General features: G+C 32.7%; 7 protein-coding genes, 3 long non-coding RNA genes, 5 other non-coding genes and 1 pseudogene across 17 annotated transcripts; 9 read left to right on the top strand and 7 right to left on the bottom strand.

Moving 5' to 3' along the window:
• The first annotated feature begins 9,379 nt into the window (after window positions 1-9,379).
• TRNAA-AGC (transfer RNA alanine (anticodon AGC)) lies at window positions 9,380-9,452 on the top strand. Its single transcript has one exon. It is a non-coding gene; the product is annotated as a tRNA-Ala (tRNA).
• Window positions 9,453-9,636: 184 nt separating this feature from the next.
• On the bottom strand, window positions 9,637-11,924 carry LOC107944028 (probable polygalacturonase At1g80170). The gene is made up of 9 exons (XM_041101629.1): window positions 11,753-11,924; window positions 11,492-11,632; window positions 11,186-11,356; window positions 11,058-11,081; window positions 10,723-10,930; window positions 10,536-10,617; window positions 10,335-10,443; window positions 10,142-10,255; window positions 9,637-9,993 (listed from the first exon to the last, which is right to left on the bottom strand). Exons 1-9 carry the CDS (start codon window positions 11,921-11,923, stop codon window positions 9,748-9,750), a joined length of 1,266 nt encoding a protein of 421 aa, XP_040957563.1. The 5' UTR covers window position 11,924; the 3' UTR covers window positions 9,637-9,747.
• A 10,046-nt stretch (window positions 11,925-21,970) lies between these two features.
• On the bottom strand, window positions 21,971-44,947 carry LOC107892778 (uncharacterized). Its single transcript, XM_041100161.1, has 4 exons — window positions 44,601-44,947; window positions 44,090-44,435; window positions 43,966-43,986; window positions 21,971-22,120 (listed from the first exon to the last, which is right to left on the bottom strand). The coding sequence occupies exons 1-4, from the start codon at window positions 44,945-44,947 to the stop codon at window positions 21,971-21,973; spliced, it is 864 nt and encodes a 287-aa protein (XP_040956095.1).
• A 1,616-nt stretch (window positions 44,948-46,563) lies between these two features.
• Window positions 46,564-46,636, top strand: TRNAA-AGC (transfer RNA alanine (anticodon AGC)). The gene has a single exon. It is a non-coding gene; the product is annotated as a tRNA-Ala (tRNA).
• Window positions 46,637-49,554: 2,918 nt separating this feature from the next.
• On the top strand, window positions 49,555-52,684 carry LOC107892344 (probable polygalacturonase At1g80170). 2 transcript variants are annotated; one of them, XM_041101627.1, is made up of 9 exons: window positions 49,555-50,550; window positions 50,670-50,810; window positions 50,985-51,155; window positions 51,277-51,300; window positions 51,425-51,632; window positions 51,719-51,800; window positions 51,919-52,027; window positions 52,109-52,222; window positions 52,300-52,684. In XM_041101627.1, exons 1-9 carry the CDS (start codon window positions 50,392-50,394, stop codon window positions 52,543-52,545), a joined length of 1,254 nt encoding a protein of 417 aa, XP_040957561.1. In that variant the 5' UTR covers window positions 49,555-50,391; the 3' UTR covers window positions 52,546-52,684. The 2 variants fall into 2 exon arrangements, with proteins under 2 accessions (XP_040957561.1, XP_016672896.1); XM_016817407.2 differs by having other exon boundaries at window positions 49,557-49,961.
• Window positions 52,685-65,040: 12,356 nt separating this feature from the next.
• LOC121221117 (uncharacterized) lies at window positions 65,041-68,415 on the top strand. Its single transcript, XR_005918413.1, has 3 exons — window positions 65,041-65,167; window positions 66,514-66,567; window positions 68,357-68,415. It is a non-coding gene; the product is annotated as an uncharacterized lncRNA (long non-coding RNA).
• Window positions 68,416-72,660: 4,245 nt separating this feature from the next.
• Window positions 72,661-73,495, bottom strand: LOC121220729 (ATPase 9, plasma membrane-type-like; annotated as a pseudogene).
• A 1,433-nt stretch (window positions 73,496-74,928) lies between these two features.
• Window positions 74,929-76,850, top strand: LOC107892345 (uncharacterized). The gene is made up of 3 exons (XR_001682593.2): window positions 74,929-75,736; window positions 75,892-76,008; window positions 76,519-76,850. It is a non-coding gene; the product is annotated as an uncharacterized lncRNA (long non-coding RNA).
• A 309-nt stretch (window positions 76,851-77,159) lies between these two features.
• LOC107893028 (uncharacterized) lies at window positions 77,160-78,475 on the top strand. The gene has a single exon (XM_016818017.2). The coding sequence runs from the start codon at window positions 77,296-77,298 to the stop codon at window positions 77,920-77,922; it is 627 nt and encodes a 208-aa protein (XP_016673506.1). The 5' UTR covers window positions 77,160-77,295; the 3' UTR covers window positions 77,923-78,475.
• On the bottom strand, window positions 78,346-78,418 carry TRNAA-AGC (transfer RNA alanine (anticodon AGC)). The gene has a single exon. It is a non-coding gene; the product is annotated as a tRNA-Ala (tRNA).
• Window positions 78,476-87,878: 9,403 nt separating the features above from the next.
• On the bottom strand, window positions 87,879-87,951 carry TRNAA-AGC (transfer RNA alanine (anticodon AGC)). Its single transcript has one exon. It is a non-coding gene; the product is annotated as a tRNA-Ala (tRNA).
• Window positions 87,952-90,670: 2,719 nt separating this feature from the next.
• On the top strand, window positions 90,671-92,911 carry LOC107892779 (probable polygalacturonase At2g43860). Its single transcript, XM_016817831.2, has 9 exons — window positions 90,671-90,866; window positions 90,988-91,128; window positions 91,264-91,434; window positions 91,539-91,562; window positions 91,690-91,897; window positions 92,003-92,084; window positions 92,177-92,285; window positions 92,365-92,478; window positions 92,627-92,911. The coding sequence occupies exons 1-9, from the start codon at window positions 90,696-90,698 to the stop codon at window positions 92,870-92,872; spliced, it is 1,266 nt and encodes a 421-aa protein (XP_016673320.2). The 5' UTR covers window positions 90,671-90,695; the 3' UTR covers window positions 92,873-92,911.
• Window positions 92,912-93,167: 256 nt separating this feature from the next.
• On the bottom strand, window positions 93,168-93,240 carry TRNAA-AGC (transfer RNA alanine (anticodon AGC)). The gene has a single exon. It is a non-coding gene; the product is annotated as a tRNA-Ala (tRNA).
• Window positions 93,241-94,377: 1,137 nt separating this feature from the next.
• Window positions 94,378-95,989, top strand: LOC107893029 (uncharacterized). Its single transcript, XR_001682710.2, has 3 exons — window positions 94,378-94,441; window positions 94,910-94,994; window positions 95,684-95,989. It is a non-coding gene; the product is annotated as an uncharacterized lncRNA (long non-coding RNA).
• Window positions 95,990-97,275: 1,286 nt separating this feature from the next.
• LOC107892347 (thioredoxin H2) lies at window positions 97,276-98,240 on the top strand. The gene is made up of 3 exons (XM_016817412.2): window positions 97,276-97,533; window positions 97,674-97,796; window positions 97,927-98,240. The coding sequence occupies exons 1-3, from the start codon at window positions 97,384-97,386 to the stop codon at window positions 98,056-98,058; spliced, it is 405 nt and encodes a 134-aa protein (XP_016672901.1). The 5' UTR covers window positions 97,276-97,383; the 3' UTR covers window positions 98,059-98,240.
• A 646-nt stretch (window positions 98,241-98,886) lies between these two features.
• LOC107892346 (plasma membrane ATPase 1) lies at window positions 98,887-104,300 on the bottom strand. Of its 2 annotated transcripts, XM_016817410.2 has the most exons (21): window positions 103,848-104,300; window positions 103,633-103,752; window positions 103,440-103,538; window positions 103,229-103,366; window positions 103,011-103,145; window positions 102,740-102,919; window positions 102,433-102,639; window positions 102,233-102,352; window positions 102,029-102,148; window positions 101,810-101,932; window positions 101,614-101,718; window positions 101,378-101,522; window positions 101,111-101,275; window positions 100,725-100,963; window positions 100,601-100,633; window positions 100,430-100,511; window positions 100,140-100,300; window positions 99,878-100,063; window positions 99,544-99,726; window positions 99,274-99,452; window positions 98,887-99,157 (listed from the first exon to the last, which is right to left on the bottom strand). In XM_016817410.2, the coding sequence occupies exons 1-21, from the start codon at window positions 103,899-103,901 to the stop codon at window positions 99,061-99,063; spliced, it is 2,871 nt and encodes a 956-aa protein (XP_016672899.2). In that variant the 5' UTR covers window positions 103,902-104,300; the 3' UTR covers window positions 98,887-99,060. The 2 variants fall into 2 exon arrangements, with proteins under 2 accessions (XP_016672899.2, XP_016672898.2); XM_016817409.2 differs by having other exon boundaries at window positions 100,725-101,275; window positions 103,848-104,200.
• Window positions 104,301-109,914: the final 5,614 nt, after the last annotated feature.

The raw sequence follows: 109,914 nt of genomic DNA, 5'->3' as shown, positions 1-109,914 counted from the left end.
GGGATGTTACGGAGTACAACGTACCAACCCTCATCAGTTGGGTCTTTTGAGTAAAAAACTTGTTTGACTTGAGAAGAAAATACATACGGCTCTTCAATCAATTGTTGTCCTGTGTGAATCAATCGAGCGAAGTTTACCATTGTGAAACCAAATTGATCTTGCTTGATTCCACGTGCAGTATTAACATCGGTCCAATCACCTCGAAATAAGACAACTTTCCATTTGCCGTAGTAATCCAACTCAATTATGTCAGTAAGAAGTCCAAAATATTCCACATTTCCCTCCACAGGATTATTGTCCCTAGCACTAGCATAACTTGTAATTGAGGAATTAACCACTATTCCACAATTTTGCGTTCTCCTCAATCTCTCGCGATATTTTGTATGAAATCTGAATCCATTTACGAGGAACGCACTATATCTTTTAACCACCCGATTTGGACCTTGGGAAAGCCATTTAACTTCGTCGGTGACGTTCTTCCCACTCCAAACCTATTGAATGGAAAGTCAACTGAGTAATTAAAAATGTTTTGAGTAAATATTATTATTTGTCGATGAAAGCTCCAATTACATACCGTTTGGCTTAACCATTCATGAAAAGATTCTGTAAACAACTTATTGATATCTCGATGTTGTGTTCTTCGGGAGCGCGAATGAGATCTCAATATTTGTTTGTACTCACTATGTTAAAAATATGTTCAGTTTGTTAGACTATAAACAATTTTTAAATGATGAATATTTATTAAATTTTTAGAACTTACTTGCGTAAAGGTTCCATTGATTCGTGGTGAAATAGAACATATCGATGTGCTTGAACCCACGATAAATCATCTAATTATGCAATTTCTACTTTATCTATTGGTTCTCCAAAACTTTTGAACAAATAAGTCTCGGCAAAGTTATGATCCGTGAGTCCAGCATTTCTATTTGGTCTGTTCAACCTTGTTTCAACATCTTCCAAATATCTTGAACAGAAGGTCATACATTCCTCTGCCAAGTAGCCTTCAGCAATCGATCCTTCTGGATAACGCTTGTTGCGGCAATAAGACTTTAATTTGGATAGGAACCTAAACACGGTATACAACATTATGAAAAGTTGTAACTAAAGGCATATAGGTGAATGAAGGAAAATTTTAAAAATTGTAATTAACACCTTTCTATGGGATACATCCATCGATAGAAATCGGGTCCGCCAAGAATTGCTTCATGCGGGAGATGGATTATCAAGTGAACCATAATAGTGAAGAAGGAAGGTGGAAAGATTTTCTCCATGTTGCATAAAGTTAAAGCGGCTCGATCCTGCACCTTCTGAAGTTCTTGAACATCCAAAACTTTGCCACAAATGCCTTTCATTATATTGGATAGTTCAATTATTTAAGACGTCACCTTCTTCGAAATACAACATCGTAGAGCAACTGGCAGTAAATCTTGCATCAAGATGTGATAGTCATGTGATTTTAGCGAATATAGTCTTCGATCTTTAACACTAACACATCGAGATATATTTGATGCATACGCATCTAGAACCTTTATATCCTTCAACACTATGCAGAACACTTCTTTCTCTGTCTTCGACATTGAGAAAATAGAAGGCGGCAACTGATATTTACCATTCGGAAGTGGATTCGGATGAAGATCAGGTCAAATTCCCATCTGAACTAAATCAAGTCGACTCTGAAGATTGTCTTTTAATTTTCCGTCTACATTTAAAATTGTACAGACAATGTTCTCGCAGACATTTTTCTCAATATGCATAACATCAAGATTGTGTCGTAAAAGGTGGTGCTCCCAATAAGGCAACTCAAAAAAAAATACTTCTTTTTTTCCACAAGTTCGCCTCATTAGGATCATCCTCTTCATCGGAGTTATCATCAGCTTCATCATTTGATCTTCTATTTCTTTGCTTGTTTGCCGGTTGATTCATCTTCCCATAACTGAAATTCATATCTTCCAACATTAACAAGATTTCAAATCCACTTGTCTGCGAAGGAGCTTCTTTGAACTCTTCAGTACCGTCAAATGCCGAACTCTGAAATGTAAATCTATGATTTTCTGGTAACCACCGACGATGCCCCATGTAAGAGAACTTCTTCCCATTGTATAACCATTGCGAACATGTTTGTGCAGCACAACAAGGGCACGCATAACGACCCTTGGTACTCCAACCGGATAAATTGGCATAAGCGGGGAAGTCATTAATGGTCCACATCAAAGCTGCACGTAAATTAAAGTTCTCCTTTCTCAGCACATCGTATGTCTCGACACCAGCCCATAATTGTTTTAACTCTTCAATAAGTGGCTGTAAATAAATGTCGATATCATTCCCGGGCCCTTTCTCTCCAGGGATAATCATAGATAAGATAAGGGAAGATTGCTTCATGCAAATCCACGGAGGCAGATTGTAAGGAACAAGCACTACTGGCCAAGTACTGTATGCAGTACTCATGATCTTGTAAGGATTAAATCCATCAGATGCTAGGCCAAGCCTCACACTCTTTGGATTGCTTGCAAAGCTTGGAAATTTATTGTCAAATGATTTCCAAGCCAAAGAATCTGCCGGATGCCTTAATAATCCATCATCGGTTCATCCTTCATGGTGCCACGTCATTGACTTCACTGTCTTCGACGACATGAAAAGCCTTTGAAGCCTTGGTATCAGCGAAAAATATCGCAAAATCTTGACCGGCTTCTTTCTTGGCTGTGCATCATTTTCATCGTCGTTCCCATCTTTTGTGTTTCTATTTATCCAACGGGATTCGCCGCATACATGACAACACTGTTGGTTTCTCCGATCGCCCCAATACAACATGCAATCATTCAGGCAACTATGGATTTTGTTGTACCCAAGACCTAAGTCTTTTATCATTTTCTTCATATCTTTGCATGACTGAGGGATTTTTGCAAACGGAAACATTTCTCTCAAAAACTCTAACAGCATTGTCAATGAGTTCCCGGTCCACCCTCCCAAACATTTTAATTAGAAAAGACGAATGCAGAAAGACATTTTCAAAAATTTCGATCCCTCATATAGTTCTTCGTTCATCTCATTAAGTAGCGTGTAGAACTTTGCCGCTTCTCCATTCGGCTCTTCATGATATTGGTTTCTTCCGAGTTCGGTAAAAGCATTTCCACCGAGATTACAATCATCAAATGGCACAAAGTCGGGTGGGAACGACTGTAAACTATAACTGTGAATATTAAATGTTTCCCGCAACATCCCTTCTATGTCATCCCCTCTAACAGACTGATGGTAAGCAGTACTATCATAAGATACATCCATCCTTGAAGAGGAAGTACTAGGTGTGTATTCTCCATGAAAAAACCATTGTTTATAACCACGAACAAACCCATCAACAATTAGATGCTCGTATACAACTTCACGATAATGCCAGTTTATGTTGACACACTTCTTACACGGGCAAAGAATCATGTTCTCTTGGCTTGTATATTGAAATGCAAAATCTAGAAAAGTTTGTACTCCATTTCGATAACCGTCGCTTACCCTTGACAAATTCATCCAAGACCGGTCCATTTCTTATTTCTTGAAGCCTAATCTTGACAATAAATTGCACGGGTTTAGGATTTAGGAATAAGTATAGTTAAGCTACGTAAGTATTTCCTAATTATGTAAGTTATTTATTACCCAAATTATGTAAGTTGTGTATTATGAAAATTATGCTATGTAAGTTATGTAAGTCACATAAGTTATGTAAGAAGTTATTTATGTAAGTTATTTATTATGAAAATTAAGTAAGTTATGTAATTTACGAATAATTAAAAAAATGTAAGTTACGTAAGTTGTAAGTTATGTAAGTTGTAAGTTATGTATAATATTAATTAACTAACTTATGTAATTTAAGTATAATATTAATGTAAGTTATGTAAGTTGTAAGTTATGTAAGTACTGTATAATATTAATTAACTAACTTATGTAATTTAAGTATAATATTAATGTAAGTTATGTATAATATAAGTGTAATTAGTTATGTAATTTATGTATTTTAATTAACTAACTTATGTAATTTAAGTATTATTTTAAGCAATTTAATAATTAATAGCATGTGTAAGCTTACACATTCTGTCAATGATCTAATGTAAAGTCTAATACAAAAAATTGCTTGCCAAGGCTTACTGATATGAAACTGTTCATCATTGCGGAATTTGGTACTTCAGATTAGAGTCAAATTTATACTTTCACTATATTTAAATATGGAATTTTGCTACTGCACATTCCATTTCATTGATTTATAAATAAAAAAATTAAGAGGATTAGAATATTTCATGGAACAATTTGTTAATGTAATTGACCAATTTAGTGATTTTCATTAGTTTTAGTCCAAAAATCAACAAAAATGAAAGTGTAACCGCAAAACTGAACGGATTTGAAATCCAACCACAAACTTCAGACAATTTCACATGAACTGAATCAAAAGGAAATTGCAAAGTAAAATCAAATTACAAAAAGTAAAAGAAGTTTCTAATTAAATGATAAAATCAAATCACAACAACAGAAAAGGGAATATACCCTTGGCTCAGTTCGATGTCAGAGAAGAAACGGAAAGCTTACCGTAGTTTCTGTTCGCCGGCTTTTAACGATTGGGCTTTCTCAGTTAGAAGAAAAGGGGAAGTTCAGAAAAGTGAAATCTCGTAAAAATCAGAAATAATTAGAATGAAAAAAAACGTGGCTGATTTTTATGACAGAAATAATCAGAAATCTCGCAAATTGCCCATTCCCAATCGATTCATCGAATAAACAAATTTTTATGACAGAATCAGTTTATTCGAAACCCTGGATCCAAAAAAAAACAAAACCCTAAAATTTTAATCTTAATCGGTCATCGACAGAAATGGCTTACCTGGGATACAAATCTCGCAGCTTTGCCCAACAATGGTGTAAAGATCGATTCCAAACGAAGTTGATTCCTGAGATGTCGGCTCCTAGAACTTAGTTGCTAATTTTTTTTTCTTCCCTCTCGAATCGCTGCTGTTACTCTGCTTAAGTTCTGAAAATTTTGGTAAAGGAGACGGAGGGGAGGGATGAAGTAAAAATGTCCTCTTAGGAAACGGCACCGTTTAAGGTAATTTTGAGTCTCGTTTGCGGCGTTTTTAAAACAAACGCCTCTATTGTATTCACATTTGCGGCGTTTTAGACAGAAATGCCACTAATATTTTAAAGCACGTAAAGAAACGGCGCCGTTTTAATAAATTATAGTGCCTGTTGTGGCATTTTCTGAAAAAACGCCACAAAAATTAATTACTTGAATTGAACCGGCGCCGTTTTTACAAACACTTATAATATATCCTTGCGGCGTTTTCAATAAAACGCCAGTAATATATTCTATTCTTCCACTAAAACGGCGCCGTTTTTCCAAATTTTAAATTTTATCCATAAACTGAAACGACGTCGTATCAAAACAGCTTGTAATTTTTTTGTGCCGTTTTTTATAAAAACGCCGATAAAGTCTACCTTTAGCGGCGTTTTTGGCAAAACCGTCACCAAGGAATTTAAATTCTTTTACCAAATCGGTGCTGTTTTGGAAAATTTGTATATATATTAGCGGCGTTTTTTCTAAAAACGCCACTAAATTTCACATTATTTATTTATTATTGTATTTTCATTAAAATTTTTAGTAAATAATTATTAAAGTTTAAAGTAATCTTTAAAAGTTTTTGATAAAATTAACATTATTAGTTTTTTTTATTTCCTTTTTTTATTTTTTATATTTTCTTATATTTTGGTCCAAATTAAATAATTAATTACATATATATATTCATATAAAAATATCAAATTGTTAAGGTTAAATATTTTTCAGACAATTTAGTGTTAATTAATTGTATCATTTAACAAGTCTCAAATAAACCTTAACAAGTCTCAAATATAATTGTATCAATTAGTATGGTAGTGACGAAAAATTGGGGAAACAAAACCGCGCGGCCAGGCGGTCAATATATAAATTAATATATTTTAGAAATATATACTCATAATTTAAATATATTTATTTTATTATTAAGAACATATTTAATATATAAATTAATAAAACTAATTAATCTGAGCTTAAACCTTAATCTGATCTAAACCTTAAATCACTAACTCTTAACCCTAAACCCCAAACACTAAACCCTTAAACCCTAAACATTATTTAATATATAAATTAAAAACCACTAATTAATCTAAATCCTAAACCCTAACTCGACCCCGAATCACTAACCCCAAACTCCTAAACATTATTTAATATATATAAATTAAAAAACACTAATTAATCTAAATCCTAAACCCTAACTCGACCCCAAATCACTAACCCCTAACCCCTAAACATTATTTAATATATAAATTAAAAAACACTAATTAATCTAAATCATAAACCCTAACCCTAAATCCCTAACCCCTAAATATTATTTAATATTATATAATTTAAAATATATATTACTTAGTCTAAACCCTAAACTCTAACCTAACACCGAATCCATAGACCCTAAACTTCTAACCTTTAAAGGTTAAATTTAACCTCTAACCCCTAACCCCTAACCAATAAACCCTAATTCCATAATCTATAAACCTTAAAATTGTAACTCTTAAACCGGCCCTAAATCCTAAATTAACCATATATATATACCCTAAACTATAATGATAATTAAATTAAATATTTTAAAATTAATACTATCGTATCTTTTACAATTATATTTGAAATTATTTAATATATAATTTAAAAATCAATCAATTATGTACCTAAAAAATTGTAAAATTATTTTAAATAATAGTATTGTAATTTCTCCATTTTTAACAAATATTTTTCTATGTTTTTTTATTTCAAATTATTTCTACGTGTCATTATTTCAAATTTATTCATTTTTAACAAATATTCAATTAAAAATAAATTGGATTTTAATTAATATAAATAAACAAATTACATAGCAAATAGATAGATAAAATGTTTTTGCGGCGCTTTTTAAAAAACGCCGCTAAAGACCTGAGCATTAGCGGTGCTTATTCAGAAACGCCGCTAAAGATCCCAAAAACTCAGAAAACGGTGCCGTCGGGCTTAGGCTTTTTGCGGCGCTTTTAGAAAAACGCCGCTAAAGACCTGAGAATTAGCGGCGCATTACAGAAACGCCGCTAAAGACCCCAAAAACTCAGAAAACGGTGCCGTTGGGCTTAGGCTTTTTGCGGCGCTTTTAAAAAAACGCTGCTAAACACCTGAGCATTAGCGGCGCTTTACAGAAACGCCGCTAAAGACCCCAAAAACTCAGAAAACGGTGTCGTTGGGCTTAGGCTTTTTGCGGCGCTTTTAAAAAAACGCCGCTAAAGACCTGAGAATTAGCGGCGCTGTATAGAAACGCCGCTAAAGAGCCCCAAAAACTCAGAAACGGTGCCGTTTGGCTTAGGCTTTTTGCGGTGCTTTCAAATAAACGCCGCTAATGCTTATTTTTAGCGGCGATTTTTAAAAAACGCCGCTAATAATCGACCTTTAGTGGCGTTTTCCTAAAAGCGCCGCTAATGCTTAATTTTTGGTGGCGTTTTTTGTCTAAACGCCGCTAAAAGCGCCGCTAAAAGCCTGCTTTGGTGTAGTGTATGTGAATAACTATTTATATAGCAATTGTGTGAATTGGGACATTGTTAATCAAATAAAAGATGTTAGCATGTGCAATTTGAGTATTTGACACTTTGTTATTAAATTGAATTCAAGTTGGTCGAATGGATTGAAATTGATATATATATATATTGAACGTATTGATTATTTGAATTGAAATGAATATTGGTTGTATTTGAAAAATGAATTGGAACCTTATTAACTGTATCGGGCTGAGTCGGATATAGATGACATGCCATAGGATTGGAAGAGTTTAGGGATTTCTTCGACTTCGAGCCGATGAGACACTAGGTGTCAATTTATTACTTCGGATGTATTTTATGAGGCACTGGGTGCCAACTTACTTCGGTTTAACCGATGAGACACGAGATGTCAGTTTACTACTTCGAATTATCTAATGAGGCAGTAGGTGCCAAACTGATGTGTTTGGTTAGATCCGTGTATTCGTCCGAGTCAGAGTCGTGTTAATAGGGATAATTAAATAAAACAGTACTATGATTGATATTGGATGATATTGTATGAGAATTGAAAATGTGATAGTGATTTGAAACATGAAAATGAGTTATATACATAAATGTACTAACTTGTGTATTGATGATGGTGATTAGGCTTATGTCAAGCTTGATATTATGATTGATGTATATACTTATGTCTAGTATTATACAAATGAAACGATAAGTTCATAATTGAAATGTGATGTGATGAAAAATGGATTGATGAGTTGATTAATGTACTTATATATATGAGAAATTACGTATGTTATGGTTGAACTTACCTATGTTATGAATAAATATATTAATTAGTTAATTGATGTTGTTATTTAAATTTATGTTTAATAAATAGAATGAAAAATAAGTAAAGGAAGTTATTTGTAGTTTTATGAAAATGTTAATGATGTTGTATAATGTTTATAAAATCCTATTAAATTAGAAATGAATATTTATATGATATTGATAGACTTACTCATTTATGAGCTAGTGGTTATGTAGTTGATAAATCTAGAGGCATTGGTATAGCTTTATATTGAATATATAAAATTTATTATTGAATTGAAATATTATGTTTAAAGTTTGTACGAGCTTACTAAGCATTCATTGCTTACGTAGTTGTTTATCCTTTATTTCACAGATTATTGGAAGCTCGATTGGGTTGGAAGCTTGTCAGAGTTATATTACACTATCCATTGGTTCTATCGGTACTTTTGAATGTTTTGATTTTTGTTATAATGACATGTATAGGTTATTTTGGTTAAATGTTGGTCTATATGTGTTTTGTTGATATTAGTCATATATTTGGTTTATGTTTTGGTATTTTAGTATGTGCTTAATTTGCCTTATAATGTTGATGTGTGGAATAATGAAAGACAAAATAGTAGTTGAAAATGCATATGAGGTATGTTTTATAACTTGGTGTGATTTGGTACTATGTTATAGTAAGTGTATATGTATTTTATGCTATTGAATAAGCGGTACAACTGGTACCAAATGGTAAGTTTTAGTAAATGATTTACATGTTGTGTATTAGCGCGATTAGACATAAAAAATTTAATTGAATTAGACTAACTTAAACATTTTATGGAATTAAATATGAATATTAAATATTTATCACTAGTTATTATTATTTTTTAATTCATTAATAAATTACCTAATTTTAATTGTAGATATTTGAAAAATATGAGTATTCCAAGCAGGCCAAGAAAGTTCAGAACATTGTAAGAGGAAAGCGATTTCTATAAACTTGGGGCAATTTGGATTTTCATTATGAGTGTAAAATTAAAAATTGAAACATCAAGGGGATGTAGCTCAGATGGTAGAGCGCTCGCTTAGCATGCGAGAGGTACGGGGATCGATACCCCGCATCTCCATTTAATGTATTTCTCTTAACTTTTTAAGTTCTTTCTTCAGCCATAATAGGTATATATATACATATAGTTTCAATGAAAAACAATCAGCTCATCGTTCTTAGTTTTGTTCAATGCTCATTCATATTCAAGTTCTCATTACTTGTAAATCATATTTTTCATTAAAGGGGAGAATCAATCATCCATCTTAAACAAATATTTACTTTATATAATAATCCTCAAAAATACATTTACACTTTAACATAATCAAATTCATAAAATTTACTATCTGCTATGTGCTAATTAAAAAAAAAAGAGTCTAGAAATTATCATGTTTGTCCAAACAAGGTACATTAGGATGGACCCTTCCATTTCTCAAGCCATGAGCATTGAGGCAATACGATGAAGTTTTGCCTTTTTGCTTCTCATTTCTCAAGTTAATATTTTTCATGGTAATGTTTCTACAAGGACTGGATTCACTGCACGAAAGTTGCACTGCTGTTTCTTTATGTGATGTGCCATTGATGTTTTCATAAGCTATGTTGCTAATCTCCACAGCTGTTGTCTGCAAAATATATATAGTACTAGTTAACATTAAGACCACTTCATTTTTAAATAAGGACGAAAAACCATTAACAATCCTATAAGGGAATAAGAAGTCACGTTGTCCTACAGGTTGAGTTCCATATCAATAAATTAAACTAACGTCTTACTTGATTCTTGCATTGTTTATGAGGGCAATAATATTGATCGATAACAATAGGTCGAGTTGAAGCATGAGAAGTTATATCTTCAAATCTAATGTTCCTCGCATGACCATGTCCTCCCTAAACACACAACAATGCTAATTATGGATTATATAATAGTTATTAATATATATGTTTTAAAGAAATGCATTATATATACCTGCCAAGTTTTGATTCTAACTCCATTAGTTGTTCCATGGAAAGAAACATTTCTTACATGAACAAATTCAACTTCCTCAGTTTTCCCCATAATTCCAAGGCTCCCAATGCTTCATATGGCAATCAAATATTAAAAGTGATATTAATACAGAAAGTTAATATCATAAAACAATGAAAGGAAGATGATTGTAAAAGAGCATACCTTATTCCATGACCCGGACCGCATTCGATGTTAGTGATATTGATATATTTGGAGCCATCTCCAATTGATATACAATCATCACCTGAATTAATGAATAAGTATATATAAAAGATTAAAACAAACATATATACAAAGTAATATGGAAAGTATAATGAAAAGAAACCAGCAAAGAAAGAAAGAAAGAAACCAGTTTGAATGGTTGTATTGTGGATAGAGACATTGGTGGAACGTTGGATGTGAATGCCATCAGTGTTGGGGCTGTTTCCCGGAGCTTTGATTGTAAGTTGAGTGGCATGAATCGAAGTAGAGTCTTCAAATGCAATGTGCATTTTGGGACTTTCTTCAAAGGTTAAACCTTTCATATCTACATTCTTGGAGTGTCCTATCATAAAACCCTAAAACCAAAAGCCACATAATTCTCATACAATTACAGTATACACAATTTATGTCAATGTTTCTTCGTAGTATATCTTTGTAAAACATATCTTTAGAAACCGAAAAACTTGAAATTTGAACACATACCGTTGGTTTCCGAAGTTGGCACGACTGTTACAAAGAGCAATGGACATGTATATATCAGTAAAACCCAACAAGAAAGTTTTACCATAATGTAAAATCTTATGTGCTTGTACTACAATATAAACAATTACCTTTTGGTTATCTTTGCAAGAAAGTTTCCACCAATTACCTCCCTGGCCATTGATGATACCAGATCCTTGAATGTGGAGACCATCGAAATTCTGAAAGCCAATCCAATGGTGACAATTTCTATTGCATTCCCATGTAGAAGGTTTGGTTGGGGCTATGATTCTCCCATCAATCTGCACCCCAGTTTATATGCAAAGTTTCTGATTAATACAATATTATATATCCTTAGTTTTATACACTACTGGTACTATTGCTAAATATATATAACTGAATTTACAATGGAAGTAGAGAAAGATAGATAGAAATACCTGGAAAGTAATGTTATTAGAGTTGCAATGTTTGCCGTTGAAAGTTAAAGGTTGCAGCAGAAACGTCTTCCCTTGAGGTACAAGAAAGGTTGGTGACGGAGTTGATGAATCGCAAGCAGCATCCCATGCACGCTTAAACCCCTACAGTATACACGACATTAAGCCAAGCATTTATTATCAGTAGGCATACAACACCAGTCCTTAAAATTAGCACCACACACAGCAGATAAAATTAAAAGGAAAAAAAAAGAAAAAGAAAACCTTAGAATCATCCTTCTTTCCATCCCCAATAGGTCCAAAGCGAATGACATTGAATGTATTGTCACCATAGCTATCAATATTTATGTTGCTCTTCTTCAACTGACGAGAAGAGCCAGTGAATACAGTGCATTGGATCAAAAGGACAAAGAAGAAGATTTTCAAAGTTGCCATAGTACGGAAGATACATACATGCATGCTTGCATGCATACATATATATATATATATATATAGTAAATTGTTTTCATAATCCAACAATGAAAAGGAGTTGGTTTTTGTGTTAATATTGACGTGAGTTTGTGTTCCTTTTCCTACTATAACTATAATAGCTAAATAAATATGTAATCGAAGAAGTGTAGTAAAAGTAGGAATCATGAGTTGGAAGCATAGTCGATGAAATATAATAACACAATTTATTAAGAAATTAAATTAGTTTAAATGATGAATTCAAGCCCATCATGAAAGCCTACTATTCAGTAATTAAAAAAATAAATTATAAAAATAGTCACCCAATTGTTTTGATCATTCAAATTTTAAAATTTTTATTTTAGTCATTATCATTATCAAAATTTAATGTTTTAGTCATTCCTCCATTAAAACATTAATGGTAGCCTTTGACGGATGAATTTTGTAGTGTGTGTCTGTTTTTAATTTCTAATTTTGAGGTTTTTAAGAAGTAAAACTAAATTGACAGAATGTGTAAAGTTGAGGGATAAGTTTTGTGAATTTTTTAAAATTAAGATTAAGTTAATAAAATCTGTAAATATTGGAGGGTTAAATTTATTATTATGCCAATAAAAAAGGTCATCATTAATGATTTCACGTAGGAATGACCAAAATATTAAATTAAAAAACGTTAATAACTAAAATAAACAATTTTAAACCTAAATAATCAAAACAGAAATACGTTAATAATTGGATAACTATTTTTACAATTTACCCTAAAAAGAAATAGGTTGGAGAAAACTTTAACCTGTTTTTACTTTATTTATTTATACGCTATTTTTTAAGTTATTTTTTTAATACTTGAATTTATCAAATTTGCATCTCCATTAGTCAAACCTTAAAAAAAATTTAACTAACAAATTAGTACCTAAATTATATATTTTTTTCTATTTTGACATCTAATTTTTTTTTGGAGCCACAAATGGTACTTAAATTATTCATCTATTATCCATTTTACACCAAAATATTATATCAATTAAAAAAGTTCTAGTTAATAATAGACCACCACGTCATTATAAACTTTTAAAAACATTTTTTAAATTCTTCTCCTCTTTTTTTTTCTTTTACACTATTTCTCTCTTTATTTATTTTTATATAATTTTTCCTTTTTTTCTTCTTTTATAAAGTCTGGCAGGACTAGCAATACTTGAAATTTGCCTCTTGAGGTAAAGAAGCTAGAGATTAATTTTTTTTGTTTTCAAATTTCATTGTCTACCTGTTTGTCTTAATGGAATCAAAGTTCTTTCATAGGTCAACACTAGAGTTTTCAAAATTGGATTGGACTAACCAATCAAACCAAGAACCGATCAAGATACAGGTCCGAAGATGGGGTTGAATCGATTAACCCAAAAATCGATATGGATTAATATTCTTAATAAAAATGACAATACCATCTCAATACCAACTCGAGAAAAATAACAACACCATAATAAACAATTGAAGTGCATTTAATATTCCTAATTTGATTTATTTACCTATTTAAATATTCTTTCTCACCATTTAACCTAATTTTTTTATTAGTTTCAACTATTATGTTTAATTATTTAATGTTTGTTATTTTTAAATGCACATATATATTCTAAATACGTGGTTTCCATAATTATACGTATGAGATAGAATTTTTATATTAAAAAGATTATTTCATTGGAGAGTTCAAGGACTCATTGACGCGGGTATCCTACGATTCGATAGTGCTAGTAACGCCACGGGGAACCCGTTCCCTCACCATGCCGAAGGGAATGTGAGCACAGTGGGGAAAGAGGATGAATGGAAGGTCAGAAGATGTGTTGCAGAAATAAGGACGCCTCTACAGAAAATCTGGGAGGTATTGGTTAAGAAAGGATTGCTCTGTCACTCTGGTAGAATTTTTGGAGAAGAAGGTCAAAGTTTTTGCAATTTTCATGGGATTGTTGGGCATGACATTCAGTCGTGTGAGGACTTTAAAAGGTTACTTCAAGACCGGATGGATAATAAGGAGATCAAGGTCCTTAACAAGAGGGAAGATGCCAACGAAAGAGAAGTATGCGTCTCTGATAGCCAATCATCAAGGCCCCTTATAGTGCTGATCGACCGTTGGTAATTTATTACGACGCGATGAGAGAGCCATTGAAACCACAGATGGTAATTGAAGTACCATCTCCTTTCCCGTATAAGGACAACAAAACAATACCATGGAGATATGATGTTAATATCGTTACACCGGAAGTTGAAAAGTCCAAAGCCATAACTGAAGATGTTGGGGAGGTAGGTCATTTTACTCGAAGTGGACGATGCTATTCTAAAGAAGTTGAACCGGTAAAGAAAAGTAGCGACTCGAAGCAAAAAGGGAAAGCAGTGATGCACGAAGTCGAAGTCGAGCAAGAAATTCCACCCGTGCAAGAAACTAAAAAGCCTGTGAATGAGGAAGAAGCTCAAGAATTCTTGAAATTTATTAAGCACAGCGAATATAGTGTGGTGGAACAATTGAGCAAGTAGCCAGCACGAATCTCAATTCTATCTCTACTGTTAAATTCAGAGCCACACCGGAATGCTTTATTGAAGGTGTTAAATCAAGCTTACGTGGCCAACAACATATCTGTCGAAAAGCTTGATAGGTGGGTAAACAATCTGAATGCGGACAACTTCATCTCTTTTAGTGATGATGAGATACCGCTAAATGGTAGAGGTTCGGTGAAAGCTCTGCATATCATGACCCGCTGCAAGGGCTACATAATACCGAACGTACTCATCGATAATGGGTCAGCGTTAAATGTTATTCCATTGGCTACGCTTTCCAGAATACCGATGGATTTGTCCTACTTAAAGCCCTGTCATTCTATGGTAAGGGTATTCGACGGGACGAGGCGCGAAGTCATGGGAAAGATCGAAATCCCTTTGGAAGTGGGCCCTTACATCTATGAGGTCGAATTCCAAGTCATGGACATTACACCCTCTTATAACTGCCTTTTGGGAAGACCTTGGATCCATTCTGCTGGAGCAGTCCCATCATCCCTCCATCAAAAGTTGAAATTTATCATGGATGGCTGTTTGGTCACAGTCGAAGGCGAAGAAGACATTGTCGCATCTATCTCTGCTGATGCGCCATACCTGGAAGTAAGCAAGGACACAGTGGAATATTCCTTTCGATCCCTTGAATTCGTCAATGCCACTTTCGTCGCTGAGGGAAACAGAATTTCGATGCCAAAACTATCAAGAAATACCAGAATGGGTGTCAAGTTAACCATAGGAAGGGGAGCTCGTGCGAGAAGAGGTTTAGGGAGACATCTGCAAGGAATAGTTAGGGCTTTAAAGCCAGTGCACCACAAGGCCCGATACGGTTTGGGGTTCCAGCCTGACATGCGCCAAAGAAGAAGACAGTGGAAGAAGGATCAAGAGAGAAGAATTGCAAGAACTTTGGGCCGAGAACTAGAATGGGAACCAATAGAGTACCCTCCTTTGTCAAAAACATTTACATCTACGGGAATGATGTACCCTGGACAAGATGATCCACGAAACATGCTGGGATTAATTGAAAGGGATTTTCAGAATGTCAGTATAAATGTCATTGACAAAGAAGCTGGTGCAAGTAAAGATGTCTCAAGGATACGCCCTTGCCCTCCTGGTTTCATGTTGAACAATTGGACTGCTGAGGAGCTTCTTGTAGTTTATAAGTCTTCAGAGTAATGCTAAACATTAACCTTTTATTGTGTCCTTAGATATAATAGAATTCTTTTGTAAGAGCTTGCATTCGCTCTTTATCATTTAAATGAATATCAATGAAGATGCATTTTGTCACGATTTTTCGCATTATCACTAATTTCATAATCATTTTCTCATTTCATAGCCTATCCTTACATTTGCCTCATTGCCATGACATAACATTTTGTTTGTTGTTTCCAATACTTGGATGTCCCCCTATAGCTTCCTTTTCCATTCAACTTTTAGGTGCTCAGATATTGACGACATGAATAAGCCCGTTACGAATCTTGAAATTGATTTTGAGAAGGCTGTTTGCTTAGGAGAATTTGAAGCCGAAGAAAATGCTGAAGATTATGTCTCGTCTCCTGAATTGTTAAGAATGGTGGAACAAGAGGATAAACAGGTTCTGCCTCATGAAGAATCTGTGGAAACAATAAATTTGGGCACTGAAGAGAGGAAACAAGAAGTGAAGATTGGGACTTCTATTTCAGAAAGTACCAGGCATAGTTTGATCACTTTACTCCGCGAATACAAAGATGTTTTCGCATGGTCATACCAGGACATGCCAGGGCTAGATGAAGATTTAGTGGTCCATAAGCTCCCATTAAAGCCAGAATGCAAGCCCATCCAGCAAAAATTAAGACGGATGAGGCCCGAAATGCTGTTGAAAATAAAAGAGAAAGTCAAGAAGCAATTTGACGCTGGCTTCCTACAAGCCTCCAAATATCTAGAATGGGTGGCTAACATAGTCCCGGTACCAAAGAAAGATGGAAAAGTACGAATGTGCGTGGATTACCGTGACCTGAATCGAGCAAGCCCAAAAGATAATTTTCCATTGCCACATATTGACACGTTGGTGGACAACACAGCAAAACATTCATTGTTTTCTTTCTTGGATGGATTCTCGGGGTATAATCAGATCAAGATGGCCCCTGGGGATATGGAGAAAACTACCTTCATAACAATGTGGGGAACGTTCTGCTACAAGGTGATGCCATTCGGGTTAAAGAATGCTGGGGCAACATATCAGAGAGCTATGGTGACGTTATTCCATGACATGATGATAAAGAAATAGAGGTCTACGTTGATGATATGATTGCTAAATCTCGAGGAGAAGAAGAGCATGTAATGAACCTCAAGAAGTTGTTCGAAAGGCTGAGAAAGTTTCAGCTAAAGCTTAATCCAGCCAAATGTACATTCGGGGCTACCTCGGGAAAATTGCTAGGCTTCATTGTCAGTGAAAGAGGTATCGAAGTTGATCTAGATAAAATAAAAGCCATCCAAGAATTACCTCCCCCGCGCACACAAAAGGAAGTCAGGGGATTTTTAGGGAGGTTGAATTACATTGCTCGATTCATTGCTCAACTTACCAATCAGTGCGACCCAATTTTTCGACTCCTTCAAAAACATAACCCGGGAGAATGGAACGAGGAGTGCCAAGTGGCCTTCGATAAGATAAAACGGTATTTGTCTAATCCTCCTGTACTAGTACCACCGACCCCTGGAAAACCCTTAATTTTGTACTTGACCGTGTTTGAAAACTCAATGGGTTGCGTACTGGGGCAACATGATGAGTCAGGGAGAAAAGAAAAGGCGATCTACTACCTCAGTAAAAAGTTCATTGAATATGAGGCAAAATATTCGTCCATTGAGAAATATTGTTGCGCTCTGGTTTGGGTAGCTCGGAGACTCAGACAATACATGTTGTATCACACGACATGGCTAATTTCAAAGCTGGACCCAATAAAATACATGATGGAATCGCCGGCACTATCAGGAAGAATGGCACGATGGCAACTCCTCCTTTCAGAATATGACATTGCCTATGTAAGTCAGAAGTCAATAAAAGGGAGCGCAATAGCTGACTTCTTAGTAACTCGAACGATAGAGGAATATGAGCCTTTAAGATTCGATTTCCCAGACGAAGACTTAATGTGCATCACAAAAATAGAATCCGAGTCATCAAAAGAGAAGTCATGGAAGATGTGCTTTGATGGTGCGTCAAATGCTTTAGGGCATGGAATTTGAGCAATCCTGGTATCACCAGACGGGAATCATTATCCGTTCACTGCAAGACTGAACTTCTTCTGTACCAATAATATCGCAGAATATGAGGCCTGTATCATGGGGCTTCGTGCAGCTATCGAACGAAACATCAAGATCTTAGAGGTGTACGGGGACTCAGCCCTAGTGATTTACCAAATCCGTGGAGAATGGGAAGTGAGGGACTCAAAATTGATTAAGTACAGCGATTTAGTGGCTGGATTGATCAAGGAATTCAAAGAAATAACTTTTCATTACTTCCCACGAGAAGAGAACCAACTGGCTGATGCCCTAGCCACTTTGGCTTCAATGTTCAAAGCAAGTAGAGAAACAGAAATAATGCCCCTCAAAATGAGCATATACGAGGTCCCTGAACACTGTTGTAGCATTGAGAAAGAAGTAGACGGACGGCCTTGGTTCCATGATATCTTAGAATATATCAAGAATCAAAGGTATCCCGAACAAGCGAATGAGAACGATAAAAGAACAATTAGAAGAATGGCAGCGGGATTTGTTCTTGATGGGGATATCCTGTATAAAAGAGGAAAGGATCAGATGCTTTTGAGATGTGTGGATGATGTTGAAGCCAGAAAAATACTTGAAGAGGTCCATGAGGGAGTTTGCGGAACGCATGCCAATGGTTTCAATATGGCCAGAAAGATCATGAGACTCGGTTATTATTGGCTGACAATGGAAAGTGACTGCATCAATTTTGCCAGAAAATGCCACAAATGTCAAATCTACGGCGATAAAATTCATGTAGCCCCTTCACCCCTTCATGTCATGACTTCTCCGTGGCCTTTTTCTATGTGGGGCATGGATGTCATAGGGCCAATTTCTCCAAAAGCTTCAAATGGACATCGATTCATTTTTGTGGTTATCGATTACTTCACAAAATAGATTGAAGCCGCTTCGTTTGCCAACGTGACGAAGACTGCAGTGTGCAAGTTTTTGAAAAAGGAAATCATTTGCCGATATGGTTTGCCTAAAAGAATCATCTCAGATAATACCACGAATCTGAACAATAAGATGATGAAAGAAGTGTGCGAGCAGTTCCAAATAAAGCATCATAATTCCTCGCCCTATCGCCCAAAGATGAACGGGGCTGTTGAAGCAGCTAACAAGAACATTAAGAGGATCATTGGGAAAATAACTGAGACATATAAAGATTGGCACGAGAAACTTCCATTTGCTTTGTTTGCATATCGCACATCTGTGCGAACATCTACGGGAGCAACTCCTTTCTCTCTAGTCTATAGAATGGAAGCTGTGCTACCTATCGAGGTTGAGATCTCCTCTCTGCGAGTATTGATGGAATCAAAGTTAGAAGAAGCAGAATGGGTTCGAGCTCGATATGATCAGTTGAACCTCATTGAAGAAAAACGTCTAAGGGCAATTTGTCATGGGCAAATGTACCAAAAGAGAATGATCGCAGCCCATGACAAGAAGGTACGACCAAGAGAGTTCCATGAAGGAGAACTCGTTCTGAGAAAGATTCTCCCAATACAAAAAAAACTGCGAGGAAAATGGGCACCAAATTGGGAAGGACCATACGTTGTAAAAAAGGCATTCTCAGGAGGAGCTTTAATCCTTACCGAGATGGATGGGAAGGAGTTACCGAATCCGGTGAATGCAGATGCGGTGAAGAAATATTATGCTTAAGATGAAAACCCGAAAAGGGCATCTTAAAAAAAAAAAGGGATTAGGGCGAAAACCCGAAAAGGGCGTCTTGATTAGTACAAAAAGATTAGGATGAAAACCCGAGAGGGCGTCCTAATGAAACAAACCTGGCGGTCGAACGATAGGTCAAGTAGTAAGACTACAGTATTTGAAGCACTTCTGAAAGCTCGAAATTTTCTACGCAAGAAGCCATGCTCGAAAAGATTATTGATTGAGGAACGTGGAAGAGTTCATATGTTGAATATCTAGAGCATTTGTATCCGTTGAATACGACCTTTTCTTTCTTTTTGACATTTTTACTCTCATTGGTTAACTTTCTTTGTTTGCCACATTTGAAATAAAGGAATATGAGATATCCTTTTTGTCCCTACCTGACCATTTTCATGCATCTCATTATGTGTTTATTTAATGATAAATAGTGAAATGACATACTCTAAACAAAAGAAATGTCAAGCATTACCCGGATAAGAATTTGATAAGTGCAAGAGCTTCAAAGCAAGAACAAAGTTTAACCAAGGGCAAAAAGGTGATATCTGAGAAACGTCGATTACTCGTAAAGCTCGAAGACAGGTATGAGGCCTGAAGAGAAGGTCGAGAATCAAAGTGATGAACGCAGATCCTCAACAATCATGGCGAAAATGACATACGACCAATATGCTTAAGGAGCACTGCATAATCATGTAGGCATAAAGGCATTTAAGACAAACATGTGCATATCATGATGACATCATGCATGGCATATACAGGTAATCCAGTAAAGCAAGAAATCTTGAATGAGAGTCGCACTGAATCAAAGGAAAAGATACCCGAGTTCTACCAAAGGACTGGTTTTGGTATTTTGATGTTTAATATTCATGCTTTCAAAGGAAAATCAACTCATATTGCGAGAGATGAGTTGAGCCTCAAGACACGTTGAGATATTTTTAATTTTTTTTCTTCAAAATCAACTCATATTGCGAGAAGTGAGTTGAGCCTCGGGGCACGCGGAGGTATTTTTAGTTTATGTTTTAAATTGACTCATATTGCGAGAGGTGAGTTAAGCCTTTTAATTTTTGTTTTTCAAAATCAACTCATATTGCTAGAGGTGAGTTGAGCCTCAGGACACGCTGAGGTAATTTCAATTTCTGTTGTTAAAAAAAAATCAACTCATATTGCGAGAAATGAGTTGAGCCTCAGGACACGCTGAGGTAATTTCAATTTCTGTTTTCAAAATTCAACTTATATTGCGAGAAATGAGTTGAGCCTCAAGACACGTTGAGGTATTTTCAATTTCTGTTTTAAAAAAAAATCAACTTATATTGCGAGAGGTGAGTTGAGCCTCGGTTCACATGCTGAGGTATTTTCAATTTCTGTTTTTAAAAAAAAATCAACTCATATTGCGAGAGGTGAGTTAAGCTTCAGATTACACACTGTGCTATTTTTTTCAATTCATATTGCGAGAGGTGAGTTGAGCCTCAGGACACGATGAGGTAATTTCAATTTCTGTTTGTCAAGAATCAACTCATATTGCGAGAGGTGGGTTGAACCTTTTAATTTCTACTTTTTCAAAATCAGCTCATATTGCAAGAGGTGAGTTGAGCCTCGGGGCACGCTGAGGTATTTTCAATTTTTGTGTTTTAATTTCAACTCATATTGCGAGAGGTGAGTTGAGCCTCAGGACACACGCCGAGGTATTTTCAATTAAGCCTTTTGATTTCTGTTTTTCAAAAAAATCAACTCATATTGCGAGAGGTGAGTTGAGCCCCAGGTCACACCGAGGTATTTTCCATTTCTGTTTTCATTATTATGTTTTTGAAAGAATCAACTCATATTCTGTTTTCAAAATTCAACTCATATTGCGAGAAATGAGTTGAGCCTCAAGACACGTTGAGGTATTTTCAATTTCTGCTTTTCAAAATTCAACTCATATTGCGAGAAATGAGTTGAGCCTCAGGACACGCCGAGGTAATTTCAATTTCTGTTGTCAAAAAAATCAACTCATATTGCGAAAAGTGAGTTGAGCCTCAGTTCACATGTTGAGATATCTTTAGTTTTTGTTTTTAATGTCTGTTTTTAAAGAGTCAATTCATATTGCGAGAAATGAGTTGGGCTCAAGATCACATGCCGAGTAAGAATAAAGATTGAAGTTGATGAAAGACACCAGACTTGGTCTCCCTGAAGCTATAGTGGAACCGGTCAAAAGTTGCAAGTCTTGTCTCCCTGAGGTCGCAGTGGAACTGACCGAGGATATCAAATCTTGTCTCGCTAGAGTTACAGAAGAGAAGATCACGAATCTCATCTCACTGAAGTGATAAAAGAGCAAATTGAAGCTGCAGATGCAGTGGACTGGAAGAAGATTATCTGAACTAGAAGAGCACCAATGAAGTCAAGATCCAGCAAGACCAGGCAAAATTGGCCTTTCATTATGTCTTTGCTCCATTCCCGTTACACGACAATGAGCAAAGAGGGGCAGTTGTACAGGCCAATTTTGGGCCACCCCCAAAACCCAATAACTAACCTACCCTAATCCAAAAACCCCTAACCCAATAAGCCCATTAAACAAAACAAGCCCAAACCAATACCAAATCCCTAGCCCAAGACCAGAATCGGGAAACCCTAGCCCCACTTGGCCTCTGACTCAGCAGCTGCCACTGATCGAGTCTCCCACTTGCCCACTAACCTTCTGACACCAGCTCTCCATGCCACCATGTCGGCCACCTGCTCCTCTGTACCATCATGCCTCTGCCACCGCCGTTTGCCCATTCCCTGCAAGACCAGAAAGAAGATGGACAACAATATTAAATAAATTTTATAAAGGCTATAAAAGCCCGAAGAAAAACAGATGTAAGGGGGGAATTTTTAAGTAAAAAAAGAGAGAAATAATTTCAATACACAAGCAGTGATAAAATAATAGAGGAACTACACCAGAACGGATATCTACAAGATCGAAAATCGAAATAAAAAAAAGAAGGTGACTTTAATTTTTTATTGAATCGGCTTCATATTTTTCTATTTTCTTTTCTTTGTCATTTTCTACTCATATTTATACACATATATAGTGCAAAATATAAAACATATAAAAATATAAAAAAAATTAAATTTTTACCTTTCCGGCCACCGCGTACGGTGGCCGTCGCCGGCGCCGGCGAGGCTCTGGTAGCCGTCCGGTGACCGACCCCCGTGGCCGGAGCTCTCCCCTCCCCTCTCTTCTTTCCCCGCTCCCTCTTTTCTCTCCCTCCTCTTCCCTTTTTTTTTCTTTCTTCTGTTTCAAATGAAAAAAATAAAAATTTTTAACTTATATAGGGGACCAAAACGGTGCGTTTTGGTCCCCCCCTTTAACCAATAAAACGACGCCGTTTCAAGGGTGGGTCGGGTCGACCCGCCCCGCCCCAGCAAGGATCCGCGTGCTTTTAAGAGCGGAAGGGCTATTTGTGCAATCGGCCCTTCCGCATTTTTGGTGTTTTAAATTAGGTTTATATTTGTTTCTGAATTGACCCTAGAATTTTGCTCAGTTTTTAATTTAACCCCCGCATATGCGCAGCGTTTTGGAAAGTTTGAAATTTTGCACTTTTAATACCCCATGGTTTTACCCGCATTCAAATAGGTCCTTTCCCCTTTAATTTTTTTTTTTAAATTCGCCCCAAAGCTTTATTTTTAGTTCATTTTTGGTCTTTTTTTTGTTTCCTTATTTAATATGATTATTGTTATTTCCAATATTATATTATTATTATTATTATTACTATATATTAGTATACATTTTTCTTTTACATGTGAATATTGTATATATTTATATATAATATTATTTTTAATTATTGTATTTTAATATTATTATATTATATATACTTCTTCGTATTTTATTATTATTATTAGTATTATTATCATTATTCATATTAGCATATATATGTTATTATATATATACACATTTCATATAGTATTATCTTTTTTTTACTATTATATTTATTATTATATTATTTATTTTCACTATTATTATTATTATTTTCATCATTATTATACATATATGTATATATTTATGTAATATTATTAATAGGCGTCCCAACATTATTATTATGTATGTATATACATTTTAATACCGTGCATGTATATGATTCTATTTAATTGTTAGTTTTGTATACTAAATTCATACGTATATTTCTCATGTCATTTCATGTATCCATTTTTATTATTATATATGTATATAGGTAATAATTTTTCAAAACTTCGTTTTAATCTTATGCATTATTTGTTTCGTTCCCTTTCATAATATTATTATATATATTGGTATATATATGTTCTTTAGGTGCATGTGTTCCTCAATATTTATTTTATGTACATATGTAAATATTATGAATATATATTTAACATTACTAGTTATATATTTTTATTATCTTATATAGCTTTCTAATACCATTAATATTTATATATACATATTTTACATATATACTCTTAATTATTTTCATGTGTATATTCATCGTATTCTCTTTACGTTCTCGTATTCAATGCTAACATTGCATTTGATCTTGCATGCGCGGTTATTATTTTCTAATATTATTGTCATGTTTGTTATTTGTTTCAAATGTATCAAGCCATTTCATTTACTTATTTTCATTTCGTATCAATTATGTCTTGCATTCTCCTGAAAATTACGTTTTTGTTTTCTAATTAATTTCAATAGTCAAGGCAATATATCGATTTAACATTAAGTCATCAGTTCATCGCTATGTTGGGTGAACGTCAATTGACTCGTGTTAAAGCGATATACCCTTCTAAAAGAAAAACGGAATAAACTAAAATTTCTTGTTTTTTAATCGGATCACGACTAAATTTTACATTGAACCGTATTTTTGAAAATCAAGACAACCTGTGTTTATGAGATACCAAATTTTGGGCGTCGCGAGGGTGCTAATACCTTCCTCACGCGTAACCGACTCCCGAACCCTAATTTTTCTCTGGCTTTTAATGTAGACCTAAACTCACCCTTTTATTTGTTTTAAAAGAAGTCTAACAGGTGTCCGGTCACACCTAATAAAAAGGATCGGTGGCGACTCCCTGTTTATTTTTAAAATCAAACTTCAAGTTTTCAAATTTTCAATAAATCACCACAATTAGCGACCGAAACCAAAATTTTTACGTCGCTACAGATAGTAATTGACTTTTCATGAAGGAAGATGTAATGATTACAATGAGATAAATATGATCATATTGGGAGAACGAATTTATCCCAAAGAGATTAAGGATATCCTATGAGGGTAACACACTTATAACAAGGTCATTGGACGAGCATGTTATAGTATGCCCAAAGACCAATCATGAGATGATTGTAATTACATACTTATTTTACCTTGTTTATTAATATAAAGCATTACCATGATTATTTCAGTTTCTTTTTCTGTGTATATAAATAAATTGAATTGTAATAAAGTCCTAAGAAAATATGTTTATTCTTAAAAGGTCCTTAGTCAAGTATTATTGTGGGTTTGGACAATAATAATGCATTGAGACTAATGTGTAGTTGATTGATGACAAAGTGTTGTCATTGACATAGGGATGTCAAAATCAATACATGAGTATGTGTTAGAGAACAACATATTGGATTGACCCATTATAAGTATGTTTCTTGGATTATTATGTAATAGTCACAACATTATTCAAAGTGATAACTATGTATATGATCCTCAGACTTGAGATCATCATTGTTCTAACATCGTGAGTTGTATATTTTGACACAGTCAAATGTCTATTGTCGAAACCAATTTTATTTTTGAAAAAAAAAACAAAAATCAGTTGTCGATTTTTAAAAAACAAAAATTGGGAGTCGCCACCAATCTTTTATTAAGGTGTGATTGGATCACCTGAAAAATAGCTTTGGTCTACGAGTTTTAGAAAAACGGATTCGGGAGTCAGTTACGTACGAGGAAGGATTAGCACCTTCATAACGCCAAAAAATTGGTACCAAATTAATTAATTAATGTTTTGAAGTCGAGAGTTAAAAAAAATGCGATCCTTAATTAAATTAAATTATTTATTAAGACCTTCTCATTTTCAAAAAGGAAAAATATCACACCCAATGCTTTAGGGCACAACATTTTATTCTCTTCATGATGAGTTAGCCAAAAACTCGTGTAATAAAATTTAAGAAAATATCTAAAATTTATGAAGAAATCACAGCCCAATACATTAGGGCACGATTTCTTAAAATTCCAAACATTCAATATTTCCTTTATTTTTTTTAAAAAAATTTCTATCTTAAGAAATCAATGTGTCACATCCAATACGTTAGGACACAACATATTGAATTCCCGATGACAAGTTTTATTTATTTTTTGATTAAAGAGTAATCCTCGATTGTTAGATTTTACAAAAAAAAATCGGAAGCCAATACGTTAGGGCTCAATTTTCTTGAAAATCTTAAATACGAGTATTATCCCTATTTTGAAAAGTTCCATTTTTAAAATCGAGTAAAAAGATGATGTAATGTTATGTTGTATGTATAAATGTCACAATAACTAATACAACAATAATAAATACAATAATGGCATAGAAATAATATAAACAAATAAATAAACGAAACAAATATACATAAGGAAAAAAAAAGAGTCAATGACATGCAAAGTATTAAATAAACGAGCAAGATAAAAAAATAATATAAATGAAAACACAAATAAGTAAACAAATAAAAAAATAAACAAAAAATATAAAGAATAAAAGGTACATGACATATACATTAAAACTATGAAGAATACACATGAATTTATATATAAAATTCAGATTATAAAAATTTATATAAACAAAATACATAATTCATTTGTGAAAATAAAGAAAAGCATGAAAAAAAAAATATACATATAAATTATAATATATATTAAAATAAGTAGGTATTTAAGCATTTTCGAAAATAAAAAAACATGGATATATATGTGTTTATAAATATAAAAGAATAATTTGTTTTAAAAAAATATATATATAGATTAAAAAATAAATTAATATACTATCGAAAATAAATATGTGTATATATATAAGAAAAAAAATATTAGTTTGAAAAAAAATATGTACATAAAAAAATAAATATACATATATATATATATAGATTTTAAAAAAGAAATAATTACATGTAAAAGTTACAAAGATAAAAAATAGTGATTACATTATTAGAATTAATTAATTAAAAAAATGACTAAATTAAACTCGAAATGGAAATCAAGGGAAAAATCGGCAAATAAATGAAGTTTAAAGAACTAAATTGAACGCGCGAATTACATAGAGGGGCTGGAAGGGAAATTTTCCCTTCTCCTCTAAAACGGCGTTGTTCAATCAGGATCAAATTGAATTTTAAAATAAATAAAAGGGTAAATTTAAAAATAAAAAAACTTAATTGTAAAAATATTAAAAGGCGGAGGGGCTAAAAGCGCAATTTACCCCTCCGCTCAAAAATACGCTGATCCTAGGCCGGGTCAGGTTGGAGTCAGGTCGGTCTCCCCAAAACGACGCCGTTTGGGCACCTAGGGAGGCCAAGTGAAACGGCGCCGTTTCACTAGGCTATTTAAGCCAAACAACCTTCAAAAAATTTCATTTTCCCCTTTCTTTTAAAAAAAACCTAAAAAAAACTCTCAACCTCTCCCATCTCCTCCGGGCACCAGCCTAAGGCCTGGTCATTGGCCGGTCACTGGCCACCGTGCCGGCCGCCAATCTCCAGCGCCGGCACCGCCGTATGCGGTGGCCGAAAAAGGGGAAAATTCCTTTCTTGGCCCTTCTATCCCTTTAAACCCCAAATATGGGTTCAAATCTTTTGAAATATGACCAGAAAAGCCCCAAACTTCGAGAAACTCTTCGGCTTCTGATCGTCTATCCTCGGAGACGAGCCTCGACCACCTCAACGGTGTTTCAGAAGCAAATAAAGATAAGTTTTTTTACCTTTTATTTTGTTTTATTTTATTTTAATAACAAAAAAAAAATAAAAGAAAGAAAATAACAAAACGAAAAAAAAACCTTTTAATCTTGATTGATCTTTGCTCTTTGATATTCTGCTCTTTTTGCTGTAAAAGTATTTGTTTTTTTATTGATTTCTGAATCCGGCCTTTATTACAGTGTATCAATGGCTTTTTTATAGCCATAATAAAATAAAAATAAAGAAACAAATCGCTTCTGATTCGAAATCTTTGATTTCTTTCCTTTTTTGCTGCTTCTTGCTATGCAGGTGAAGATCGAGGACGCGGGTCGTGTGGATCTTGGCTGCGATGCTGGAGGTTGCATGCTGCTAGGGTTTCGGCAGTTTGGTGTTGGGTTAGGTTATTTGGGTTTTGGGTCATTAGCTTAGGTTTGGTATTATTGGGCTGATGTAATTTGGGCCGTTTTGGGTTTGAGGTTTAGTTGGGTTATCAATGGATTAACAGTTTGTAAATGGACTGGACACTTATTTGGTTTTATTTGGCCTTAATGGGCTGGGCGAAAATTGGATATTACATCTATCATAATAGGTTATACTATAAAGACTAATGTTGAGTATGCCGCAATCTATGTAGTGGGAGATGATTGATCAAGATAGGATTTATTCCTCCTACATAATGGGAGCAATATCTTAGGTATCTTGATGAAGTGAGACTAGAAATGCATGGTCATAATTGAATAAGTTGATATGAGTTATCACACTTACTTGTTTATTATAAGTCTACTAAGAATAAGTTGATATTAGATATCACACTTACTTGTTTATTATAAGTCTACTAAGAATATCAAGAAATATGAGATTGAACTATGCAAGTGTGACTATTCCATGACTTGAGTCCAATCTAGATATTAAGGATAAAATGATATAATACATAAAAAAATTTGCCACAAAAATGTTATATTGAATCACGACTTCTTGTAACTTGGGTAGCAATGATGCATTACTAGATGTCACTCATTACTTGTAATATTAGAAACATTCTAGTATTACTACTAACGTTACAAGAGTCTACAAGGTTACATTTTATAGTTGAAGTGAATAGAATCCAAATACATTTGGTATTGTATTTAGTTATCACATGAATTAAATTTGTTATTGAATTATTTTAATTTGATGGTTAAATATTGAACACATTATACGTACAAACTTGTTGTACACAAATAGAGAACATATTTAAAATTAATATATGAATTTGATTAATATAAAATATTAATTGTATATATTTTGACCGAAATATAGAAATACCAGAGCCAAGGTATTCTCTTTTAAGCTCTAGGTCTTGAATTTTATCAATAACTTCTATCATAAATTCTTGATCTTTAGTTAGCATATTAATTGAAGGTTCATTTTCACCTCCAGAAGACTGGGATGTTGTATGTAATTCGTCTATTTATAATTCATCTATTTCAGTAGATGTATCATTTTCAGAAGAAGTTGTTTCTAATAGGATTTCATTTAATTTTTGTTCTATCTCTTATTCTAAATTTAAGTTATTGATTTTTCTTTTGATTTTACAATATTTTGAGATATGTCCTGGTTTTCCACATCTATAACATTTTATTGTTTTATCAATTTTGTTTTCTGTATTTTTTTATATTTAGGTTTTTTATAATATTGTGAAATATTCTTTTTCCTATTTTTTGGCTTTTCAGGGCAACATGTTTTTGAAGAAGAAGGTTCATTCCTGATGTCAAATTGGTGGCAGAATGATCCTAATTCCTTTCTACATTGATATATTTCTTTCTTGAGTTGTTTTTGTAATTTTAAATCTTGACAAATTTTTAATCATTCTTTTTGGGCGAAACTAATTAGTTCATCATATGTAAGCTTTTCATACGGAATAATACCTTTGTAATTTTCTCTTATTTGATTCCTAAATTTTTCTCCTAATAAAGTGGGAAGTCCTGCTAGAAATTTTTCTTTCCAAAATGGTTGTTGGTTATCAGATCTTTGCATGACTCTAGTCATAAAGACATCTTTATACCATTTAAAATCGGTTAATTTTTTACATTTTAAATTTGATAATAATTCTAAATTTCTATCTTTAAGATGAGAAGGATCTCCAATAAAGTGTTTAGAGATTGAGAAAATTAAAGTTGCTACTGCATCTTGGATTTCTCTTCCTTGTTCGTCTAAAATAATTCTATCTTGGTCATATTTTTTTATTGCTTTTAAAATTTCTTCTTGTTGGGTTTTAGTGAGTGCATGATCTCACCATCCTTTTAATTGACCAGTAAATCCAGCAACTAAAAGATTAGCTATAGCATGATCATTGATTAATCCATTTTGATTTTGGGTTTTATAAACATTTGAAACCATTGTCATTTGTTGTAATAAACTAAGAATATTGTATTCAGACATTCCATCTATATTCCATTCAATAGATTGTATTAGCATTGTATTTATTTTGGAAAACATGTTTTTCTTCTATGTTAAGATCAGGTGCAGTGATTTTTGGATAATATAATCTTTTTGGTTCTTTCCAAGCCATCTTGTTAATTTGTTGTTCATCTGACTGATCCGAGTCAGATTGGGAGGATTGGTGTAATGTATTTACTGAATATTGGGTTTGTATTGGGGTATCACAGGCAATTAATTTAGACTTGTAATTTTCTAAAGCATTAAGTCTATTTTGGATTTCTGTTAGGAAATCATTTTGGGATTTTTGGAAAGCTTTTGAAATCTCATAAGGTGTGAATATTGGTTCTTTGGAACTTTTTTCGATTATCTCTTTTACTGCTTCTTTCTTGATTGGTTGACTTTCTACCAGATTCTCAATATAATCTAATTGTTTTCCTATTGTATGAAGGTTAATATTTGTATAATTGTTTTGTTCTACTATCATTTTGATATCTTTTGATGAGATTTGTTCTCCTGCATCAGGAGCTCTCATTCTTAAAGGGTTTGCTTTTATTCCAGTATTCTTATGAAGATATTGAACTTCCATTAAAGGGGGATGTCGAGATTCAACTTCTCCTTTATTAGTCTGCCATCTAGTATTATGTCTTATTGTATTAACAGATCCTAAATAATATTCTTCAAACCATTCAAAGAATTTTATATGGACTTTATGAGTATTCATAAATCCATAATATTCTTGAAGAATGCTTTCTTTTTTATCATTATAATTTTTAAAGTAATCTTCTCTTTTTTGCTTATTTTTGTTGGAATAGAAGTGCTTTCTACACCATTCTTTATTTATTTCAAACAATTTTTCTAAAACAAATATTTCTGAATTTTCTCTTTGTCTTGCATTATTAGTCATTGATGAATAATTTGGTGACATGTTAGATGAATTTTGGGGACTCTCTTCCTGTCTCGCATAGATAGGTTGAGCTATATTTGAGGAATTATCTATTCCTTGTAAATTGGTCCTAAATGTTGTTGGGACCAAGAAATTTTCATTTAATTTAATTTAATTTAATAATAATTTCGGTCAAAATATAAAAGGACATGGAAAATTATATTCTTTTGGAAAAAATATAATTCTCTTGCATGAAATTTTCTTTAACTAAGAATTCTCATGTAGGAGGAAAAATATAGATACTCAAATTTGATTACTAACATTTTACCTTTTTCTTGAAATAAAAAAATTATATTTCATAAATTTTATTACCAAGCATATCTCTTCCGGAGCAACAACTCTTGTTTAGAATAATTTTTGTTCAAAACAACTATTGTTCAAAGAAAAATTAAGAACTTAAATGATGGCAGAGATAACCTTAAGTAATTCTGGTAGTTGAGCACCCCATAGTAGTGTCTATCTATCACAGTTGCATCCAGTTACCCATTAGGCCTTCAAATACCACCAAAAGAAGCAGCAAAATTAGCCACTTTCCATTAATCTAATAGTTGATATGGGCAAAACCATGACAACATGTTTTATAGGGTGTCCCAAAATGAAAAGTCCAAACAACAACACCATCATATAGAAATTGAAATTAAAAGAAAAGGGAACCACTGACCTACCTTACGGGCCCTAAATCCTCCTTCATTTATGTTATTGCATTGCATGCAATACCCTTTAATCACCCTTTATTTCGATTGATGGAGTCAATCAGTCAGTGAGACAATGGGAGATGGAGCATTTTTTTTAGTTGAAGCTATCTCCCATCAGAGCCCATTTCGAAATATTATTGCACACACAAACTCCAAAGTAACCATCCCTCAACATTCCTTCCTACCTACAACTACAATTCAGTTTTCTTTTCTTTATATAAGAAAAAGCTCAATCCTTATCTTATTATTTCAACCCACCCAACAACAGGTAAAATCCACTAACATCTCCACTATGGCTTGCCTATTTTATTAATCTTATTCTTAAATATTTACGGAGTGAGGATTTTTTAAGAAAATTAAATTATAAATTTATATATTTTTTATAAAAAAAAAACTTGGTAAGAAGACCGTCCCTCTCAATTTTGATATTAAGCAAATTAGCCTCTCTCAAAAACTTTAATCCCTGTCAATTTCGAAAGTGAGCAATTAAGGACAATTAATCATAGTGTTAATGCTAGCAAAATGAGCACCCATGTTATAAAGTTTGATCATTTTGATCATTCAGGTTAAAATTACAAACAAAAATCTTACATGGCATTCCAACATTTTTTTTATTTTCCACCTTGAATATTAATATCTACCTCATTATTTTACATTCAAATAATTTATTTTCCTTTATTTTCTACCTAGCAATTCCTCCAACGTCGGCTCATCAAGCACATAAATAGCACACAACTTTGTTTTATATGCTCTACATATCCATCCATTGCAATTAACAATTTCTTCATTTTCTTTTTTTTTTCTTTTACCTTTTCACACTTCAAGGAGTAAGGTATTTGAATGCATGAGGTGGATATTAATATCTAGCTGGAAAATAACAAAAATTAGTTGGAATGTTAAATAGGATTTCCGTTTGCAATTTTAACAGGAGCGATCAAAATGAAAAAACTTAATAATGTGAGTGCCCATTTTGTTAACATTTTTGTGCTTAAAATGAAAATTTTTGAAAGTTGGGTGAGTATTTGTCTAGTTTACCCTAAAATCTATACTACTATATATAGATTTCATAAAAATGATTTTTTTTGTGTGCCTTCCTTACATGACACTTGTCCTTTTTCTTTTTCTTTTTTCCACATGAGAAGATGATGGCTAAATTTGAATTTTAATCTCTCTAATTTTGTGAGATTATATAAGAAAGGTTAAATTTCAATTTTGATCTTTATATTTCGCTCACATTTAAAATTTTATCTCTATAATCTAATTTTGACATAATTTTCTACCTCAATTCTTATAATGTCATTAGTTAGTCTAATTCTACAACAAATCAGGCTTATCGCGACACTTTTTTTTTTACTTTAGACGACTCAAAAAAGTTTGCCATAGGTCCTTGCGACACTTCTCTCGACGTTTCTGGAAACGTCGTCTATAGTGCAGTTGGCATAGGTTCCACGACGCTTTTGAAAAAGCGTCGACATAATTCAACATAAGTCGACCTTTATTGAAAGGTGTTGGGAAAAACATAGTCAAAGCCGATGTTTCGTAAAAGTTGGCATAGGGTGGAATAGATGACAAAAAAAAATCAGAATAAATCATACATATGATGACCTTTAAAGAGTTGGGTCATGCCCACGTCAAATGTGACGTTAAAAAGGTTGGGATAGACAGGTTCTAAGGCAACCTTAAAAGGGTTGGGATAAACCCGTCTAAGGCATGGGATAAACCCGTCGAAGGTAACCTTCAAAAGGTTGGGATAGACACGTCTAAGGTAATTTTTTTCTATTTTTTATTATTTCAATATTAGTATATTTTCATAAACATTTCTAGTGAATAATGATAGAAATTGTGCTTTAAATACAACTAAATATATATATAATTAAAATTAAAATAAAGGTTGAATATTCACTACAAAAATTGATCCAACAATCAAAATACACTAACATTTAGTCGAAATGTATACCACCAACATTCAACCCAATGTACAAAAGTAAACAAATAAAAAAGTACTTAAGAAGACGGACATTGATATTGATGTTGTGCTACATAAAAGCTAATACAGTCTGAAACTGCAACCTTACTCACAAGTTCTTCTTGGTGTGAGGCTAAACTTGGGGACGACCCATCATTATTTGCTATTAAACTCTCTGGACCATTCGAGTTAAGGCTTAGATCATGAGAGGGTTCAATGCTATTACCTTCTTCATGGGAATTTGTCTGCTTTGATTCATTGTCCCTGAAATAATCCATTGCAAGTGTTTATGATCCAATACAACATTTAAAGGAAAACAAAAAAACAAGGGAAGGAAGGGCAGGGAATGATACAAACATTGGTTTTGGTCTTGGTGTCAAACATTGAATTTTCATGTGCATATCAGAATTATAAGTGTAACATTCTTTAGAAAAACATTCTTTCATTTAAATTATAAAAAAATCCCACTTTAATTGAATTAGTTCATGTAATTAAATTTGCATTAAAAAGAAAATCCAAATTACTTAGGAGGTAACCATCTTCCTAAGATATCTCTTTCGCTTTTTATTTGTTTCAACAAAACTTGAATACTCTAACAACTTACAACTACTAAATTCATAGATAACTATTCTCTTCACTAAAGCCAGCTACCAAAAGACCAAAAGAAGTTCAGCAGATAAACCAGTAGGAAGCAATATATACATCAGATTTTATATAGACGAATTAAACAAATTAAATTCATCGCCATCTTCTCATTCATCAATCATACAAAAACATATACATCAGATTTCATATAGATGAATTATATATAGCAAATGAAGAAATTGCCTCAAAACAAATTTGTCTTTCGTAGAGTGCGTTTGCAAAGATTTCCACTTTTATTTAAGAAATTTAAAGAAAAAATAAAAAGAAAAGGAACTATTATTATTAAATGAACATAATTTCTAATTCAATTAGTTCAACCCTTTTGTTCAGACAGGTATATCAATCGGTTCCATAAATATATCTATTTTTTATAAAAAAATTCTTGGTAAAAAGACCATTTTAGTCCCTCTTAATTTTGATATTAAGCAAATTAGTCCCTCTAAAAAACCTTAATCCCTGTCAATTTTGAAAGTGAACAATTAAGGACAACTAATCATGGAGTTAATTCTCAAAAAATGAGCACCCATGTTACAAAGTTTGTTCATTTTGATCATCCCTGTTAAAATTGCAAACAAAAATCTTACATGGCATTCCAATTATATTTTTTTGTTTTTCGCTTGGATATTAATATTTACCTCATTATTTACAATCAAATAATTTATTTTCTTTTGCTTTCAACCTAGCAATTCCTCCAACGTCGCCTCATCTAGAACAAAAATAACACACAACTCTGCTTTCTATGTTCTACATGTCCATCCATTACAATTAACATTTTCTTCATTTATTATTATTATTATTATTTTACCTTTATACACTTCAAGGAGTAAGTTATTTGAATGAATGAGGTGAATATCAATATCCAGCTAGAAAATAACAATAATTAACTGGAATGGCGGGTAGGATTTTTGTTTGCAATTTTAACAAGAGCAATCAAAATGAACAAACTTCATAATATGAGTGCCCATTTTGTTAACTTTTTTATGCTTAAAATGAAATTTTTTGAAAGACTACTTATCTAGTTTACCCTAGAATCTACACTATTTTATATAAATTTCTTAAAAATGAATTTTTTGTGCCTTCCTTTCATGATATTTGTCCTTTTTTTCTCTACATGAGAAGATGATGGTTAAATTTCAAATTTAATCCCTCTACTTTTGTAAGATTATATAAGAAAGGTTAAATTCCATTTTTTAACTCTCTATTTCGCTCAAATTTAAAATTTTATCACTATACTTTAATTTTGACATAATTTGCTACCTCAAGTCTTATAATGTCATTAGTTAGTCTAAATCTTTTATTTTAAGTAAAATATTTATGTGAATTTTTAAGAAATTTTAACACCATTAAAATTCTCTATTAAATTTAGGCCCATTACAATGTCAACTTTTTGTTACATGGATAACAAGTGAGTACTTTTTTTTAATTTTAAAATGTCACACCAGCAAATTTAATGGAAAAACTATAACGGTGATAACAAAGGAACCTAAATTTTTTAATTCAAAAAGTAAAGGATCTAAACTCTTGAAAATAAAAGTATGGAGATTAAATTTAACAATTTGTGAAAAGTATAAGAACTTTGAGCTTATTGTAACCTTTTAATTTTTACTCTATAATTTAACAAAAAATAAATAATGAACCCAACTCGAAGATTAGGTAAAAATAATATAATGTAACAAATTAAGGAAAATTTAGAATTTGCAGGGAAGAAAGAGATTTCTATAAACTTGCGCCAAAAGGAGAAAACTTAAGGCAATTTCTTTTCTGAGTAATGAACTATAAAACTGAAAAGGGTACAAGGAAGGGGGATGTAGCTCAGATGGTAGAGCGCTCGCTTAGCATGTGAGAGGTACGGGGATCGATACCTCGCATCTCTACTTTTTGTTTCCTTTAGCTTTTAAAACATGTTTCTATTCCCCATTTGTATTGGTGATGAAGTATTAAAGTGATGTAGCAGAGTTTCTATGAAACACACCTCCTCTGCTAAATCAACTGTTTATGATAATCACCGACGCTTTATCAAGTACCCGATTAATGGAATTTTTGCTGTTACAAACTGTGCTTGCCATAATAGAGTACACCTTTTCTTTGCATTCCATTGTTGGGTTCTGATGGAGATAATAAGTGGATATTTCACCCCACCTCTGCTGGTTTGGTCTTCAACTCTTGAGTTTGCTACTTATATTCATATTCAATTTGCCATTCACTATCATATGCCTTGAACAACTTTAAAAATTACAAGCTCTCAAGTTCCGGTTTTACTTGCTTTCCTCATTAAATTGATAGATATGGCTTTCCCAAGCTATGCGTATGAATAAAGAATAAAATAAAATTGATAGAGATCTTCTAGGAATTAAACATTTTCTGGACCTGGCATAACATCCCTTATAAGTTTGTTGCCATTAATGATCACTTTACTACTTGGTGTAGAAACTCCGACCACTTTGATTCTAAGTGTGCAGTAAGAGTTAGTAGATTGATGGGGATCGCAATTATGGACCAAGTATAAGAAGAAGAGGAAATAACTGGTAGAAACTGTAGCACCAAACATCAAAACTTTATGCAATACATAAGACCCAAATAACCAAAGTAAACCATAACTATGAAACCCACCATGGGAAAGTCACCATGGGTGTAGGCCTGGTACATTGTGGAGATGCAACTGAATGTCAGATGGTTACGGTTATATCTAAAGGCACACTTCATATGAGCTTTCCTGAGTATCCGAGGAAATTCTAGATGGTTCAACGGGTATGAAAAGGAATGAAATGGTAAGTGTTCAAATGGAATGTATCATGAACTTATGAAAAGGAATTATGAACTAAATGATGAGATTATATGTGCAAATCCACTTGTTATTGGATGAATTCATTAGAACCATGTACAAGAGTACTAAGTTGTGATTTTGATGATGTTGTGTAGGCTTATGCCAATCTTATGGTTTTGGTTGATTTTATACTTAGGCTTTATATTATGCAAATGAAATGGTAAGTTATGTTTTAGTTTATATGAGCTTATTAAGCATTCATTGCTTACGTAGTTGTTTTTCTTTGTTTTATAGATTATCGGAAGCTCGATTTGGTTGAAAGCTCATCGGAGATTTATCACACTATCCAACAGTTAATTCGGTAGCTTTTGAACATTTTGGCCAAGGTTTATAATGGCATGTATAAGGTGTGTGTATTGGTATTTTGATGAATGAGTTAATTGTTTGGCATGTATAAGTTTTGAAAGTTATGTTGGTTTGGTACCATTTGATGCTTTGTCAAAATATGCCATTTTGGTTACCTTATTATGCATGTTTGTAAAGTTCTTTATGGTATGTTTGGAAAGGTTTGATAATGGACACTTTGTGGTATGTTTTGGTAACTAATTGAACTAGGTTATGATGCTTGAAATAAGGAATTGTTGATTTGTTTTGACATGTTATGTTTGGATGTTAATTGTGGTGCCTTTGAATGGCATATTGGTTAATTGAATTAGGATCTTGAAATGGCATTTTTATGTGTGTTTAGGTGGTGTTTAGGTCCTTTTAAAGTATGCTTAAATGGGTTGAAATGTTATGTATGAAGTGGTTTGAAATTCCTTGATTATAGGTAAATTTTTGGTTCACACGGTTTGAGACACAGGCGTGTAACTCAGCCGTGTGAGGCGCATGACCTGGCGACACGGTCATGTGTCATCTGAGAATTTCAAAGGGTACAAGTTAGTGAGTTACACGGCCTAGCACATGGCCTAGCACACGAGCGTGTGGGGCAACTCAGAGAGTTACAAGGCCATGTACCTTACTTAGAGAGTTACACAGGTGAGGACACGGGCTGGGACACAGTCGTGTGTCCCTTGTTCAAAAGTTACACGGCCTGGGGTGATTCTACACGGCCTTGTGACCACTATTTCCAATTTTTGCAACTTTTTCCTAAACTTCCTGTTTTGTTTCAAATTAGTCCCAAATTGCTCCTGAGCTATTTTTAGGGCCTTGAGGGCTCGATTTAGAGACAATATGCATGTAAATGGATGGTTTAGGATATTAGTAACATGTTGAATGATATGATGCTTAAATGTTTCTGATTGTACAGTAATGCTTCGTAACCCTAATCCAGCGATAGAGACGAGTTAGGGGTGTTACACATTGATTTATTTACCAAATTGTTGCCAAGAACTAGAAACCAAGCTAACCCTAATGAGATCAGAAGGGTTAACCAGTATCATGAGAATCTTCATTGAAATATCATGTCCAAGCAATTCTATAAAATCACCAAAATAATCCATTTTTGAATCCTTTGTATAGCTTTAGCAATAACTGTAAAATATCAGAAACCCCAATTCACAATTATCTATAATAAGAGAAAAAAGATTTAAAAAAATCTTTATTTTGGATTTTCATTGAAGATCAATACAAAATAGTTACCCTAAACTGAAAACATATTAAAAACTACTCAAAAGACAGATTAAGCAGAACGTACACGAAATACCTAATACTAAAATAAAAATATAGGGACTAGTTTTAACAAATGGAAAATATAGAAAAACTATATTAAAATAAATGAGGAAGAGAGGAAAATAGAGCGAGAAGCAAAAGATAATGGAAAATAAAGAAAAAAAGTTAAAAACATAAAAGAAAAAATTAAATTGCCCAAAACGAAAAAAATATAGGGACTAATTGTATAATTTAACTTAAAATTTTCATTTAAAATGACGATTTAACGAGCCACATAGCTTACTGTTATACTATTAAAGACAATTAACAACTTAATGACTAAAATGTTACAATACGATAACGTAAGTGACTAAAATGTAACATTTCAAACATAAGTGACTAAAATGTAACCTGATGTAAACAAAAGTGACTATTTTAGTAGTTTACCCTAAAAAATTTCTTGGTTAAAAGACCTTTTGGGTCCCTCTCAATTTTGATATTAAGCAAATTGGTTCCTCTCAAAAACCTTAATCTTTGTCAATTTTGAAAGTGAACAATTAAGGACAATTAATCATGGCGTTAATTCTCGCAAAATGAGCACCCACATTACAAAGTTTCTTCATTTTGATCATCCCGGTTAATATTGCAAACAAAAATCTTAGCATTCCACCTAAATTTTTTTATTTTCCACCTTGGATATTAATATCTATCTCATTAATTTACATTCAAATAATTTATTTTCCTTTATTTTCAACCTAGCAATTCCTCTAATGCCACCTCATCTAGAACAGAAATAACACACAGCTCTGCTTTTTATGTTCTACATATCCATCCATTGAAACTAACACTTTCTTCATTTTTTTTTATTTTACCTTTATACACTTTAAGAAGTAAGCTATTTAAATGCATGAGATGGATATTACTATCTAGCTGGAAAATAACAAAAATTAACTGGAATGGCAAGTAGGATTTTCTCTTGCAATTTTAACAAAAGCGATCAAAATGAACAAATTTCATAATATGAATGCCCATTTTGTTAACTTTTTTTGTGCTTAAAATGAACATTTTTGAAAGTTGAGTGACTATTTGTCTAGTTTACCCTAGAATCTATACTACTTTATATAAATTTCTTAAAAATGAAATTTTTGTGCCTTCCTTACATGATATTTGTCCTTTTTCTTGTCTTTTTTTTTTTACATGAGAAGATGATGGTTAAATTTCAGATTTAATCCATCTACTTTTGTGAGATTATATAAGAAAGGTTAAATTTCAATTTTGATCTTTATATTTCGCTCAAATTTAAAATCTTATCTCTATGCTTTAATTTTGACATAATTTTCTACCTCAATTCTTAAAATGTCATTAGTTAGTCTAAATACTTTATTTTGAGTAAAATGTTTATATGAGTTTTTAAGAAATTTTTACACCGTTAAAATTATCTATTAAATTTAGGTCCATTATAGTGTCATCTTTTTCTTACATGGATATCAAATAAGTAATTTTATTTAATTTAAAAATGTCACACTAACAAATTTAACGGAAAAATTATAACATAAAAGTATAGAGATTAAATATTAAACACACAAAGAACTTATTGTAGCCTTTTAATTTTTACTCTATAATTTAACCAAAAATAAATAATTAACTAAACCCAAACCTCCGATAAACCCTAAAAACCATACTAGTATAATATAATGTAACAAATGAAGGAAAGTTTAGAATTCGAGGGGAGGAAAGCGATTTTTGGGCCAAAAAGGATAAAAACTTGAGGTAATTTCTATTTTGGGTAATGAACTATAAAAGTGAAAAGGGAACAAGGAAAGGGGATGTAGCTTAGATGGTAGAGCGCTTGCTTAGCATGTGAGAGGTACGGGGATTGATACCCCGCATCTCCACTTTTTGTCTAAGGTAATTTTTTTTTCTATTTTTTATTATTTCAATATTAATATATTTTCATAAACATTTCTAGTGAATAATGATATAAATTGTGCTTTAAATACAACTAAAAAAATATAAAATTAAAATAAATGTTGAATATTCACTACAAAAATTGATCCAACAATAAAAATACACTAACATTTAGTCGAAATGTATACCACCAACATTCAACCCAATGTACAAAAGTAAACAAATAAAAAAAGTACTTAAGACGATGGTCATTGATATTGATGTTGTACTGCATAAAAGCTAATACAGTCTGAAACTGCAACCTTACTCACAAGTTCTTCTTGGCGTAGGGCTAAACTTGGGGACAACCCATCATTATTTGTTATTAAACTCTCTGGACCATTCGAGTTAAGGCTTAGATAATGAGAATGTTCAGTGCTATTACCTTTTTCATGGGAATTTGTCTGCTTTGATTCATTGTCCCTAAAATAATCCATTGCAAGTGTTTATGATCCAATACAACATTTAAAGGAAAACAAAAAGCAAGGGAAGGAAGGGCAGGGAATGATACAAACATTGGTTTTGGTCTTGGTGTCCAGCATTGAATTTTCATGTGCATATCAGATTTTATATAGATGAATTAAACAAATTAAACTCATCGCCATTTTCTCCTTCATCAATCATACAAAAACATATACATCAGATTTCATATGGATGAATTATATATATAACAAATGAAGAAATTGCCTCAAAACAAATTCGTCTTTCGCAGAGTGCGTTTGCAAAGATTTCCACTTTTATTTAAGAAATTTAAAGAAAAAAATAAAAAGGAAAGAAACTATTATTATTGAATGAACATAATTTCTAATTCAATTAGTTCAACCCTTTTGTTCAGACAGGTATATCAATCGGTTCCATAAATATATCTATTTTTATAAAAAAAATTCTTGGTAAAAAGACCTTTTTGGTCCCTCTCAATTTTGATATTAAGCAAATTGGTCGCTCTAAAAAACCTTAATCCCTGTCAATTTTGAAAGTGAACAATTAAGGACAATTAATCATGGCGTTAATTCTTGCAAAATGAGCACCCATGTTACAAAGTTTATTCATTTTGATCATCCCTGCTAAATTTGTAAACAAAAATCTTACATGGCATTCCAATTAATTGTTTTTTTTTTATTTTCCACTTTGGATATTAATATTTACCTCATTATTTTACATTCAAATAATTTATTTTCCTTTGTTTTCAACCTAGCAATTCCTCCATCGTCGCCTCATCTAGAACAAAAATAACACTTTCTTCATTTTCTTTTTATTATTATTATTTTATTTTACCTTTATACACTTCAAGGAGTAAGTTATTTGAATGAATAAGGTGAATATTAATATCCAGCTAGAAAATAACAATAATTAACTGGAATGGCAGGTAGTATTTCTTTGCAATTTTAACAAGAGCGATCAAAATGAACAAACTTCATAATATGAGTGCCCATTTTGTTAACTTTTTTATGCTTAAAATGAAATTTTTTGAAAGTTAAGTGACTACTTATCTAGTTTACCCTAGAATCTATACTATTTTATATAAATTTCTTACAAATGAAATTTTTGTGCCTTCCTTTCACGACATTTGTCGTTTTTTTTATACATGAGAAAATGATGGTTAAATTTCAATTTTAATCCCTCTACTTTTGTAAGATTATATAAGAAAGGTTAAATTCCATTTTTGATCTCTATATTTCGCTCAAATTTAAAATTTTATCACTATGCTTTAGTTTTGACATAATTTGCTACCTCAATTCTTATAATGTCATTAATTAGTCTAAATATTTTATTTTGAGTAAAATATTTATGTGAATTTTTAAGAAAGTTTAACACCATGAAAATTCTCTATTAAATTTAGGTCCATTATAATGTCAACTTTTTGTTATATGGATACCAAGTGAGTACTTTTTTTTTTAATTTCAAAATGTCACACCAGCAAATTTAATGGAAAAACTATAACGGTGATAACAAAGGGACCTAAATTTTTTTATTTCGAAAAGTAAAGGAACTAGACTCTTGAAAATAAAAGTATGGAGAATAAATTTAAAATTTTATGAAAAGTATAAGAACTTTGAGCTTATTGTAGCCTTTTAATTTTTACTCTATAGTTTAACAATAAATAAATAATGAACCCAACTCGAAGATCAGGTAAAAATAATATAATGTAACAAATTAAGGAAAATTTAGAATTTGCAAGGAGGAAAGAGATTTCTATAAACTTTCACCAAAAGGAAAAAAACTTAAGGCAATTTTGTTTTTGAGTAATGAAGTATAAAAGTGAAAATAGTACAAGCAAAGGGGATGTAGCTTAGATGGTAGAGTGCTCGCTTAGCATGTGAGAGGTATAGGGATTGATACCTTGCATCTCCAATTTTTGTTGGTTTTTTTTCCATATATTAACGAATAATAAACACCTAAATTTTATAATGTTTACTGAAAGAGATGCACCTAATAACTAAATTAAAATCAAATCCCAAATCACGGTTCATAATAAAAAGAAAACGGAAATAATTCAACTTCCTAAGTAAATAAAAATAGTAATCATTAATGAAATAAAAGAAAAACAAACCAAAGCCGAGACTCTCCCAGTGTCGTGTCTACGTCTTAGCCTAATGGATTGTTTTTAAAGATGGAAATTAGGGGGAGTGAGCTATGGAAACTCAATGTGACTCCCTTTACAATAAACCAAATCATACAGTTATACTATTAAAACATTAAACACACATCATATATCATTACCAAGAATAGCAATCGGTTATAAATATCTAGCAATTTCAAATACGATAATTTAGTGCGGCTGCTTTAGTCAAGCATTAATAATATTTTCAAACATAGGCAATCAAACGAATCAATTTCAAAGTTATTCACACTATTCATGCAAGATATATGCACATAAATCATCTCAAATGTTTCATCAAGTAACTCATTCATGCATGCATAAATTGTCAAATATACCATACAAATATCAGTTTAAAAATTGGTTGTCCTATCCCCAACCACTAGCGGTCCAAAATTGGGAGTTCCCCAGAACTCCCTCCACCATCACTCCAATTTTGTGGACCTAATACCATATTTGAATTCGGGTAATTGCAGATAAAAGCTGCTAGTATAAGGCGTACCTTCATACTCGACAGTCTCCCTAAAGTACGGTTAATTTTTTTCTCCCAAACCATTTTGTTGCAGAGTATAAGGCACGAAACACTCATGTACCACACTTTGTTCCTCACAAAATACATTAAATTCATTTAAAAAATATTCACCACCTCTATCACTACGAAGCACTTTGATTTTCTTATTAAACAAATTGTCAACCTCATTTTTAAAACGTTTAAACATATCAAACGCCTCGTCTTTACTTCTCATGAGATACATATAAGTAAATCTAGAGAATTCATCTATAAAAGTGATAAAATATCGTTTTCCACCTTTTGTTAGAGTTCCATTTAATTCACAAACATTTGAATGAATTAAATCTAACACTTGCGAATTCCTTTCACACTTATTAGGAAACGGCTTCTTGGTAATTTTTGATTGAATAAAAATTTCACATTTATCCACAAACTCATCATTACTTAGACTTATATAACCATTCTTTTGCATATATTGTAAAGTTTAAAAATTAAAATATGCTAAACGCGCATGCCACAAAAGATAAAATTCAACAATATAAGTAGAAGAATTAAATTTATTCATATCAATGCTCAACTTGAACATACCCTCATTACAATATCCTTTTCCTACATATATATCACCCTTAAGAAAGAAAAACTTATCAGATTCCAAGATAATCTTGAACCTCTTGTTACACAGAATACTTGCGGACACTAAATTCTTTCTTACATCGGGAACATGCAACATATTGGTGAAAGTCAATTTCTTCCCAGATGTGAAGTTGAGTTCCACCGTCCCTTGACTAAGCACCTTAGCCAATTGATAGTTGTCCATAAGCACTTCACAATTTGCCACTAGTTCATAACTCTTGAATTGTTGTTGGTCATTACATACATGGATAGTAGCTCTGGACTCGAGCCACCAATTATAAGACTTATCAGTCATGGCTATGTTGAGTTCAGCAATCATACCAATCTCCAAACTCTTTATCCCTTCTGTAACCATGGCCACTAAGTTCATGTCCTCCACCATATTAGCTTTAGAAGTTGTGGCATCTTGCTTCTTTTTGAGAAGTCTGCAATTCTTAATATAGTATCCTTTCTTATTGCAATTATAACAATTGCGATGTTTTTTTCTTCTTTTCTTGCACGTCCTTGGTCTCGGATGTGACCTTTCGCTTACTATTTCGAGAGTTTTTGGACTCACTCACATGGTTCACTTTAAACTTTGGGGAAGATACATTGCATCACACTTCCAAGTTTCCTCTTCAATACGCAAATGCCTAAGTATTTTCTCCATAGTGAAGTCCTCTACCATATGCAGAAGTTTCTTCTGATAATTGTTCCAAGACGAGGGCAACTTCGAGATAATAGCCTCAACTTGTAACAATTCTGGAATAACAACTTTCAAGTCATGAAGCCTACTTACAAGGATTTGTAATTCATGAACTTGATCCATGATCGGGATGCTATCGAGCATTTTGAATTTGAGATACTTCATCATTAAAAATTTATTAGTACCTTGTTGTTCGATATTGTATTTCTCTTCAAGAGCTTTCCATATTTCCACCGGGGATTGCATCGACATGTAGAGATCATACAATTGATTAGACAAGGTGTTGATAATGTGTCCTCTTGACATGTGAAATTGTCTTCTTCATGCTTCTTCTTGAGTTCGACCATTTTTTTTCAATTTTCTCAGGGTTTGCATTGGGGGTGGGATCCTCCACAGGTTGTAGGTTTGGATCCAGAACGTACGGCACATTTAAGACAGTAAGAAGGAACAACATCTTGTCCTTCCAATAATTGAAGTTTGAACCATCAAATCGGTCAAGTTCACAAACTCTTGGTTCATTGCTTTGAATGTGGTGGTAGCCTTCATTGCCATCTCCAAAATTAGTTCTCTTTGATTGTTGGAAATATAGAATGGAGAAGATAGATTCGAAGACGATATTGAAATAAACAGTAGACTTCGAGGTGCGGGTGATGCTTTCCAAAAAGAACTATTTACCCCCACACAAAGTTGCTAGAGGGTTAAGACAAAGGTCCTCCTAGGATACAATAAAGCTTTTGAATTTCTTTTGATTAGCAAAATCAAGGAATTCACTAACTCTTACTTTAATTTTTGAAAAATAGGATTGATTGTAATTGTGATTTGTGAGCACCATAGACCCTCTATTTATATACACTCAATAGACACTATTTTGAAGAGTCACAATCCTTTATGTTTGATTTATATTGGACATACTTCTTAGAAAAACATGTCTCCTGGAATCAAATGTATCTTTTGAATAAATCATCACTTTCTAATAAGTGCTCATGAATAATTATGAATTTGCAATCTACAATTTCCAACAATTAACATTTTTTTCTTTTTCTTTTTTTCTTTTACCTTTACACACTTCAAGGAGTAAGTTATTTGAATGCATGAGGTGGATCGATATTAATATCTAGCTGGAAAATAACAAAAATTAGTTGGAATGTCATGTAAGCTTTCCACTTGCAATTTTAACAGGAGCAATAAAAATGAACAAACTTTATAATATGAATGCTCATTTTGTTAACTTCTTTAAAATTAAAATTTTTGAAAGTTAAGTGACTATTTGTCTAGTTTACCCTAAAATATATACTATTATATATAAATTTCTTAAAAATGATTTTTTTGTGCCTTCCTTACATGGCACTTGTCCTTTTTCTTTCTTTTTTTTTCTACATGAGAAGATAATGGCTAAATTTCAATTTTGATCCTTTTACTTTTGTGAGATTATATAAGAAAGGCTAAATTTCAGTTTTGATCTCTATATTTCACAAATTTAAAAATTTATCTCTACACTTTTAGTTTTGATAAAATTTAACGGGAATATTATAATATTGTTAACAAATGGACCTAAATTTTTTAATTCAAAAAGTAAAGGAATTAAACTCTTAAAAATAAAAGTATGGAGATTAAATTTAAAAATTTACAAAAAGTATAAAAACTTTAAACTTATTATAACCTTTTAATTTTTATTCTATAATTTAACAAAAACAAATAATTAACTCAACTCGAAGCTGAAGTAAAGTTAATATAACGTAACAAATTAAGGAAAGTTAAGAATTTACAGGGAGGAAAGAGATTTCTATAAACTTGCGCCAAAAGGAAAAAAGCTTGAGGCAATTTCTTTTCTAGTAATGAACTATAAAAGTGAAAAGGTTACACGGAAGGGGGATGTAGCTCAGATGGTAGAGCGCTCGCTTAGCATGCGAGAGGTACGGGGATCGATACCCCGCATCTCCACATTTTGTTTCCTTTAGCTTTTAAAGCATGTTTCTATTCCCCATTTGCAATGGTGATGAAGTTTTAAAGTGATGTAGCAGAGTTTCTATGAAACACACCTCTGCTAAATCAACTGTTTATGACAATCACCGACGCTTTATCAGGTACCCAATTAATGGAATTTTTGCTGTTACAAACTGTGCTTTCCATAACGGAGTTCACCTTTTCTTTGCATTCCATTGTTGGGTCCTGATGGAGATAATAAGTGGATATTTCACCCCACCTTTGCTGGTTTGGTCTTCAACTCTTGAGTTTGCTACTTATATTCATATTCAAATTGTCATTCACTAGCATATGCCTTGAACAACTTTAAAATTACAGGCTCTCAAGTTCAGGTTTTACTGGCTTTCCTCAACAAGCATCTTTCTTGTTCATTAAATTGATAGATATGGCTTTCCTAAGCTATGCGTATGAATAAAGAATAAAATAAAATTGATAGAGATCTTCCAGGAATTAAACATTTTCTGGACCTGGCACAACATCCCTTATAAGTTTGCTGCCATTGATGATCACTTTACTACTTGGAACAGAAACTCCGACCACTTTGATTCTAAGTGTGCAGCAAGAGTTAGCAGATTAATGGGGATCGCAATTAACGACCAAGTATAAGAAGAAGAGGAAATAACTGGTAGAAACTGCAGCACCAAACATAAAACAGCTACAAGAGGGTGAACAAAGGTGGAGAATTGACGAGCAAAGCCGAAAAAGAGAACAGTGGCTAAAACCCATATGATAGATTTCAAGAAATCTTTCTTTGGTGAAGTATGGGTTGGAGGTAAAGCTCGGAGTTGGTTTATGCAATACATGAGACCCAAATAACCAAAGTAAACCATAACTATGAAACCCACCATGGGAAAGTCACCATGGGTGTCGGCCTGGTACATTGTGGAGATGCAGCTGAATGTCAGATAATAGTCAGCTATGGCTGTTAGATTTATGGGGATTTGTGGATTGGTTTTCATCATTGGTTGCCTTCATTGTTTTTGAATCGAAAAGTTATATGAGCTTTGAGATTATGGCGGAAACTATATGCATAAAAAGCTGAGGTTCTTCAAGAATTGGCATGGTTTTGGAGTTTACAGCAAATATATATTCTTATGATCAAGTGATTGGTTCCCGGGAAACACAAAGAAAATGAAAGAGAAAATATTTGGAAGCTGCACTTTATCTGAAGTTTCTTGGAAGTGGGGGCACTTCTTTTCACTTTTTTATTAGTTTGATTTGAACCCCCAAGAAAAAAATGAACTTTCCTGGAAATTTTTGAGCAATGTGGACTGAGGAGAATAAGTTCGTGGAAGAATAGTGATAATAATACCATTTCCAGTATATTTAATTAAAATTACATTTTAGTCATAAAGCTTCTAAAATATATTTTAGTCGTGTAAATTCAATCATATTAAAATCACTTTATCTATATTAATTATTTAATTAATTTAGGAAATATTTTTCGATTATGATAAAATAAATTCACGAAAAGAATTATCATTTATTTAATCTCATTTATTATTTATTTTAATCCATTTCTAAAATAATCTTAGGGTAAACTACACTCATGGTCACTTTTGTTTACCTCATATTAGATCGTATTTACTTATGTTATTATGTTGTAATATTTTAGTCACTGAGTCGTTAATTGCCGTTAACGGTGTAAGCTCGAATTTGATACAAATTTATATTTTTTTGAGAATTAGTTGAACGTATTCTTATCTATTAATAGGTTTTTTGTTCACACAACTCGTTGTGGCAAACGCTTGTCAAAAAGCGTTTGTAACTAATCGGATAGGCGATTTTGGTTTATTATTAGTAATCTCAGGTTTTTTATTAGATAACGGGAAGTTTCGAATTTCAAGATTTGTTCGAAATATTTAATAACTTGATTTATAGTAATGAGGTTCATTTTTTATTTATTATTTTATGTGCCTTTTTATTATTATTTGGCACGTTAAATAATTATTTCAAACAAAAAATTTAGGTTAAATTATACAATTGATCCTCGTATTTTTTCGTTTGAGCACTTTAATTTTTTTCTTTTATGTTTTTTAAACTTTTCTCTCTTTTTTTTTTTCTTTATTTTCCATTCTCTTTTGCTTCTCTTTTTGTTTTAAGATATCAAGAAGTCGAATTGACAATGAAGAAAGAAGTAAGAAGTCGAAAGCCATCAAAACCCATAAACCCATATCATCTGCTAACTATCAAAACCCTCCACCATCACCTATCATCTTCATTTCATCCGCTAACACCTTCACTACTACCATGACATCATTCATGATAAACCCAACAATATCATCCTCTCACAAAATAAACCATATTCAAACCAATCAATAATTCAAGTAAACAACAATTAATAAGCCCCAAAAAATCACAGAGAGCCAAAGATTAGATAATGACCGGTGACAGAGAAGCACATATCAGAAAATCGAGCCAATCTAATAGCCGGTGACAGAGATTTGATCTTGGGTAATCCAAAAGTTGGGGATTTTTTGAGATATTTTCGAAAGGAGGTCATGGTAATGGTGAATATGTTAGTGGATGAAACGTAGATGATGGGTAGTGGTGAAGGGTTTTGATGGTTAGCAGATATGATTGATTTATGGGTTTTGGTTATAGACAATGATATCTTTCGATTTCTTACTTCTTTTTTCACTATCAATTCGACTTCTTGACATGTTAAAAGAAATGGAGAAGTAAGAAAACAGAGGAAGAAGCAAAAGATAATGAAAAAAAAAAAGGAAAAGTTTAAATACCATAAAAGAAAAACAATAAATTGCTCAAAACAAAACATCAACTTACTATTGCCCTATTAATAACAAATATAAAAAATATAATTTCAACTAAACAAAAGTGAGAATATGTAGATTAGCCATAATCTTATTACTTTGGAGAATAATACACAATCACATGGATCTGGGCTTTGGTGAAGGAGACAAAAGGGTCTGATACGGAGGTAGGCGGAAGCGATAATGCGGCTGAAATGATAAATTCATTAGAGGGAAAACTAGGGCATGAGAAAGTAAAGAGCGAAGGGTCATCGAAGAAAATGCAAAAAGGAGAGGCTGAGGGTGGTGGAGTTGAATCAAACAAGATTGAACAAGGAAAATCATATTCATATAGCTACCTTTTTTTCCTCACAAATATCACAATACCTATCTCTAGTCTACTGCATTCATTTTCGAATTTGAATTGGTTTGGGTTTTATTATTGTGATGTTTGTGAGGAACAAAAGGTACTGATATGAAGCGAACGGCGATGACGAGGACGCCACTTCTGGAAATACAGCCACGGCCTGGTGCGTGCTTCTTTATTATCAATGCTATTTCAATTCTTGGGGGGATTTTATCATTAGTGATTAGGGTTGATAGGATTGAATTAGCTGTTTATGTGAGGTGGAGTTCCAGAATTTAGCTTAAACGGTGGCATAATGAAACTGCTATGGAGTTTTACCTTTACATGGATGGATGGATTTAACTCGTTTATTCCTACTTCTACTGAAATTCTTTCTTTTACTCTTTTATTTCACTTTTAATTACTTCAAAAATAAAAATTCATATTTATATGTAGTTATATAGTTGCAGTATGAAAAGGACTAATTCTATCATACGTATACAAACTCTTAACAACTCCTTTTCATTGTTGAATTATGAAAACAATGTACTATATCAATACATACCCTCTATACGTGTGTATCTTCTCTTCCATATACGCATCAAATCAGTACTATGGCAACTTCGAAAATCTTGTTGTTACTTCTTTTGATCCAATGCATTGTATTCATTGGCTCTTCTCGTCAGTTGAAGAACACCAACATAAATATCGACAATACATTTAATGTGATTAACTTTGGAGCTATTGGAGATGGACAGAAAGATGATTCTAAGGTTTTCTTTTCATTCTCTCTGCTCTCTGTGCTGCTAATTTTAACTAGACATTGTTTAGGATTGATGCTGCAGGCCTACTGATAATATATGCTTGGTCTAATGGTATGTATGTATTTTAGATGTTTAAGCATGCCTGGGATGCTGCTTGTGATTCTTCAGCTCCATCACCGACCTTTCTTGTACCTCGAGGGAAGACGTATCTGCTGCAACCTTTAACTTTCAATGGCAAACATTGCAACTCTAATAACATTACTTTGCAGGTATTTCTTTCTCTAATTTCGATTGTAAATTTATTTACATATATATTTAGTAATGGTGCTAGTAGTGTATAAAACCAAGGATACATAATACGAGGCCTATGTCTTTTGTGTTAGTTAGAAACTGCTTCCTTTACATTTGTTTTGTGAAAACTTTGCATATAAATTGGGGTGCAGGTTGACGGGAGAATCATAGCCCCAACCAAACCTTCTGCATGGGATTGTGAAACAAATTGTAACCATTGGATTGGCTTTGAAAATTTCGATGGTCTGCACATTCAAGGACCTGGTACCATCAATGGCCAGGGAGATAAATGGTGGAAACTTTCTTGCAAAGATAACGAAAAGGTAATTGTTTATATCCTATTATAATCCCATAAGATTTCTACCTATGTATATAATATTTTCTGGTTAAACTTTCTTGTTGGGTTTTTACTGATGTATGCATGTTCATTGCTCTTTGTAACAGTCCTGTCAACATCGGAAACCAACAGTATGTGTTCGAATTTCATGTTTTTGCATTTATAAAGATACCAAGATTTTTAGTATGGCAGAAAAACATTGACATAAATTGTGTATACTGTAATTGTATGAGAATTATGTGGCTTTTGTTTTAGGGATTCATGATAGGACACTCCAAGAATGTAGATATCAAAGGTTTAACCTTTGAAGACAGTCCACAAATGCACATTGCATTCGAAAGCTCTACTTTGATTCATGCCACTGAACTTACAATCCGAGCTCCGGGACACAGTCCCAACACTGAAGGAATTCACATCCAACGTTCCACCAATGTCTCTATAGATAATTCAACCATTCAAACCGGTTTGTTTGTTTGCTTGTTTTATTTCTTTTTACATACAGCTTTATGTTCATTCTAATATCCTATACGTATTTGTTTATTAACTCAGGTGATGATTGCATATCAATTGGCAATGAATCTAAATACATTAACATTAGTAACATCGAATGCGGTCCAGGTCACGGAATAAGGTACATTTTTGGGTTTTTTAATCTATTTTCGTACTTTATTGCAATGATCTTTCCTCTTGCTTCATGAAATTAAATCTCTATGTTAATTTATATTTGAATATTTGATTGTCATGTGAAGCATTGGGAGCCTTGGAATTATGGGAAAAACTGAGGAAGTTGAATTTGTTCATGTAAGAAATGTTACATTCCATGGAACAACTAATGGAGTTAGAATCAAAACTTGGCAGGTATACATCACTACTCTGATTCATATTTTTTTAAAATTATATTAATAATACTGTTACGTATTATCGTTGTTGTGCGCTTAGGGAGGACACGGTCATGCGAGGAACATTAAATTTGAAGATATAACTTCCCATTCTTCGACTCGACCGATAGTTATCGATCAGTATTATTGCCCCCATAAACAATGCAAGAACCAAGTAAGCGGTTAATTATTAGATTCCATTTTTATATTTGAAACAATGTAGCATTCTTAATTTATATATATATGTTGCAGACATCAGCTGTGGAGATCAGCAATATAGCTTATGCAAATATCAACGGCACATCACATAAAGAAATAGCAGTGCAGCTTTCATGCAGTGAGTCTGTTCCAGGCAAAAATATCACCATGAAAGACATTAACTTGATATACGAGAAGCATAAAGACAAAACGTCATCGTATTGTCTTAATGCCCGTGGCTTGAGAAACGGAAGGGTCCATCCAAGTGTATCTTGTTTACAAGAAGAAGATAATTTTTAGGCTTTTTTTCTTTTTTAATGAGTTCATAGTATATTGTTTATAACATGATATTTATTTTTAGGTTTTTTTTTAATTAGTAAATAGTATTTTTAGGTTTAATGTATTATCTATTATCACATATAATAAAAATATTAGTATAGATGAAGTTTTCACTAATTTTCCATTTTTCAATTACAGGCTTTATAATTTCTATTTTTTTTATAAAAAGCCCTTTTTTTTAAATTCCTTTCTTATTTTTAAAATTATTTCCAAAATATTTTATTACGTATTAAATAAAAATGGAATTATTTTAGAATCGTTTGTGTAGTTATTTTAGTCCAATGTATAGAATAATAAATCATAAAGTTCTAATCCATGATTGTTTCAAGAAAATTTTAAACTCCCTAAAGACTTAAACTAGAATTGATAAAAGAAAAGAAAAACTAAAATCTAAAATTATACAATCTTTTTATTTTTGAAGATGTAAACTAAAACAAAAATTATTTTAGGTTAAAATAGGCTATATGTAACTAGGGGTGTGCAAAATTCGGGCAAAACCGAAAAAATTCGGTTAGCCGACCGATTAATTCGATCGGTCGAATTTTTTCGGTCGGGGGTCAGTTAATTGTTTTTTAATTTTTTGGTTAACGGTTAATTTGGATCGAAACCGGTCGGTTAACCGAATTTTTTCGGTTTAACCGAAAAAATTAATAAATAAAATTATAATATATAAATAGGCCCACTATTCACCTAAACCCAATCCAAACCTAAGTATCCAACCCAATCTAATTACCCAACCCAACCCAATCATTAAAATTATAAATAATTTAATAAATAAAAATAAAATTTTTATTCTTGTTAACTTATAATCTATTTGTTTGTTTATATTATTTGATTTTTTTAAATTCGTATATTTTTATTATATGCTAAATTTTTGCACATTTTTTTTTAGGTTTAATGCAAATGGAGATCTTTTGGAGAGAAGAAATGGATACAAATGGAGAATATTAAATACTTACATTTCAATTATGTGTTCATTTCAAGACTCATGTAATGTAAGTGATTCAAAGACTTATGTAATGTTTTTAATTATGTAGTGATTGAATTCGGTTAATTCGGGTAATTTTTAACCAAAAATAAAAAATATATAATTTTCGGTTAATTCGGTTAACTGACTGTGTTGACACCATTTTTTGATCGAAAAACGGGGTCGACTTAAGTTTTGACGAAAACGAAAAAAACGGGAGTCGCCACCGATCCTTTTTGATGAGGTGTGATCGGATCACCTCAAAAAGTGGTTGTTTTTAATAAACGATTTAATTTTATTAAAACAACGATTTTGGTCCACGAAATTCAGAAACGGGTTCGGGAGTCGGTTACGCACGGGGAAGGATTAGCATCCTCGATACGCCCAAAATTGGTACCTAGTTGATTACTTAATGTCTTAGTGTCGAAAAATTGAAAATTTTAGAGAAATTTAAAATACGATCCTTAAAAAACTCGGATGACATGGATTGAAATTCGAGAGGATATTTGGCTATTTGGTTAAACGAGAAATCGAAACCCAGCACCTTAGGGTACGTTCCTCAAATTTTCAAACGCAAAACATTGCCTTATTTTGAAATTTTTTTTAAAAGGATATTTAGCCATTTGGTTGAATGAGAAAAATCGACACCCAGCACCTTAGGGCATGTTTTCTCGAATTTCCCAAACGCAAAACATTGCCTTATTTTGAAATTTTTTTAAAAGGATATTTAGCCATTTGGTTGAATGAGAAAAATCGACACCCAGCACCTTAGGGCATGTTTTCTCGAATTTCCCAAACGCAAAACATTGCCTTATTTTAAAAAATTTTCTTTTTTGAAGTATGGTGTTAATATGCATAATGGAATAATAAATATGATAATGTGAACAAAGATAATATGAATAAAAACGAATAATAAAATAAATCAATCATGCACATACCATAGCAAATAAATAAATAAATAAACTAAAGCATAAAAATGGACATATAAATAAATACATAAATGAACAAAAAAATAAAGGAAAATAGATGAAAATTATAAAATGCTAATATATATGTACATATAAAGGAAATATATATGTATGTAGATACATAAAATTATGAAAATACAAGAAAAGTATGTATATATATATCTTAAAATTATTGAATATAAAAGTTTATGCAAGTATGTATATACACGTTTATGTATATAAAGTTTATATATAAAAAATATAAAAATATATATATTCGTAAAAATGTTTATAAATATATATAAATATAGTTATATACGTATAGATTATAAAGTGTATATAAACATGCGCGTATATGTACATATTAAATAAAAAAAACGTGTACATATATATTATGAAAATGTATATATATATAGATATAAAAATAAAGCTAAAATATATATTACTAATTAATGTATTAAATATAATAGTAACAAATAAACAAAAGGAAAATAAAATTAATAATAATTAATAATAGTAACGATAATAATAATAATAAGGTTAAATAATAAAAATGCTAAAAAACTGACTAAATTGAAATAAAACGAAAATATAGGGTTGATTTGAAAGTAAAAAGACGAAATAGATCAAATTGTGACACGCGCAAAAAAGGAAGGACAGAAAAGGGAAATGTTCCCTCGCTGACCAAACGACGCCGTTCCAGTGAAAGACACGCACATGGTTGAGGGACCAAATCAAAATAACAGCGAAAATTCATGGCCAAAATCGCAAATATGTGAAAAAACTTCCTTGAAAGCGCCATAAAATTTGAGGGACCAATTACACAAATAACCCAAGAGCCAAAAACACGCGAATCCTCCCCCAGGGTCGGGTCACCGCGGGGGTCAGGGCCTAAACGGCGCCGTTTTGTGCCTGAGAGGCTTGCCCCAAAACGACGTCGTTTTGGGGGCCTATAAAAGCTAAGTTTTTTTTCAAACTTTTCATTCTTCCCTTCTTTTCTCCAAAAATTTCTGAAAATGCTCTCAATTTCTCTCCCCCACTCCGGGCACTGCCCAGAATCCAGTGAACAGCGCCGTCGCGCCGGCCGCCGATCACCGGTGACGGCGCTGCCGTCCGCGGTGGCCGGAAAGTCGAAAAGGTAATTTTTTTGCTTTTTTTATATGTTATATATATAGTTTTTAAAAAATAAAAGAAACAAAATCGAACACAAATAGTTCGAAAGAAAAAAATAAAGAGAAAAAAATAAAAATAGAAAAGGAAAATAGATATACCGAAAAAGTGGTTGTTGAATCTGATTTTTTTTTGTTTTTTATTTCTTCAAATCGTGAAAGAGGGGGAGAGGAACCCCATTACAGATCTTTGAATGGCTTTATATAGCTATTGTTACAACTTGTTTCTATTATTTTTTATATTTTTTTTTACTGTTACTTGCTGCAGGTGCTGCAGGGGCAAGTGAGGCGACGGTGATTGACGCGCGGCGGTGGCGGCTGGTGACGACGGCGGTGGTGGCAGAGAGCCAAAAGGTCAAAAGGCTAAGGGGGAGGCGGCGCCTAGGGTTTCAGCCTCTGAAACACTAGGCAGATATTTTTTGGGAAATTGGGCCCGGGCTATTGGGCTTCGGGTTTGGGCTAATTGGGCTGAGGTTAATTGGCTTGGTTCTGTAATGGGTTAGGTCTACTAGGTTTGTATTTTTTTTGGGTTCTGGGGTTGTATTGGGCTCCGGGTTTTGGGCCGATGTTTAGGGGGGTTGGGTTATTTAATTTTGGTAATGGGCCTGGGCAAAAAATGGGCTTGTACAGCTGCCCCTCTTTGCTCGTTGTCGTGTAACGAGAACAGAGCAAAGACTAAAAAAGACCAATTTTTGCCCGGTCTCGCCGAGTCTTGACTTCTCTTGACGCTCGTCTTCTTCAAGTAGTTTCACTCTAGTCCATTGTGCCTTGTTGCTTCGATCCATTCTACTGCAACTTTAAAAAGACAAGACTTGTAGTTTAAATCCATTCTGCTATAAATTCAGGGGGACGAGATTCATGGCTTTAGTCTGTTCCACTGCAATGTCAGGAAGATAAGACTTGCTATGATAGTTTTAATCCGATCTACTGCAACTTGGAAGATATAAGATCTGTCATCTCCAATCTGTTTAACTGCAATGTCGAGGAAGTAAGATTCACCGTCATAGCTTCAATCTGTTCAACTGCACTGCCTGGGAAATAAGATTCGCTGTTGTGGCTTCGATCTTTTAAACTGCAATGTTGGGGAAGTGAGATTCGGTGTCGTAGCTTCAATCTGTTCCGTTGCATCGTCAAGGAGGTAAGATTCACCGTCGTAGCTTCGATCTATTCTGCTGCATCTCTAGGGAGGTGAGATTTGCTGTTGTAGCTTTGATCTTTTAAATTGCAATATCGGGGAAGTGAGATTCACCGTCGTAGCTTCAATCTATTCCGCTGCACCGTCTGGAAGTAAGATTTGCTGTTGTGGCTTCGATATTTTAAATTGCAATGTCGGGGAAGTAAGATTTGCTGTTGTAGCTTCAATCTGTTCCGCTACATTGCCTGGAAGTAAGATTCGCCGTTGTGGCTTCGATCTTTTGAATTGCAATGTCGGGGAAGTGAGATTCGCCGTTATAGCTTCAATCTGCTCCGCTACATCGCCTGGGAAGTAAGATTCACCGTTGTGGCTTCAATCTTTTGAATTGCAATGTCGGGGAAGTGAGATTCGCCGTTGTAGCTTCAATCTGCTCTGCTACATCGCCTGGGAAGTAAGATTCACCGTTGTGGCTTCAATCTTTTGAATTGCAATGTCGGGGAAGTGAGATTCGCCGTTGTAGCTTCAATCTGCTCTGCTGCATCGCCTGGGAAGTAAGATTCACCGTTGTGGCTTCAACCTTTTGAATTGCAATGTAGGGGAAGTGAGATTTACTGTTGTAGCTTCAATCTGCTCCGCTGCACCGTCTGGAAGCAAGATTTGCCGTTGTGGCTTCGATCTTTTGAATTACAATGTCGGGGAAGTAAGATTCGCTGTTGTAGCTTCAATCTGTTCCGCTGCATCGCCTGGAAGTAAGATTCGCCGTTGTGGCTTCGATCTTTTGAATTGTAATGTTGGGGAAGTAAGATTCACCGTTGTAGCTTCAATCTGCTCTGTTGCATCGCCTGGGAAGTAAGATTCACCGTTGTGGCTTCAATCTTTTGAATTGCAATGTCGGGGAAGTGAGATTCGCCGTTGTAGCTTCAATCTGCTCCGCTGCATCGCCTGGGAAGTAAGATTCACCGTTGTGGCTTCAATCTTTTGAATTGCAATGTAGGGGAAGTGAGATTCACCGTTGTAGCTTCAATCTGCTCCGCTGCATCGCCTGGGAAGTAAGATTCACCGTTGTGGCTTCAATCTTTTGAATTGTAATGTAGGGGAAGTGAGATTCACCGTTGTAGCTTCAATCTATTCCGGTGCATCGCTTGGGAAGTAAGATTCACCGTTGTGGCTTCAATCTTTTGAATTGCAATGTAGGGGAAGTGAGATTCGCCGTTGTAGCTTCAATTTGCTCCGCTGCATCGCCTGGGAAGTAAGATTCACCGTTGTGGCTTCAATCTTTTGAATCGCAATGTAGGGGAAGTGAGATTCGCCGTTGTAGCTTTAATCTGCTCCGCTGCATCGCCTGGGAAGTAAGATTCACCGTTGTGGCTTCAATCTTTTGAATTGCAATGTAGAGGAAGTGAGATTCGCTGTTGTAGCTTCAATTTGCTCCGCTGCATCGCCTAGGAAGTAAGATTCACCGTTGTGGCTTCAATCTTTTGAATTGCAACTTCGGGGAAGTGAGATTCGCCGTCGTAGCTTCAATCTATTCTGCTGCATCGCCTGGGAAATAAGATTCACCGTTGTGGCTTCGATCTTTTAAACTGTAATCTATAGTTTTTTCGACCTGCTTCGCTGTCAACTCGGGAATGTAAGACCTGCCATTTTCAATGATCTGTTCTTTAGGGAACATGACCTATATAAACCTATTTATGCATAGTGATTATGATCAAAATGAATCAAAATATCCTGGCTAAATGTGTATGCATGAATGCAAATTGAACATGATCTTTCAATGTTTGAGTTGTTATTGCCCCTTGCTCAATAAGGCTTTATTGCCAACGCGTCTGAATGCTATCTTGTCCAGTTGGTAATGCTCATCTCTTACTTGGTCGGATTGCCCCCACTATAATCTTCAAGGTTCAATCCACTGGATACAAAATTTGAATCATCTTTCTCCCTCTGTAACCCAAGGATAGAAAGACCTGGCATTTTTCTCGATCCTCTATTATCATAATTCAATGATACGGAATGTGAAACTCTTTGGTCTCCTACACCATTCCCAGGGTGTCATATCAAATGCTCATGCACAATTGCAAAATTTTTTTCTCCGAGAAAACCTTTTCTTATCACTCGGTGATCACTACTTGTTTGTTCATTGAAGCTTTGTCACCAACACGGTATCTTGTCATTTTGTTCAATCAATGTTTGGACAACAAAATCTGAAAGGATAGTCTTTAACTTAGACCCTTCCTTCTTAGATATTTCACCCTTTAAACTTGGTGTTTTCTAAACAATAGTCCTGTTTCAGGTTCTTATATTATTTAGAAACTTCTAGAGTAATATGCAAAACTTCCATTGTGAAAGTATTATTAGTTCATTAATCATTATTCTAATGCAACATGCTTGCAAAAGATCATAACGATAGATAAAATAGAATTGATTTGGGAGCATAACTCGAAATGAATAAATTATCAAGGATAGCAAGAATAAAAAGAGGAATTGATTAGAACATGTATCTTGGAAAAGAAAGAAGTATTTCAAGAATAACAAATTTAATATAAATAGTATGAGGACTAGATGCCCCAGATATCGCAGCCTGAACTTCTCTGTACAAACTTTTGAAAGACCATTCTGAGTTTGACATGTGTTTAGGAGATCTTCAGGACTTTGTCGATGCTCCAAGATGTCGCCTACCTTTTCTTGTTGTTTTAGGTATGGCAAGATCATCATATGCCCCGATCTAATCAAAATTTGAGCTGCTCTGATCACCATCATGCCCCAATTTGATCCAAAATTTAAGTCGCTCTGATCACTTCGTGCCCCATTTTGTTCCAAAATTTGAGCCGCCCTTTTTGGGTTTTCAACTCAAATCCCCTTTGATCTCAAGGCGCCTTTTGCGGGTTTTTACCTTGGCCTCTCTTTTTTTCCTTTTCTTTTCTCTTCTTCTCCTTCTTCTCTTTCTTTTTTCTTTTTTTTTGTATTTTTTATTGAATCTAAACCCATAGGATTAGGCACGTCCTTGCTATCCCTTCCGATCAAAATTGACACTTTTCCAAATAAGACCTTCCCCACAAGGTTCTTCCCATCTTGGTATGAAGTTCTTTTTGTATGGAAAGGATCTTCTTCAATACCAAGTCCTCTCATGGAATCCTCTACGGCAATTTTTTTTAAATGCCCTTTGCAGATTTTCACCTTGGTCCTTTCTTCTTCTTTAAACGAAGTGTTTCTTGACTGGATCCGAGTTTATAAGATTAGCAATCTCACTCAGGATCAGTGCTCCTCTAAAAATGGTCATCTTTACATTATAGGGACATTCCCGGTTTGGTATTCATTTCTCTCTAGAATCCTTTCGTTGAGGAAGGATCTTCTTTCAACATCCAGCCCTCTTGTGGAATTCTTTGGGACGACCCTGTTTGTCATGGGCTCGTATCATCTATTTTTGGTACATCTGACCTTGATGAATAGCTTTTAAACATTTTCCTAGGGCCAACTGATCATATAGCGATTGGATCCCTTCAACAAGAAATGAGGGGATTTCAATAGGTAAAACTACCTCAATCCTGTAAACCAAAAAGAGAGGTGTTACCCCAGTACAGATGTTCGACAAGCGATAAGGGAAAATGGTAATTTCTCATGCCATTTCTTGTTCACCTCTAGGTAATTCGGTGACAAAACGTGGTGTCTGATTCTGAATTGATTTCAGACCTCAGTTATCTTGCTATCATTTAAGTTTAATGCATTCTCCAATACCATCCTCTCTGAAATTCTGTATCGGTATAGGATGACATTGATCCATGAAGTAGGCTCTAAAAAAATGAAGCAATGCCCATTAGAAGTCTTCGATAATGGTGATGTTCATGCCCCATTTTGCTCAAAATTTGAGTCGTCCTTTTTCGAGTTTTCAACTCAGATCCACCTTTGGTCAAAGCGCCCTTTGCGAGTTTTCGCCTTGACTTCTCATTTTTATTTTTCTTTTCTTTTTTATTCTTTCTTTTTCTCCTATTTTTGACATTGATTTTTTGTTTTTTTGATTTTTCTTTCAAATCTGAACTCATAGGATTAGGTAAGTCCTTGTTATCCCTTTCAAAAGACCTTCTTTAATCAGATTTCCTTCATAGAGCCTTCTGGGGCGAAACTATAACAGAAAACTTTTGATCTTCCTCTTTAATTAGGATAAAATCCCACAAAACTTGAAGAGATGGAAGCTCGACTTCAAATGGGCAAAGTTATGCTGAGTCAACGAGAGAGGCATTTGTCCTGACGAAGAATCGCATCGTTCACTGCAAATTTCTAAAAACATGCTGCTGTGTAGATTTTATTATTAGTGATTAATTTAGGCATATCCTGGTATGATCATACAAAGGCATCTTTGAACTCTAGAGGTAACTCAACAAGGTCAATTCTAGTCTTCACCAAGCTCACAATTTTTAATGATTCCTTGAGAGGTAGGATCTGTTTATCCTCTTGTTCTACCAAGTTTGGAGATAAGCTACGATCTATGTCATTTCCAAAGTCATGAGATCCGTCTAAACACATGCCTCGCTCAAGTGGAAAATGTGAGTTTGTAGCAGTTTCATTCATGTCATTGATATCTGAAGACTCATAATAAATACCAAAGAATATACAAAAGAACGTATAAATTTATGAATAATTATTTATACAATATGATTATGAATGAATGAATGATGTGGAAGAAAATCCAAAAGAATGAAATAATTAGAAATAATTATTCAAAAAGAATGAAAGAATGCGAAGATGTATTTTATTAGAATAATGACGTTCAGACATTAGCCTATTTCACAAAGGAAATTCTATCACTTTTAGGCTAAAAACAAAAATGTTCTGAACATTACTCTACAAGGATTTCTTCTGCAGTTCAATTGTTCAGAACACTCCCAAGTTTATAAGGGCGAACATCTAATAAGATCTCTTCTCCAGTTGTTTCTTCGTATTCGGCACTGATGTGAACATTTCCCAACATTTCTTCATTCATCGCATTCCCTTCATTATCCGTATGATTGAGTAGCAGATTTTCTGCACTAGAGGCCTCATCGAATTTGACAATGCCTATTTTAATGAATCTTTCAACTAGTTTCTTGAAGGTAATGCAATTCTCTATTGAATGCCCCGTAATTCCCGCATGGTAGTCGCATTGTGCGTTCATGTCATAACTTTTGGGATACGGAGGCTGTATGGGTTTTAAGTAATGAAGAGCAACAACATGTGCATCGAACAAGCTTTGATACAGCTCCTTATATGACATCGGAATTGGTGTGAACTGGAGCTTCTCGGTGCCTGGTTTCACTCCAGATTCTTGCTTTAAAGAACTCCGATGCCTGGTGGTTTCTGTCTTTGGCCGGCCCATAGTGATTGGTTTTGAGTGGCCCTTATTATATCTGTTCGCATTATTCCTCCTATTTTCCTTCTTCCTTGGGGCCTCTATAGTATCTGGGTACTCTGCCTTCACCTGCTTCATTTCTACTGGATCATCACGTGCAACAAGAAAATTGTTCCTCAAATTGGATATTGGGCCCGTCAAGCCACTCACCGGTGTTGTTGTTCCAGTCTGATATTGTTGAGATCTTATGGTAAAGAGTTCCCCTTGTGGGTGCCCATCTGGCTGGACCTGGACACTTGTCGGAGTTCAATCTAAGAAATAAGCAAAATCCTCATTATCAACCTCAGAGTGGTCTATCAGGTCCTTCCTTTTTTCTAACTCTCCAGCTAGCAATCGGTTGAATTGGTTTATCATAGTTATCTGTAATTCTAGCATCTGGGTCTTTTAATGGTTGTTAATGCATGTAATACAAGTGCATAAGATGTATGCCTAAAGAGACGTTGATTCCGATTCAATTACATTTAGAAAACTTTTCTAGAAAGCAAATTCCTCTACATAAAGCAGATGCATGTACGGCCTCGCCCTTATATTCCAAGAGACAATATCGATCTTTTTCTTTATCCGCATGTTTGTAATAATCTCGCCAATTTTCAATAGATGCCACTGCTAGCTCCTTTTCTTAATCTTGGTCGCGATCCATCATCTGCCCATCTTCATAAGGCTCGTCAGCTTCTTTAAGGGAGTTGGAGCGTTGAAGGCTCTTAGACAATCGCCTTGAATCCTCAGGCTACGAAGCAAGGTCACGAACTCTTCCATCGCCCTTCTTGTGTTTTTCAGAATATATTCAGGCAGCCGTATTGTTTTCCACTTTATCAAAGAATCCGTATTCCATGACAAGCTTTTTAATTTAGTAATCGAACTTGAATCAATATCTCTTTCCTAAGATGCAAGTGCAATGCAATCAAAACACAACAAGAGGGGTTAGTACAAAACATAAGCAAACAAGAAAAAAAGTACCTAGTCAGGTAACCACTAGGGATTTGGAGTGGCTCTACCTAGGTTAAGTTCCTAAGTCCAGTATGTGAGGTTTGGTTCTAAAGTCAAGGTACCCGAACCAGCAAATTCCTCGATCCTTACCCATTATAGGCTCATATAGACCGAGTTCGGTTCAGGGGAATACATTTCCCTATGGCTGCACAGAGATGAAAATCACACGAAGACATAGGTACGGATGTATCCCGAAAGTGATCCACTATCCTGCACGGAGGTGAAAACCTCACGAAGGAGTAGCTTCTCACTCCCACTTATAAAGGGTAAGACTAAACAGTCTTTATGCAATATGATGCCAAGGTATAAAACTCAATTTACAATAATCATACAATCAAATGCAAAGAAAGGATCGTATACTTAAATCAAGTTTTCAATTTTCAACAAAAAGACAAAAGGTAATCAACTCGTGGCTCGACTCACTTATTTTGGAAAAAACCCCAACGGAGTCGCCAAGCTGTTGACACCATTTTTTGATCAAAAAACGGGATCGACTTGGGTTTTGATGAAAACGAAAAAAACGGGAGTCGCCACCGATCCTTTTTGATGAGGTGTGATCGGATCACCTCAAAAAGTGGTTGTTTTTAATAAACGATTTAATTTTATTAAAACAACGATTTTGGTCCACGAAATTCAGAAACGGGTTCGGGAGTCGGTTACGCACGGGGAAGGATTAGCACCCTCGATACGCCCAAAATTGGTACCTAGTTGATTACTTAATGTCTTAGTGTCGAAAAATTGAAAACTTTAGAGAAATTTAAAATACGATCCTTAAAAAAACTCGGATGACATGGATTGAAATTCGAGAGGATATTTGGCTATTTGGTTAAACGAGAAATCGAAACCCAGTACCTTAGGGTACGTTCCTCAAATTTTCAAACGCAAAACATTACCTTATTTTGAAATTTTTTTAAAAAGGATATTTAGCCATTTGGTTGAATGAGAAAAATCGACACCCAGCACCTTAGGGCATGTTTTCTCGAATTTCCCAAACGCAAAACATTGCCTTATTTTGAATTTTTTTTAAAAGGATATTTAGCCATTTGGTTGAATGAGAAAAATCGACACCCAGCACCTTAAGGTATGTTTTCTCGAATTTTCCAAACGCAAAACATTGCCTTATTTTAAAAAATTTTCTTTTTTGAAGTATGGTGTTAATATGCATAATGGAATAATAAATATGATAATGTGAACAAAGATAATATGAACAAAAACGAATAATAAAATAAATCAATCATGGATATACCATAGCAAATAAATAAATAAACTAAAGCATAAAAATGGACATATAAATAAATACATAAATGAACAAAAAAATAAAGGAAAATAGATGAAAATTATAAAATGCTAATATATATGTACATATAAAGGAAATATATATGTATGTAGATACATAAAATTATGAAAATACAAGAAAAGTAGGTATATATATATCTTAAAATTATTGAATATAAAAGTTTATGCAAGGATGTATATACACGTTTATGTATATAAAGTTTATATATAAAAAATATAAGCGTGTTTGGTTCGCCGTATTACCCAATCCATTACGCCCCGATTACGCGCGTATTACATTACGCCCCTAATCCGGCGTTTGGTTCGCTGTATTAGCCATTACGCGCGTATTACATTACGCCCCTAATCCCCAAATTCCCGTGTTTTACAATCCGTTCCCAAATCGTTGTGTTAGCCATTACGCCCGGCCTCCCTCCCCATCTCTCTGTTTTACCCTCCCTCCCTACCCGACCCTCTCCTCTTCCGTCCTAATTATTTTCTCCTCCCATTTCCCACTGATTCCGTTGATTAATCTGTCGTCATCGTTTCTTCTCGTCTCGGCATCAAATTTCCCTTCCCCATTTCCTCCCAATACTATCTGCTCCGCACACCAAAACCCTCTCTTTTTCTCTTCAATATATTCACAAAATTGGAAATTCTAGCTTAATCCATTGAAGAAAGAGTGAAGCGTTTTTCGGGTCATCACGTAGGATCCAATATCGGGTGAGTTTTAAATTCTGACCTAAATTAATCTGCCAATTCTGACCTAAATTAATCTGCCAATGTTTTTCCCAATTGTAAATAACCCCTCTGCATGCTTTTCTCTTTACTTTTTTAAGCCTAATCGTCACCTGTTTTAGTTCCTACAAGTTATTTATGTATTGGTTATGCTTTCCATGTATATAATATCAAATCATGAATCCTCTCTGGCTTTGGCATTAATTTGATGATGTTATGCAAGGGAAATCTTGTGTAAATTTCGAACTACTGACTCTGGGGTAGTATTGGGAACTCTATTAGACTACATCATGTGAAGCTGGTTGCGTTGTTGTTTTTAAGCCTTTTTGGTAGCAGTAGTTTCTGTTTTAGAAGGGAATGAGACCTTGGTTGTGTTAGCAAGGCATTGAGCGCCCATGTTCTAGTCGCCGTGTTGATAATTATGCTTGGGATAGTTCAATTTAAAGCTCTTAATGATTGATTTTGCTTGGAAGTATTGACTGTTGGATTGTTGGTACGGGGTTGTGACCGATTAATTTCTGTTGAAATTGCTATTTTATTTTATTCATTGTTGCTTATTTCATCCAGATTATTGTGTATATTGATCTTTGGTATGAGTTGGAGAAAGAATAAACAGGAAACTGTTTGCAGATTTTGCTTTTCTTTTTCTGTACAGTATAGGGGCTTGGTTTTTTCCGTATTCCATTTTTGTTATTTATGATCTCAAGTTTCATTATTTGTCCAACAAGCTCTTTGTTCGAACGGTCTTTGCCTTTGCATTATTTGCTTCATAAAATTAAGAAATTGAGTGCATGCCTATGATTTTCTGATGATACATATGACTGGATTGTGTTGTTTGCTAATGGGGATGAATCGAAGGAGAAATAGAGGCCAGTGGTTTGTTATGTATTAACTGATTGCAACTTACTACATGTATGATGTTAGGCACTGAATTTACTTAATATGGTTGGTTTTATGGATGTGCCATGACTGCTTCCAGCATTATTGAAAAACAAAAGAAAAAGGGTTTAAGCTTAGGCAGATTGTAATGAAAAGAGGACACTTGCTGGTTTATAACTCTTTTTGCGTTCTTAATTGCTGCTTTGCTTTTAAATTATACTGCTACAATTAAATTTGAAAGTTGTTAATTGATGGATTGCTTGTTGAGTGTTCTGTGTGTTGTACTCTTGGGATTTGGTGTTTATGTTTTTTGAGGGAATAGTGAGAGGTTTGATATGGCTCATGGATGATGATTGGTGTATGGTTGTGATGTGCTTTGATATACATCATTTAGCTATAGCATAATTATTTTTTTTTTAAAAAGGTTGATCCGAGCAGTTTTCCCATTACAGGTTCTTTGTTCCAACTCTTCCACATCGCAGTCGTCCCTGATTTGCTCATTACAGGTTAGTTTTCCATTGGTATTCATGGTTTTGCTTGTATGTTTTCCCTGATTCCATGTCTGTATTGCTGTAGCAGCTTCTGTTGTTTCCCAAATGAATATGGTTTTGGTTATTGCTGTAGCAGCTTCTGTAGTAGCTTCTGTTTTTTGTATGTTTGTAATGCTCATTAAAGCTTTTTTTTTTATGGTTATGGTTATTGCTGCATAATTTTATTGTTCTTTTTTGAATTTAAATTAGGTTATATGTTTTTAAATAGCATTATGCCTACAAATAATGGGCTTCAAATCACAGTTATTTGTACATGTAAATACAATACTGTTAATAATAAATTTGTACATGTAAATGAGATTAAAGTTATATATTTTTTTACAAAATGAAATTACCATTTAAAATGGTATAAAAGTTTATTAAACTTAAATCTTCAATCTTCATTTTATTTATTTTGAAATTAGAAAACCTTAACTAAACTAATCATAAATTAAAAATTTAATCAATGATCAAACTTAGAACATGCTTTATTAGATCTTAAATTTCATTATACGAAATTGTATTTAAATTTAAATTTAAATGTCCAAACTATAATGTTCAAACATTGAACATGCTTTAAGTAACTAATCAATATATTTATACGATATCATTTTAGGTCAATTAATTTGGGTGATTTTAATTAACTAATCAATATATTTACGTCAATTATACATAATATATTAAATTTTAATATAAGTTTTATTAAAATAAAATTTAAATTGTTATAATTAAGATTTTATGCACGCAATACATGTTATTTAAAACAAATGTTAATTGATTCAAAACATGACTTTTCCCCTATAATAGAAATAAGGTTATCTTAATTATAAAACAAATCTTGTATATCATTTTAATATTATGGTTAATATGTTTTTTTTCCATATAATGAAAATAATGTTGTCTAAATTATAAAAGATTAATTAGGCTGAAATTTATTACCTAATTCTATCTTAAATTTTAAGTTGATTACATAATACATAAAGCTTTTCTCATTCATAATATGATTTCCTTTTAATACATGTAACATGAATGTGAGCTACAACAAATAAGAAAAACCAAGTTAATTTCTTGTGGATACATGAGTGTGAAGCCTTTGAATTAAATGGAATAAGTACAAGCCGGTGAAAAAGATTTTAATATTAACTATGAATTAGTTTAAAGTTATATTTTTTTTCTTCGTGTGTTCTAAATTTGTGCTATTTTTTTTTGATAATGTGTAATTGCAAATTCAATTCTTTGATAGTGTGTTGACCTTATAAAGTGTTGACCTTTTGAATCATGATATTAAAATAGTAATTAATATAATTTGTTTTTTTTTGTTCTTAAGATCATTATGTCAGGTGTTCCAGAATCAAATGCTCAAGCTTCTCGAGGAAGCAAAAGAAATGGGTTCCCGAGGAAGATGCAGCATTAGTTTCCAGCATGGTGGACCTGCACAATGTTGGAACATTTAATGCTGATACCGGGTTCAAAGCCGGTTATTTGAACGAGTTGGAAAGAATGCTACAAACGGTTTACCAAATGCAATGTTGAAGGCGAAACCTAATATTGAATCAAGGATTAGGTTACTTAAAAGGGAGTGGTCAATCGTCTACGACATGCTTAATGGCCAAAACAATAGCGGTTTTGGTTGGGACGAGCATAGGCAGCTCGTTGTTGCTGAAGATGCGGTTTGGGAGTCCTATTTAAAGGTAAGATTATTTCAAGTCTTTATTATATTATTTTTACCAAACTTACGACTAATATGATTTCCTCATTTTTTTAGAGTCACAAAGAAGCCGCCCAATTCAGATTTCGTACTTTCCCTTACTATGACCAGCTTACTACCATATACGCAAGAGATCGAGCAACTGGGAGAGATGCTCAAACAGCTGCTGATGTTCTTGAAGAAATACATGCTGATGATGTACGTACTACAGATATGAATGAAGAGAGAAACACATTCTATGACTGCGAAGCTGACGTCTCTTTAGACGACATGGATGTTTCTGGTACGGATCCGCGAGGAGATCGAGACCAAGGGGGTTCCTCATCTTCAAACAAGAGAAAGAAGAAATCTGATGCTCGTGATAATGTGTTTTCTTCATTTAATGAGGCTGCCACTTTGTTCGGGGAGAAAATCCAGGCCGTTGGCGATCAAATCAGTAGGAGTTTTGCCTCCGAGGTGGTAGTTCAGCAGAAGTCAGAACAACATATGGAAGAGAGAGCTTCAAATTTATATTCAGCCTTATGGTCAATTGAAGGTTTAACCGACGATCAGCGGTATGATGCATTGAGTAAACTTCCCGACCATCCAACTCAAATGATCGTTTTCTTTAGTTTACCTTCAGTTGCCCGATTGGAATGGGTTAGGAGATTTCTTTCTTACCATTAAATATCAATGTTCAAACTTTTTGATGTTGTAAAACTATATAACATATGGATTTTAATGTACAATTTCATTTTCATCTAACCTTTTCTTAATATAAGTTAATTATGTTTATGCATAATATAATTCTCAAGTTATATATTGATTTTAGTAAATTCATATAAGAACATTTTATTATTAAGAATTTTATGAAATTATATATCACTATATAATTATATTTAATATTAATTATTTTAAATTGTATAAATTCATATAAGAAAATTTTATTATCAAGAATTTTATGAAATTATATATTATTATTAAATTATATGTAATAATTATTATTTTAAATTATACAAATTCATAAACTATAATCATATTAGTTATAATAATTTTAAATTTTTTTAAATCATATATTTAATTAAATCATATTAATATTAATTATTTGAAATTTTCTTTTATAGTATCATATATTATGATATGAGTAAATTCATAGAAGAATTTTATTTATTAAGAATTTTATTAAATTATATATTTTAATTATAATATATTTAATAATAATTATATTAATTTATATTTTACAGTATCATATATTATGATTTGAGTAAATTCATATAAGAATATTAATTTTTAAGAATTTTATTAAATTATATATTTTAATTATAATATATTTAATAATAATTATGTTTAAATATGATTAAATTATTTATTATTGATATTAATCTTATTAAAATTTAAATAACAATAACAATAATAATTTACCAAAACAAATTTATGCTAATTATTAAGAATTTTATTAAATTATATATTTTAATTAAAATATATTTAATAATAATTATGTTTAAATATGATTAAATTATTTATTATTGATAATAATAATCTTATTAAAATTTAAATAACAATAACAATAATCATTTACCAAAACAAATTTCTGCTAAGGGTATTCTAGTCATTTTAGTTTTTTCATTATGCTATTACACCTCTATTACACTCAACCAAACACAGGATTACTATTACGCCTCTATTCCATTACATTCAACCAAACAGTTGATTTGCTATTACACAGCTTTTCCATTACATCTCTAATCCAATACACCTCTAATCCAATACAGCGAACCAAACGTGCTCTAAGTATATATATATTAGTAAAAATGTTTATAAATATATATATAAATATAGATATATACGTATAGATTATAAAGTGTATATAAACATGCGCGTATATGTACATATTAAATAAAAAAAACGTGTACATATATATTATGAAAATGTATATATATAGATATAAAAATAAAGCTAATATATATATATTACTAATTAATGTATTAAATATAATAGTAACAAATAAACAAAAGGAAAATAAAATTAATAATAATTAATAATAGTAACGATAATAATAATAAGGTTAAATAATAAAAATGCTAAAAAACTGACTAAATTGAAATAAAACGAAAATATAGGGCTGATTTGAAAGTAAAAAGACAAAATAGATCAAATTGCGACACCCGCAAAAAAGGGAGGACAGAAAAGGGAAATGTTCCCTCGCTGACCAAACGGCGCCGTTCCAGTGAAAGGCACTGGTTGAGGGACCAAATCGAAATAACAGCTAAAATTCATGGCCAAAATCGCAAATATGTGAAAAAACTTCCTTGAAAGTGCCATAAAATCGGAGGGACCAATTACGCAAATAACCCAAGAGCCAAAAACACATGGATCCTCCCCAGGGTTGGGTCACCGCGCGGGTCAGGGCGAAAACGTAGCCGTTTTGTGCCTGAGAGGCTTGCCCCAAAATGACGTCGTTTTGGGGCCTATAAAAGCTAAGTTTTTTTTCAAATTTTTCATTCTTCCCTTCTTTTCTCCAAAAATTTCTGAAAATGCTCTCAATTCCTCTCCCCCACTTCGAGCACTGCCCAGAATCCGGTGAACGGCGCCGCCATCCGCGTTGGCCAGAAAGTCGAAAAGGCAATTTTTTTTTGCTTTTTTTATATGTTATATGTATAGTTTTTAAAAAATAAAAGAAACAAAATCGAACACAAATAGTTCGAAAGAAAAAAAATAAAGAGACTAGAAATAAAAATAGAAAAGGAAAATAGATATACCGAAAAAGTGGTTGTTGAATCTGATTTTTTTTTGTTTTTTATTTCTTCAAATCGTGAAAGAGGGGGGGGAGGAACCCCATTACAAATCTTTGAATGGCTTTATATAGCCATTGTTACAACTTGTTTCTATTATTTTTTATATATATTTTTTACTGTTACTTTTTGCAAGTGCTGCAGGCGCAAGTGGGGCGACGGTGATTGACGCGCGGCGGTAGCGGCTGGTGACAACGGCGGCGGTGGCAGAGAGCCAAAAGGTCAAAAGGCTAAGGGGGAGGCGGCGCCTAGGGTTTCAGCTTCTGAAACCCTAGGCAAATATTTTTTGGGAAATTTGGGCGGGGCTATTGGGCTTCGGGTTTGGGCTAATTGGGCTGAGGTTAATTGGCTTGGTGCTGTAATGGGTTAGGTCTGCTAGGTTTGTATTGTTTTTGGGTTCTGGGGTTGTATTGGGCTCTGGGTTTTGGGCCGATGTTTAGGGGGTTGGGTTATTTAATTTTGGTAATGGGCCCGAGCAAAAAATGGGCTTGTACAGACTAAATTAACCGAAAAAATTTCGGTTCGGTTAACGGTTAAAATTTTTGAAAGATCGGTTAATTCGGTTATTATTATTTCGGATCGGTTAACCGACTGAACACCCCTATATGTAATTGTATTTTTATTTTAAGAATTTAATTTTTTTTATTTTTGAAATGTCAAAATTCAGGTTCAGTTGTTAAATTTGTTAAGGCTATATTGCTAAATTCAGATTCATTACAATATTTTTTTTAATTATATTGTTACCAAAAAAATTAACCAAAAAAATTAATCGTGTTAATAATTGAACATAAATTTTAAAATTTAAAAAGTAATAGGTTAAATTCTTGAAAATAAAAATAAAAATTTTAAATTTATAAAAAAATACAAACACTGTTACAAAATTTAACCATTTATTTAATCTCAGTTACTAACCTTATTTATTTACTAGATTGGACAGTAATACAACAAAATGGCATGTGGATCTGGGCTTGGGTGCCTATAAATTCTTTAGGGGAAAAATTAGGGCATCAGAGGGTATAGCCGAATATGCAAAAAGGCGAGGGTGAGGGTGGAGTTTGAATCAAACAAGAAAATCATATTCTTACCTTCTTTTCTTCACAAATATCACAATAAAACATGGATGAAACTATCGATGCCCTAAGCTGCTTCTTGTATCGATGATAGAGTTCTATTATTGTGATATTAGTGAGGAACAAAAGGTACTGATATGAGGCCGACGGCCATGACCAGATTCTGTCGGAAATACACTCACCGTCTGCTGCGTGCTGCTTTATAATCTTTGCCTCCTTTTTTTTACTGTTGATTTTATTAGTGCTATTTCAATTCGGGGGGGGTTGTTACTGAGAGAGAAATTTTGATAGAAAAGAAAGGAAGAAGAAGAAGAGAGAATCGAGAGGAAGGAATGACAGACTGAACAGTTAGTTGGCCCTTCTCACAGCTCAGACCGTGAGTCCCCTTAAAACGCAGTTTCATTAGACTATCCCTATACACACTGTTTTAACTAATAAACACGTACCGTTTTACAATAATGTTTTGAACTCCTAAACGCATCGTTTACTATTTACTTTATTTCTTTAATTTTAATTTTGTTCATAACAAATACTGTCTCCCAGAAAAGGTTATTGTCCTCAAGTAGGGAAAATTTGCACACAGCTGCTGCTGTGGCTCAAGTAGCATTTTCAGGAAACATATTGGCCACTCCCCTAACACTCCACTGACCCCAAACTTGTCAGAAAAGAAGTCGGAACCGTTAGCAGCCCAGAAGAAAACAACAGTCATGCAAGCAAGGTAGGTATTGAGGACCATGCTAGTGGCAAATATCTCCTTGAGCTTCCATAAGATAGGTATAAGAGATGGCTCTTCGGAAATGGTCATAATGGTTTCATAGCTCAGTATGGCAATCCTCAAATCCATGAAAGGCGAGAAATCGAATTTCCAAATAAGAGCAAGAAACATAAATCCCAACACAAATTGGATAGTACTGGACTAAGCATATAGTTTTTCATTCTTTTAAAAATGGCTCTGCTTGTTAGAACAGCACTAACAATGACACTAAGCCCTGGTTCTGTTAGCACTATATCCGATGCACCACTAGCTACATTAGTTGCATCATCCATTGCAATTCCAATGCCTGCCTTCTTAAGCGCAGGTGCATCATTCACACCATCTCCAGTTATGCCACAAATATGAGTCATTTGTTGTAACCTCATTACAATCTCATATTTGTGCTCATGGGAACCATCGAGCCTGTGACTAGTTTCTTTGCCAATGGCTAGTTGATCACTAGAGATCACCTTGACATCGACACCGAGATTTAGAACCGGATGAATTGTCTCCGCACTAAAAGCCTTGAAGGATCGAGCAAAGGGAGTATACCCACAAACTCCCATGCTTCTCCTTGAGCAACCTTGTGTTTTTCTTGCACAGTTTGTCTAACCACAGCAAGAGAGCCAAGTCCTCAATCTGCTCTGGCCTCTTTTGGATCACCTAGCATTCCAACAACACAGGCAAACAATAGCATCTTGATTCCCAACCCAACTAAGCATATACGAAAGTTTCCAATGGCTGCCAACACCTGTTAGAAGTGCTCTACGTTATTGGCATTGTCAACAAGGTGAGCAACTTTTCTGAAGGTGTGCACATCAGTGACAATAACAACAGCCTCAATCTCACCTTGTTTGTCAGTAGAATCAGAGAATACCTCGTCCCCTGCATTCTTGTTTACAGGTATCTGCTTGGCAATTTCAAGAAGCACTTTGTTTGGCAAGAAGTAATTGGTCCTTTCATCCTCTGTACGGGCAATAACGTCTCGCCGTTCACAAAGCGCATCAACAAGTTCTAGCTAGCTGCTCAGTATTGAAACCAGCTCCCTGCAACCCATATATATGGAGATACGAATTCTCCATCCGTAGCTCTTTCTCGTACAGTTGCATATATACAGCAGAACTTCGCTTGTAGACTTCTACCAAAGGAGCATCAAAATGTACGAGTTCCTTGAGCATCAATAGCAGTTTGATTCTCATAAAATCATAAATATACAACAAATAATGTGCGTCTTCTCTGGCATATCTGAGCATTTCATCAAGAAGAGGACGCAATCTCCAATCTGCATTTTGGTACTCTTTGTTGACAGTAACTCCACAATAGTGTTGCAGAAGATGCTCCAAGTTATTTCATTCCAATTTCAAGACCCTTGAGGCCTGTTCAGTGTCGAGGAGATTGCACAAGTATATGCCTTCCTTGTTAGCCTTGCAAGTTGAATCAACATCTGTAGATTTGGGCATAAACACTCGCAAGCCACCATCCCTTAAAGGATCTGGGTCAAAAACATCAAATGTGGTACAAGGGCTCCCAGAAGATGCTACAAGTTGCTTGCTTGAATCATCAGAGTTTATAATTTTTAATTTTTTAATAAAAACCCCATTTTTTAAAATTCCTTTTTTATTTTTAAAAATATTTCCAAAATATTTTATTACCTATTAAATAAAAATAGCATCATTTTAGATTCGTTTGTGTGGTTCTTTTAGTCTAATGTATAGAATAATAAATCATAATTTTTTAATCCATAATTGTTTGAAGAAAATTTTAATTGCATTTATTTTTTTATTTCAAAATGTGACGTCAAAAAATTTAATAGTGTTAACAATTGAATATGAATTTTGAAATTTAAAAAGTAATAAATTAAATTCTTGAAAATAAAAGTATAGAGATTAAATTTCAAATTTATAAAGAGTACAAGGACCTATGACAAATTTTAACCATTTATTTAATCTCAGTTATTAAGCTTATTTATTTACTAGATTGGACAGTAATAGAGAATGGCATGTGGATCTGGGCTTGGGTGCCTATAAATTCTTTAGAGGAAAAATTAGGGCATCAGAGGGTATGGCCGAATGTGCAAAAAGGCAAGGGTGATGGTGATGGTGAGGGTGGAGTTTGAATCAAACAAGATTGGACAAGGAAATCATTTTCTTACCTTCTTTTTTTCACAAATATCACAATAAAACATGGATGAAACTATCGATTATGATAGAGTTCTATTATTGTGATATTAGTGAAAAACAAAAGGTACAGATATGAGGCCGACGGCGATGACCAGATTCTGACGGAAATACACTCACCGTCTGCTGCGTGCTTCTTTATTATCTTTGCCTCTCTATTTATTTATTTTTACTGTTGATTTTATTAGTGCCATTTCAATTATTGGGGGGTGGATTTTTATCATTAGTGGCCGAAAATAGTGATTTGATTCATTACACTGTGTTGGCTGAATCTTATTATCAGTGGAAGATTGATGGTTATGGCGACAATAGATCTGATGCCATTAACTTTGGATCTATCGGAGATTGGACTGAATGATGATTCTAAGGTTTTCGTTTTTTTCGTTTTAAGGTTGATTGTGTTTGCTCTGTAAGCTTCTAATTTTGTGATGTTTGAAGCAGACATTGGTTAGGACTGGTGTTGTATGCCTACTAATATGCTTTGTTTTATGGCGTGTTAGAAGCTTTTAGAAACCAACCTATTTAAGTGTATATAATATGAATAATATATAAGGGTTTAAGCTTGCTTGTGGTTCTTCAGCTTCGTCACCAACTGTTATTGTACCTCAAGGAAGGACTTCTCTACTGCAACCCTTTACTTTCAACTCAATGATATTAGTTTCCATGTAATTCTACGTTTCTCTTCCGTCCTAAATTCAATTATATATTTAGCAATAGTATTGTATGAAACTAAGGATATATAACAATGATGTCTTTTGTATGATTTAGAAGCTGTTTTTAATTAGTTTTGTGAAAACTTTGCATATAAATTGTGCTACAGATTGATGGGAAAATCATAGCCCCAAACAAACCTTCTGCATGGGAATGCAAAAGGAATTGTCACCATCAATGACCAGGGAGATAAGTGGTGAAACTTTCTTGCAAACATAAGGAAAAGGTAGTTACTGATAAACACACACACACATATATATATGTTCTTTACTCTCTTGTAACAGGCCTGTCAACCTTGGAAATCAATGTTTTAAGTGCTTGAATTTCGAGTTCTTGAGGTTCTAAAGATGTGTTATATAAAGATAGATGATATGGCAGAAAAATTGTCAACATAAAACGATAATTACTTTTATTGCATGAGACTCCTCTTGGTTTTGTTTTTAGGGTTTTATCATAGCATGGTCCAAGAATGTATAGAGATTAAAGGGTTAACATTTGAAGATAGTCCAAAAATGCAATGTTCTACTTTGATTCATGCCACTAAACTTAGAATCAATAAATTTGAAAGCAAAACTTCTCATGCTTCAATTGACTTACTGTTATCGTAATATGACTACTTATTCCCCTTTAGGGTTAATAATCTTTCTTTTCATTCCTATATTAAAATTAATCACTCTTATTTTATTTTGTATATATATTTTGCCAATATCAATTAATTACTATATATCCTTTGCAGACATCAGCTGTGAAGATCAGTAGTATCGCTTATCAAGATATCAATAGGGAACATCATATAGTGAAATAGCAGTACAGTTATATCCATACTATTTGGTGTGAAAGGAATGAGAGGCTTTTTTGGGAAAACTCCTACCATGGCAGATACACTGGTTTTGAAGATTAAAGAAACAGTTAAGATTAGACTGATGGGTAAATGTGTTAATATGAGGAATACTGTATTTTGAATCATTGTGGTTAGGTTGAATTTGTATAGCATTTGACTTTGTTTTGTTGTTCTTTTGTAGCAACTTTTGCTGCTTCTTGGGTAATAAAATAGCAAAGTTTTCATTTTTTTTGGATGAAAAATCTTCTCTTTAACTACCTAATGTGCGTATATATTATATATGATATATATGAAAATGTCGATCTTTAACTCGAATATGAGATTTTCGAAGTTCTGTTTTGAAGGATCGTTTCGATGAATTTATACACTTGACAATGACATCACTTTTCCATGAATTTACACACGCATGTATTAAAAAATAATGCAAAGAAGTTTCCCAATTCCTAGTTCCTAGAAACTCCAAACAGACTTGCCCCCGCCCCCACCCTTTTTCTGTTCCTCGGTCAACTTCCAGGTATTTCTCTTCAGTTTCTTTGATTTTGCCCACGAACCAATCACTTCATCATCATCATAAGCATACACACACAAATATATATATATATATATATAGCATTTTTTGCGTATAGTTCCCACCATAATCTCAAAACTCATAACTTTTTCGATTCAAAAACAATGAAGGCAATTGGTGATGAAAACCAAACCACAAATCTGCCATCAACCAATCCAGAAATCCCCATAAATCTAACAGCCATAGCTGACTATTATCTGACATTCAACTGCATCTCCACAATGTACCAGGCCTACACCCATGGTGACTTTCCCATGGTGGGTTTCATAGTTATGGTTTACTTTGGTTATTTGGGTCTCATGTATTGCATAAACCAACTCCGAGCTTTACCTCCAACCCACACTTCACCAAAGAAAGATTTCTTGAAATCTATCATATGGGTTTTAGCCACTGTTCTCTTTTTCGGCTTTGCTCGTCAATTCTCCACCTCTGTTCACCCTCTTGTAGCTGTTTTTATGTTTGGCGCTGCAGTTTCTACCAGTTATTTCCTCTTCTTCTTATACTTGGTCCATAATTGCGATCCCCATCAATTTGCTAACTCTTGCTGCACACTTAGAATCAAAGTGGTCGGAGTTTCTGCACCAAGTAGCAAAGTGATCATCAATGGCAGCAAACTTATAAGGGATGTTGTGCCAGGTCCAGAAAATGTTAATTCCTGGAAGATCTCTGTCAATTTTATTTTATTCTTTATTCATACGCATAGCTTGGGAAAGCCATATCTATCAATTTAATGAACAAGAAAGATGTTTGTTGAGGAAAGCAAGTAAAACCGGAACTTGAGAGCTTGTAATTTTAAAGTTGTTCAAGGCATATGATAGTGAATGACAATTTGAATATGAATATAAGTGGCAAACTCAAGAGTTGAAGACCAAACCAGCAAAGGTGGGGTGAAATATCAAATATCCAGTTATTATCTCCATCAGGACCCAACAATGGAGTGCAAAGAAAAGGTGTACTCTGTTATGGCAAGCACAGTTTGTAACAGCAAAAATTCCATTAATTGGGTACCTGATAAAGCGTCGGTGGTTGTCATAAACAGTTGATTTGGCAGAGGAGGTGTGTTTCATAGAAACTCTGCTACATCACTTTAAAACTTCATCACCAATGCAAATGGGGAATAGAAACATGTTTTAAAAGCTACATGAAACAATTAGTGGAGATGCGGGGTATCGATCCCCGTACCTCTCGCATGCTAAGCGAGCGCTCTACCATCTGAGCTACATCCCCCTTCCTTGTATCCTTTTCACTTTTATAATTTATTATTCAGAAAAGAAATTGCCTCAAGTTTTTTCCCTTTTTGGCCCAGGAATCGCTTTCCTCCCCCTCGAATTCTAAATTTTCCTTAATTTGTTACATTATATTATACTAGTATGGTGTTTAGTGTTCATCGGAGGTTTGGGTTTAGTTAATTATTTATTTTTGGTCAAATTATAGAGTTAAAATTAAAAGGCTACAATAAGTTCTTTGTATGTTTACAATTTAATGTCTATACTTTTATGTTATAATTTTTTCGTTAAATTTGTTAGTATGACATTTTTAAATTAAATAAAATTACTCATTTGATATCTATGTAACAAAAAGATGACACTATAATGGACTTAAATTTAATAGAGAATTTTAACAGTGTTAAAATTTCTTAAAAACTCATATAAACATTTTACTCAAAATAAAGTATTTAGACTAACTAATGACATTATAAGAATTGAGGTAGCAAATTATGTCAAAATTAAAGCATAGAGATAAAATTTTAAAATTGAGCGAAATATAAAGATCAAAATTGAAATTTAACCTTTCTTATATAATCTCACAAAAGTAGATGGATTAAAACTAAAATTTAACCATCATCTTCTCATGTAAAAAAAAAAAAAACAAGAAGAAGGACAAATGTCATGTAAGGAAGGCACAAAAATTTCATTTTTAAGAAATTTATATAAAGTAGTATAGATTCTAGGGTAAACTAAACAAATAGTCACTCAACTTTCAAAAATGTTCATTTTAAGCATAATGTAACACTCTTAATCCGTATCCGTCGCCGGATTGGGGTTGCGAAGCATTACTTAATATTAAGCTTATTTCAAAAATAAATAACAAATAAGATAATTTAATTCAATTATCCAAACTAATTAAACGAACAAAATAAAATAAAATAAAATAATGTACATTTTAACATTTCCAAATTCAATAACCTAAACAATTTAACTTTTCATAATTTCATAGTCTCCATAAATTTTTTTTTTACATAAACAAACTCAGTACATAAATTATTTATGTTAATATAACCAAGCCTATTTCAATTAAATACTATAACTAAATATGCTATATAATTAAGTCATATAATTAACGAATTTAATGACTCACCTATTCGAAAAAAAAGGAAAAAAATACAAACACATAATAGCCAATTTGATACTTACCTATAAAGCCGATTATAAATGCATATAATTTGAAATTATGTTTAGCCAAATATAATTTGGTCATTGATTACATATATGTTATATATATAAAACAAGCTATAGTCTAATTCTTAACTAACTAAAATATGCACATATACAAGAAAAGAAACTTATGCCATAGCCAAACTTATAATTTACCAAAACCAAATTATACAATAAAAGTACCTTATACGTACTAATGTTGATTCACACATATATCTCTTTTAACAACATCCAAAATATTTTAAGAGGTGTTCGGTAATTAGCTCATCTTGTAACCAAATCAACTCACTCCCAAATGTAAACAAATATACATGTTCTAATTATACAACCGAATTACATATGTCCTATTATATGTATATAAGTTATCACTATTACATTATATGCCCAAAACAAACCTATTCTTATTAATCAATTTATCTATCAAAAACCAATGTTTAAACAACAAATCATATACCAGTTTAAATGCATATAACCGAATTAACCATTTTCATGCATGTTCATAAATGCTCAAACATAGTTCACTTCCCAATTCCACATTCCATTTCATTACCACTTTAATCTAAGATGCAAAACAAATATCACTTTTATAACTCTCGGTAATCTCATTAACCTATCAAACAAAATAAACAACCACAAACATGTACATAGGCATTAACATTTTTAAATATACATCTCAATGAATTATACAAACCCTTTAAAATTTTATAACCACACTTCAAACCAAATCAATATATAACCGAACACTTAACATTCTTTTACTCTCCAACATTTACAAATATACTTCTATTTATAGATCATATCATATATTCATTTTGATGCCAACCAAATAAACCACACATAATATTCGCATGTAAAATACTATCCATAAAACACTAACTATTATCAAGTCATGTATAATTCATAATTCATAATTCAATCCAAAACCAAACATAACAAGATGTTAAGCCATTTTCGCATGGCTTTAATATATACATCTTCGAATTAAACAACCTTCAAAGGTCTATACATGCTATAGTTTCAAAAGAAATTTTAGTTTAAAATACCGTAGTTATTTGATAGTGTGATAAGCTTTTCTGACGAATCCCTGAGCTCGTAACAACCTCAAAATCTATAAAACAAAAGCAACCAAAACAAATACACTGTAAGTTATTTAAAGCTTAGTAAGTCATAAGCTTAAGCATATTTATTATTCATAACATATAACATTTAACTAATACTACCTATATTATATACCATACCATATATAAATACATCATCCATTATAATTTCATACCTTGATTTCAAACTCAAGCTATATAATCGAAAATAAACTTATATATATATATAATTATAACCTTTCCATTGAACAACATTTAATTCAACAAGGGCCGAATCAACAGCTTATATACATATATATGGATTTAGTTAATTCAAATGCCATTTTTACATACTTTCCATAATTATAAATAACAACTTAACCTATTTGTAAACATACATTTAACAAACACATACTTGAATATGCAATTCAATTTCATATCTGATCTTCATTTATCATTGCCCGTTGAACCGTTCAAAATTAAATAGGATACTCGAATAATCAAGAGATTTATACAACGCCAACATCCTAAACGTGGTCTTACATGTAATCACTGATCGATGCCGCTGTCCCGGACAGGGTCTTACACGAAAACACAAGTCGATGCTAACGTCCCAGATGTGGTCTTACACGAAAACATTTATCAAAAAAATCTCATGCATTTATAGGGTTCGTACGGGCTTGCAGATGTTAAATACTATTTGAATTGAACTCAATTACTTACCTATTTTAACAAATACATTCTGCCAAAGACTAACATTATCTTTAATAATTCCATTTATCACATATATATACTATATACCAATTGAATTTAACAGAATTTAAATGCTTATCGACTTACCTCGGATATCGACGGACACAATCGACTACTCGACTACTTCATTTTCCCCCGATCCAATTCCGTTTTCTTCGTTTCTTGATCTAAACATATTCAAATTTAGCCTTTTTATTCATTAATTCATTCAATTTAATCCAAAAACACATAAATGGGAAAATTACCACTTTTCCCCTTACATTTTACACTTTTGCAATTTAGTCCCTATTACATAAAACACAAAATTCACACATACCATGCTTAGACTGAATTTTACCCTAGTCCATACAAGTCCATATTTTCATTTATTTAGCATTTTAGTCCCTCAAAAATTTATTTTCACAATTTAACCCTAATTACTCGATTTCACCAAAAATTCAAAGACAAAACATATTAATCTTTCACATATCTTTAATATTTCACCATCAAACAACAAAAATCACAAGCTATCATCAATGGCAAAACACAAAATCATCATAAATTTCAAAAATTGAAACATGGGCTTTGAAGATAACTTAGCAACGATTTCAAAAACGTAAAAATTATTAAAATCCGAACAAATTACATACCTTAATTGAGCAAGACAAAGGCCGAATGCAGATTTTATTTTCTTTTATTTTCCTTAGACTAAAGATGAACATGCATGTGATGTTTTTATTTTATGTTTTATTATATTATCATAATTAATATAATTACCAAAATAACTTTTATAATTCAATATACACATTTTATATACAATATACATAACCGTCCATCAATATAACTCATGGTATAATTACAACATAAACACCTACCACTAAAAGAACAAATCAATTTAGCACTTTAACAATTAGTTAGCAACTTTTACTATTTACGCGATTAAGTCCTTTTTCTTTAATTGGTCACTTAAACGATAAAATTAAGACACAAAAATTTCACACAATCAAATTTACACATAATAAACACACAAAATAATATTAAAATATTTTTCTGACTCAGATTTGTGGTTCTGAAACCACTATGTCCGATTAGGGTCGAAATCAGGCTGTTACACACAAAAAAAAGTTAATAAAATGGGCATTCATATTATGAAATTTGTTCATTTTGATCGCTCTTGTTAAAATTGTAAGCGAAAATCATACCTGCCATTCCGGTTAATTTTTGTTATTTTCCAGCTAGATAGTAATATCCATCTCATGAATTTAAATAACTTACTCCTTAGAGTGTATAAAGGTAAAATAAAAAAAATGAAGAAAGTGTTAGTTGCAATGGATGGATATGTAGAACATAGAAAGCAGAGTTGTGTGTTATTTCTGTTCTAGATGAGGCGGCATTAGAGGAATTACTAGGTTGAAAACAAAGGAAAGTAAATTATTTGAATGTAAATTAATGAGGTAGATATTAATATCCAAGGTGGAAAATAATAAAAAAATTACTTGGAATGCTAAGATTTTTGTTTGCAATTTTAACCAGGATGACCAAAATGAACAAACTTTGTAATGTGGGTGCTCATTTTGTGAGAATTAACTCCATGATTAATTGTCGTTAATTGCTCACTTTCAAAATTGATAAAGATTAAGGTTTTTGAGAGGAACCAATTTGCTTAATATTAAAATTGAGAGGGACCCAAAAGGTCTTTTTACCAAGAAATTTTTTAGGGTAAACTACTAAAATAGTCACTTTTGTTTACATCAGGTTACATTTTAGTCACTTATTTTTGAAATGTTATGTTTTAGTCACTTACGTTATCGTATTGTAACATTTTAGTCATTAAGCCGTTAATTGTCATTAATAGTATAATGGTAAGCTGATGTGGCACGTTAAATCATCATTTTAAATGAAAATTTTAAGTTAAATTATACAATTAGTCCTTATATTTTTTCGTTTTGAGCAATTTAATTTTTTCTTTTATGTTTTTTTTTCTTTTTTTCTTTATTTCCCATTATCTTTTGCTTCTCCCTTTATTTTCCTCTCTTCTCCATTTCTTTTAACATAGTTTTTCTATGTTTTCCATTTGTTAAAACTAGTCCCTATATTTTTATTTTAGTATTGGGTATTTCGTGTACGTTCTGCTTAATCTGTCTTTTGATTAGTCTTTAATATGTTTCAGTTTAGGGTAACAAATTTGTATTGATCTTCAATGAAAACTCCGAATAAAGATTTTTTTAAATCTCTTTTTTCTTATTATAGATAATTGTGAATTGGGGTTTTTGATATTTTACAGTTATTGCTAAAGCTATACAAAGGATCCAAAATTGGATTATTTTGGTGATTTTATAGAATTGCTTGGACATGATATTTCAATGAAGATTCTCATGATACCGGTTAACCCTTCTGATCTCATTAGGGTTAGCTTGGTTTCTAGTTCTTGGCAACAATTTGGTAAGTAAATCAATGTGTAACACCCCTAACCCGTCTCTATCGTTGGATTAGAGTTACGAAATATTACTGTATAATCAGAAACATTTAAACATCATATCATTCAACATGTTAATAATATCCTCAACCATTCATTTACATGCATACTGTCTCTAAATCGAGCATTCAAGGCCATAAAAATAGCTTAGGTGCAATTTAAGACTAATTTGAAACAAAACAGGAAGTTTAGGAAAAAGTTGCAAAAATTGAAAACAAGGGTCGCACGGCCGTGTGGAATAACCCCAGGCTGTGTAACTTTAGAACAAGGGACACACGACTTTGTCCCAGCCTGTGTCCTCACCTGTGTAACTCTCTGAGTTGCCCTACACGCTCGTGTGCTAGGCCATGTGCTAGGCTGTGTAACTCACTGACTTGTACCCTTTGAAATTTTCAGATGACACACGGTCAAGTTTCCAGGTCGTACGCCTCACATGGCTGAGACACGCCTGTGTCTCAGACCGTGTGAACCTAAAATTTACCTATAATCAAGGAATTTCAAACCACTTCATGCATAACCTTTTAACCCATTTAAGCACACTTTAAAGGGACCTAAACACTACCTAAGCACACATCAAAATGCCATTTCAAGATCCTAATTCAATTAACCAATATGCCATTCAAAGGCACCACAATTAACATCCAAACATAACATGTCAAAACAAATCAACAATTCATTATTTCAAGCATCATAACCTAGTTCAATTAGTTACCAAAACATACCACAAAGTGTCCATTATCAAGCCTTTCCAAACATGCCATCAGGAGCTTTACAAACATGTATAATAACCAAAATGACATATTTTGACAAAGTATCAAATGGTACCAAACCAACATAACTTTTAAAACTTATACATGCCAAACAATTAACTCATTCATCAAAGTACCAATATACACACCCTATACATGCCATTATAAACCTTGGCCAAAATGTTCAAAAGCTACCAAATTAACTGCTGGATAGTGTGATAAATCTCCGATGAGCTTCCAACCAAATCGAGCTTTCGATAATCTATAAAACAAAGGAAAACAACTACGTAAGCAATGAATGCTTAGTAAGCTCGTATAAACCAAAACATAACTTACCATTTCATTTGCATAATATAAAGTATAAGTATAAAATCAACCAAAACCATAAGATTGCCATAAACCTATACAACATCATCAAAATCACAAGTTAATACTCTTGTACATGGTGCAAATGAATTCATCCAATGACAAGTAGATTTGCACATATAATTTCATCATTTAGTTCATAATTCCTTTTCATAAGTTCATGATACATTCCAGTTGAACACTTACCATTTCATTCATTTTCATACCCTTTGAACCATCTAGAATTTCCTCGGATACTCGGGAAAGCTCACACGAAGTTCGCCTTTAGATATAACCGTAACATTTCCTTTACATCATTGCTCATATGAGCTGTGAAATGGGTCTGCTCACACGAGCTGTGGGTCAAAATGTAAGCTACATGATGCTGCTCACACGAGCTATGGAGAATCTGCAACAAATGTTGGACCTCAGCCATCAGTAGGACAATCAAGACCAACACCCGAAACATGAAATCCCTAATGACATGTCATTTGTATCCTAAGAATTCCTAAGGTTCAATCGGGACTCGATACCCGTCAATTCATCATAGCATTGTCACATTTATATATCGATCCATTTACATTAAACATAGCATAATAAACATTCAATTTAAATAAAATTAACACAATTACCGTTCATACGAACTTACCTCGACAATTAGGGGCGTAGTGATATAATCAAACTAGTCTGAAGCTTTAGCTTTTCCTCAATCTAAGTCCAAATGTGGTTTATCTTGATCTAAATAGGTAATTTCAATCAATTAAATACTTCTAGTATTCAATTTAATCCATATTTCATATTTATAACAAATTACCAATTTGCCCCTAACATTTTAACTTTTTCACAATTTAGTCCTTAAGCTTATAACTTAAAGTCCAACCATTTTAATCTAAATCCGTATTAACCATAGATGAAAGGGACTTGAAAAAGCCCATTTTACCATTATTTCACAATAAAACCCTAGAATTTATACATTTTACAAATTAATCCCTATTTCCAAAATTCATCAAAAATCACTTAACAAAACTTGTTTATTTTTCAACAAAGACTCATAATCTATCAATTAAAATCAAAATTAATTCAAAAGCATTCATGGTGAGTCCCACAACCTTTAATATTTTTTCAAATTAACCCCTAGGCTGGCTAGATTAAGCTAATATGATCACAAAAACATAAAAATCATTAAAGATGGGATGCTTCTTCGCCTAATGCTTCTTTGCCTTGTCTACTTAGCTCTTCTGGACGTTGGAGCTTCCACTCTCCTGGCAGCTAAGCAAGACAACCAATTCATGGGTTAAGCTTAGTAATCTCAGTTTAAAACTCATTTTTTTAGAAACACGCAGAATCTTTAAAATGGTTTTTGAAGCCTTTAACCTTGGTTTTTAAATCTTACATACACTAAAGGACTTAGAACATTAGCAGCTTACTGGATCCTCTATTTTTCCCGACTCAAGACTCACGATCATTGCTCTATGTAGAGTTTCCATGGCCATCTTTCCTTCGGAGTAGCCAAGAAGGAAGATGAAGGAAGGGAAATGAAACAGATTGGAGAATAAGTCTCCTAGGAAGTCACTCTCTAGCTATTTATAGCCCTTCATGTGCGATTTCTTATCGTATATCAACCATTCATCCTTAATCATTTTGTCCCCCACTAAGGAACCGTATTTGAAGCTCAACTATGCTCAAACTAGCCTCTATATTTCTCAAATTTTCTAGTAGAGACCGTCAGCTTACGGTCTCTTTTAATTTAACCCCTAAAGGTTTGAAATTTTCAAATTTTGAGGGAAACCGGGTGTGACAGCTCAAATCTCTCAAATGGGTTTCACCACTCAGATCTCTTAAATGGGTTGGCTGTTACAATCATGGTGATTGGTATTTGGCCCTTAGCCGAATCATTTTCTACAGCCATGGGGTTTGAGGGTCTTGATATTATGAAGGATTGAATGGTTTGTTGATGGGGGTTAAGAGTTGATGGTCACGAGCACTAGCTTTCCTAGCTTCGGGGAGTATTTAAGTAAGCTATCCCGCTAATACAATTCGATGCTTCCTGCGTCGAAGGTCAACCAACCGTCCTTTAAAGCCCCTTCTCGAGACACTCTTTTTTAGTGCCTTTTCCTTCTCCTTTTCGATACCATATCTTATTTCCCCTTAGATGTCACTTCTTCTATCAAATCAAAGAGTGACTATTCCCTACCAGGAAAGATAATAAGCCAAGGAAAGAGATTTATTTGCAAAATATCATAAATTCTCAGAACATGATCTCCTTTAACGTGAAAAAGAAACCCTCGGTGGAAATAAAATCAATAAAAATCCAAGTTGAACACATCCAACTCAAATAGAAAACAACTAATAAAAGCTCTTGTAAGACAAAGAAATGAAGCAAGAGATGAACCATAGTGCAAGCAAAGGGAAATTGAGCAAATTTATAGAGAAATTCAGAAATCTGAGAAAGGATTTTTTTTAATTTATCAATTATATATATAAATATATTTAGATTTTTAAAATTTTTAAAAAAATTAAATTATGATATTTAAATTTTTATTGATTTTTAATATATTTTTTAAATTATGACATCATGATGATGTCATTAATGACATGTGTTGTGTTGCCTGGAATTGTCATTTGTCCCAGACTTAACGGTGTTAAAAAAAGTATCAAACTAGGGAACAAAAAAAAATCAAGTACCAATCTAAAACAAAAGAAAAATTTTAAATATTAATCTAAGAAAAATAGAGGAATTCAAATACCACTTTTATATTTAACCCAAAATTTTTTTTATCTATTATGGCTGAAAAACGAAAATTAATTTTTCTAAGCACAAGCTATAACAGAAAATATTCCAATGGGTGAGGAAAACTAAATAATAACGCAAAATGGAGATGCGGGGTATCGATCCCCGTACCTCTCGCATGCTAAGCGAGCGCTCTACCATCTGAGCTACATCCCCATACGTCTATTTGTGAGACAGAATTGTAAATTATTAGTTATAGTGTAATAAAATTAACATGGAAACATGCAGCGCAGTATCAAGTTTACAAAAATCACATCTTATTTGTTCAGAAATTTGTCAATTTATTTGTAATTTTATTTATGGTTATAATTTAAAATTTTAAAAAATATATATTTAGAGATCCAACCCAAAATACTTATTTATCCAATCCAAAAAAATTCATGGTTATACCACCAAACAATGCATTTGAGAGGTGGGGGACGGTACTAAAACTAGTTTGAATAGATAAATGTTGTGTTCAGTTAATTAAAAGGGCCAATGTAGGATGCATAAATATTTTTCTTCCATGCTGCATTAAGTTGAAAAGATGTTTTTAGAGATACTTGTAGGCTAGGCGTTTCCTTCTGCGATGAATTTAAACACACTGTTTATAAACATAGTTTGAAATAGAACTATTCTTCCTAGAGTAGCTTTGCTGAAACACTAAGCTTATTGCATCCCATCTTAGACACTTCTTTCCCTTTTTTCTTTTTACTTGGTTTTTTCTTGTTTGTAATGTCAAATCTATTGAAATGCTGGGATTGATATGTCATTATGCAAAGGACTGCGAGGCTTTCATTTGGAAGCCAAGTCACCCTAAATAGACTGTCAAATTTTAATCAAATGTTCTAACTGCTATGCTATTTTTTAAGGCACCATTTGGACGAAGAAATAGTAAAGTGGTACATGAGCCTGCATTAAAATGCCTGTAAATCACAAGGCAATGCTATTGGTTGATAAGTCATTCATTTGCACATAAAAGAGCCAAGACCAAGAGGAATATTTTCTGCTTAGACGCAGAAATAGAACATTATGTTTCTTGTTTCTACCATTTAATAACACCTAATTTCACGGTTTCTTTGTTTGTCAGTGAAATGAGGCTACTGAATGGCAAAATTAATCAAGTACAAGCTCTCTCTTGGAGCCTTTATACATGGTGAGCTCTAAATCTGATAAGTCATTTTGGTTTTTTCCCCTAAGAGACCAAAATCATAAGACAAAAGGATTTGGTGGATTGCATCAGTACCTGATGCTGCTTCTGCCTAACTGTCGCATTTTCTAATGAAGTGGGGTAAGGTAATGCATGTAAAGAGGTACAGTGGAAACGTACTGCAGCCATAGGTATGCATCTTTCTGCCTTCTGTTCAATCATATTATCTGATAAAAAAAAATGGAATATATAAGCTTGTTATCAGTATCGATCATTTTAAGCTTGTGTTATTCTCCATGATCATCTTTCCTTTTATCTAATACATAAATGTTGTCTTTAGTTGTTTACTTTGCCACTGGTCTTGAATTAAATTTCACAATCAAGCATTTTTCTTTTTACTTCTGTCAATTTTTTTTCTACAAACAACCATTACTTTTGATATAAGATTATTAAAATCAAATAATACTTAAACTATCAAATATAAAATTAAACCAATTTGATTAGATGAAATTAATATTCATACACATCAATATTTAATTTAATTATATTTTTTTTGAATTTTTACGTATAAATTAAGAATAATAAATAAATTTATACATTATTGATTATATTACCAATATATTAGTATTATCTTTATATATATATAATGTTAATCTCACATATTTAAATTTTTATTAATTATAAAAAATTGATTTTAAAATTATTAATTATTATCTTATAAAATAAAATTATATTTATTAATTAAAATACTTTGATTTTTTTTATTTTTAATTTATCCAATTATGTTCAATTATATTATGTTATTTTTTAAAGTGGAATTTTAAAAGATATAACCAAATGAATTAATTTAAAATTAGTACACTATCCTATTAATTAATATTACTTTTATTATTATCGTATTATTATAATAAAAAATTATTAATCTAATGTCAATTTAGAAAAAAAATATAATAAAAAAATAAATGAAAAGAGAAATAGCGAAATAGAAAAAAATAAAAGAATTTAGAAAATGTTTTTAAAAGTTGATAGTGACGTGGTACTCTATTATTTGAATTTCCTTTTAGTTTAGATAATAATTTTAAATTTTTTTGATAGTTTCAAGTATTAAAAAAAAGTATAAATAAAATAAAGTAAAAACAGGTTTAAGTTTTGTGGAGCATATTTTTTTAGGGTAAATTGTAAAAAGAATTATCTAATTATTAATATATTTGTGTTTTAATTATCAGAGTTTGAAATTTTTTATTTTAACCACTAACCTCGAATTCACAAAAGAAAAAACATTTGGAACTTAAAATTAGGTAAACTTAAAAAGAACAAAAAATCAAACTGGAACATATAATAACAAAGATGTAAATTTTATTTAATTAGTAGCCTTATTTCCAGCAATAGCTAAAATGTTGAATTAAGCTGATCAAAATTTGTCATAATCATGTCCATTTCCAATAATGAATTCATTTTTATATACTTGTAGTAAATTTAAAGAGAAGACCACAAAATAATTAGTGAATAGTGGGCTTTAACCATCATCCACTATGCTTCCAACTCATGATTCCTACTTTTACTACAGTTCTTCGATTTCATATTTATATAGCTATTTTAGTTATAGTAGGAAAAGGAACACAAACTCACGTCAATATTAACACAAAAACCAACTCCTTTTCATTGTTGGATTATGAAAACAATTTACTATATCTATATATGTATGCATGCAAGCATGCATGTATGTATCTTCCATTCCACATACGCATCAAATTAAGAAATCATCCGTACTATGGCAACTTTGAACATCTTCTTCTTTGTCCTTTTGATCCAATGCACTGTATTCACTGGCTCTTCTCGTCAATTGAAGAAGAGCAACGTAAATATTGATAGCTATGGTGACAATACATTCAGTGTCATTAGCTTTGGAGCTATTGGGGATGGAAAGAAGGATGATTCTAAGGTTTTCTTTTTCTTTTTTTTTTCCTTTTAATTTTATCTGCTGTGTGTGGTGCTAATTTTAAGGACTGGTGTTGTATGCCTACTGATAATAAATGCTTGGCTTAATGTCGTGTATACTGTAGGGGTTTAAGCGTGCATGGGATGCTGCTTGCGATTCATCAACTCCGTCACCAACCTTTCTTGTACCTCAAGGGAAGACGTTTCTGCTGCAACCTTTAACTTTCAACGGCAAACATTGCAACTCTAATAACATTACTTTCCAGGTATTTCTATCTATCTTTCTCTACTTCCATTGTAAATTCAGTTATATATATTTAGCAATAGTACCAGTAGTGTATAAAACTAAGGATATATAATATTGTATTAATCAGAAACTTTGCATATAAACTGGGGTGCAGATTGATGGGAGAATCATAGCCCCAACCAAACCTTCTACATGGGAATGCAATAGAAATTGTCACCATTGGATTGGCTTTCAGAATTTCGATGGTCTCCACATTCAAGGATCTGGTATCATCAATGGCCAGGGAGGTAATTGGTGGAAACTTTCTTGCAAAGATAACCAAAAGGTAATTGTTTATATTGTAGTACAAGCACATAAGATTTTACATTATGGTAAAACTTTCTTGTTGGGTTTTACTGATATATACATGTCCATTGCTCTTTGTAACAGTCGTGCCAACTTCGGAAACCAACGGTATGTGTTCAAATTTCAAGTTTTTCGGTTTCTAAAGATATGTTTTACAAAGATATACTACGAAGAAACATTGACATAAATTGTGTATACTGTAATTGTATGAGAATTATGTGGCTTTTGGTTTTAGGGTTTTATGATAGGACACTCCAAGAATGTAGATATGAAAGGTTCAACCTTTGAAGAAAGTCCCAAAATGCACATTGCATTTGAAGACTCTACTTCGATTCATGCCACTCAACTTACAATCAAAGCTCCGGGAAACAGCCCCAACACTGATGGCATTCACATCCAACGTTCCACCAATGTCTCTATCCACAATACAACCATTCAAACTGGTTTCTTTCTTTCTTTCTTTGCTGGTTTCATTTCATTATACTTTCCATATTACTTTGTATATATGTTTGTTTTAATCTTTTATATATACTTATTCATTAATTCAGGTGATGATTGTATATCAATTGGAGATGGCTCCAAATATATCAATATCACTAACATCGAATGCGGTCCGGGTCATGGAATAAGGTATGCTCTTTTACAATCATCTTCCTTTCATTGTTTTATGATATTAACTTTCTGTATTAATATCACTTTTAATATTTGATTGCCATATGAAGCATTGGGAGCCTTGGAATTATGGGGAAAACTGAGGAAGTTGAATTTGTTCATGTAAGAAATGTTTCTTTCTATGGAACAACTAATGGAGTTAGAATCAAAACTTGGCAGGTATATATAATGCATTTCTTTAAAACATATATATTAATAACTATTATATAATCCATAATTAGCATTGTTGTGTGTTTAGGGAGGACATGGTCATGCGAGGAACATTAGATTTGAAGATATAACTTCTCATGCTTCAACTCGACCTATTGTTATCGATCAATATTATTGCCCTCATAAACAATGCAAGAATCAAGTAAGATGTTAGTTTAATTTATTGATATGGAACTCAACCTGTAGGACAACGTGACTTCTTATTCCCTTATAGGATTGTTAATGGTTTTTCGTCCTTATTTAAAAATGAAGTGGTCTTAATGTTAACTAGTACTATATATATTTTGCAGACAACAGCTGTGGAGATTAGCAACATAGCTTATGAAAACATCAATGGCACATCACATAAAGAAACAGCAGTGCAACTTTCGTGCAGTGAATCCAGTCCTTGTAGAAACATTACCATGAAAAATATTAACTTGAGAAATGAGAAGCAAAAAGGCAAAACTTCATCGTATTGCCTCAATGCTCATGGCTTGAGAAATGGAAGGGTCCATCCTAATGTACCTTGTTTGGACAAACATGATAATTTCTAGACTCTTTTTTTTTAATTAGCACATAGCAGATAGTAAATTTTATGAATTTGATTATGTTATAGTGTAAATGTATTTTTGAGGATTATTATATAAAGTAAATATTTGTTTAAGATGGATGATTGATTCTCCCCTTTAATGAAAAATATGATTTACAAGTAATGAGAACTTGAATATGAATGAGCATTGAACAAAACTAAGAACGATGAGCTGATTGTTTTTCATTGAAACTATATATATATATATACCTATTATGGCTGAAGAAAGAACTTAAAAAACTTAAGAGAAATACGTTAAATGGAGATGCGGGGTATCGATCCCCGTACCTCTCGCATGCTAAGCGAGCGCTCTACCATCTGAGCTACATCCCCTTAATGTTGCAGTTTTTTAATTTTACACTCATAATAAAATTTCAAATTGCCCCAAGTTTATAGAAATCGCTTTCCTCTTACTATGTTCTGAACTTTCTTGGCCTGCTTGGAATACTCATATTTTTCAAATATCTAAAATTAAAATTAGGTAATTTATTAATGAATTAAAAATACTAATAAATATTTAATATTCATATGTAATTCCATAAAATATTTAATTTAGTCTAATTCAATTAAATAATAAATTTTTTGTGTTCAAGTCTTTAGTTAACACTAAATTAAAATTAAAACGAATGAATACTCATACTTTTAAAATATATATAATTCAAATTAAGTGATTTATTAATGAATTAAAATTACTAATAACTAACTATAAATATTTAATGTTCATATGTACTTCCATAAAAAGGTCTAACTCAAAAAAAAATTATTTAATTAAATCGCAAGTGGAGTGAAAAAGAATTATGCTTGATATTGATTGTAGATTCTGTTGTGGGCGAATCTAAAGGGTAAGTCAAGGCTTGATCGTTCAAATAGAAAAAGTTACGTTTTCGTCTTTTTGTATAAATGATAAAATTTAAAATTAATATATGGTAAAATTATATTTTGGATCTCCCAAAAATAAAGATTTTTTTTATCTAATCCCTTCAAGAAATGATGAAATTGTAAATTAATATAAGATAAATTTACATTTTGACCATACAAAATATTTGTAATTTAGTTTCGACTCTCTATGTAACAGCCCGTTTTTAGTGAAATCGGAACAGTAGTTTCGGGACCACAAATTCGAAGTTAAAAAATTTATTTTAATATTATTTTAATATCTAAAGTATGATAGGATTATAGTATAAAAATTTCATTAAGAAATTTTACCGTTTGTATGCTCAATTTGTGAAAAAGGACTAAATCGAGTAAAGTATAAAGGTTGTGTTCTGTTAACTAAAAGTGTTAAATAGCTATAGAAATTTAAAGTAGAGGTCTTTATATGGTAATTAGACCATTAAAAGTGATAGTGAATGTACATGGCTTGGTAATTATGAAAATTTTAAAGTTAAGTAAGGTTAAAATGGTAAATAGGTAATAAATGAGTAAATTAAATAAAACAAAATAGGCCATCATCTTTAGTTCATCTACCACCGAAATTTTCAGCAAAAATAGGCTTGGGAGAGCTTGAAATTTTCAGCCAAGGAAACTCTTGCATGTAAGTGATTTTGGTGTTTGTTTTTGTTGATTTTTATATTTTTGGAATTGTTGTAGCTTAACCTAGCTAATCAGGGGACTAATTGGCAAAATGGTTGAAAGTATAGGGTTTTACCATGAGAGAGTTTTTTTTTAAAATTTTAATGGAAGAAAATCAATCTTTGTTGTTAGTTAAACAACTTTTGTTAAGTGATTTTTAATGAAATGTGGATTAGGGGTTAAATTGAGAAATATGAAAATTTATGTGTTAAATGTGTCAAATTGTGAAATGTATGGGCTGGTATAATCACATATATAATTAGTCTAGGCTTAGGTGTGGATGAAATTGCATGAATTTTATTTTACGAGCCTAGGGCTAAATTGTAAAAAAGTCAAATGTATAGGGGTAAAATGGTAATTTTTCCATAACATGAATTTTGGATTGAATTGAATAGAATAAAGATTAAATTAGTTAAATTTGATTATATAGATCAAGAAAAGCAACGTATGGATTTAGATTGGGAGAAAGATAAAGGTTTGGATTGAATGATTGTTTTTCGTCGTACAAGTTTGAGGTAAGTTCGTTTAATTAAATTGTGTATTTATATGCTTTAATTGGAATATATGTATGTGAATGGATTAATTATTATGTATAATTATCAAGCGCATAACCGACGCCGTACGAAGGATACCGAGCCCCGTTTGAACCTTAAGAACTCGTAGGATACAAATGACATGTCATTAGGGTTACTGATTCTAGCTCTTATGAGCTTATCGATACTCAGCTCGTATGAGCTTACCGATTTTTAGCTCGGAGGAGCTTATCGTTTATCGCTTGTATGAGCATACATGTACAAGAACTGACGGATTACAATTCAATACACCTCGTGTGTACTACTCGCGTATCTAACGATATTCTGAGTGGTTCAATGGGCATAGTGTTATTACGGGATTATACAAGTTTGATACGAAATAGTACATGTATTTACATGGAAATGATTTATATATGATATACGGATACACAATATAGATGATACAGGTATATGAAATTTTATAATTGTTGAATTCATACATGATTCTCGGTTTTTATATGAATACATGGCCAACTTGTTAAATGGTTATGTGATAGGCTTTGGCCAAATTGAATTGTATTATGCTTTGGGTTACTTACCTAAATTTGTGGTTAAATGGTAAGTTTAATTCTGTATTATACGAACTTACTAAGCTTAATTGCTTACTCTGTTTATTTTTCCGTGTTTTATAGTGTCTCGAAAGCTCGTTCGGATTGAAAGTTGTCGAGATTGCATCACACTATCAAACGTTATTTTGGTACTTTTGACTTGATATTTTGGTTTAAATGGCATGAATAGGTCTTGTTGTCTAATGGTAGCCCATGTGTTTTGGCATGTATTTAGCCATTTAAGTTGGCTTGATTTTGATATATTTTGTTATGTAAATTTGTAAATAGTTCTATTATATGTGATATATGGTTTCCATGTAAATGCCTTGATTGTGAATTGGTATTTTGAGTACCAAATAGTTGTGATTGATAAGTGGCATATATGTTAAGTTTTAGGCACAAAGATGCATATATATATATATATATGTTTGACCATTTAGGTAGATTTTGAAGACATATTTGGTATGTTTTGAATGGCATATTGAGGTGCCTAGGAGTATCATGGTTGTATGTGATGTTATAACATGTTATAAGCTTGATATTGGTTGGTTTTGAGTGTTTAATTATACCATGGATATATGCAAATTGTGGTGTTTAAGTTGGTACCAATTGGGGTGAGAAATATGACTTGGAAAATTGCTTATTTTTTTCCATACGGGCAGAGACAAGGGCGTGTGTCTCAGCCGTGTGTGACACACGGACAAGGACATGGGCGTGTGGCCCCATTTCGAATGCCCACACGGCCTGGCCACATGGGCATGTGTCCCCTGTACCTTTGAAAATTTTACATGTTTTTCTAAAAATATCTGGAGTACTCAGTTTAGTCCCGAACTATTTTTAATGTTTATTTTGAGCTTCAAGGGCTCGTATTAAGGACCATATGAATGTTTATGAATGTTTTTTTTATTTGAATGAGAAGTGTGCATGAAATGTTTGATTGATTGAGTTATAAGTTCAGTAATGCTCTGAAACCCTGTTCCAGCGTCAGATACGGGTTAAGAGTGTTACATTCTACAAAATTTATATGGCTTCACCCAAATTCTATCTCTAATCAATCACTACTTTTAAAAGAATAAAGGGTAAATTACATCCATAGTTACTCTAAAATATGATTTGTCCTATTTTGATTACTCTAATTTTTTTTAATTTAGTTACTTTAATTAAGATAATTGTCTAAATTAACCACTATTGTTAAAAATTTCATTAACCCACTAATAGATTATTGACGTGACACATTAACCCATTGAATAACTGACACGTAATATTTATTTTAACTAAAACTAAAAACCTCTTTATAATTAACCCAAATCATTTTATTTTTATTATTTCTTTTCTCTTGTTTCTCTTCTCTAGCTTTTGTTTCTATAAAAGCCACAATACCACTAAACCAAGCAAACTTTTCAATTTTGAAAGCATCTTAGCTATCCTTCAAAAAAAAAGGCAAAATGGTACAATTTACTCAATACAAGGTTTAATTTCACTTATAACTTTAAGGTTTAACTTTATTTTTCTAATTTTTTTAATTTTAAATTATGCCATTAGCAGTGAAATTAACAGTTTTTAATAGCAGAAGAACTTGATTAATATAACCTCCAAAGTTTAAAAATGTAAGTAGAACATTTTAAAATGTAGAGACCAATTTAAAATATCAGTCATAGTTTGAGGACGTTTGGTGCAATTTACTTGAGATTCCTACAGAGGAAATCCGACAAAAACCCAAACTACCTGCCAAGGAACATTATTGCCTTCATTTCCTTGGTTTGACCTTTGCGGGAAGAAAAAAAATGGGTTCTGCTCTTTCAAGCTTTTTAGGCTCTTCCGGTTCACCATCAGAGGATTCACCATCTTCATCTGAGTCTTCAAGGGTCTCAACCTTCCATTCAGCTCCAAGATGGCAACTTCACTTCAATTCTGTCAAAGAAACCGCAAAGCTTGTATCTTTCTCTCAACCCCAAATCTCAATTTTCTTCTTCTTTTTTTAATGATTATTATTTGGGGTTTTTCTTTATTATATGAAAGATCTGACTTTGGGTTTTTGTTACTTTTTGTTGAACCAAAAAAAAAATTATATTAGATGGTTATAGATTTCTCAGCTTCCTGGTGTGGACCATGCAAGTTCATGGAACCTTTTCTGAATGAAATGGCTGCTAAATTCACTGAAGTTGAATTTGTAAAACTTGATGTTGATGAGCTGCCTGTATGTATTTCTGTCCTTTGTTTTCCTCTTCACGATATAAACTTTTTATGTAATTCTTCAATTGTGCTTTTAGCATACAAAATTTTAATAAATTTTTTTGTTTATTTATTGATTTTCTTGGTGTTTTTAGGACGTGGCACAGGAATTTGGAGTGCAGGCAATGCCAACATTTGTGTTGGTGAAGCAAGGGAAGGAAGTGGATAGGGTTGTTGGAGCTCGAAAGGATGAGCTTGAGAAGAAGGTTGAGAAGAATAAATGCTAAAAAGACTATATACAATATCTGCAATTTGAAATTTCAGTTTGAATACTTCCATTAGTAAATATGTCAAATGGAGTTTCTTGAGTATGATAATGCTAAATAATGCTTTTAACTCTTTATTGTGGAATAATGATGGTTTTATGTATGTAAATTTGATAAATCTATGGTCATAAGCTTTTAATTCACTTGTTTTACTATGTGTTTCTTGCTGACGTAATATATTGAATTTGTGGGTAAAAGTTACCATGGAAGATTTTGTATTAGGCATTAGATTGTACTTCGTCTAGTTTACTCAAAAAATAGATAAATTAGTCTTTATACAATAGATTCAAGAGTAAATTGGTCATTTCTTTTAAAATTCATACTGTTAAAAATTAGCATGAGTGATAAAATAACCTAACAATGACACGTGGCATGCCATGTGTATCTCTTGCTGACGTACGAGATCAATTTTTAACAATAAAAAATAGATAATTTTTTTAATAAAAGGATCACTTTACCCTTTGATTTAACGTATAAAGACTAATTTGTTTCTTTTTGTAGAATAAAGGTTAAAATGCAATCTTATTACTAGTACATTTGATTTAACAGAAGGGATGTCGGTATGCTTCATCTTTAATCAATGCCCTCTAGAATCACAGCTTCTTCATATTAACAACATAGGTTTCTTGATAGGGCACTAACCTAGAGGTGTTCACTCTTTTCATCATCTTTATGCTAGTTTGAGTTGGACTTTACAATGATTGAGTTGAATTTGAATAGTTTGTGAGCAAAAATATCTAGTTTATACACTAAGAGGGAGCATTGAAATGAAGTTGTATGGAAAGGAGATAGATAGAACAGTATGCAAAAATTACATTGAAGCCATGACAAACAGGAGTCTATGAAGAAGATGAAGGATTTAAGCGTATAAGAAAGCAGTTACTGCATTAAGATGACATATTATAGGTCATTACTCCCAGCAGTATATGTACAATAAGTAGAGCCGAAAATATTATGTCTTTTTCAGACAGTGTACGCTTGCTGAATTGTGTCTATGTCAAGACCCTTCAGTCTAACTACTGATTCGACGTGCCCTTTTAGCGTAGTCAGTTCCCTCAACCTGCAAATAGAATTGCCATCGGTTTCACATTCTGTATGAATTAACTGGACTAAATTCGAGTTTGAAGCTCTTTGATGGCAAAGTTTAGTGTTAGCTTATGGTTAATGGATGCATACCTTGCAATTTCAGCTCGTCTCTTTGCCTCTTCAGCCATTTGATTAAGTTCATTGTAACTAGTTCGGTCGCCAAACATCTTGGTGTCTGGTGGCTGCAATCCATGGAGTGTCCTCTGAGCATGCGCCCATTTCAGTTCACGTTCTTCTTTCCCGAAGTCTTTCTTCCTTGTGAAAGCGATCTGTGAAACAACCACCCGTAAATGAAATATCCGACAAGTTTCTTGGTCTAAAACAATGAAAGATATTCAATCAGTTGAAAAGAATACATACCCTTTGTTCAATGACGAGATCCCAAGCTTTTCCACTGAGGGCGTATCGGATGAAGAACTTGATAAAATCGAGTGGAATGTAAAAGATAAGGTTGTAAAGCCATATCACACCTGCCCAACCCCATCCAATTCCTTCAATTGCAGCAAAACCCCAGTTTGCATATACTGCTATTAATGTAGCAATCTGTTCATCAAACAAAGCCAAAAGTTCAATACCAGTTTGGTTTTTTTAGGTTATTTTCGGTTTAACTTGGTTGATTCACATTCAACATCTAGTAAGACTGCATTCGGTTCCCTGCACTTCAAGCAAACTAAACCAGAAGATTACTACTAACCAGCTGAGCTACGACAAAAGCCAAAACCAGTAAAAAACCGGGACGCTCAAGGAAAGACCAACTTCTTGCTCGTGTTACAAATATGAGAGCTTGACTGATAATGCTCACTTGCAGGTATACTGCCGAAGCAAGCATTTTTATGTCCTTGCGGTCGGTTTTCTGAAGGCTTTTAACCCCAAATGTACTCTGAAACAAAGAATACATTATCATATTGATTAAAATTAAACATACAAGTCATTGTAATGTAATTATAATCTCTTACAGGGAAGAAGTCTGTCTTGTATGCTGCCCAAAAGAAAATGACAGTCATCATGGCTAAGTAACCACCAAGAATAATTCCAGTTGCAAAGATTTCTGCTAACTTCCAACTGTCTGGCAGTGGAGATGGTTTCACTCTATCCTTGGATATTGTCATAATGGTACCTGCAGACCAATGATTTCGTTAGCAACTCCTCATGTTCGGCACTTGGACTGAGGCCAAGTTTCATTCAAGCATGCTAAATGGAACCAGAAAATTGCAGTTAGGGCATATTAAGACAAGCAAATACAAACCATCATTAAGGATAGCAATAATGAGGACCATGAATGGAGGGAAATCAAACTTCCATATCAATGCTAACAACATGAAACCGAGCTGTCAAGCAAGAATGCGGAATATCAAGTAAGAAATCCATCAATGTATTCATATGAAGGCAATATTTCAGATCCGTTGCCAAAACTTACCACAATACGGATTGTAATGGAGACTGCATATATCTGTGAATATGAAAGAAACCAAATGACTTAATTAGACAACAATGTCGATTCAAGTTTCAATTGAATGGCATAGGCCATGGTTTAGACTCACTGTGTAGTTTTTCATCCTCTGGAATATGGCTCGACTGGTTAGTACAGCACTGATGATGACACTAAGACCAGGTTCGGTCAAGACAATGTCAGAAGCACTACGAGCTGCATCGGTTGCATCAGCCACAGCTATGCCGATGTCTGCTTTCTTAAGAGCAGGAGCATCATTGACCCCATCACCAGTCATTCCACATATATGTTTCCTGGCTTGTAAGCGCTTCACAATCTCATACTTGTGCTCTGCATTGACAATTATACAAAAAGCCATATAAGCGAACAACAAGGATGGGAAGAAGCATATTCTAGAACCAAAATCGAGCACCACATTATCGATAAACTGCATCCAAATATCACAAGTCAAGATGGGAAAGGAAAAGGTTAAGATACCAGGGAAAACGCCAGCAAAACCGTCAGCTTTCTCAATCAACTCATCAACTGGCAAAGCAGCAATAGACTCTTCTTTGTTTTGTCCTAACAAGGCTGATGAGGGATACATATTGGTTCCCATTCCGAGACGGCGTCCTGTTTCCTTTGCTATTGCCAGTTGATCACCTAATGGTCATCAGAGAGATCAGTAGAAGGAAATATACTCGAACAATTTCTTGCAAAAGATAAATGCTCAACTCCAAACCGAATTGATATTAGCACATGCACCTGTGATCATTTTCACGTTCACTCCGAGATTCAACGCCCTTCGTATTGTATCTGCACTGTCATGTCTAGGTGGATCGAACAAAGGCATCAGGCCAATAAATTGCCATGGACCTCCTGAGCTCTCCTTTCGTCCTTCAGGAACTTCCTGAAAATTGATTGATAAGAATGTTATCGGTGTCATATCAAACATAAAAGGGATACACTTGATGAAATTTCAGACTACATGATATGTTTACCTGATATGCTACTGCCAGTGACCGCAATCCGCGCTCCGCAAACTTATCAATTACAGCATGAACTCGACGTTCCAACTCTGATTTATTGTGTGCAAGATTCAGAATCTGATAGTCACATCACAGCAATGAATTACTTTAGAACGGATTTGCACTACTATCAAAATATTTTTAAGTACTAGACAACATATGAGCCTACCTGTTCAGGTGCACCTTTGCTGACTCGGTGCATTCGACCTTGATTATCGATATATGTAAGAGCTGTTCGCTTATCGGTTGGATTGAATGGAAGGAAATGAACTTCTTGAATACCGGCTCGTGCCTAGGTAGTTTTTTTGAGGCAGTAGCAAAGAAACCAAATTAAGATGAGAAGTACTCGATTGAATCATGTTTGAGACATTAACGATGAGGGGCATACCTCCTTTGGATCAGCCAACATCCCTACTATAGCAGCATCAATGGCATCCTGGTTTTCCAGCCGAGCTGCACGAGCTGCCATCAGAACTACAGTATCGGGATCTACTCCTTTCGCAAAAATCTATTCCACAACATCCATACAAGTGTTGGAACTGGAAATAAAATCCGAAAGCTAGAAATAAAACAGAAGCAACTGTCAATCTACCTCGATAAGATTTTTGTCAACTGATAACTTGTTCAATGTCAAAGTTCCAGTTTTATCACTGCAAAGGACATCCATGGCTGCCATTTCTTCTATTGCTGTCATTCTTTTTGTTATAGCTCCCTGCAGTGACATATTTATATCATCACGATCAAGCAATGATTGTTGAAACAAGCAAAGTGGCACGATGAATTAGTGCAAACCTGAAGAGATAAGCGATGAGACCCAATTGCCATTGTAACAGATAGAACTGTGGGCATGGCAATAGGAATTCCTCCAATGAGTAGTACCAGCAAATTGTCGATTCCAGGACGATAATCACGATCCTGAATCGGGTACATAACGATGATTTCTGTTATCATTCCGACCGCGATAGAACATATACAGAAATTACCAATGGCAGTCAACACCTGTTTAACAAAATCCATAACCAAAGCATTTCATCAATAAAACAAATGCAAAAGAACTTGGAAATAAACATCAAGGTATTGTGCAGCTAATGTTATAGACCTTTTGAAAGTGACCCTGTTGATTTGTGGAATCAACAAGGTGAGCAGCTTTGCCGAAGAACGTATGAACACCTGTGGCGATCACGACGGCTTCAATCTCTCCTTGTTTGCATGTAGAACCCGAGTAAATACTGTCACCAGGGCCTTTCGTTACCGGAAGAGACTCACCGGTTAACGAAGACTGCAACACGAGAAAACCCAATATGAAAGTTAAACTGATACAATCTCACTTCATCCAGTACAATGAATCCATTGTTGTTTTCGAACTTAACCTGATCGATTTTGAGTGGATCACCATCGAGGAGTCGAGCATCTGCCGGAATAATGTCCCCGAGTTTAATGCTGATGATATCACCTGGAACAAGAATAGAGGCCTCTTCTTCAGACCACTTCCCATCTCGAAAAACCTGAAAATGATTCAATTTTTTTTTAAGTCAAGCAATTTCTTGTGAAAGATCATTCAAAAGGGTAGCTTGTTCTTCCATACTACCTTAGCTTTAGGAGCAAGACGAGCCATTAAAGCAGCAGCTGCATTGCCAGCATTGTTCTCTTCTATGAAACTTATTGTTGAATTAATAGTAAGAAGAGTAATAATCCCAACAAAATCTTGCCAGTCAGGTGGTTTCCCCTGCAAGACCAAACATCATTCAAGGGAATCCTTAAAACTTCAAGTTACTAAACATATATATATATATACTCACTCCTCCATTGGCAAGAGCAATAGCCATGATAGCAGCAGCTTCCATAACCCATGAGAGAGGGTTCCACATAAACCCCAAAAACTTCAAAATTTTACTCTCCTGCAAAAACCCAGAAAAAAGAAGCTCTTGTTTACTTGAAAAAACTTAATTAACTAAGATAATTAGTCCTTTTTCTCAGAAAGAAAAAAAAAACCTGTTTTTCCTCAAGCTTATTATAGCCAAAAATAGAAAGCCTTTGCTCTGCAGCTTCAGTGGTTAAACCATCTCTGTTACACCTCAAAGTTTGAAAAACTTCTTCAAGTGGCACATTTTCCTACACTCAAAACAAGCCTCAAATTCATCAAATATAAAAAAAAAATCCCAGAATTTATTCTTTAAAGAGACATGGAAGCAAAAGGGTTATTATACCAAATCAACAGCTTCCTTAAGCACAGCATCCAAAGTTTCATCCTTGTTTTCCATATCGATAAAGTTGGTGTTTTTCAAACCTTAGACACCACAAGACTAAAACAAAAGGAGAGAATTTGAAAGACTTGAAACACAATGAAAATCAGAAATTGAGGAGACAGAAAACAGACTCCATCATTTCCTCTGCAAATACTCTGTTTTTTCTGTCTCTCTGGTTAATATTGTTTGTTTTGTCTCATAAGAATATCAATAATAAATGAGCCAAATTACTTATTTTTTTTTAAGGGTAGGATTGTTCTAAAGTAGGGATAATTTTGATAACCATGGACAAAGTTAGATTATGTACTTGGCTGGTACCCTCTCTGTTACTATCATCTTCTCTATATTTTTTGTCTTCTCTTTTTAATTTTTTTGTTGTTCTTCATGATTCTATTTTGGAAAACAATTTTAATTTATTTTAAAGTATAATTTTTTATATTGAGAAATATATACAACACTAACTGAAATTATTAATTTCACTCTCTTCAAATACTCATGATTAAATTGTAAATTAAATACTAAATTAAATTAAATAATTATCACATGGGATGGTACGATGGTTAAAGATATTCATCGTCTCAAATATAAATCACGCTAATAGTATTAATTCATCGGACTTTACCTTATTATTATAATTTATTAAAAATATTTATTTTATTTGAATTAAAAAAAATTCTTTTGCGTTTAAGTTATGTGCACCCTTTTACCATTTTCACCCATTAACTCACTTTATTTCTTTTCTATTTTTACTAATTAAAATAAATATCTCATTCACTTTTGCATTTAATGCATTATTAAAATTCTGGGATGATATTATTTAATATTAATTAAGGTACTTAATTGCGTTATCGTATCGTTTATACTGATTGGAATGTTCCGTTTCGTTAGTAAATCAGAACAATAAATTTTAAGTTTTGTTCTGATACAAATTCCAGTTGATATCGTTCCTATCGATTTATTTTACCTGTAGAGGTGAAGTCAAAAGTGTTTTTTTTAGGGGTGAAAAATGAAATTTATTTGATTTAAATTTATAATATATAAAGATTTATCGTTACCCGAAATCAAAATTTTATCATTTTGTAATTTCACCTTTACTAATTTAAAAATTAAAAATATAAATATAAATTTAATAATATTGGATTTGTTAAATTATGGTTTGTTGTTATATGTATAGTGTGGGATGATATTGTTTTTAATTTATAAAATAAGTATTTTGTTTGTTTATTTTGAGCTTGTTTAACCATAAATTATATTTGTGAAATTTATTAAAGAATTGATGAGTATTTTATATTTAACGTTTATTTAATTTTATTATTTGATATTTGTCTATATTTTACATACATATTTTAAATTTTTAATAGTAATAAATTCGAAATAATACACTAAAATAAATTAATACTAATGTATATCAGTACTGATAAAAAAATGGTACGTCCATCGTTACGGTATTAACTACTTTATTATTAATATTAAAGTTATGATGGATAGGAATGTAAAACTAAAAGGTTTTCTTCTTTTTTTAATTTAATTTGAACTTTTTCAATGACATTGACTAAAGGTTGTTCTGTTTTTTTTTTTTGCATGTAAAAGATGTCTTTTTTAAGCAACTTTAAATAAATTTTATGGTTTTTGTTTTTATGTTTTAGAATTTCAAAACCCACTTTATATATTTGATGCACTTTTACTTTATAATTCTAGATAACAAATGGTTAGGTGAAAGTATTTTCTTAAAACTATTGCAAAATTTTGCTTTTAAGTCCTTATACTTTTATTACATTTAAAATTTTGTTAAAGTTCCTTTAAATAAATTAAGAAGAAATCTTATATTTCATTGTAGATTTATGATAGATGGGGGACTTCTTGACTTGACAACTCATATATTCTATCAATATACTTCATTTCATTTTAAAATAAATATAAATATTTCTTTATAGTTTATCAATATAAATAGGATGATAATGCGTTTCAGTGCACTCGAACTCATATCTTATTACATTAATGATAATATTTATGTCAATCTAGTTAAAATTCAATCGAAAAATATGTTTAAATTATTAAATATAATAAACCCATGCACCACACCACATGATTTATTGCTTCCAAAAAAGTAAAAGCACTAACCGATAATTATTTAAAAGAAAAATTACCGATTAAGTCTTAGTTCGATTGATATAGATATTATTATCAATGTAGAAAGATTTGGGTTCGAGTATGCTGAACTGCATTATCGCATAATAAAAATTTTCCTTCGAACAAAAAAAGAAAAAAGAAAAAGATCGTTTTCAAGTCTTAGTTGGGGTATTTGTTCCCCATCTCACACGACACCCCCATTTGAAAATTAGGCAAGAGATGATTACATTTCAATTATACATATGTAGAAGTAATTATAATAATAATAAAGTTTGTCCATGGTAGGAAGGCCCTAGATGGGTTGAATTTCAACCCTTTTGCTCATTTTTTTTAAAAAAATTTTTATTATTATAATTTTATTTACAATTTTCAGTTGTATAATTATTTTATAAAATAAGGTTCAATAAATTTAATATTCAGATTTCTAATTATAGGATGAACCACTCCTAGATTAGATCAAGAAAGACGTGGTTAAGTTGAAAAATAATTCCATAAATCATTCAAAGTTTGGTGAATAAACTTACCAAAGAATGCAATTAAGTAGATATGAACATCTATAGGTTTTAATATTTTAAGGTTTCCCATTTTTTACTAAAACTTTATTTAATATGATTGCTTAGCTACCAAAAAAAAGGACCAATTTGTAATTATATTTTCTTCATATGCATTAATTGTTAAGTGACAATTAGTTTTCATTGTAAGAATCCTTAAAAAGGAAACCTCCCTTGAACAAAATATTGAAGTTGTAACCAAGGTTAGCTAACTCGATTTGAATTTTTTCGAATAGAGTCGAGTGACATGAAATTTAAGTCTAGTTGAATCGATTGAAATTGTTCGAGTTAAATTAAAAAAATTAAATATGTCAAATTAAAATTTTGTTAGAATATAAGTGATTTTATATTACAGCATTTAAATTTGAAACTATATATATTTTAAAAATATTTCAAAGAAAAATAAGAAAAAAAAGAGATACTTTAATATGATAAATTTGAATTATTAATTAACTTATTTAGGTCTCAAAATTATTATTTTAGGAATTTTTTTAAAAATTTAACTTTTTTTTATATATTCTTTAGATATTTTATGATTTTTATAACTTTTAAAAAAAATTTGTAATCTTTGTTGAGAGAGAGACCAATTTGCTCATTTTCAAAATTGATAAGGACCAAAGGGATATTTACACCAATCTGTTATTCAAATTATTCGAGTTATTCAAATTGTAAAATTCAACTCGACTCAAAACTCAAATTACTTATTCGAGTTGACTCAAAAAAATCAAATAATTTCAATAACTCAATTTGGTTAACTCAAAATTCGAATTTTTTATTTTTTATTTTTTAAATCAAATCAAGTTTTGATCACTCTTAGCCAATGTTATTTGGTTGAAGCATCCGTTGAGATATACAAGTTGAACCAATCTTTGACTGGACCGCTCAAAATTAAAAAAATCAAGAAAAAAATAAGCGATTGAGCCGGTGTTATAAATTTATAATATATAAATATTATTTATTTTTATGATAGTTTAAATAAAATTTTTATTTTTATACCATAAAAAAAAAGATAAATTATCTTGAATCCCATGTGATGGTTTGATGGTCAAAAGTTCGAGTTCCGCTAATTATGTTAATTGTTTAAGCTTTACCCTTTGTAAAATTCAAAAACTTGTGATGTTAAATAATGAATTTGGTCTTTATGAATGTTGTGAAACACATAAGAGGTAAGACTAGAAATTGGAACTCTAAAAAGTCCTTCAAAGCAGTGGAGTAATTTCAACTAATTTGACTCACACACGCCACAACAGTCCTCCCTTTCTTTTTATAATATTATTTGATTTCATCATTTTTGAATTCTCCAAGCAATTTTCAATTTCAGTCCCTGAGTAATTAGTTCCTTTAAAACCAAATATATTTTTGTAATATTTTAAAATAAATACAATAAAATAGGTTTCGATGTGTCCAAGGAAGGTTTATATTTCCTTTATTTTATTTTGTTTGGTTGATCAAATTAGTTGGGGACACGTTCTTGGGTCAATTTCTTCTTCTTCTTCCAAACTACTACTCTAACCATCAAAGTGGAAAATGAAAATAGGTATTCTTAATTCAAGTTATTTGGTCACCTCAACTTTATGTTCTGAGGAAATCTCTTATTTAATTATTTATTTAATTTTATATGTTTTTTTAAAAAAAAATTATTTTAGATTTAGGTTTGGATATATTTTGCTTAGTTGATTATAGTTATAGTTATTTCAATATATATATATTATTTTACATGTACTTTGTACTTGTAATTGTACTTATAAACTTTTTCAAAAAAAAAAAAAGAAAATCTGCAAATGGAATTTAACACCGTATGCTTATAACTTATACCTTAGAATATATTTTTAAAAAAATATAAATATAAATAAAAAAATAACATATGTAACAAAAAAAAATGTATGTTTAGTGTAAAAAAAAAGTGAATTTTTTTTTTACAAACTCTATGCTATGTATTGAGGAGAGACCGACTCTTTCATAAAAAGTTTTTGAAGTATCTTTCATTAAGATGAAAGTTGGATTGTTTGAAACCCCACATTGACGTGAGATACTCGCACCTTGTATATAAGAACACTTAGAGCCTTCACTTAAAGGCATCCCAACTTTGTTCTCCCTTTTTATGTGTATACATTAGGATACTTGGGGACATCCTTTAATTAAGGATTTCATTAATTTGTAAACTTTTTTTTTTATATATTAGTGAAGTTATCATCTGATGTTGGTGCCTAAGGGTTTATCATTGGGTAATTTCAATATGGTATCGGTGTTCTCAGTTCAATTTTGGTGTTCAGTATTGAAGCTACACTTGTATAAGATATCACCTAATGTCCCCAACAATTGGTATTAGAGTCATGGTGAAGCAATGTTAGTTTTTTAGTATGCTCTGTGGTTGCATCATTGTTTGCTCTTTCACATCAAAAATGAAATTTTCACTATTGAAGATTATTTGTGGTTACTCAATTACTGGATAAAATTTTACTTGTATGAAAGTGCATGTCTAGAAAAATTTCTAGCCAGGAAAGAATTGGTATTTAAGAGTGTTTATATGACCCATCACTCTTTCCTGAGGATTGGCTTAGTGCACTATTCTTAAACTACACTCACTACACTACTATTAAGTGATTGTTATTGAATATTATTAGTTGGTGTTGAAATGAATTTCGGGCCTTCATCAACCTCGTCACCCATACGAATGGTGATGTTAAATGCAAAGTTTTCAATGAAGTTGTTTAACAGAACTGATCATTTTTGCATGAAGCAAGGCAAGGTACTAGATGCTTTGTTTCAACGTGGTCTAGAATTGTTATTAAAGAAGAAAAACTTAAAGATATGGAGAAGAAAGAATGAAATACATGTTGGGAAATGTGCCCATATTGTGGTAAACATGTAACTGTTTTCTATTTATTTAAACGATGAATAAATAAAGTTAATTTCACATTTCACTATTATGTCTTTTGTATTTTTATCTTTTATATTTTGCATGCATAACAAAATTGTGACAAGCAAATATTAGCTCATTGATTGTCTAAGTTCAAACTGAAGATAAGTGGCATTGTAAGAACGTTCACATTGCGAGAAAGATAACTTACTTTAGTAGATAATTTAAATAAGTTCATAATCCCGTAAAAGAATCGAAGTGAGCATTTGATTCAAATACTGAGAAGGATTATTATGTTGTCTACAATTCCAATTGGGGAGATGTTTAGTCTTGGCTATCAAAGCAGTTGACTCCACGGGTAGAGACATAGATGTATTTGTTGGTAAAATGATACATTGGATTAGACCCAAGATGAACTAATTCTGAATCTGTTTGTGAATTAATTCACTTGTGACGTTCATGGTGTGATTTACCTAAATCCGGAGTT

This window comes from Gossypium hirsutum, chromosome D09 (genome assembly GCF_007990345.1).
Source record: "Gossypium hirsutum isolate 1008001.06 chromosome D09, Gossypium_hirsutum_v2.1, whole genome shotgun sequence".
Taxonomy (NCBI): domain Eukaryota; kingdom Viridiplantae; phylum Streptophyta; class Magnoliopsida; order Malvales; family Malvaceae; genus Gossypium; species Gossypium hirsutum.
This window is presented reverse-complemented; position numbering and strand designations above follow the sequence as displayed.

Excerpts from the sequence above, each read along its gene's own strand:
- LOC107892346 (XM_016817409.2), bottom strand. The coding sequence starts at position 103,901 with ATGGAAAACAAGGATGAAACTTTGGATGCTGTGCTTAAGGAAGCTGTT. Across the intron at positions 100,301-100,429 it reads TATTGCTATCCTTAATGATG|GTACCATTATGACAATATCC; the intron begins GTTTGTATTTGC and ends ATTGGTCTGCAG. Across the intron at positions 100,064-100,139 it reads ACAAGACAGACTTCTTCCCT|AGTACATTTGGGGTTAAAAG; the intron begins GTAAGAGATTAT and ends TCTTTGTTTCAG.
- LOC107892779 (XM_016817831.2), top strand. The coding sequence starts at position 90,696 with ATGGCAACTTTGAACATCTTCTTCTTTGTCCTTTTGATCCAATGCACT. Across the intron at positions 91,435-91,538 it reads CTTGCAAAGATAACCAAAAG|TCGTGCCAACTTCGGAAACC; the intron begins GTAATTGTTTAT and ends TCTTTGTAACAG. Across the intron at positions 91,898-92,002 it reads CAATACAACCATTCAAACTG|GTGATGATTGTATATCAATT; the intron begins GTTTCTTTCTTT and ends TCATTAATTCAG.
- LOC107892778 (XM_041100161.1), bottom strand. The coding sequence starts at position 44,947 with ATGTCGATGCAATCCCCGGTGGAAATATGGAAAGCTCTTGAAGAGAAA. Across the intron at positions 44,436-44,600 it reads ACTTGGAAGTGTGATGCAAT|ACTTCTCAAAAAGAAGCAAG; the intron begins GTATCTTCCCCA and ends TAAGAATTGCAG. Across the intron at positions 22,121-43,965 it reads AAAAGGATATTGTAATGAGG|GGAATGGGCAAACGGCGGTG; the intron begins GTATGTTCAAGT and ends CTGGTCTTGCAG.
- LOC107893028 (XM_016818017.2), top strand. The coding sequence starts at position 77,296 with ATGAAGGCAATTGGTGATGAAAACCAAACCACAAATCTGCCATCAACC.
- LOC107892344 (XM_041101627.1), top strand. The coding sequence starts at position 50,392 with ATGGCAACTTCGAAAATCTTGTTGTTACTTCTTTTGATCCAATGCATT. Across the intron at positions 51,156-51,276 it reads CTTGCAAAGATAACGAAAAG|TCCTGTCAACATCGGAAACC; the intron begins GTAATTGTTTAT and ends TCTTTGTAACAG. Across the intron at positions 51,633-51,718 it reads TAATTCAACCATTCAAACCG|GTGATGATTGCATATCAATT; the intron begins GTTTGTTTGTTT and ends TTATTAACTCAG.
- LOC107944028 (XM_041101629.1), bottom strand. The coding sequence starts at position 11,923 with ATGGCAACTTTGAAAATCTTCTTCTTTGTCCTTTTGATCCAATGCACT. Across the intron at positions 10,618-10,722 it reads CAATACAACCATTCAAACTG|GTGATGATTGTATATCAATT; the intron begins GTTTCTTTCTTT and ends TCATTAATTCAG. Across the intron at positions 9,994-10,141 it reads ATAAACAATGCAAGAATCAA|ACAACAGCTGTGGAGATTAG; the intron begins GTAAGACGTTAG and ends TATATTTTGCAG.
- LOC107892347 (XM_016817412.2), top strand. The coding sequence starts at position 97,384 with ATGGGTTCTGCTCTTTCAAGCTTTTTAGGCTCTTCCGGTTCACCATCA. Across the intron at positions 97,534-97,673 it reads TCAAAGAAACCGCAAAGCTT|ATGGTTATAGATTTCTCAGC; the intron begins GTATCTTTCTCT and ends AAATTATATTAG. Across the intron at positions 97,797-97,926 it reads TTGATGTTGATGAGCTGCCT|GACGTGGCACAGGAATTTGG; the intron begins GTATGTATTTCT and ends TGGTGTTTTTAG.